At 40.6% G+C, this 117920-nt stretch overlaps 2 protein-coding genes and 1 long non-coding RNA gene across 5 annotated transcripts; 2 read left to right on the top strand and 1 right to left on the bottom strand.

Annotated features, from left to right (window-relative positions):
- The first annotated feature begins 16196 nt into the window (after positions 1 to 16196).
- On the top strand, positions 16197 to 93933 carry LOC127350057 (cGMP-dependent protein kinase 1). Of its 3 annotated transcripts, none has more exons than XM_051376294.1 (18): positions 16197 to 16856; positions 28091 to 28257; positions 44316 to 44429; positions 64545 to 64650; positions 67670 to 67733; positions 71683 to 71760; positions 73408 to 73502; positions 81136 to 81201; positions 83763 to 83837; positions 88027 to 88123; positions 88259 to 88398; positions 89111 to 89200; positions 89727 to 89868; positions 90381 to 90544; positions 90737 to 90859; positions 90940 to 91002; positions 91117 to 91183; positions 91304 to 93933. In XM_051376294.1, the coding sequence occupies exons 1-18, from the start codon at positions 16600 to 16602 to the stop codon at positions 91400 to 91402; spliced, it is 2007 nt and encodes a 668-aa protein (XP_051232254.1). In that variant the 5' UTR covers positions 16197 to 16599; the 3' UTR covers positions 91403 to 93933. The 3 variants fall into 3 exon arrangements, with proteins under 3 accessions (XP_051232254.1, XP_051232244.1, XP_051232262.1); XM_051376284.1 differs by lacking the exon at positions 16197 to 16856 and adding an exon at positions 20210 to 20810; XM_051376302.1 differs by lacking the exons at positions 16197 to 16856; positions 28091 to 28257; positions 44316 to 44429; ... (2 more) ...; positions 71683 to 71760; positions 73408 to 73502 and adding an exon at positions 78976 to 80894.
- LOC127350164 (uncharacterized) lies at positions 17699 to 20391 on the bottom strand. Its single transcript, XR_007880528.1, has 3 exons — positions 20306 to 20391; positions 19315 to 20155; positions 17699 to 18621 (listed from the first exon to the last, which is right to left on the bottom strand). It is a non-coding gene; the product is annotated as an uncharacterized LOC127350164 (long non-coding RNA).
- Positions 93934 to 95638: 1705 nt separating the features above from the next.
- On the top strand, positions 95639 to 97814 carry LOC127350132 (dickkopf-related protein 1). Its single transcript, XM_051376426.1, has 4 exons — positions 95639 to 96212; positions 96342 to 96486; positions 96681 to 96815; positions 96932 to 97814. Exons 1-4 carry the CDS (start codon positions 95997 to 95999, stop codon positions 97195 to 97197), a joined length of 762 nt encoding a protein of 253 aa, XP_051232386.1. The 5' UTR covers positions 95639 to 95996; the 3' UTR covers positions 97198 to 97814.
- Positions 97815 to 117920: the final 20106 nt, after the last annotated feature.

Genomic DNA, 117920 nt, shown 5'->3' with positions numbered 1-117920 from the left:
TCTTTCAGATTATCAAAGGACTGATCAAGCTGCTGATTATCGTGAAAACTCTCCACAGCGGCCTCTGGAGATACGAGAAATCCAAATAAAGCTAATTAGATTGCGACCTCAGCTGCTGAAAAATTGTTGCTGGGGGGTTTGAGTCACCTCTGGGGTTCCCCGGAGTTACCTGCTAAAAGAGCAAGAGGGTCCTCACAATTCCTTGGATGTAAAGGAGCGTATATTTATTTCGAGCTGGCTCTTCGGCCAGCTGGAGAATTCTCTGGCACCCTGGAGAGGCTATGCTGGTCAGCCAAGCCAAAACTCCCACACACTACTACTGTACACAGTCAACTGAGAGGGAGGAGTGAGTCTGTGCTCTTAACATCTTCTAGTTTCAGCTGACTTCATTAAATAGGCCAGAATGATGCTCTGAAGATAGTTCACAGCTTAATGGGGCTGAAAATATTTTAATTATGCAGGTGTGTAGTCTGTACTGTGGACCTTGCATTTGATTTGAGAGTTCAGGGTGATAAAATGCTTTTTTTTGACTCAGGTAGTTACAGTAGTTAGGTATTTTTCAAGTCATGTTCTGAAAATGATTATACAACATGAATAAAGCGTTATAATGTGAAAATGATTGTCCATGCTGCAGCCTGTTTTCCAATCTGGCCACTCTCTTTGCTCCACTGTCCATCAATCATTTCCCTACAAGATTTCTACTGCCTGTGCCTCAATATGTGAAATTACACACTAACTTTATTTTTACAGTTATACCACTGCGTCACAATACGCTGTCTGCTGCTATAGAGCAACCTACCCTCCCTGAAGGCCATGAAGCCAAGAGAAACAACGGTCTGATTCATGGGTTCACAAGCAAATTCTATTCTATTCTCAGCAGTGCTGTGGTCTTTCACCGTAATACCATACTTAGTCTGTGAAGATAATGCTGTTGGAGTGCAAATGGAGTTTTGTCTATTAATGGATGGCTTGGAAAGTGGGTGGTATGAGAAAGAAGGATTTAGGTAATAAAACTGCCATGGTGTATACAATCATGTTCTGAACTGTAGTCTTCATCCCCTCCTGTGCTTGTACTGGTGCTAGTTAATGGGTAGAAAGACACACACACACACACACACACACACACACACACACACACACACACACACACACACACACACACACACACACACACACACACATTTAAAGGCATTAAGTCCATTGATTGTTTCATGTCCTGTAAAGATGAATAAGTTATCGGGTTTGAACATGAATCCCCCCTTCACATCGTCTCTCTGTGATTTCAATCTTTTTTCTAGTGCTGTGAAGTGTTTTTGTAGTGAATGGGAATGCATTTCCATCTCTGATTGGTATCTATTATAAGTGATATTGCTTGTCCAAGTCAGAATGTACTGAAAGTTGTAATAAATGATTGTTTTGCCCACTTGGGGGCAGCGAAAACAAGTTGTGAACACAACACTGACATATCATCACCTTCTAAGTTGCTATCAAGCAACTTATTTATGCATCCAGCAGTTATGGAGCAAACCACCAACTCCTGAGGGAAATATCTGGCTCTGTAGCTGCTAAATGCTCCATTACATTCACCAACTAGTCACCAACTGTGTCTGTCTGTGTTAGGTGACGAGCAGTTAGGTTTTTAGGGCTTTTTTCTGAAAACAGCTGCCTGCTGAGACCAGAAACAATGCCATGAGAGCACTAAGAGTGAACCAAAACAGTAAAGTTGTGGGCCAAACACCCAAACAATGAGCTGAAACTTGTTATAAAGCTCTGTAAAGTCAAAAGGAGGTGCAGATTTGGGTGATCATTTTCTGTAGATTCATCACCCCATGGTCACATTGTTTTCACATTGTCATTTGATACATTGTTATTGTAGAAATGTAGCCTGGCATCGAAAGACTGTTCGCATTTGGAACCTCTATCTGTCAACAGGGACAGACCATAATGCCTCTGGATGAAACTGGATAGACCTACAACCAATCAGAGCAATGAAACGTGTGATGTAGCATACATTAAATTGACCAAATGCAGATGCTTGTTCTTCTTTTAGAGAAAATAAACCGTCCAGTTTGTTTATTATTGACGTGATAATGGATTGACAGAATCAGTTCCACACAGTGGCAGCCATCTTGGTTGTTTACAGAAATGGCCAATAAGGTTGCACCCCTCTGTACAATCATCGTATAAAACCCACACCATATTAGATAAATAGTTTTGATTGGCTAATGGAAGTCTGTTTGAATGGGACAGTGGCCAGACATCTACTAGAGCAGTAGTTCCCAACCTGGGTGTCGCCAAAGCTTCAGGGAGGTAGCAAGGCTTTCTTGATTTTAAGAGGTGTAAGACATTTTAAACAATACACACAGGGGGCCTATATCTCAACATTTGGTTCACTTCTGTAAAGAAAACTAAAGTAAATTGTCTAATAGAACAATGATCAAGCATCGTGGACATGAAACACAGAATTTGTCAAAACAGAAGCCTATTAAGACTGTATAATTGTTTAAAATGACTAAAAATACAAAATATAGACAGATTTGTAAAAAGTTCCCTGAACAGGAAATAATCTGCAAAAAATTCATCCACATCACTCCTTTAACACAAAGGTCTTTCAGTTACTGACTTCACTATTTGGGTTAATTGTACAGTTATTAATATATTATGGACTATCCATAAAACATGTCACTTAAGCAGGGGTCGTAAGTTTACTAAATGACAGAAAAGGGGACCCTTAAGGAAAAAGGCTGGGAACCACTGTGCAAGAGCAAAAAAAAACATGAGCTCACAGATTGATCTGGTTCCCAGGCTAATCAACTGTTGATAATAGCTGCTTTAATTGTACAGCAGATTAATATTCTCTGCGCTGTTTTGGTTCACGTTTCGCAATAACATATTTGAAGGACTGCAAAATGACCTCAAGATACATTTTTAGATCTCCTAAATTGCCAACTATTTTTGAGATGTGGCGAGGTCATTAGAGAAACACCGCTGCACAGTCTGGAGGCCTCTTTTCATTTCAAGCTTTCTCTCAGGAAACTTGATATGATCAAAGCACTCCAGGACCCCAGAACGAAGGTGCCACTGGTGCTGAACACGCTGACGGTTGTAATGATGATCATCACGCACAACATTAGAAGGGACTGGTGAGATATAATGCCACCCCCTCCACCATCAGGGCTCCACACGCATGTCGAGCTATGAAATGACCAGAGCTTAAAGAGGCAACCATGTCATTTCCCACCACTGAAGTTTATCCTCGCTTCAGAGGTTGCTCATCTCGCCACACTCTGTCAGTTGGGCCAACACTCCCTAAAGCCTATTGCAGTTTCAGACCATCTACCACTGGAGAGGTGACTCAGTAACTGGAAGTCATAATGGCCAATATGACAAGGTGGCGATTTTCAGTAGTGGAGGTCACCCCTGGGCCATGTCACACCCCAACAAGGTCCGAGGCTGGATGTCAAAGTAGTCAGACTGTGCTATTAAGTTGGGATACGGCATGTGAATGTGACTTTGCTTCTTCTACCTTCCATAATGTTACAGGCTTTGGACTGAGTCCCTGTCTGAGCTGAATTTATCTCAGAGAACGACATACTGTGTGATATAACAAGTCAAGAGTCAACTCGTGCCACTCTCATGACTGATAGAAACAATCTTCCTGCCATCTGTCCACAGGCCTTGCCACCATCGCTGGCACCACAGACCGAACAAATAGAAACATCAGTCATCTCACCAGTCTACCTGGAAGGCTGATTTAAAAAATATATATATATTGGCATTGTGATTTATTTAGATACTGTAGTGATGGTAGAGAGTGACAGGAAAGGTTGAGTGAGGAAGGCGGCGACATGAAGCAAGGGGCTGGATTCGAGGCCAGGCCGCTGCGGAAAGAAGTCAGCCTTGATATTTGGTACACACGCCACCCGGTGAGCTACTGGGGCGCCCTGGAAGGCTGATTGCATCATCCTTGAAGAGACACTTTGATCTCTGGCTTCTGAGTGGTTTATTTTAGTTGAGGGATTTTGGAATGTCACTGACACGTTTGGGTGAGCAGATGGCAGACTGATTCCTGTCAGATCCTGGTTGCCAAAGTGTCATTTAGATAGAGACCACACTGCTGCTGAACTGTGGCTCTACTTGCATCTACGGATCACAGTAATGTGAATTTAGTTTGTCCTCCTGTTTCAATGACTAAACTAATATATGCCTTAATTTATAAAGCAGTGTTTAACATCTTACTACAGCAAGTATTACTGATAGGTGCGGTTGGGTGGGGTCAGAAATTAGGAACATCAGCATTTATTTGAAGTCGAGTTTCTGGCAAATGCACGTCCAATATTCACTCTCCTTTTAGCTCTTTTTGGTCTCCACCAACATTTTAGCTGCTGAATGCTCCAATCAGTTCACCTGCTGGAAACCGCTGCCTGCTGAGTCTGGAAACAGCAGCGAGAGTGAACCAAAACAGCAAAGTTGCCAGCCGCAAAAACCAAAATAAGGAGCTGAAAGATGCTAAATTTATCATTTGATCCATTGTTGATCTAAAAATATTTATTAGAGCAGCTTTAATGTCGTGAATACCCTAATATCCAGTACATACTGTAGTCGTGATACATGCAGATGTTTCTGGCTATTGGTATTCACAGGGCCACGTCTCCTGATATTTGACAACCTGGGAGAAACGACAGGTAAAGGCTGCACCTACGTATATGCAGAAACCACAGCAGCAGTGTGTGGTCTGGTATCGTCCCACCGTGGGGTCAAGTTCTGTCACCTGAAACAAGAACATGGTCCTCAATCCATTATGTGAAACTAAGATTGATCTTCTTCTTGCATTTCCTGCTGGTCATTCCACAGATTCACAACTTCCTGTAAAAGCCCACAATGAAATGTTAATGTGTCTAAATCCAGAAAATTTTCCTTTTTCCATCACTATATGTTGAGTCAGAACCTAGACCTGAAAAGGCTTTGAAAGTCCCATCAGCGGGGAATCAATCAATACAGAATGATTTTGAAATATGGCAGCCAACTGCAACATTGACTGAAAGCGAGCCTCTCTCCTCCTGTTTTCTCCTCCTGTGATGATTCTCGGTGGATTTTAGAGTAGCACTGATGATAATTCTCAGCAATCACTGTACTCTCATGCTTTGTCTCCTGCCCCGCTGTCTGCCTGACTGACTGACTGCTACATGTTGTGTCATTTTCAAACACCAAAAGCCTAAAAAAGCCACAGAGACAGAGCACCCTTTGATCCAAGATGTCATTGTGGCTTTTTTAGCTTTGGGATGGCATTTGGACGCTATGAAAGAAGAACAAAGCTTCGGTCAGCAGATGGGGAAACAGGGAAATGTCAGCAATAAGTACAGACTCCACAAAGTCTTATGTAACACTGTATGAGGCTGTCGTATGAGTTCAGTAAGTTACAACATTACCAAGGACAAATTAATGACCATATATAGAGAGTGCTGTTCAAGGCAAGACAGATTACAACCTTCAAGTACCTATGAATAAAATACTGGAGCACTACCAGCTTCGTAGGATGTTCCTCTGTAGTTCAGTAAAGCACCAAAGACTGACAATCTTCAAGACAAGTGTTATTTTAAACGTCTGAGTCTGACTCTGTAATCTTTGATAGTCAAAGGACACTGTGTTCTGACACTCTGGCGCTGCTCAACTCGAGAGTAGAGCCTGTAAAAGCAGGTTCAGTCACTGCTTCATCTTTATAGTATTTTATAAAAGCTGATTCATGTAGCAAATCCTCTCAAGTCCTCTTTGTTAAGTGATCACGCTTTTTTGGCCATGGGAACTAGTGTTCTACTGTATAAAAGTGGAAAAGAGGTTTGTGTAAGGAATACTGGAGATAAGATAAAAAGAAATGTATGTGTTTGACATGTCTTAAGTGACACTGCAGCTGAAATCTAATTCTATACTGGATGGTGAGTGTGTCCACTGAATGATGCTGTTTGTCTTGATGAGCATGTACGAGGTCAAAGGGTTTCCACAATAGGGACCTGCATGGCTGATTTACTGCAGCACACGCAAATGAAGAGGGATCACGCCTGCAGCATGAAGACTTATGTGTGTTTCCCGGCAGCCATGGCCAACTTTGAACAAGATATCTCCAAGCGCTCCTTCAGGCTGAGTCATCCACCAGTTATTTTTCCACTACGGTGAACAGAGATATGCACTCATCCAGAAAACACAGTCAGATTTTTTTTTTTTACTGCATTCGCAAAGTCATAAGGGTCTAACTTGACTAAATGCAGGGTGAGTATACTGTTATGTAATATAGGCACATATTCATCCAAGCATCTATGAAGGATGTCTGTTCCTGTTAATATCTCTCACACTAACGCCCTGCCGTGATATCCAAGAAAGAGATGGCCACTCAGCTCCTACATATTACATTAGTGAGCAGTTGGCTCTGGAGGCCTGTCCAGTTATTCTGGGTGAGCTCCTCTGGCGCCATGTGATGTCGATTGGAAATGAAGAGGGCGTCGCTGGCTACTAGGCAACTGCAACGTAGCACAAATCAGCAACATCGCAAGAAAAGCGGCAGATAAGATCTCAATCTCTCCTAATATCAATCAGTCTTGTCTTTGTTATGCAAATGTGGAAATAACATTTGCACGTAATACACAGTGAGCCAGCTCCTCGCTGAAGGATGGTTTCTTGAATCAGACATCAAAGCAGATCGGCGCATTCAGCTGCCAAAGAAAATTAATGATGCTTTTTTTTTTTTATCACAGTCACTCAATCTTTTTAACAGGCAGACTTGGGAAACTACTCAAACTCTTTAGGGCCGCACACTGACTCACATCAATCTGAACGAGACAACAATAAGAACGAGGCAAGGCGAAGGAGGGAAACAAAAGATGTTCCAGTGTGTTTTTTTTATTTTTATCAAGGTGGTGGAGGGGATCTCAGCATGTGGATGTGACTGAGAGGCAATGTGTGGGCATTTTTTCTCACGTTTTCCCACTACAGGCTCACAAGTGACAGCTGAGACAAGACACCATGTTTTTCCTTCCCCCGCTGTTAGCACGCACAGCCATGGGCAAATGTCAGTCAAAGACGTCAGCCTTTTGCTTTTCTGTATCATCTGTATCCTCAGCATCTCTGGATCTTGGGTGCTTTCACATAAATACAGTGTAATCTCCTCTCTGTTCTTTGTGTGTTGCTGCATATTTTTAAATTAGTATTATTTTCCTCATTTCAATCCTCTCTTTGCCTCTTTTGTTTCTATTTTTTCTATTATTACTGGACAGCATTCACTAACAGGTCCTGTAAGTGCTTTCAGACACTATTTTTACAGCACCATCCAGTTGGGGTGACGGTAAATGGTTTCACAGTGAAGGGGGAGGTGGGGGGTTTGTTAACCTTATGTAGTTTGCTGACATGCTGCAGGTGGTGGCCTGTCGAATGTCCAGCTGAGCCAGGAATGTGGAGGCCCTTTGGGTGCAAAGCAGACAGTATCAACCGTGCAGACAGGAAAGGGTTCTCCTAAGGAACTAATGCTGGTACTATTGGTATATTAAAGGTATGACAAATCTTCGAGTCACTGTTTGGAACAATAACATAAAAGGCTTCAGATGAGCATTTAGCTGCAATGCTGAGACACTACACAGCCAGGTCTTTAGGTCACAGTAGGCATCATTAGAAGGGTTTAGTTCCATGACATGATTGGGATCAGTATAATGGCAGCAAGCTAAGCAACGCCATCTGAGGACCCTTTCTCTGTCGGGCCCTCTGGGTCTCCTACTGATTTATTGCTGTCCCTCTGACCGCCTGTGTCTATCTTTAGCTGCGCAGACTTTTATGAGCTTGCTGAAGTGAAGGCATGCTGTGGCACTGTTGTCAGAGCTCGCTCCAGACGCCTGGACCGGCCTCCTCCATGACTCGTCCCTCCATAGGTTGTGCAAAGCTTGCTTAGTTTGCTGGGAACCCTGCAGAGATAGGCATGTGCCAGAGGAATTCAGGGGTCCAGTAGCTGTGTTTTTAGACTTCTATAGCTCACCACTGCTACTGCCTTCTAGCTGCCCAGTGGGGGAATTTAGGAAGTACATTTACTCAAGTGCTGTACTTAATTACACATTTTAGGTCCTTGTACTTTACACTTTATACTTCTGCTCCATAACTCCATTATATTTTTACTCCACTATATTTATTTGACAGCTATAGTTACCAATTGAGATGAACTTAAAAAAAATATGATGCATTATTATACTTTAAACTACTTAATGCTGTAATGATGTAATGTTGATTGACATAAAATGAATCAGCAACTATTTTGATAACTGATGTATCGTTTAATTAATGTCTCATGCAGAATGCCACACAAACACTTCATGAAATTGAAGACTTTCCTTGTCTTAAATTACAGTAAAATAAATAATTACTCATTGAAATTGTGGTTAAATTAGCTCCACCTTAACCAACTGCAACAGTTAATGGTGCTTACATACAGTATTAATCCATCAGTGAGAATATTGTAAAGATATAATATATAATACTGTAGTATAACACTCAAAGGGACTATTTTTATGCATTGAAAACTTTTACTTTTATTGCCTTAAAGAATGTGTTGGATTTATTGACATCTTGACTGCAACGCCCTATCTTCACCCTCCCCTTCCAAGCGTGAAGGAGAAACTACGGTGTCCACGAAAGATGCGAAAAACACTAACAGCAATATCTAGAGCAAGTATTTAGTTTGTCTGATCTGGGCTACTGTAGAAACATGTAAGGAGACCAGTGGCATCTGTAGGTAAAAAAGGCTCATTCTATAAGGTAACAAAAACATAACGATTCCTATATTCAGGTGATTATAAACTAATGAAAACATACTTATGCGGTTCCATTTCTGCCAATAGATCCTCCTAAATGTTACATACTGAACATTTAAGGACATTTTTATAATAATACATACTGAGTAACATTTTCAAATACAGGACTTTTATTTGGATTTCTATTTCTATTTCTATAGTGTAGTATTGCTACTTTTACTTAAATAAAGGATCTGAATACTTCTTCCACTCCTGTAGCTACCAATGACTTTTCTTTCTTTACATGCTAATCAAAACATAATGCAAAGCTAGATAATGATGCAGTCATCTTGCAATAAGGGGAAAAACCTGTGTTTGAGCTCAGGTAAGTGTTGGAATAATAAATATTCTGAGAATACACTCTAGCAGCTCAGAGAGCTTTGAAGTGGTTCAGGAAGGTTTTCAGAGCACCATGGAGCTATAGGAGCAGACAAAACCTTTTATCTCAATGAAGAGGCAATGCTCTGTTTCAGACTCTGCCATTGGTCAGAATCTCAGCACACCTCCTCTTAATTCATCCATAATGCACACAGTGTGATGGAGGACAATTTAGCATATGTGTGCACAAGTGTGATATAAGTAGTATTTAAAGATTTTAATATTTTTTAAATGCATGTTTTTTAATATTCCTACAAGGATGATTATTAATCTGTGTGGAAATGGTTAGAGGGTTTGACTATTTCGTATCATTGTTGACCCATTTTGGCAATCCTTTATGAACAAGGCTGTTGAACATATTGTGATCAAGCCTTCTTTAAGTATTTATTCTGGTCTAAAAAAGCCCCAAACTCTGAGAGAAACTTCCCCAGAAGAAATTCAAGCAGCTCAAAGACTTAGAAAACTTGGAAAACTAATTTATTAATAAGCCTGCATTTCCTCAGTCGTTGCTTGTTGTTTCCAGATCTATTCTTGTTTATACTGTTGTACTATTCATTGTTTGTGCTCATTATTAGTCCATATTTCTGTTGCCTGTATGTTTTTTTTTTTTTGTTTTACTTTTAGTTTTGGGGTCTGTGCATTTTTCTCATTTTAAAGTATCTATTTTAATAAACTTTGCTGGTAGTCTATTGTGAATTTTGTTAAGTGGGAAAATGAAGAAGACCAAACATAAACCTCCTGATATTTAGTTTCTGGAGAAAATTGTCTTGCAGGAACCTCTTGTACCATTTTTTTGCTGAAGAAACCTTGTAAGTTACATCAAACTTCATCTAAGTTACATAAAACATCTTCCTTGGGATAACAAGCTGAATAATGAGCTAAGGAGCCTTGTAAAAGCCTTACAGATGATACAGATTGGTAGAAGAAGAAGATGTTGAAGGTGAGTATTTGGTCAATTTGGCTTTGTTGTTTATCATACTAACAACAGTTTATAATCAAAAGACATAATGCTCCATGGGAATATTCAGGAGGTATTAAGATACATAATTCTGCTAACTAACCCCCCCCCAAAAAAACTAAAGTAAATAAAAAATATATAATTAGTTATGAAACCACAAACAGGCCACATACTGTAAGAGTGATTTTTCTAAAATGACAAAGCCAGAAAAATGTCTTTTTGTAAACTGCTGTGTTTTTTTTTTTTGGCTAAACATACTTCAACTGAGTGCTAGAGGTGATCAGCCAGGTCGGGTAAAGTACAGCTAATATTTCAGCAAAATATCACAGTTCAAAATGTGCTCTATCAAACGGTTGAGAGGACCATTGAGGGGCAAGAAAGCATCCTAAATGTAAGACTTTGTACATAGAATCAACTCATTGTATGTGAAAGCTTTGTGCACACTATATCACACACATTACATCTCCCTGACCTTCGCAGAAGAAAACCTGGCACACAGCCTCCATATGGTGTGGTTTACATCGGGGGAGGAACGTGCTCTCTCAAACTAGCTTCCATTAAATGCATTCCTTGTTAACAGCCCGATAACGGCACGCTAGTAGGGCCCAGAGATGTGACTCATCACTCAGGTGTGTTTACAGCTTGTTACGCAAGAAAAAGAGGCTTCTCTGGAGACAGACTACCGCGCTTTGAAACACATGTTTGAAGCTCCAAGAAACAGTCAAAGCAGCTTATCCTCTCAGGCAGTTATTCAGCACAAATGTGTCGCAGGTGATGACCTTTTCAAACACGTGCTTTCGCTAACACAAACACGCGGGAAAGAGAGGCAGAGCGAGACAGTGTTCATGTATGTGTGAGGCTGGAGAGGCTGGAGGTGAGCTATAGACATCAACAGGGTCATTTCATTTCACACAGAACCATCAATTACATCCCACCACTACCACTATATGAGTTTGTTGCTGTAGTGCAGCGGCTGCATTGCCAGCTGGGGAGGAAAGACGGCTATTTGTTGTCTTACAGCCTGATAGACGAGAGGGATTCTCCACAGCTTACGTAACATGTCTCTTTTCATTCGATAAAGCCAGGGCTTTGTCCATTACTCTAGATGGGTATCAATAAGTGCAGGGACTTTTTTTTTTTGTTTTGTTTTTTACAGATACAAGCTCTGATGAAATATCTATATATTTATACCACAAACCAGGCACAATTTTGTCCGTAAGATGGGTAAATAAAGGCTGATCATCATACGACTTTATTCACTGCTAAGATAAACCATAACAATAACCACATGCAGGAAACAAAAAAAAAAAACAGTCTTCTTTACTTAAATGGCAACATCACAGCTGTTTTGTGTGTCAGACAGCTTGGGACGGAGACCCCTCTGTTACATTGGGAGGAGTAGCAGAATATAATCCGGTTTCGACCAAGCAGGGACAGCTTCCATTTTCTCCAGAAAAACTGAGTGATCTGAAGTGGATTTAGTGGGAAACAGGCGGACCGATAAAAGCTCATGACGATGTCTGCCTGTATGTCCTCTGCTCTGTTTATCCATAAAGCAAACACTTTCAGACGCATTTACTTATCACGACAGGAAAACATCAGCAGAAAGAGATTGCACTGCCAAAAAGGAATCTCAAGAAAGTAAAAAAAACCTTGTCTCTGGGCAATGAGTAATCTTGTTTTAAACATGTTTTGCATTAGAAAAGTAATCTGGCTTTAGGATGTGCAGAAAATACAAACAACACAAACAAGTTGTTAATTCTAGTTTTATATGAGTAGACTTTGGTAGCTGGTACGGCTATTGCTAGCAAATACCTACAACAATAATGTTTAAACCAAAATAATAGTTCTTCCTTCAACATCAATAGCTCTACTCCAACTCTGATACCTTTCTTTACGCTGCACAAGTGTTGCAAAGTTTTTGATTGTATTTTCTCAATTTGCCCGGGTTTTATTTTTGTGTTTTGAGCTCTCGGGGCCACCATATGGGAGTGAGATCATTAACTCTGTTAGTCACTCAGCACACCTGGAAGATGACGGGAATTCAGCATTCCAGCCAGTGACCCCTGACCTTCTGTTCACCTCACAGACACAGTTTCTCCTCTCTGTAACAGCAGTCTATTTCTTCTCACACTAACTGTCATGTCATCTTTGGATCACAGCGCACAGACTTTCCTCTTCAGGCAGCAATTTTTCGTCTAAATCTTTTATCAAGCTGAAAATGCTACACAAATGTGGAGATTTAAGGGTTTTTCCTTTTTAAAACTGAATATATTTGGGGGTTGGACTGGACAAGAACTTTAAAGATGTCAATTTGAGGAAAATTGGGATAGTCCTATTTTATTATTTTCTGAAATGTTATAGTTATTTATGGATCATTGATAGTTGGAAGAGCTGGAAAGACAACTGGACTAATTAAAACAAGCAATAACTGATTTTGTGGTGGAAACAAGCTGTGAAAACAACACCGGACATATCTTCTTTTAAAGGTTCTTTATGTAACTTTCAGAAAACCTGTGATAATAATGACACAAGGGGCTGTTATTAAGTGTTAACTGTCAGTATCAGCGAGGAAGCAAACTAAAGTTATCGAGTCAATCATCTACAACCCAACCACGCTGAATTATGTTGACCACGAAGCTAGTTGACAGTATTTTGCATGTAAGATAGCCAAGTTAATGGATTTATAAGCTAACTTTAGCTAGTGTTGCACACTGTTGACACTGTAGTGAAAGAGAACCAGTGTTTGGTTTGTCCGTTCTGGTTTGCTGTAGAAACATGGCGGTTCAACGCGGCGGCCTCCATGGAAGGCGACCTGTGGCATCTGTAGAGTAAAAGGCTAATTCTAAAGTAATGAAAACATAGCGATTATTACTGTCAGGTGATTGTACGTTAATGAAAACATACCTATACATGTATATTTAGTTAGAATAGAATAATCCCAAACACACACTGTAGCTTTAAGTCAATGTGGTGAAGCTGTTAGCAAACTCTTGCCTAATTACAATTCGAACAAATACGGAGCAGCAATCACAGTGTTGTTTTTCTGTCCACTTGATGAATGAAGTCCAATATTCACTCTATTTACATCATTAGCTTGAGTATCCCAAAAAGGCCGGAAACCAAAACAACAAAATATTGATTATAGCCGCTTTATAGATGATTTGTCTCTTTTTAAATAATTTACCACAAGTCGTCTTTGAATGAGAATTTTAACAGACTGATTCAATGATAGGTTAATGAATAATTAAAATAATTGTTAGTTGCAAAAAAAGATGAAATACACCTTATCCTCGCCATCTGATTTTGACAGTAGGTACTGATGTAGGAAGACAGGAAGGAAGTATCATTACTGCGTTTGCTAAGTCAATTTCCTGAGCCCTGGTTTTATCCATCTCCAGTGTGAGCCGAGTGATCAATCTGCAGCTCTGGATATGATATCATGTTACAATGTGAGACTTCATCGATGTGATGTGAAGTTAGCGTATTGATATTGCTGCTAAAGTGCAGGATTTGCTGTAGTTTTTTACGGGACTGAAGAGGCTCAGAAATAGATTGCCCTGGGCCAAAGCATCTCTCCTGTCTTCGTCCCAATGATGTCTCTCTCCGTCTTTCACCTCCTCCCAGCGCTCATCTCACCTCTCCTGGGATGGCAGGCCCAGGCAGGCGGCCAGCTGGAAGTGTCTCACTGGGACAGCAACAGAGACACCAAGAGCACCGTCAGACGTAGTATCAAAGGCAAACAGGGGCTCAAGGGGGAAGAGTCTCCAGAGATGCAGCAACATACCTCTCCTACCACTGCACTTACAGTAATCCCCTCTAAGGTTTCCATACGGGATGCTGGCATGATCTTGTTTGTGTGTCTGCTGGGATTTTAGCTTTGTGAATGGTTACATAAATCTTTGTATGCAAGCGTGTGCGTGGGTGATAATGATGTGCAAGCATATGTCTGGGTATACCCAAGATACCTCTCTCTATTTCTTCTTTGTGTGTGTGTGTGTGTGTGTGTGTGTGTGTGTGTGTGTGTGTGTATGTATGTGTGTGTATGTGTGTGAGTGTATTACAGGAAAACAGTGACTAATGTCTGCCCTCTTCTCTTCCGTAAGCTGATCTGTCCCTGAGGCGAACGAGAGGGCACCGGCTTCTCTCAGCCCGGAGACGCTCTAGAAACACTGCAAAGACAGCACATGAAGGCTTTATTACGGCGCAGCCAGACTCAGCAATCATGAAGTCAGTGGCGCCCGTGAACGGCAGCTATCGCGAACAGTCAGAGCATCTTTCTCTGGGTGGCGTAAGGTTAACTTGGCGTCGATTACCTAACCCACAACATCCAAGGGAGATGACCCATGTAGTGCTCAGACAACACAAGCTGAAACTGGTAGTGCAGCATTACTCACTCTGTGTAAACATGGGAATAGTCGAGTGTGGGGGCAACATAGATATACCTTCTTAGGCCAATGATGCTGATATAGCCATGGTGATAATGTAATGAGTGTGTATAGGTACAGGCACTGATACTGCGTATTGATTGTGGTAATGACATAACAGCAAACACATTTTAATGCAAAACCGATTGATGCTGTTCTTCATCTTTTTTGTCTGAATTCATGAATGCTCTTTTCTTGAACATGATGTCAGTGGTGCTTTTTTCTCAGTGTAACCATATTCTCCGTGGAAATGGACAGGGTCACAGAAGGTGACACTTAATTTACCACTGTCATAATGGGCACAGAGTCTGCTGCATACATAATTAATCGATCACTGTTTTCCACATTGATAACAGCACGACCCCGGTCCTCACCTTGTCTTTGAATGCTGATTACATTCACTTTGCTGCTCACATATCACCGTGCAACAAGCTCACAGAGAGACACACAGACACAACAGTAAAGACGCGGATCATATGTGGGTTTCATGATGAGAGCCGCTGCGGTCTACACCTTATAAGCGCAACTATCAGGCCAGGTGAGAGAGCATTTTGGAAAAGCTGCAGGTTTAAGGGGCAAAGGAAATGTCAAATAATGTGCAATTACACCTGTATAGCCACGCTTTCCAGCAACAAGCATCCATTTCAAACCCAATAAGAAGGGGTGGGAAAAATAAGAAGACAAGCAGTAGACAAGGGTGAGATATGTTGAACTACAGCAGCAAAGGATAGATCTGTTCACTCTATTTTTAACTCAGAATCTTAATGAAACATCCCCCTAGCGCCCATGAGCTCCCTTTTTTCCCCCCTCAATGAATTCATTGAGTTGAAACAGATTTAGGCAGTAGGATGAAAAATGCTGCATAGAAATGACTGGCTGGGTTTGGAGATTAATATTAGACTTCTGTCCGCACACCACATTGAGGATGAAAGAGATGAGCACTGTTGTTTCCAAAGTATTTAATTACTGATTAGTCTGATCAGTAAGATAAACACACTCCAAACCTGTTGTGTAATTACTTCATGTTGGATTCATACAACAATAGCCACTTTTTTAAAAGTCTTCTGCAGCTATGAATCATCAACTTGGTCCTATTTGAGTAAAATCTAGATAACATTTTTTTAGATTAGAAATTGATTTTTGAATTTCATTTAATTGTGTTTTTAAATTTGTTTTTTTTTATCCTTTGAGTTCCTATAAGATTGGATCAATCCTAAACACATGCATATAAAATAAATAAATAGCACTGAAGTGCCACTGAGGGGCAAATCACCAGAACACACAGAGGTCATTAGCCTTATGGGGAGATTACAGCCACCTCACTGATGTGTGCTTACTCCATGCATCTAATTGGACTATTGCAAACAGCCCAGTCCACTGCCCTATGGAGCGAGTGTGGGACAATTGATTTTTTTTTGCAATAGGTTAGGTCTGGGAGGTGATGTGGGTGTTTAATATTGCGCTCATAGGGGGCTCGGGATTGTGCAGATAGATGGTAAACAAATATTTGACAGCAGCAGCAGCAGCAGCAGCAGCACTACTGGGATTCCTCTGTGGTGTGTTTGCAGTGTGAGAGGCGGTGAACTACAGGAGTTGTCTCGGCTCTTTTAGTGCCCAGTTTGACGGCCTGCCTGCGTCCTCGGAGAGGAAGAGCTGCTGTAATTGGTTTCTCAATGAAGGATCATCAGCTGCTCCCCGGAGGCTCGGTGGACTGTAGCGTAGCGCCGCTCTATCAGCCTTCCGCCGCCCGGCTTTAAAACACCAGCTTTGCTCTTTTTTCTTCTGATATAAACAAGTGGGCAGCGAAGGGGGATTCACGGAGCATCATCATCATCATCATCATCACCACCCTGCGCGTCTTTTTGTTCCCGTTTTTCACAACCTGCGCGAGTGCTGGGAGTTTAACATCGTTTCTTTTTTTTTTTTTTTCTCTCTCTCTCTCTCTCTCTCTCTCTGTGTGTGTGTGTCCACGTCGCTGGAGAGAATCGCGGCAAAGTTGAACGCAGATTTCAACATGAGTGACCTGGAGGACGACTTTGCCAAGATCCTGCTGCTAAAGGAGGAGAGGATACGGGACTTGGAGAGGCGTCTGGCGGACAGGGAAGACGAGATCCAAGAACTGAAGAGAAAATTGCACAAATGTCAGTCTGTTCTGCCCAGCGCTCAACTTATTGGACCGAGGACCCGCAGGGCGCAGGGCATCTCCGCGGAGCCTCAGACGCACCAGGACCTGTCAAGGCAGGCGTTTCGGAAATATGCCAAGTCCGACTGGTAAGACTCTTTTCAGCATGGGGTTGGTACTTTGTTGCCCATGTGTCAAGTTGTGTGTGTGCCCCCCCCATTTTAAAACATCTTGAATGTTTGTTCTTTTTTACTAACAGAGTCTTTCCACTAACAGAATCAAAAAAGGTTTGCCATGAATGGTGTGAATCGATATCAGGAAGCAACAACTCTCTCTCAACAGATATGTGATTGAAAAAAAAATGTGCTGTAACTCCACACTCACACACACACACACACACACACACACACACACACAGGTTCTTGTGGCCCCACTTCAGCTTCACTATTTCCACAAAGCGTCTGTTTTCGACCTTATCTGTCTTTCTTTTTTCTAAATGGGAGATGGAGACGTTTGCCATGAATGGACGAGCACTCTCATTCTTGGGGCCGATGACGCAGCTCCAAGACGAGCTTCAGAAAGAGCTCCTAATTGATCAGATCCATCATGGCAATCCCACAGGACTCAGACAGGAGGAAGTGCGATGCATTATTGGCTTTTAGTAGCTGGACGCTGAGGACCCGAAGTGCATGTCTGAGGATATTTAATACTCCATTAGAAAACGCTTTGTTTGACCATATGCTTCCTTCATCACCTTTAGCTGCTCGTTTTAGCTTCACTGTATGTTTGTCCTGGTTTTGAGGGGTTTCACGTGAGGCCTGGACCTGAATAGTTATCAGTTAGTATCTCATGTTTTCACTTAGTTTGAATCTATTCCGGTGGATTCTGCTGTAATTGCTCCCTGCTGAAAGTTTGACTCTGTCTTCATCTTTTAATTTCTATCATCGGGATGATTTTCTTCTATTGATGTCCACACACACACACACACACACACACACACACACACACACACACACACACACACACACAAGTAGAACTCACTCTGCTGACTCAATTAATGTGACAGACAATGGGGTTCATTTTATTAAGATGGCTAGACAATTTCCAGTCTTCGTTTCCATTAATAAACTGCAGACAGGGAAGGTTCTCGTTTGCACTCATTAACTGATGCACACTGTGTCTTTAAACAAACACAAAGTCCTGAGGCAAAACAATGACATAAAGGTACTTGAGAATGAGGTATGGAGGACATGAATGACCCAGGTTCATTGAGAAATAATGACGTACAGGCTATTTTCAAGTCAGAAAATAATCAAGTGTACTAATCATATTGTCAGCCTTTTATAGGACCAGGGTTCATTATGAAAATGGTCAAATCATGCGTCAGCTCATGAGGCACAATAAGTGCTTGAATGGGCCTTCAGGGGACAAATGAATTGCATGTGGCCATACACTCTGTGTTGTGAACAGGAAGTGAACCTGTTTGCATTTTGTAAAAAAGCACCGGTGAGGTGACGTGATTTCTCTTGGTGCCACCGGTGTCTGGAAGAGGGCCTCCACCTGCGCCGCCTTGCCCGCTGGGCCGCCGCTGGGTCGGAGACGGTGTGACCCCCATTAGAGTCAGGACGTGGCACCAGCCGGCGGCCTAGCCCCGCTCATCAGATTACCGCAGCATGGAGCAACGGATCCTGTTTCTATTGATCTGCATAGGAAAAGGGCTGAGCTGGATGGTTAGAGAGGTGAAATTTAAAGCGCAGAGGTGCTTTGAAGGACAGTGGGAGGGCCTTTTGATGATGGGAGGATGTGTGGATGCAGCCTTGGACTGGGGGAGAGCCTGAAATCTCCGGGCACCTGCAGTTTCCTGATATGAAGGAAAGTTTGCTGCTGCTCAAGCTTTGTGCCCTGCGACCTTCCCTTGACAGAGATAAAAGAAGAAAATATGGACTTTAATTAGCTCAGAGGAGAAAGGCTGCCTGGGCTTCATTAGAAGTTTGGGTGTTTGCACATAGAGAAGAGCCCAAGAACACAAATCTTTATATATATAGAGGCTAAAGCTATTATTTGAATTGCTGAATCAGACAATTAACTGCACTGTTTGTTTAACAGGAGTCCCCACAGTTGCTTTGTCTCTTCAAGTCTCACAGAAAGCTAAACTTCATACTTTTTAGGATGTCTTGAAACATGTTTAGCCTTGTTTGCTAAGCTGCTGATCTGCATTTGTTTTCACACATTGCACACAGGTCTGCTGTACATGTCAGCATTTACAGTGATAGAACAGATTGTTCATTCCCACAGAGCACATTGCTCGGTCATCTGTAATGCAATGATACAACATTGGAGGATCATTAAGTGTTTTCTTGCCTGAAGAGCAGAGGCAGGCCACCTTGTTGTTTGTTGAGTCCTTGCATTAACCCACCACAAGAGGGCAGCTGTGATCTGTTATTAGACCACCTGTCTCTTTCCAGGGTTGTTTACATGCTTTCTGTCAGGAAAAAGATGCCCTTTGCCACACAAACACACACACACACACACACACACACACACACACACACACACACACACCAAACACACCTATCCTTACTGCCAAAGAAATCCCATTCACCTCACCTTTTGTCTGGCCTGTGAGTGACTCCCCATCCTCTCACGGTAATTGCTGTTGTAGCCTCAGTAACTCCTCATCCTATCAGATTGTCCTTGGCAGTTTATCCCTCCTCTGAATTTGTGAAGAGAGCATGAGGCCAAATGCTGTTCGCTGAGCTTCAGATGACTCATTGGGATAATGTGGACAGACACAATCCACACACAACACAAGATTAGATGAGGAATGTGGATCTGCTGTGGAGAGCTGTGCAGCCTGAGTAGCTTTGGCATTGTCATGTCTGCTGCAGCTGCTGTTTGACAGTCTGTAAGATTATAATTTTTTTTGCCCTCAGCACCTTCACTTGCTCCACTTTGGAATCTGACACACAAATGGATAGTTGCTGGACAAGGATTTGGGAAAAGTGGAATTAATCTTTACATCTTATACATTGTATGCCTACCATACACTAGTCCACTCTAATAGATTCAATCATTTTCACATTGGTCCATGTAGACAAAATATACAATACAAGCAGCAGAGCCACCCTATACAGTGGATGAAAAAACGCGTTGTTTATTTTATACATTGAGGTCCATTAAGTTTCCATCACCTCCAACTTCCATTAAGGCTCCTGTGCTCATCTGTTTGTAACTCAGCAGCCTCGGGGAGAGTTGCTGAGGTATGATGACATGGTTCTCCGAGCAGTGGGTTTCTCACCGAGGCCATTATTCATGTGAGACGAGCGCGTCTCTCTCTGGAGTGGCAGACTGCACTGTGCCACAGATTCCTGTAGGCGCCCTTCTCGCCATGCGCTCTCTCCGGGTCGCAGCCTGACGCACTCGGGGAGGACTGTCCTCCGCTGTCACACTGCCGAGGGAGGGAGGGAGAGAGAGAGAGAGAGAGAGAGAGAGAGAGAGAGAGAGAGAGAGAGAGAGAGAGAGGGATATAGGGCAAACTTTGCATGATTGTGGTTGAGACGCTTTCACCTTGGCAATACGCGGCAACCACCGAACATACCTTCGCTTAAATTCCCAGCATCCGCTGGTGACGGACAGCGGCGGAGGAATCCCCCCTCAGGAGAGACAGGGGCTGCATCCTCTGAAGCCGTTCATGCCGGATAAAGTTTATGGGCAGCGTGGTAGAGGAGAGAGGATAAAGACCCGGCTGCGAACCTTTCGGTAAACTTATTGGGAAGTCGCTTGCCGCAACCAACTGAAATGGGCACCTTGCGCGACCTCCAGTACGCGCTCCAGGAGAAGATTGAGGAGCTGCGTCAAAGGGACGCGCTCATCGACGAGCTGGAACTGGAGCTCGACCAGAAAGACGAGCTCATACAGAAACTACAGAACGAGCTGGACAAATACCGCTCCGTTATCAAACCGGCAACCCAGCAGGTCCACAAGCAGAGTGAGCTGCACGAGCAGCAGCGGACGAAGAGGCAGGCGATTTCGGCCGAACCTACCGCCTTCGACATCCAGGATCTTAGCCATGTCACCCTACCTTTCTACCCCAAAAGCCCACAGTAGGTGTCCGAATTATAAATGCTTAATATTCACTTTTTCTTTTCTTATTTTGCACCCCCCCGTTGCGCTCCAGTGTGACTTCATTCACCCTTTCCCACCTTTCTGATTCCTGTGCGTAATGTTACGTGTGGCGCAGCAGGTACGGCACCTGTAGCACATTTGGATGATGGCTGTGGTGTTCTCTAACAAACACACACACACACACACACACACACACACACACACACACACAACAAACACACATTGGATCTAATGGAAATGTAATATGAAACTATGAAAATGAGAGAAAAGATATCAGGAAACTGTCACCAGTGACAGTTATCAATACGATTATCAGCAGCCAAGTGATAATAGGCAGAATATCAATAAGCCTGATCATAGACTTGCATGAGACAGGAATGAAATGTCATCTAGTGACAGGGAATTATAGGTTTTAGAGAGCTGACGATGGCAGCTCTGTGTAATGTACCGGTGCCTATTTTATACAAGCTGTGATTCTGTGACAGGCAGTCTTAACAGACTCTCAGTGCATGTTTACCTTATGATTTCTCTCTTCTTTTCAAACTCAAGCAAACACACCTCTCTCTCCTGCTCTACTGGGTCTCCAACATGAGGTCTGGTTCTCAAACTGGCACCCAAATAACAGCCCTCTGTTGTGAGATAATCCAGCTGTCTGTTGGGTTTGAACTTAAAGGTTATGTTATGTTATGAATCAATACACTTACCCCCCTGGTGGGCAGGAAGAATATCTACTCTTCTTTAAATTTTCAAAACTAAATCCAGCTTTGAAATGCAGTGCGGATGAGTTAAAATTACGGGTAAATGATCTAGTTTTAAAAAGGAACAGAGCCATATGAAATGCTTCTATTCTCAGACTGTGCAGAGAGATCACACGTGTCAGATATGAATGTCATTATTCAGTCGACACGCAAACTCAGCTCCAAGGATTTCATCAAAGAAGGTTCAAAAATGAAGGGGATTATTCATCTGAGCAGAAAAGGCCATTAGTCTTTGTTATACCTGTCAGCTCTGCATGTTGGAAAAACATAGAAATCATTTCTTGTGAGTGATTCTTCATTTTCTTTGTCTGACTGTCATAAATAAATGTGAAAGCCAGTACAATGGCTTGGAATGGCAGATGAGGAAAACACAATAGGGTAACCATTTTATTATGATAATCGTCTTCATCCTAAAGCTTTTACTATACATGTGTGTTTCCATTAAGAGATTTCTCAAAGAGGCTTTCAGCGAAACCTTGGTTGGACAAACAAAAACAAGATCAATTTGTCCTGCATTTTGACATTTCGGAAAGAGTGTGACGTCTCAGCTGTTAGAGTTTCAGTGCAATCATCTGTGAGTTAGAATGGGGAAAGGGTAGTTTGAGATTTGAAGAAATGACAGTGGTTTTGAATGATTGCATGATTTCTGCTTACAGGGGAAAATTACATGATAGAGCTGAAAACGAACTTATTTTTTATCAAGCGGTTGTTTAAACTTCCATCAAAGCCTCTCAGCAACAGCTTCAATTTGTCTGCCACATCTTTTCACACTCTCCATTTGGCAGAGAATGAAAATTGTGTCTCTTCGAATAAGCATATACATAAGAAAATTATGATTCAAAGACTGTTGAATGCCAATGACTTGAGCATTTTGAGCAGTGTTCTCTTTTTAGTTCAGCTTTATTATCATTTTTCAGTTTGTTTGGACATCTGTGCTTGTGCAACTTTGAAAAGTTCATTCATGAATACAAGTTAATTTGTTTTTGTGCGTGACTTTTCTAACTTTTGTTATTGCTCAGTTTAGTATAGAGAGGTTTAATTTTTTTAATAAAAAATAAAAATACCTTCATGGGATAAAAACAACTCCATTACATTAAATGTTTTGGTTATTGAAGTGTAGCGATAATGTCTGTTGGATTTGGCTAAATGTTTATATTTTTCTTTCATTCCCACCTACTTTATCATCTTAACAAGACCCATAGAGCGTTCCTTACACACATGCTATCCATCCCTCTCCCTCTGTCTGCCTCTTATTTCCTTTAGCCTCTCCCACTTTTCTGCCACCCCTCTTCTTTTTTCTCCTAAAAGAGCATATTTTCTCCTTTTAAGGAAGGCTGAACTTGCTCGGCCCCAAACTTCACTAGTGGATGAAGGCAAATATATCATCCTCACAAAGGAGAGCAGGCAGATGTTATTATAAGGGTCTGGTTGGAGGACGTTGCTCTACGTTGCCATCAGAGGCTCAAGTCGGGGGGTCCCAATCAGGGTTGAAAGGGCCAGAAATCTGCTGAGCGGAAATTTAACAGAAACAGGGTCAATGAGGCAGATTTCCACTTGGGATAAAAATGGATTTCCAATTTGTTAATGTTAGTTTAGTTAATTACACATGGAGTTCTGCTAGCTCTGAATACAATTAAGCTGATTTTAAATCATCCCAAACTCAGCTCATGATCAAAGTCCAAAAAACAGCACATCACAACTTTATTAATGTTTACACATTTTACATTCAGAAATGCATCCCTGAGTGGAAACATTCTGCTTCCATTAGGCATGGATTATGCTATTTATTGACTTGTTCCAGCATTTGGAAGGGATAAAAAGGCTTCACCTTGACATCTTTGAAACAAGGATATGTTTTTTCAAAAGCTACTTTGTAGTTTGAGTGAGAATGTAACTGCCTTATAAATCAGCATATTGCTAAAATTATACATCAGATCAGCTGGTTTATTCTCAATCGATATGCAGGACTTTTCAATATTATGTACAGTCCTGCAGTAGCATAGAAGACTTATTTGTAAAACTGAATGGCCTTATATGCTGTCTATCTTTGCTAAATTTGGTTATTCATTAATTGGATAAAGATAATTTATAAAGAGCCTACAGCTTCTGTTGTTACAAAACAAAATATTTAAAATCCTTTTATAGAGGGACACACCAGAGCGATCTTATTTTGCTGTTTATCTTCGCTTTAGTGAATCCTGTAATACATCCAATAACACATCGGGGTACGTCAGGTAAGATCTCGGCCTACGCCGATGATGTGATTTTATACATTAATGATGGTAAAGCTTCTATTGCCCCCTGCTAGATCTATTGAACAAATTTGTCTCATTCACAGGGTAGAGAATAAGTTGGGCAAAGAGTGAACTAGTTCCTTTATCACAACTGGTATATTCCTGAAGACCACAAGTTTGGGTATTGCTGCAAGACATATTGGCCAGTTATTGGAGGATAATTGGGAAAAATGAAACAATTGGAGAAAAACATAGATTTTGTGGTTGCCCTCCAGTACATCACAACTTTATTAATGTTTACACCCTAAAACCTAATGAGAGCTGTCAATGTTAAATAATCTTCTACTCCTTGTGCTGAGTCTCTCCTGAAGAAAAAAAAAGAAAAAGGGAAGGAGGTTTGGGAAGCACAGTGCACATCTGAACATAGACTGTGGGGTAGGAATTTAAAAATAGGTGCAACACCTCAGTCGTCTCTTTTCAATTCCCTGGAGTAAATAGTTCTGACTCTCAAGGGTAGAATAAAAAATATCTTATGAGGAACCATTGCATCATCCTGGTTGCTCTGTTGGAGTAGCAACTGCTCTGTCCCATTGTAGGTTCAAATCAATTAATATCCTGAAACTTTGTAATCTGTTTGTTACCCCACTGTTCTGTTATTTTTATCATATCTGTAAATTGTCAAGCAAAAGAGAATTCCCCTAAAATATATTAAAAAGGCCCATCCACAAATGACAGAAAAGTCTAGGATAATGACACCGCCATAGGAAGACACTGTTTGATTATCTGAATTTTGTGCAGTGGCCTACACAGTAAATGGCCTTTCAAGGGAGAAAATGCAATATGCAATGTTTTATGACCTGTTATTGAGATTAGTACATCGGTTTAGAAATATAATGTAAGAAACACTCCTGAGAAATGAAGTAGGACAATAAGTTCTTGTCCTACTTGTTTGTACTTAAGTAACTAAACTGTGTTTTCCAATAGATTGTGACAGCTAGCTGATGTTGCTCTTTAGTAATTTTGTTCCTAACTTTTATCCTCGAGTATCAGTGTTGTCAGAGAGTGAAAGCAGAGCTGTTTGGGGACACACATGCCCTGAAAACCTAATTGAAAACTCATCAGACCGTTGAATGTAAAACACACATTAGGGGAACCACGTTATTGATATTTCATCATTCTACTTGAGACCTAAACCAGAACTCATTCAGCTGATGGTGTAAAAATGATGTACTTCAAATCTGAAGATTTGAAATGTATATTTATGTGGCAGCTGTGAAAGCTGCTTTTCAGCGGATATCTCTCACAGTTTGGGCAAATTTTCATCTAAAGGACCAACAGTTTCTTCACAGATTTGATAATGTGTCTCAAAGATTAATGGAAAACCATTCATGTGACCTTAAAAGTTCTTAAAAACACTGACTAGCATATTGGCTCAGCATGTAATGCTAAAAGAAATTCCGGGCACCACTGATATTGTATCAGGGCAGTGCTTGGAGCTTTGTCTGTGTAGTTGTGTGGTTTGTGTAGGACGTCGCTGCAGGCTGTCAGTAAGCCTGTATGTGGTGGGAGCACTGCTTCATAAATACCTGCCAGGTTATTTGCTCTTTCAGCTATAAGCTCCTCAGGTGATCAGTTTCTGAAAAGGGCACGAAGCACAAACAGGCAAGAGGCAGTTCACCAGTGCCTACTATCAGGGAATAGAGAGTGCTTGCTGTCTTTCTTATGAATTATGGTATAAAAGCTTCACTTTCCAGTAGGGGGGGCTCCTTGTTGGATTAACCTTGATACATATAATTAACCTCATTCATCCAGCTGACACTCTGTCAAAACCAGCCACGCAGCACTCATCCGAGCAACTCAGACTCTGGTGATGACATGCTTCAATGAATGAGTGATCTTGACTCACTGTTTAGAATCTGGTCAGATTTTTTTCCCATCTCATGACACGTCTTTGTGTCCGAGAGGATCGGACTGGCGCTCACTTTGACAGTTTCACCGCTCACTGCCTCTGGCCTTTATTCACCTGTTGTCAAAACATGGACACCTTTTATGAACAAATGTCTGTCCTCCGTTGATGGTACATCAGTAGCGTCTCATGTGTAGACCTTGATTTAAATGATAATTTGACATAATGTCTTCCCTTTCATAATGTTGTCTAATTCCATTTGTCCCGCTTTTCTCTTTAGCCAGCCAGACCAAGTCCTCTTTCACCTGTTCATCGAGCTGCACCTTGCCGACTGCACATTAGCTTTACAGTTAATTATATTTGGTCCCTTCCATGCATAGTCACTGAAAAAAAAAAAAACCTACCTGTGGAATGCCCTAATGACTCTGCAGTCTGAAGGCCGATCTGGCTTTCAGAAATGCACCCCTGAGTGGAAACAATCTGCTTCCATTAGGCATGGATTATGCTATTTATTGACTTGTTCCAGCATTTTGCAAGGGATAAAAAGGCTTCACCTTGACGTCTTTGAAACGAGGATATGTTTTTTCAAAAGCTACTTTGTAGTTTGAGTGAGACTGTAACTGCCTTATAAATCAGCATCACTGCTAAAATTATACATCCAGATCAGACTGGGTTTATTCTCAATCGATATGCAAGACTTTTCAATATTATGTACAGTCCTGCAGTAGCATAGAAGACTTATTTGTAAAACTGAATGGCCTTATATGCTGTCTATCTTTGCTAAATTTGGTTATTCATTAATTGGACAAAGATAATTTATAAAGAGCCTACAGCTTCTGTTGTTACAAAACAAAATATTTAAAATCCTTTTATAGAGGGACACACCAGAGCGATCTTATTTTGCTGTTTATCTTCGCTTTAGTGAATCCTGTAATACATCCAATAACACATCGGGGTACTTCAGGTAAGATCTCGGCCTACGCCGATGATGTGATTTTATACATTAATGATGGTAAAGCTTCTATTGCCCCCTGCTAGATCTATTGAACAAATTTGTCTCATTCACAGGGTAGAGAATAAGTTGGGTAAAGAGTGAACTAGTTCCTTTATCACAACTGGTATATTCCTGAAGACCACAAGTTTGGCTATCGCTACAAGACATATTGGCCAGTTATTGGTGGATAATTGGGAAAAATGAAACAATTGGAGAAAAAGAAATGCCTGCATGGCCACAGATTGAGCCCCTGTCTTCTTTTATCACTTATTTTCAGCGACTGCAGCAGATATTTCAGCTCCTGACTTCGCGTTTCTTCTATTTTCTTCACTTGCTACACTTTTTAAGGGCTCATGTCCCACTGCTCTAATAAAGCATATACTACAGGTGCTATATCTCATTTTTAGAACTTTCTGCAACTTTTATATAGTCTATCATCAAACTCATTATTACAAATTACTACAAATTACAGACAGAGTCGAAAACCTATTTTGAAAGTATTCACAAGAGTTCAATAAATAGTAGGCATACTTTGATACAATTCAGAGCTGTGCATAGATTGCACTTCTCTCCCACTAGACCACACAAACTATTGAAAGATACTTCACTCCTCTGTGTGAAATGTTCAGAAGATCAAGGAACTCTGTCTCACCCATTCTTACAATGTCATTGGTTACAAACTTTTGCTGGTCATTTATTTACATTGCTTACATTGATTTTTTTCCTCCATGGTTTTTAATATGGAGTTCCCCCCTGCCACTTTAACCACGTAATTTGGTTTGGTTGAGCGAGATAGAGTGAAGTATAGTTATGAAGATCTCTATCTATACCAATTCTGGAAATCTGGGAAGCTCCCAACATCTGATATGTGGCTTAAGGAAATAGGAAATGTGTTATATCTAGAGAAAATCTTATTCACTATGGCAACCAGAGAGGGACCCAATCCGAAAATCTGGCAACCTCTCATTAGTCTGATTGAGAAATTGGAGTGAGTGTTTAATGGTCTAACATATGTCATTACCTTGTGACTTATGTGGTAAATTGTGTGTAACTTTTCCTCTTGTGTGTTACTACCAATGTTGTTTTTTCCTGTGCATTTGTTGTTTGTGTGTCTGCTCCACTGTATTTGCAACTGCTGACCAAAACCAATAAACAGATGTTGAAAAAAAGAAAGAAGCAACATGCCCGTCTGTTGAATTGGTCAACATACTCTGGATTGTACAGAATATTTTCATTTCCACCGAGTCTTTCGTTTGAGGCATGTGTGTGACACTCATCATGTCCTTCTTCAATGAAGTAACACCAATGCCATATGAATTTGTGTTTGTACAGGTATGATCTAATTTTGTTTCACCTTGTCTACCAGGTCAAAGGATCTGATCAAGGAGGCCATCTTGGACAATGACTTCATGAAGAACCTGGAGCTGTCGCAGATCCAAGAGATCGTGGACTGCATGTACCCTGTGGAGTATGGAAAGGACAGCTGTATCATTAAAGAAGGCGATGTGGGCTCACTGGTGTACGTCATGGAAGGTAAAAGCACACATTCACAGAGATAAAATGTTTATCTCTTGTGAGAAGTGGAAAGAGTAGAAAGGCCCTCAAAAAGGAATGTATCATTACATATAAGTATATAATAAAGACTCAACAGGTTCTGTAGGGCACTATCATGGCAATGAAAAAAAAATGAAAGGGCATTATTAATGGATTTTTGCTAAAACTGAAAACTACAACACTTTGCAATGCTGTATGATTCACTCATGTCCCTTTGATTTTGTTTTGTATGATGCTGTGTTCCCGCTGAGTTCTTCATATTTCATTCTTTTTTAGCAGTATCGTCTCAGCATGTGGTTTGTATTTTACTTACCTACTTTTTGAAAAAGAGCAGTGTGGGCGCTCTGATGACAGGAACAACAGCTCAATGTCCATGTTGGCGCTGATGGGATTTGTGAAAGGGCATTTTTGCTACATGATTTGTGACGAGTGATTCGGCTATAAAATGTTCAGAGAGCCATTGTCCCTGACAATGGATCTGACCTCAGGGAGAATGGCCTCAGTCAATGCTTGCACACGATAATTGATCATTATATAGAGGTGAACTTGGACATTCACAGACATAATACAGATTAAAACATAGAAATATAGAACATATAAATGATTATTATTGCTCCCTTTCTCTATACAACCTTTATAACTCGCACTTGACTCTGAGTTGCATGGGCAATGTAACTCTAAAGAGGATTCAAGACCTTTCAAGGTGGAAACACCTTTCTAACCAACATGGCAGAACAATGAGAGAGAGAGAACAAAAAAAACTGAGTCACAATAAGCTAAAATCCTGTTGGTATATAGACAGTGGCATTTAAAGGTTAATATTTTACTAGGAAGACTGATGATATTGATTGTTTACTCTTGCTGTTTCATATCGGCCACCCACCTTGCTTATGGGGTTGACAAGACATTTCCTGGATGCCCCATGCGGCCTAACATGGTTAAGAATAGATCTGTGGAACTAAAATTTTAGACTTTGTTTTTTTTTTTGGAGTAATTCTGCCACAAATCTATAACTCCAAAACATTATGCTCTGCGCCTGGCTCTCTCCAACAGAGGCAGGTAGGACTTGTTGCATCAGAAAGGACTCTAGAGACAGGCAGTGTCTCTGTTTGGATGCCAGTAGAAGTGTTATGGCTGCTTTTTGTCTTCATCTGGTCTTTAGTGAGTCACTGAGTCTGAATTCAAAAACTGTCTGCGGTGCATCTAAGAACTGTGACTTTAGAGGTTATTGTATTAGGGAGATGACTCAGTCATATTGAGCAGTGCACCAGCAGGGGTCTTTTTTTTACTATGTTTTGTCAGCTATGATTGAAATGAATTACTGCTGTCTTCAAATCCATCAGTGTAATTATAACTAAGTATAATAGTAACAAAAGTATAGATGTATTTCTAGATCAAAAAAAGTGACTCAACGTTTTAGCCATGCTAGTGGCGTGGAAATGCTGGTCGGTCGGTAATATCTTAACAAATACTGAATGGATTGCCAGAAAATGGTTAACATTCATGGTACCCAGAGGATGAATCCTGCTGACTTTCAAGACTCAATACCTGCTAAAGTAATGACTTTCCCATCAGCCTCAGCTGTACTTTGTGTTTAATGCTAATTAGCAACCTAAACTAAACTAAGTTGAACATGGTAAAAATTATACCTTCCAAACCTTTTCATTGTGAGAATGTTAGCATGCTGATGTTAGGACTTCATAGAGCTGCAAGCATGGCTGTAGTCTCTTACAGTCTGTCCCAACATGGCGACATTACGAACAGTAAAACGCTACTATTTATAATATTATAATTTCCTTCCGATGGTAGTACATTTTGTACTTTTGTGAGTATTTTTATGTTGTGGTATTGGTACTTTTAGTTTAGCAAAGAGTCTGTGTCCTTCTTCCAACACTGTTCACATCCCTGTTGCAGTCACTTGTTGCCCTTATCTGTGGACTGCAGGGAGAAGTCAGATATGTAAAGAGTCCAACATGTAACTGGCATAATGCAAATTAAATGCAAAACAAAACTGTGGACTATACAACAGTGACCTGAGATGAAAATTTGGAATTTGGGTGCCGTAACAAAATCAGGGATTCTTTAAGTCACTGACAACCAAGAACAGAAAAAAGATGGTGAGCCAAAGGTCTAAAAATCTGTGGTATTTCACTAAACACCGGTCACCCATTCTGTTGGTTGTGGGTAGATTTAAATTTCTCCCTCTGACGAAGGTTGTGAGAAGTCGATTGTGCCAGAGGTGACTCGTCATGCTAGGTCACAAATGAGCATGAGTGTCACACTGACATGATGAATAGGTTCCTCTTGAGCTCAACAGAAAGAAAGAAACAAATGATACCAATCTGTAAGAGAAATAATTGTCGAGGGGCTTTGTGATTTCCTTTCCGACAATGATAAAGGAAAGACTTGGAAATAGGGCTTCAATTCAACAGTGGTCATATGCCACTAATATCAAATGTGTGGTTAATTATTTCCCATTTTAAAATCCTTAGAGTAGGTTTAACGTATTTATCTGATGTGAACATTATCAGTTCTCAATTTCTGCCATTAACTCTTTTCTACACCACTTTCTGTATGTCTCCCTTCTGTTTCTCTCTCTCGTGTCCCAGTGTGTCTCTTGCCTGCAGTTTTCACCCTAACTGTCCCTGGCCGTAACTCGTTTTGCATAAAAAACAAATGTTAAAAGCATTGGCCCAGGGGCCGTCGACTTTGTGCCAAGGTCTGTGAGAGCCCATCACAGTCTGTGACTTTTTAATCCACGCTGACAGGACGTCGGGCTGTGCAATGCCATGTCAGACACACACTGTACATCATTTTCCTAGCAAATGAAGTGTTCACTGCTCAGGCAGTACAGTCATTTCTTATTGAGCCTTGGCAGGCTAATCATTAACGTTTTGCCATGGGGCTGACAGTGTTTATCATGCATCATGTACACATATGAGGCACAATTAAACTACACCAATACAAAAAATAAAAGTATTATGTTACATCACTGCTCTCACTTCAAATATAATATTTCTTTTAAATATCAGAGCATATCCTAACTTACTTTCCCCTAGAGAGAGATGATATTTTATAGAATATCCCAACCTCTTTGTTTAAACAACCTCAGAGCGGTTAGCTTTTGTTGCAGATCCACCTGATAATTAAAGATCACACAAAACAGAATGGATCCAGGCACAAGCTGGCTGCTATGATGAGGCTGCCTGCTTTGCCGTGGCTGCCTTAATGAAGGTTTGTTGTATTTTTTTGTCACATCCACTGGGCTGTTACTGACACCAGTCCTCTTTAAACAAACTGATTGCAACTGAGACAAAAGCTCACGTTTCCATGGAGATGAGAAAGGATTTTTGATTGGCTGTGTCATCCGGGAAGACCCGTACAGGTGGCTAATGATGATAATAACTAGTATAATCACATCCAATTACTATCAAGTACTTCCTCGACAGTAAATCCCTCATGATTTCCTTCATAGTCATCATTGAACTTAATCTAATGAAAATGTGGATGCTAATACAGATAGGTAGCTCTGGTCCTACCTGTCCTCTAGGAACACATTGGAGTAGAAGTGTGGACTGTTATGGTAATGTTATGATGTTTTTTGTTGTTAACAAGGATAAGCTCATGAATTAATGGAAGTGACTGAAATCTGAAGGCGAGCTTTAGGTGATTAAAGAATTGATTGAACATTTGGTCGAAAAAATGTCCATCACGGTTTCCCACTGCAGAGGATGACACATTTATATTGCATCTTTTGTCCCACCAGTGCTCCATAACCCAAACACATTCAATTTACAATCATAGAAGACTCAGACAAAGCAACAAATATTCACAGTGTAAAAGCTGGAACTAAGGAATTTGGACAATTTCAAGCTCTAGCTATGTTTAGATATAACCCTCAAGATTGTTACATTTAATGGTGTGGCATTTCTAATTTAAAATCTGGGCTGTACATCTCTGTTTTCCCATAAGGATAAGAAAATCTCAACCGACCAGGCTTCTTCTGTTTTACTGTGATAACAGGATATATTAGGAGTCTCCTGACTAGGCGTCCTGTTGCCAACTTTGCATTTAAATTTGAATATTCACTTAAGATTCCTACTTTGACTCGTATCGTTGACCCTGTATGAAGGTTCATTCAAACAAACAAAAAATAAATATAGCCAAGAGGATACAGGTATACGTGATATCGATTCTGAATTATGTAGTTTTGTTATCTTTTAAGGAACTAGCGGTCTGCCCTTGCTGTATATTTTATTAGTTTGAATAAGCGTACAGGGAGGGAAGACATAAAAGCGAGGTTACAGTATGAGTCAGCTCCAAACCTCAAATGCTCACAGTACATTGACAGTTTCTTTGACAGGCTACTCTGTTCAGTGCAACCATTGATGCACTGTAGACCATTTTATTCAGGTGGAGGTGTTCAGGGGATTTAAGAATACACCCAGGATTTGACATTTTCTTAACACAAATTGGATAGAGTCCCAATTATTTTATTTGACCTGTGGAGGCAAATATAATATTCTGACAGAAGGAAGACTTGATATTTGAAGTGAGGCTTAAATGGCATCCTTTAATGTCTGAATGACAGAAAGCAACAATGTGCTGTTTTGAGACTCATGCTAAACCGCTCCTCCATTTATTTGTCATTTTCCTGCTGCTTTTACTGAGACATACCTCTGAATAACAATGAATAGCAATGTTTACCTGCTGTGACTCACTGCTCCTCTCTATGGGGAGAGTATCTGTTGGTTTTTGACTCCTTATGATATGATGCTCAAGATGTATGGTAAACATAATTGTATGTGGAAGTATCAAACCCTGATCTGTTTGCATGTATCTCTAATCAATATAAACAGCATTGGGAAATGAGAGGCACAGATGTCTGTTTACATATCATTTCATGGCATATTTTATCCTGTGATAATCCCCTTTAGCTTCTACTAGCACCTTATCACCTCTCTGTCACCTTGCGCTCTACATTACAGGCTGACTTATTAAAACCTGACAGGAAAACTGATCCCCAGAGCTCGCCAACATCCACTATTTTATTGTTTTTATAATTCTTAAGGAGCCCTTAGTATGAATTATTAGTTCTTTAACCTAACAATCATCTTAACTATCTAAATAAACAACTGACCAAAAGACCACCCAGCCTCCCAGCTGAGTATCGAGCCAGCCAATTTCCTAAAGAATCTGTGAGAGACATGAATGAATATCTCTGTCTGAGTTTCTGACAGAAGGTTATGGTTTAAAGGACTCATCCTCTCACTGGTTTATATGCTGGAGTCCCTCTGTGCTCACTGGCCAATGAGGCAGAGTAAAGGGAGATGGGCTCGTCTCTCATCTTGAGCAGGGCGTAGAGATGTAATCAACAGGGGCACCTGAGTGTGACTCAGTTTTAGAGGTGTGAAAGGACACCATAGGTAAAGCAAATTAGAACCACTACGTAGTATTACTACTGCTTCTACTACTGCTACTACTATAACCACTGCTGCTAATAAATTATCAGCTGATCTTTGTAATTATTATGATATATTCGCATATTAATAAACTGATATGAAAATAGAGAATGCATTGGATTACAGAGACATGAGTGCACAAACCCACTGCACTGCATTGTTGCCTGGCAACTTAACTAATGCAGCTCAGCAAAGTAAAATGTTGAGGCTCACAGATTTTGGTTTGATTGGCCCAGGAGAATACAACATGTAGCCAACATTCAATACAACAAATTCTGCCTTTTGTATCTTGACATTACTGTACAGCCACCAGTTGTAGGTTAATAATAAACCTTAACCCACTGCTGAGGCTCAGACTCACTCTGGCTGCCAAAAAGGCATCTCAGGGAACTCAATTTCAGCTACTCTGGGCTAAAATCGAATGTAAGATCGACTCTGTTTGTGTGTGTGTGTGTGTGTGTGTGTGTGTACTGACTTGCGTAATATAGCGTGCCATACCATTATCGTCACAAGTCACATATAGTTGGCCCTCTTCAGGGCTATCGATTCTCATGATAACTCTAATGAGGCTCCTAGAGGAGGTTTATTAAGGTATCATCTGGGGAAAAGGTGAAGTGTCTGTAATTGGAATGACATTTAAACACTGTGCCTGATTCTCTCACACACATACACACGTCACAACTAACTGTCAGGATCAGGTGTTAGCCCCCTGTACCTGTCCACTTAAATGTAGTCACCCTGAAATTCTCCTCTAGAATAACATAGAATCAAGTGCAGAGAAACTACACTGACAAAGTTGCACGTTATTAAATGAAATATGTGTGTAATGATTTTTCTCTCTGCCGCTGCTGCTGCCTGAAATGTCAAAGAGAGATATCTTTTAATTTACTTACACCTTAAGAAATGTATACACCTACAGTACGGGTATGTGTGTGTGTAATTCATTTTATTCACTTGACTGGCGGCATTGTTGATTCACCAGGTATGAAAATTCGGTTATTGTGAAAGACCCTGCAGAAAATATTTGTATTTTCTGGCATCTTGTGATTTGAATTCAAAAACTAAGCTTGTAACAGTGAATTAGCCAGATGCAAAGCATGTATGGATCAGCACCAAATGAGAAATTGATTTTTTTTAAATTAAGGAACAGAAGTGAAAAGAGAAAAAGCAGGAAGAAAAAACGGGAATTTTCTATACACTACAGCAAATTATGGTAGCTTATTGATTTGCTAGCGTATAAAAGCCTAATGATCTGAAACACTTCTATCAAGTAGAATATAACTTTAGTTAATGTGTCATTTATGTGCAAATAGTGTGTATGCGTGTGTTGCAGACTAATAATCTCACCTACACTGAGCAGAGCACCATCTGTCCTGAACGCCAAGTGAAAATACTCTTGTCTCTGGCAAGTGTCTTTTCTCATTTGCTCTCCCTGCCTCTAAGTTGTTCCCTTTGTCACTTTCTCTCTCTTTCACCTTCTCACTTTCACACATACAGGTACAAGATATCAATTCAAAATGCTCGCATACGAGACCAGAGATATGCACGTTTCCCTCTTTCACTCCCCCTCACATTTTACCGACTTTGACCCCAATATGTCCGCTTGTCACCATCTTTTCTCCACTTGCTCATCACTTCTTCTTTTCCTCTACTGTCTTATTCCTCTTTGTTGCTCTTCACCTGCCTGTCCATTTCATTCTGCTTTTTTTCTCTTTCTGTCCTCCATCTATGCCTTTCTTTCCTGTTCACCCCCTTTCACTGTCTCTTCCTTTTCTCCGATTAGAGGGAGATGGCCTTTGTTTTTCCCCTGAACTCTAGAATAAGAATTGATCCCCCAATTTCACTCCACAGAGGCCGATGAATACACCTCAGAGCAAGAATTAATGAGTAATTTGTGAATGATCCCTGAGCCTTTATCCCTTTTGTGGCTAACCCCCGCTTTTGAGAGTTCCTCATCTGGAAAGACGATGAAAGCCCTGTGTGTGTGAGTAGGTGTGTGTGTGTGTGTGTGTGACATTAGAGGAGCGAAGGAGGAGGAGGAGGAAGGAAAGGCAAAGACGCTCACAGGCATCATATGAGCTGCATCTTATGCAAATGTTTGAAACACTGTTCTTAGCTTTTGATTTTGGTAGGTATAAACTGCATTGTATTGTCTGTTTGCTGCTGTGAGAATGTGTGTGTGAGTGTGTGTGTGTGTGTGTGTGTGTGTCTGTGTGTCTGGGGAGGTGGTGGCTATAGACTTGCAGTAATGCTGGGAGCCTGCTGTGACTGGATAAGCTCTGTGTTTGCTGAGGTTCAGACTTGAGGATACAAGATAGGGTGCAAATAATCTGGTCTGCTACAGTGACAGACAAATTCCTCCCCCGCACATACATACATACTGTATATATATATATATATATATATATATATATATATATATATATAAATACACCTGAAATTGTACATAAATAATGAAAGTGTTGCAGGCACAGGCGCTAAACAACACAAGGACACCTGAGGATAGTGTGACGATATCCAGCCTTGAAGGCTGATCGGTGTTCTTAGCTTTTATTGTTAACTCACATACCCGAAGAAGCCTGAATAGTATACATTCAAGCTTAGAAAGGCCAGTTTCATCAATCAACGTCACCGGAGCCAGGGTTTTAGATAAGGGTTTCTTTTAAATTTGTCTTCTCTCAGTGTAGACTTTTTATTGAGTCCCCTGAGTAAAAATTCATCACTTTGATCTCTTTTTGAACTTTGATTGCCTCGACCAAATACTTTCAACCCCAGCATGGGAATTCACACAGTTTTGTCAGGGCAAAGTACAAGTCACTGTTATAAGCTGATTTTGTGTGTGTATATGTCTGTCTGTGTGTGTATATAGTGTTTGTGTATGCATACACAGGTATCTACAGTAGGAGCGATTGCTGTTGAGTCTTAATTATCTCAACTTTTCCTAACTATGAAACTAAGAAAAACAGCCTTGTTTTAGGCACAGTAACAAAGCATTACTTGACATTATTTAAGTTTTTTTTTTTAATGATTGCATGAGCCAAGGAGCTTAAATGATTCTCAGCCCATCAAGCAGCGTATAATCTTTCTGGTCTAGTTAGAAAGATAGATACAAAGGACACAACATGGCTCTACGGATGGTCTGTCGTTGGTCCACCGCTTTGATTCAGATTGAAATATCCTTGCAACTACTGGATGGGTTGCCTTGAAATTAGGTTCACACATGTCTGTCCCCCTCAGCATGAACTATAATAACTTTTGTAATCCAATGTCTTTTTATCCAGCCCCATCATCGGTTAAATGTTAACTTGTTCAGTACTTTGGTTTATGCCCCAAAAACTACAAAACTAAAGACATCCCCATGCTCCTCAGCTTTAGCTCTGAACATTTATTCGAAGCGGCGCCACTAGTGTGACTTGTTGTGTGTATGTGTACTTATACAAATCTTAATACTGTCTGTTTATGTTTGTGAAACTATTTGTGTACACAACACTCTTCCCATGTCAGTGGTGATACAGCGGACGAAATGAGAGCAGATTGTGGAGATGAGAGATGGTCCACATTACTGTAGTACATCAGATGCCATATTAATCTGTATTCTGATTTTGAAGCTGTCTAATTAAGTCTGGTCGCCATAAAAGAAAAGCTACAATATGTGCACATGGCATAGACGTTAATTACAATGCTGTGATTTGGTCTGTGAATACAAAATGTTCATTTTCACTGCCCCCTGCTCAGGCTATCATTCAGCTTGTCAACACAAAAGCCATAATCTGAGTTTGATGAGTAGCAGGGATGAAACCAGGCCTATTATAGTGTTTTAATGAAAACACATTTAGGAGTCGGGTTCAAGACAAGGGAATTTAACTGCCATGTCTCACTTCACATGTCCTATTACTGTCACTGAATGAAAGTAACCTTCAATGTGAGGCTGACAGGCTCTAAAAGTAGACATATGGTACTACAGTATGTTCTTGCTGAATTCCTGTCCTCAAGGTAAAGTGATGTAAAAAATATGAAACCAGCTGTCCTCCGTCTCCCGTTGACAACACACTGTTTAGTGTCCTTACGTCTCACAAAGCACTCGTACAGAACTGCAGTGTAATTTCCCACCGTGCCGATGGCAGGGCGCCCTGCGCGAGGGTGTCTCAGTTGAACTGAAACAGATTTGAAGTGCTCTCATCTCAAATGATGTTCAGCAGTGCTCACCTATAGCATCAGGTGTCCTTCCCCCGCTATCCCTCTGCGTCTCTTATCCTCTCTTCTTCACTGCCTTCTTACATTTCTCACCCCACTTCTCTTCCCTTTTCCCAGCTTTTCCTTTTGTTCTTGTCTTGTTGTCTCTGTAATAGAAATGGCATACATTTAAGCAGGCTGTTTGGCATGGAGTTATTTTGCACTCAGATTCAACCCCGCAGAGCAGTGCGTATGTACAAAACTCTCTGCTCTTGTCAATTTAAGAGGAATGGTGGCACCGGGGTTTCCTGAAATGACACAAAAACTAAATGAAAGTGAACTGAGTGCACTCCAGCCATAACAGCTGGAAGTTGTACTACACTAGTCAGTCAGACTCAACTTTATTTTGAGTCTGGAATCTACTCCTCTGCACGTCTCACTCAGTTAAAGAACTGTAGGAGGTTATGAGACAAAACAACTGACTACAGTGACGACCAATGTTATTCCCTTGAATGCAGTCATGCAAGTTGAAATAAGTTCTTGCAACGTGAGTGTTAGTGGATCTGCACAGAACAGGAACTGCAATCTCTCTCTTCCACCTAAAGCTGCAGACGGCTACACAGACTGCTCCACAAGTTTGTTGACAGAAAGCTGATAACAGTGAACAAGTATATATTTTTTTGGAGATGATGCAGACGTGCCGCACTGTGGAACGAGGATGGAGGACTCAGGGCAAACATCAAACTGTCTTTGTGTAAACAGGCTGCTGCCATCCTCCAACTGTAATCGCAAAGTTGCACAACATAGAGCGGGTTTTAGCATTAAGCAGAGAGAATAAATATAGCAGTTTTTAAAACGTTGAAGCAGATGTCGCTCTAAAATTGTTAATTAATATACACTCAGTTTCCAGTTTATTAGGTACCCCCAGCTAAAACTAACGCGTCTAAGGAGGTTTCAGTGTTCAGTTTTAGGGTTAAGAGAGGTGTCAAATTTATGATCATTGTGGTTGCTGCAGTTTGTGTTGCTGTTGCTCTGTGTTGCGTTATACTGAGGTGTTTCTATTATTTTGTCCACCCCATTTATATCATTGACGGTTTACCCGGTCAGGATCAATAAACTGATCATATATATCATATATTAATTGTATTACGATGCTAACCAGTCTTTACCTGAGGCTACAACATGCTCTATTTAGCTACATGAGGATGTGATTAAAGTAGGTGTGTAGCAGCCGCCTGTGCCTCATGATACAGGAGGTTGTTAGTCAGATTGGATGTAGCTGTTAGCCGTGACGATAGAGTTGCTTGCTGCTGCTGCCCATTCACAATACAGCACACCAACATCAGCAGGTGGCAGGTGCAGAAAATAACCACTTGCTGTCAGAAAATATCTTACATTTGCATTCTGCAAAGACAAAGAGAACTCATCTTTCAATCAAACTCCATTGTGGGCTCCATTGAGCATCATTCTCATCATCCTGCTGCTTGTATTATTTCAGCTCGTGGCGATACAAACAGGGATTCTCTGAAACAACAACACTGCTGGGGTGCTGTGAGCTTAATACAAGTCTCATTCCCTTTGTGAGGCGTCTTCCCTGATTATTAACAGTGCTCTTACTCTCTGTCTCTCTGCCTTTCTCTTTGGGTTTGTTCTTGCTGTTGGCTTCAGCCCTTTATCTGTATTTTCTTAAACTCTCTTTATTTTGTCCTTAACTGGGGGGAAAAGTAATGCGTGACTTATGCTTGAATGCTGCTCCAGAATCAGTAGTCCTCATTACTGAACATGGTCACAGTCCTGTGATCAGGAGGAACTACCAATTTTTTTTTACATTTTTGATTAACTTAATGAGCCTGAAACCCAAACATCTAGCCTGCTGAATATTTTTTTTTGCTGAATGTGAAGTAGATTGAGATCTATTTACTTTATTGTTCGTTTTCTGATGTCTTCTCGCCGTGTTGATTCATGTTTCATTCAACAGGCCAGCTGTGAATATTTGTTCTGCTGACAGTGTTTGGGTTTCTTGAGAGTTCACATTGTGTTCTTTATAAAACAAGGTGAAAACAAAAATTACTGCTCTGAGCTTTCATTTCAGGCCTACTTCAGTAAAACATTTGAGCAAACCGCAATTTACGAGATCTCTCAAACCACATCTTTTTTGTTAAGAAATAAAGAGCAGATGGTGATTTTTCAACCTTGGAATTTTCTGAACCCATTTCAGTCCCTGTTGAATAGATCCCACGCTCAGTCTTGTTTTGTCCCATGGCTTTTCCTCCACAAAAGCCTTCAAACTGTCTGAAACAACATGACTGCTTTTCTCACAGACATTATCATTGCTGACCTGAAGTCAGAATTGCCAACTTGAGCATTGTACAACCTAAAACCCTCCATGGTAACAATACGATTTTTTGGCCGGTGGGAGCAGGATCAAACAATGTTCTGCTTGATCTAGTTCCAGTGTTCCTCCATGGCTCTAATGGATTGGGATAGGATTGGGTAATGTGACCCCTGAGCAGTGGCGGAAGAACAAGGCCTATCAGGATGGGATGGCGGTTGTATGTTGTCCTCTTGGGGATTTGAACTCCCCCACGTCCTGTTTCTTGATGTCCGCTTTGTGCTGCTTGAAAAAAAAAAATACAAACTATCAATGGAAGAAAAGGAGGAATTAAACAGTATCCTGTGCCTGAACTCTGAAACTCAGCTTTATTTATACACGCGGCCTCAGTGTGAAAAACTCAACGTGGAAGTTACCAGATGTCCTTTCCTCCTAATTTATTTTGGGGGTAATACAGGACCTTGTGTCCCACGCTGCTTACAAAGCCACAACTTAGACAAAAAATCCTTTATCTTTAGTTTAACGGTGTCTAATCGTAGCAATCAGATTTAGTCGAAAAGACAGGTATCTTAATAGAAAAAAAGAAGCTGTTAATTTGGGCAGGTTTGGTTAAAGAACATTTCACGTTGCTTTTTATCTGTAATGTCTTCAGATAAAGCCAACCCAGAAGACAGCAGCTTTTTGATTTGGAACGCAGCCAGAATCACATCTGATCTTGAGCCAGAGGGAAGTCTGCTCCGAGGTCTGTCTTGATGCCCTGCTATGTGGAGCGCGCCACTGTGTGCATTCAAATGGCAAGCCATTAACACAGCTACACCGCCTCAGGTGAAGAGGACACGCTGTGAGAAAGCAACAGAGAAAACACATTTAACATTATACATCTGGTATTTTATGCATTTTTAATTTTTCAGTTCTTCCTTCCTTCTACTTAATTTGCCTTTAAACAAGACAGTATAGCAGTTGTTCCATGCTTCAGTGAGATCTAAATATAGTCTCCTTTGATCAGATCGACAGCCCAGTGAGAGAGCGTGTATTTGCCTGTTGTGTTGTTATTTGAATAAGATTTGAATAGCACTTGCATACCAGAGGTGAATTTCAAGTGAATTTGAAGCTACTGTAATAAAGAAGCATGATAAAGCAGGTTTTTATTAAGAGACCAAAACGGGAAATGAGCTGGACCATGTGTTGGGGTGTGTGAATGGATTCTTGTCAACTTATGAATAACAAGTTTCCTTGAAAAAAAAAACATTTTTGCAACTTCAATAATTGCATAATTGGATTACTTAATTTCCAAGCAATTCCGTCACAGCCTGTAGTCAGTGAGTTGTCCAAAACAACCACCGTGTATTGACTACTCACTGTGTCAGGAATTAATTACATGGCTACCGACAGGAAATTATTAGCCTTGTCCATAGTGAAGCGTAAAGGTTTTGCTACCTGATGTGTGTATGTCTTTGTCCCTACATGAACCCATCCACAAGACACTGCGGTTATTAAACCACAGGCATTGGATTACACTTAATGAAGTTCTGTGTCGTGTGTCCTTTCAAATAGGGCAGTAATAATCTGCAGTGATACAGACACATATTGCATCTGTTTCTATCTATACATCACTGCAGTGACATTATTTCTCCTCAAACTTCTACTACGATGCTGCTCTTTTGATGATGGATCAAAGCCTCCCAACAACAGTAATGTCATATGGCAATGTTCAACAGACACTTCAAATAAGGTGTGCAATTGATGATAGACGGTTCCCCCCTTCACTTAGCGTTCAACATGAACCCTTTCTACACCCGATTAGATAAAGGCAACAAACACACACAGTGGCCTTTGCTTACAATTTCTGAACTGGAAAACAAGCTGTTGTGAAATCATTGGCAGCCATTCGTCATCCATTCAGGTTTAATAGTTCATAATTAGGGCTCAGGAGATTTAAGAGATCATCTCAACACCCCTCACAGTTCACTGATTAGTCTGGCACATATTTGTTGGGCTCAATCGATTCTCATTGGCCGGTCTTCCGACTTAAGTCTTGCAGTGAATTGAGCTTGCTAATTATAGTCTTTAATATAGACTTTTCAAGGCTAGACTGACACTACGAAGATTATTTCAGGTATACTCAGTTCATGAAACATTTTACAGTTGCTTTTGTAAACAAGCATTAGGGGTTCCCTCTTTCCTGGGAGAGCAGGAAGTTGACGATTTTATTCTTATTAAAGCGAGAAACATCAGCTTGTTTGGAATAATATATACAACTACTTAAGTGCATATTTTTTTCTATGTACGCTGAGAACCAAACTTCAAATGCATAGTTACTGTCTTTGTCAGAAATCTAAAAGTGAGCAGTCCTTATTATGTACCATTGTAACTAAACTGAAAGAAGCATTTGAGTGAGAGATTAGAAAGAAGGATTTACTGTGTGTTTTTCAATCAATCCAAGAAAGGTCTAATAAATACTTAAGATGATAATGATGAATGCTGCACACGGACTGCATTGTTAAAAATCGGAATGCAGCTCTGTAATGGCGAGTTGTCTCAGTTTGTTTTTTGATCTCCTGCAGTTTTTCCAAGAGTAGATTCTTACAGAAGGCAAAAAAGTCTGTTTAACAGGGGCAGTGAAACAGCAGGGAAGAAGACAGTACGAAGATTTTCTCTGCAAGTAGAGTTTCATGCTGAGTGTTGATGGATAATGTATTGTTCACCATGGAGGGAATTGTTCCAATAAGGTGGAAAAAACTACAATGTGGAGAAAAGAATTGGTCCTGAAACATGGTGGGTTTTTTGGAGCTGTTTTGTCAAAGGGTTCACAGCCCTCTCTAACAAGATAACGTGTCAAACTGTTTCCTCTGTGGATGACTCGCCTGGGCTTATCATCTTTACATATTTCATCAGTAGCCTAGAGCCGACTTTAACTGTTTTCTTTGGGTTTTTGCTCTCTGTGAATGAGCGTTATGGTCCTGTAAGAATGCTGAGTTTCCAGGAAAGCATACATGCTTTATGAGGCTTATCCAAACACAGGGGCAAAGTGCCTCTTACAGTGTTGTAAAATAAAAACATAGATTTACTTGCTTTAAAATGGGATTATGCTTCTCAAGAGAACAAAGTGTACAACGGTGTTCTGTGAAAACATGAAATAATTTGGATTCATCAACATAAATGGGCAGGAAAATGACAAGAAGGGGAGTGATATTAAGTGCGTTGAAGAGGAATTTAGATTCCTCTGCTCTGCTAGAAGATCACTTGTGGCAGTACTATGGCCAACCAGCTTGCTTGATCAGCAAGTGGTTTTACTGGCAAATATTGAATTTGTTGCAAAAAAAAGCCTTATAAGTACATATGATTGTTGAAAATAATTTAAAAAACATAATACAAACGTTGTATAAAAAGTTCTTAAAATATCAGGAAAACTGATTTAAAAGTCACAGGAAATAAGCTGCTCAAAGTTAATCCAAATCCCTTGTTTTACACAAACTTCCTGCTGTTATTATGTAGGGTTCACTGAATATAATATGAAATAACCGTAAAATTAGTCAGTTACTTAGGGGTCTTCAGTTTACTCAATGATAGAAATGGAGTCCCTTAAGGAATAAGGTTGGGAAATACTGCTTTAGAGCATTCTTTGTAAAAGCCTCAGTCCTGATAAAATACACTTATTTTCACATACAGTGTATTGATTTACCAGTCCTTACCATCAGTCATACTATACTGTGTGAGTTATAGAGTGTTAAGCTTTAAGTAGATTTCTCAAAGGTTGCTGCTGCTGGGGCACGCACCCTCCTTGGTAGGTGGCCAGTAGCCCTTGGAAACACCACACTGCAAAATAATCTTATTTTTTTTCCAGCTCAGTGAATCAAGAGCACTCTGGCTGGGTGCCCCCCCCTCCCCAAATGAAGCAAAAGCCCTCAGACACCTATCATCCACTCCATTTCATCACTGAAACTTTGTTTGCTGCACATATTGAATGCAGCAGAGGACTCCCGCACTTGGGTAATCAGGCAAGAAAATAAATGTGCAATTTGAATAGAGTTATACCTAATGGCGTACCTGTATTTCTGTGCATGTTTCAGATGGAAAGGTGGAGGTGACGAAGGAGAGCCTGAAGCTCTGCACCATGGGGCCAGGAAAGGTGTTTGGAGAGCTGGCTATTCTCTACAACTGCACCAGGACAGCCACTGTCAAGAGTGAGTCTCCACAGACACCTGGAAAAACATCCAAAGTGCTCACATGAGTCTGTGCTAAATGTACACTGGAAGTGTGTGTCACATTCACACACACAAACACACACACACAGACACACACACACACACACACACACACACACACACACACACATTAAAATCTGTTCCCTTGGTGTGGAGCATTAGGGGTCTTTCTGCCTGTAAGATATCAGTTCTACGTCGACACAGAGAGACAGCGATCGCACTGCGTTACTGCATGAATGGGGAACACAGCGGTCATGATGAAACACTACCCATCACTGCTCTCTGTTTTCACAACACTCCAGTTAAGTGTTTTGCGAGACCCCCAGTGAGCTGAATGTCAAGGTTTACTGCCTCTTCTCTTTCATGTGTCAAAAGCTCCAGCAATGAAGGATGCACAGTGGGTGAGTAGGTGGTCTATCAGACTGGCGATTTGAATTGTCAGCCTAATAGAGTAAGGAGAGGAAACTGAGAAAGGACAGATGGTGTACTACGCACATTTGAGACCTAGTGTGTTGTAAGAGAGTGTGTCAGGCTGAAAAATGTGTGTTTATGTGAAGAAGGAAATCGGAAATAGCTGGAAATGTGTCTTTGGACAGAATAATAAATAGACAAAAGGTGAGATGAGATAAGGTCTGGTGGGTGAAGGTGTTTCTGTGCACGTGAATGCAGTTCAAATTAAAATAAAAGAATGTAGGTCAGTGTCTGAGTGAGTGGAGCACAAGAACATAGTCGGTCTTAAGTCACTATAACCACTATTGACCTGGCGAATAATTCCACACATTGCGAGCAGGCTGATTTTTCTCTGCTCAAGATGAAGATCTATGTGTGATCCAGGTATGAATGAATGCATGAAGGGCACGAAGGGGGTCCCTCGGGCCCGCGGACAAGGGCGAGGAGGCCTGAGTTGAGAGTGTGGAGGAAAGCGGGTTGATGATGATGGCAGCGAGGTTGCACGCCCCTCGCTGGCCCCTTTCGTGTCCCATGATCCCCTACCACTGACCAGCCAACCTGACGGAACTCCCAGCTCCTGTTACTATGGCAACAGGTGCCCACAGGGAGATGAGGCAACTCTTATGGGATAAAATATTCCCTTTACCACAGGCGACAGAGTGTCTGTCTTCTTCTTTTGTATATTCTTTCCCCTTAAGCCCACTGGACTGTACTTCCTGTCACAGTCTTTTGAAGTGTACGTCAGTGCTTTGCTGCTTAATAAAAACTCTGCATGGAACAAATGATGTAATTGTCTACACTGGAAGAAGTGTGTTTACAGCCTAACAGGGTCACTGGCACTGTCTCTAAGGGTGGATGTCTTTGGTTTAATGCCTCTACGCAGGAATGTACAGAGGAATTCAGCTGCCAGATAGGATACTAGAGCCTCCACTGGAAATCATGAATCTACCTGATGAGTGCTCGGTGAGAGTTCAGCTTTCAATCAGCCAATTAAATTTGATCTGTGTGCGGAATCCTGTAGGAGGATATATCCTCTGTGTAATTTCAATTTACTTTGCATGGTCTCCTAAGTCATACGCATAGGAGTAATTACGTCTTGGCAGAATTTAGATGATGAACCAGCTAATGTGGAGGAGCTCATACATAAAACTGTGTACAATATCTCCCTGCAGTCCTTAAACAGCAAAGTTAACTCACAACATAATGACATTATTGCTAACTGTGATAATGAGGAGATTATTGGAGTTTGTCACCTGCTGAGAAAATTTAGAAACAATTAAGAGCCATTATGTGCAATGTTTTGGAGACAGTACTTTGAACACAAACACGACTCAGACCAATCGAGAACTTAAGGTCACCATAGAGTCTTTAGGAAGCTGACACAATGATGAAATTTTCAGAAATCCTTTGGAACAAATGTTCAAAATTTTGAGACACTCCATTTATGAGTAATAATTAGTTCCAGTGAGAGTAAAATAGGCTTGAAATGTTGTAGTCCAGTTACTTTTAGTCTTGAAGCACTGTAACATTGATATCATCATTTATCCAATTTACTTTAGATTGAATTTATTTTCAATTAGTGCCAACATTTCCAAAGCATACAGAGTCTTAGATTCTTCATTACACCTTTCCTATCATCCAGGCATCAATTTGTTTCGATTAATTTCAAAACATTATGAAAATCACAGACTAGATTGTGGTAATTCATCAATGTGAGCACTTCACTACACTGCACTTTGTCTTACAACAAAGGGATAACATGACTCTGAAGCAGACATAATGTTCACTAAGATGGATTAGCAATCACACACTTCATTTTCAGTTTCCTGCAACTTGTTTTTCAAACCACATTGGTATGAAAAGGAAAACAACCTGGAAAGAAGGAAAAACACACTTTGGAAAATGGCTGGCGGCTATGGTAAGAGCACTGTCTATAATTTATAGTAAAATGTCTAAAATATGCAAAATCGCTCTTGTAATCGGTTACAACAACAATATACGAACAGAAGGCCCAGTAAAACAAAGAAATAATACACCATATCAACAATGCAGGATTAATTTGTGAACTACGTATTGGCCCATTTTATGCACAAAAAGGTTTTGATTGGCAAAATGTGCAAGTATTCATCTAGTTACACAATTTTATGCAGATGTATTACAGGGATGAGACAAAATTGCAAGCTGTCCCAAGTAATACGCGGATTGGTTGAATTTGTATTAATTCTTGCATTTCTATGATTGCAAATTCCTGGAAGGACAGAAAAGGATTCAACATCAATCCTGCCTTTTCAGCTTTCTGATTATTTCATGTGTGAGGACTTGCCTGCACTCTCCCAAGAGAAATGAATCCTGTACAGTAAGTTTGCCCTGACTTCGAGTAGCACTTACTCCCATGCTGTGTAGTGCCCCCAACAAGCTCTTCCAATCAATATGTTAGGTTTGGTTGCAGGATACAGACACTTAAGTGTAGAGTTATGTTCACATTTGGTGTTTGGCTCTGCCAGTCTTGGCAAGTGAGGTAGGATTTTACATGCAGCCTGGGAGAAAAATGTTGCTTGAGACGCAGTTTTACCCATTGCCATCAAATCTATACCACATAATTTTCACATGACAACAATCAGCAAGATGCTGGCCAACGAGAAGAAGAATAAAAGGGTGGGAGTGAGAGACAAAAGAGAGAGGTGATAAACAGGACAGCATTGACAGCAAAATAAGGGGGCCACCTCAAGGAAAGCAAGACAAAATTGGTATTTTTTTTGTTTGCAGACAGACAAGAGAGACAAGAGAGAGCGACAGTGGGCTTCTGCTTAAAAATATTGTTTTATAACATAAAAATGTCACTGATTCATAAAGAGTCAGACCAGGCATCATAACAGGTTGCAATTCAGCATGGTGTGATGTAAATCTGTGCAGCAGTTAACAGTGTTAAAGGGGAACTTGGCAACTCTAGCCATTTCTTCGCTGGTTTTCACTTTTGTCGTCGCATGTTTTCTCAACGAGCTCCCCCTACAGCTCTGGGATGTATATTTCACAAAACTGTTGTAAAAAAACTCACTTGCAGCACCCTGCTCCCCGTTTCTACCGCTGCTGATGTGCATTTGTTGCCGGGCAACTTTTTTGTGTGGAGCAATGTCTACTGAGGTGGGTAATACATTATACACAGTATCATAGAACATTGCGTTTATGTGGAATTGCCGTAAAGCAGTTTGTGTTTCTCGCTCGTTCTCGCTTCTCACGATACTTCCTATTTCCAACTTAATGGGACGGTTAATGGGACCAAAGTTGCAAGGTTGGTTTTCCGCCTGGGGACGCTAGGGGGAGCGAGGAAAGTCACCATTAACACCGGAACAGGCCATTTAACCATCCAAATGATTTCTAAACGGGTTATTAAGTTGAAATAGTTGCCAAATTCCCCTTTAATCATCATTGCGCCTGATGACAACAGCAGGAAAGAGATAATTTAAAACAATATTACTGACTCAGCCTATTTCTTAAATAAATGCCCACTTAAGTTATGGAATCCAAGCACGTAGTCACAAACTTCAAAATCATTTTAAAGGGTTTCTTGAGCTGCAACCACCTTATTATTTTAATCTGTCAGTTATTTTTGCAGTTAATTATTGGGTATATAAAATATGAACAACATAAAATGGCTGTTACAGTTTACTACCCAAAGATACTCAGTTTCCAATGATATTTATTAAACAGAGAAAAGCAGCAAATCCTCAAAATTGGAGAAATTGTGAAAAGGTACTGTATGACATTTTTGCTTGAAATTTTTTTTTAAAAACGATACATAGATTATAAAAGTAGTTGCCAATTAGTTTGCAGTTCAATTCAACAATGAATGCATGAATCATTACTGCACTACTCAATAAAGACGGTCAAACACGGTCAAGGCTCCATAGTTTAATCTAAACTTACTAACAACCAGTCACTTCTTTTTAAACTTAGTTGCTCTAAATGTTAACCCACATCACAAAAAGATGCTTGTAATCCTTAAATATTCTACAATGGAAATATAGATTTTTGACTTAAGTTAATTTCAATTTATTGGCACATTTTTTAATCACATCATGGTCTTTCTGGAAAAAATAAAACTGTTTCCAAGGTCAAGAATGACCTTTCATGTTCAAATATAGACCTTTTGATTATTAGCAAATCAAATAAAAAATGTTTTAAGAGTACATTTCAGCGTCGGGAACCCTGACATTGTTTTGGACCAGTCCTCTCTTAGAGACTGAGGTCACTGCCAGTCACTACTAACATAATCAGTGAGACTGATTATCTGTGTGCTCCATCTTAATGATAGTGGTGGAAAAAGCAGTCTCAGACGTCATTGCGGAGACTCAGCTGCGCTCTCAGTTGGGATCATATCTAATGCACATGAATTGTTTAATATTTTAGATTACAAAACTTTGAGAATAATAGCAATGTCATAATTTATTTTGGGAAGTACTGGGCCGCGTTGGAACATTGAGAGGGAGATCCAGACGAGGTGGAGGGGGATTTGCCAGCAGCAGGCACACATGCATGCACAAGCGCACACGTATTTCTCTCTTTTTGTCAGTCTCTGTCACTCACTGTCTCTCACACATGTATAGTGCAGTCAGGTTTGCATTTATTTTCATGATGATCAATGTCCATAGATTGGCCATTTTTCTTACACTGACAAACCTTCCCTTTCACGCTCCCATGCACATTGTAGAATTAGGTTTTAGCTGTTTAAAGGAGCGTGGGTCCGCAGGTATTGGGAAAAACAAGCATGGCAAAGAAAATGGTAGTATTAAATTGACTGGAAACTAAATGGCGGAGAATTAAAGCTGTAGCATAGCAAACGTGTTTTGCCCACCAAACAAGTCAAAGAGGAAACAATCAGACTGACTCGTGCTAGTCAGAGCGAGCTTAATTTTTAAATTGTCATCACTGTCAGCCTGTAGGTTACTCCATGAATTGAGTGATGGCAATAACCTATTATTTGTTTTAGTTGTTTAGTTTTTTCAATATAGTAAGCACGCTGTCACTGGAATGAATGCATATGATACAAGAATGTTCACTTCACCATATCAGGTCTTTTTGTTTTGTCCTTTACTATATTTTGACAATGTACTGCTGTAGTTCCCACCAGGGGTAGTTATAATCCATTGGGTACATCTGCAGTTCCTAGAGTATCTCAGCTAATTTGCAATTATGATTTACTAAAAAACTGAAAAAGTAGACTTAAATAGGATTACAAATACGCGTGATGCTGACATTTAGTGTACTTATCCACAATAGCGAATGAATTAACAGCTATGATACAGTGCCTTGGTTTAGACACCATGAAAAACACATGGTGTAATTGACAATACCTAAAAACTAGTTCCCTTGTGTGCAGATGATCCAGTGTATGCCACTCCAAATAAAATATTTCCCTTTTAGCCCACCAGCTTTAAAATAAAAAAAGAACAAGAAGATGAGTGACTGGTGGTGTCTATGTCTAATGCATAAATGTATTAGATGCATATTGATGCCAACCTAGTCTATACATAAACATTATATACTGTGCATCAGATATTTATGTGAAATTGGCATTTCCTTTTTCCTAATGATTCCCATTATATGACATTTATACTCGCTCATATAATGAGTTGAGATAAAAATGAAAACACAAGTGTTAATTAATATGATGGAAGATTTTAATTTCCTCCGGATGGAAGCCATTCAAGCCATGACTGAGTCTGTCCTTTAAGATTAAGGGCTCTATTTTCATGAGGGTGAACGTTGGGTCATGGGGTAGTCGCACCATGCGCCATTGACTCATGAATATAGGCAGCCTTACTGCCAGGGGTTTAAGGCCTGTTTATTTGTCCTTGGGACTATTGTTATTCCACGACATAGGGGTAAATTTCCCCTCAAACCTAGACAGAACACACATGTATAAATACTTTCTCATGTACACACACTAGCTTGTGTTTTGACATGTAGGCTACAGTTTTACAGATGAAACATTGCAGCTAGCAGAGGGCCAATGCCTGGGCATTAGTATTCATACACACACACACACACACACACACACACACACACACACACACACACACACATCTGAATTACTAAAAACAGCTCTTCATATCATGGTATCACAGAAAGAAAATTAAGCCACAGCAGCAGCATTGTTCTGGAGACGTCTGAGGATAGCTCTTGTAACAGAGTGATAGCTCAGCTGTATGAAAACACTTCCTTCCGCTGGGAGTGAGCAAACGGTCGTCTTTCTAATCAGTCTGAGAGAGGAAAATGTGCGTGTGAGTGCGTGTGAATGTGTGAGTGTGTGTGTGCAGTAGACTACTTCTGCTCAATCTCAGGAATCACCTTGTCCACAGTGAGTGAATCTTGTTTTGGCAGAATGAGATAAGTTACAGGTTTGACTCCATGGAGAACCAGGCACCAAGTTAAGTTATGATCAGTGTGGAAGGCAGAGGATGGTTGCTTTCGCTGGCTTGTGTTAGTGTACTATATAAAAGATAATAAAACATGTTGCTTGTAAGACTGTCAGTGTGCCCTCTAAGGCTCTTACTGTCTAACTCTTGGGTCCACATTGTGTGCTACTCTCATGTCTATGACGTATCTGCTTCATCCTTGCATCAGAAAGAAATGCAGACTACCTACAAAACACTGCTGCTGCATTTTAACATTTTTCACACATGGCTTAATCATGAACTGTGAGTTCACCTCCAGCCTCTCTTTGACCCTGCAGTGTGATTCCATCCGTACCTTGTCTTGGCCTCCACTTACTCGTGGGCAGTGCTCCCGTGCTGCATCTGGTGCAGAATACCAAGCAGCAGCTATCTGACCTGTGAGCAGAGAAAAAAACAACAAAATTTTAAACAATTTGTTTTCAGTGTGATGAAAATCAAGAGTGCAGGATTTTAAAACAACCTCCCAACAAAAGCCATTACTTCTGTGCTTTTCAGAACCAGAGTGAGTACTTTCAATTTGCACTTTGAATATGGCAATTTCCTTTAAATTCAGCAGAACATAATGTAGAAATATGTCGGAGTGAGTGTTAGCTCTGTCTCCCATTAATTCAGATAATTAGCAACCATTAGCAGCTACATTAGCCACATTTTGCATTAAAGCAAACAGCATTATCTTGCTGATGATATAATGCAAGCATAATCATTAATTTACAGAAACACTTAGTAGCAGTTAGGTCCTCTTTTGTTGTTGTTCCCGAAGAACATTTATAAGCTGGATATAGTGGGTATACCCTACTCTGTTTTCTAGAAGAGTGAACCATAAATGCAGTCAGGAGATGTTTTGGTATAGCAGGCAGCCATGGTTTCAGCCTCATTCTAGCTACTTGTATTTTCAACTAGCCAACTAAGTTGTTCAGTGGTGCCAGCTCAAAGATGAAGCCAAAATAAATCTGTGACAGTACAGGCACAGAACAGTACGTATTCTGAAGTGAAAGAGGAACCACATTTGTTGAAGAGGGTACGTACTTTTGAGGAGTATATAATATGTACTGTACGTGGAGAATTAAATCCACTGCAGCTTTTAAGAGAAACAACAAATTATATTCATTGTTGTGAACCAAAGGTGGTTGTGTGTGGACCTGAGCACCGTCATTAGGCAGGCCCAGGCTCTGAAGCATTGGAGATAAGGGCTCTTAAAATTGTGAAAGCTAGTGAGTGCACTCTTAACAAGGAACACTGAGGCGCAATCTACTGTTCTCCTGTGTCTTTTGCTATCTTAGGCTACTCATTAAAATTAGAGGTGTAACCAAGAGCAGGGAAATGCCAGACTGACCAGGTAGTCATACAAATGCATCAAAATATAAACATGCAAAAGGAGATGAACGGCAAATTGACTGATTGTTTATGTAAGCATGCCACCTCCGAATTTAGACAGACAATTAGACAAGCAGAGAAAAAGATAATAATTGAAATTGCAGCAACAGAAATTACCAATGATTAAATTCATTATCACTTGTAAATTGACGTCTCATTTGCTGTGACTGACATGTCCATAGAAATGTCGAAATATTTTGTTGTAAAAGTTAAGGCACCACCATTCCCTTTATATCACCTCATGCTGATGTTTGCAGAGGTTCAGGAGAACTACATTCCCATGGAAAAAAAGGATTTCACTGGATACTGGAAGAAAATGTAGACAGGGATAGAGAGAAGAAGACAGAATGGCTTTGGTAGATATTATTCCAGTGGGACAGAGTGGGGGAAAGATCTTCTCTGTTTCCATGGCTGCCATGGAAACACTGTTGCCAGAGTGCAGCAAGAAATGTGGTGGTGAAATGGTGATGGCGGCAGGGTAGCCCCCACCCAGCTGTTAGATGTCACTGTTTTGTGTTGGTCACTGCATGTATTTTTGTCTAATGTCTTTGTTTATAACTTGACAGTGTGGCTTATTTAAGTTGGATAAAGGCATCTGAATTTTTATGTGCTTTTGTGTGTAATTGCATGGTTGTCCCTGTCTGTGTGTGTGTGTGTGTGTGTGTGTGTGTGTGTGTCTGTGTGTCTGTGTGTGGACTGAGGGGCCCTGCTGATGTTGTTGTCCTGATTCTCAGTTGGAGCGCAGGTGTGAGCCCGGAGCTAGAGGCCCTTCTGGGGCTCTAGACGGCTTGAAAGGTTAAAACACCCAGAGAGAGGCAACCTCAGACAGCTACAATATACAGTCAGTCAGTAAGGAAACAGCCCCGCAGGTGTAGCTTTAAACAATTTCTATTCTTTGACACTGTTTATGCTAATAGTCTCATGTGACAACATGGACAGGCTAATAATATGAACATTAATTTTGCGCTAGGGGGAATGTCAGGTAACCGAGAATTATGCACGGGACATTTGCAATGCTTGCATTTTTGGATAATACCGGGACACATTTGCATAATAAAAAAGAAAATTTGCTGGTGAAGCAGGACGTCAGTATCAGTTGGGGAAAATGGTTCTGCAAAATAGCAGCTACTTCTCTTAGCAATACTTTCAATCAGGTGCTACTTGTCTGGAATCTATTTACATTCATGCTGGATTCAGACTACACAGTATCAGCTTAATAATAGGCCTACCCGACAGACTTGGGTGTTGGGAATGAATATGGGCATTTTTGGGCCAATTAATTGTTTTATTCTGCGTCACTTTGTCCCGCCAAAAAGACTACCATGTTGTTGACCAAAAGAGGCATAAATGGCTCTACTACCCACAGCTGTTAATATGGCAAAGTGAATAAGGAATGTTATAGCTTACAATGTGTAGTCTTGCCATGTTTCTTGGACAAGTCACAGCAAGTATTTCTGTCTAAAAAAGCTAAATGTAAATGCACCCAAGAAGAATTTAAGATAGATTGAAATGTACTCGCTTAATCCACCTCCCAAGATGCATTCTAGTCTATGTTCAAAGCGTAAATGCATCTGGATCGGGATACAAGACACTTGAAATCACAAGTGTAAATGGGGTCTCAAACACTGATAGTGATCACTGGAAGATGTTACTTTAGAAAACATGAAAGCTAATCCTCCACAGAACAAACTGGAGCACGTATGACTCACGCCCTTGGTTATTGTATTGACTTATTGATTTTATGAACTTGTTGGTACATCTATGGAAAAGGAAGCGAGCGGGTTCACACACAGTGTAGAAAATGTAGCCTTGAGAATCAAAGTCGATGAGCGTGGAACAAAATGATTGTTATAGATGTAAATTTGGACGGTAGTTTGATTTTCCTAGTGCAAAGATCAGATAGGTTTGTTCCAGCAGTGTAGGGCGTACATCATGTAGCCATGTGTAGCCAAATTGCACTTTTTACCAACATTTGCATATTGCACTTGGCCATATTGCAATTTTGATAATATCGTGAATCATTTTGCAGCACTACTGTCGGCATGATTGACTTGTATGGGTTCACTTACAGGACAACCTTGTTTGATCAGTTTCCATCAGTGCTGCCCAGTTTCTTCCCTGTAGAGCTCCCATTTCATTGGTAATTTAGCCAACAATTGAGTGCCACCTGATTGTATTTACCTGCTGGTTATAAGAAAAAGAAAAAAAAAACCTTTTTATATTAGATTTTTCACTACACAACTGATTTCCTCAAATCAGTATATGAAACATAAACATCCACCTGTTATTAAAAAATACTGGTTCTGATTGAATAAAGAAATAATGTGTAAAACAAGTAGTAGTAGTGATGCTTGCATTAGCAGCTTATACTTGTAATCTTGTCCACATTTTATATTATTTATTTATTATTATATATTTCCTGTCCCAACTGCTTTCATCACAGTCTTCAAGAAAATTCTGTCTTGCCAATTCTGGTCTGAGGCAGTAAAGAGGCCCTGATGTTTGAACCATAGAAATACTATTAAAGTAACTGACTGGTAAGCAATGAAATTTCAGTTTTTTTGGCCTTCACCCTCCCAGAACCAGGCTTAATTTCATGCCCTATGAGAAGTGGATTATGGTGAATAACCTGTCAATAAACCTATCATTTATACACCATAATTATTCTGCCCTGCCTCATTATAGTAGGTGCTTAGCTTTGTAGCAAGCTCATCACACCTCCAAAGGTTTAAAACAGTGGATTGCCAGCAACTATGAAAAGAGTATATGATAAAAAAACAGTATTGATTATCTGGTTATCATGGCACCTGTCAGTGGGTGGGATATATTAGGCAGCAAGTGAACATTTTATCCTCAAAGTTGATGTGTTAGAAGCAGGAAAAATGGGCAGCGTGAGGATTTGAGTGACTTTGACAAGGGCCAAATTTTGAAGGACTGAGTCAAAGCATCTCCAAAACTGCAGCTCTTGTGGGGTGTTCCCGGTCTGCTGTGGTAAGTACCTATCAAAAGTGGTCCAAAGAAGGAAAAGCAGTGAACCAGAGACAGGGTCAAGGTCGGCCAATATTCAACTTACAAAAGTAGCAGTAGTACCCATACACTGAGAATGGACTTTACAGTGAAGTAGGAAACACCTGTTGTCTAGCAGGAAAACTTCAGAAATGAACACAATTTGCATATTGATAGAGTCTTTCATTTTTAATGAGTTAGAAGGAGTAGATGCCTTTTTAAGGATTTTAATGTGGAAATTGAACTCTTTTTTTTGCAGAAAATAACATCTCAGACCCACATTATTGTTCCAGGCAGACTATTTGTATATGTCATAATACAGTTCTAGAGGGGCAGACATTTATCATATCTGGGCCAATCATTGGTGATTAATGTTTATATGGTTATGCATCTTTTCCTCCAATAATAAGCAATTTCTCTATGGAGAATGTGGGACTCCTGCAGAGTAAAGAGGCCTCTTGTCAGAGTAATTGCTGTTTTTTGCTGTCATAAACACACATAATAAAATGATAATTAATGCACACACATTCTGGCATGCAGTCAGACACTCACACACAGAAACTTATATTCATCACATTCTAGAAAAGCTATTGCTGATGTTTTTTGCCGCAGTGGGTTGCAAAACATCAGCCGTGACTGACAGAAATTCAACAATGACACATCAAGTTATTTCTTCTTGTTGCCAGAACTGAAAAAAGAAGACACTCATATCTGTATAGTCACTTTAGTGTAGACGCTAGGGTTAAGGTATTATCTTGAGATATTACATGGCTAAATCTGTCTGACAATGCGCGACATATGGTTTTACATTGTTCTCAGGATATTTGACTCACAAATCAATAATTTGACAGATTTAAATGTGGTGTTTTTAGTCGTCCGCAGAACCAGCTATGTAGAGAAATGTGTCACCTGATACAACCTGGACCGGGGCCTAAAAATAACCTACTTGCTGATGAATAGCTAACACACTTCATTTCCTCCATTTGATTTTCTACAGCCGGGCACACTGAAATTTATCAGGTTATTCAAACTGATTTCCTCTGTGGCAAATAGTTTCTGGTTCATTGTCTATAATGATGAGGACAACAAACAATTAAAATTGATCTTGCTAACCGATGAGAAAGCAATTTATGCTGAAAAGGTAATTCTTTATGCTGTAGAGAGTGGATAGTTAAGACGTTACCCTTGTTCCCCCTACATAGAAGCAGTTGTCCTTACCATTGACGTCACCAGCTCGGGTAGCAGTACTTATATCATTTCACCATGAAATGAAACCTGCGTAGAGAAGAAGAACTGAATTCCCTTTTAATGAAAACTGTTTTGAACAAAAGACTGGAGCCTGTTATAAACTGATTGGGATGATTAAAAGCTTTTAAAAAGAACAATGAGGTAACAAAGTTTGCTCTGTTTTTCTTTGATATAACATTTTATTTGACTTTTCTCGTCTACCATTTATTACCTCCCACTCAAATAGAAATGCCACTTTTCTTCTTACCTTCGGTCAGTGCTGTATGTCAGTACGACTACTTATGTTCATTAACTATGACACATACGATTGGCTTCCTCTTATCCCGTCGTGCTATAAATTATAACAATCACTGCTGTAAAGGACTGCTCAGATGTCACCTCTTTTTCCTTTATATATTTGTCTGCAAGTGAGTTTAACCAAAACTAAATGCTGTTTATACAGGGCGATTAAGCAAATACTTATAAAATACATATTTTCTGTCATTTTCTGTCAGCCATCTGCTTTGTTTAAACTTATAATTTAAACTTAAAGAGTGAACTTCAAGTGACAACACCTTTTTAAAAAAAGCTTTAGGTAATAGAAAATGCAAATGATCTTTGTTGTGACAATGTCACCCATCATGAGTGACTGCTCACAATCCATCTAGAGAAACTCATCTTTGAAATAGTAGATAAGAGTATGATGAAGTCCACGCGAACCTGCAATCACTGAGCTAACATTAAATGGACCGCTCTCCTTTCAGCATAATGGAATACATATTTAAACCGACCAAAGTCCAGTCTTCTAAATGTGTGTGTGTTTATGATGAACTTCCAAACAAGATCAGCTAGAATTGATGAATAAACGTTGGCAGTGAGGTTTGTTAATGTTACAGAGATTAGAGTGGAAAATTGTGTTTTTATCTTCTCACTCAGCTAAAAGCACCCTTTTAGGAATACGCCTGTTCAATCAGCCTCTGACAGGAAGTTTCCAAGAGAGTATCCTGTCTGTGCTCACTGTTAGATTTATGTATTTAAATATTATGACTCCCACATGCACGTCTAGGTATTTTTTTATCATTTTTAATGGTGGACATTGTTGGACACGGAGTAGATTTTTATATCACCACTGCTGAAATAGACACACCTAATATAACAGCAAGTACTGTACATCCGTTATTCTCTATTACAAAAGATGGGTAATCCTGTGTTCTCTATATTAGATAGCATGGGGGAGCATGGTGGGTGGATGGATGGTGGTTCGGCTTAATATTTTTCAAGCACCTGCTGCTCCAAGTCAATGGACTCCTGTCTCCCACATGGGGCGAGCATTGGCAGAGCTGGCAGCTGGAGCCTGCATCTGATGAAGCCAGCTTCATTCACTGAGTGGTAAAAGCTGTCATAAGAGCACATGCTACCTTACTACAGACATGCAATGCTCCAGTTAACAAGAAATCATGTAAATCGCTTGTTGCTCTTTGGTGCATCAATTTTAGAAACTTGTTCCACCTTCTAACTATTGCCAAACATGTGCTCGGTGTGTTTTTCCTACGCTGTCTTATGTTCCTTTAAGCATCAGTAATAATAATTAGATCCATAATTATGGAGAGAATTCCTCTAATGTTTTCTTTTTTCTTCAGGCTCTGTGACACTGTCTGGTGTAAATGACCTGTCCTGCTTTCTCACGCTCTAAAGAGCTCATCCAGATGTAATCAGACTTGGCTGATGTTATTAATGACTTAGGGGGGAAGGAGATTACACTCTTCCACCTCGCAGACCTGACAGCATCGCTCTCTAAACGCTTTCCAAAACAAGACATGTAGGAAGCGTAGAAGGAGTTAGAGTTCACATAACTATGTGATTTTAAGTTTGTATGTGTCTCAGACTCATTTTTCCAAGACATTAGAAGGAAGGAAGGAAGGAAGGAAGGAAGGAAGGAAAGAAGGAAGGAGGGGGGTTAAGTTACAAGAGCAGGCAAGTCACAGGTTTGACAGCGGGAAAAGTTTCTAGAGTGATGGTGAAAGCCAATTCTAATGCCCTCAAACCCAAACATTACAACAGTACTCCAGAGTGACAGTTCTTATGGTGGGTGCTCTCACTAATTAGTTTGGAGATGTCACTCCCTCTCTCAGAGCTGTATAACCCCAGGTTAATCATCTACAAGTGCTGAAATTATCAGTCACAGTCGAGCATGTCCTAATAACGAACATAGCACCAAAGACACATGTTGATTCATATTTCCAAGATTTTCTAACACATTGTCTTTGCCGTGTGACAGTGTTTTGATTACAGGCATGGCGACATTGAAAAAATGGGAGAGGAGGACGGACAGAAATCACAACTAAATACTGCTGTGAATAATATACAGTATTGTGGCAAATTAAATATCATCATCTGTCATCTTAGATAGATAGATAGATAGATAGATAGATAGATAGATAGATAGATAGATAGATAGATAGATAGATAGATAGATAGATAGATAGATAGATATTCCTTTATTTGTCCCACAATGGGGAAATTCCAATGTAACAGCAGCAAAGTGGATAGAGAGAAAACAGTATAAATAAACTGTAAGAGTAGGGAAATAATAAAAACACTATGTACAACAGAAAAAAACAGTAAGAATCCACAACAACGGATAACACAAATAACACAAAAATAGTAGCAGCAGCAGTTGCACATGGGCAATAGATTGCACAATTATTATAGCAGCAGTAGACAGATAATAAAGGCAGATTTCACTACTAGAGAGATGAATGTGGATAAACAGAGGGAGCTTATTTTCTATCTAATAATGTATACACAGTTACGTAGATTGATCAGTGCATTCTAATACCATGTTACTAACAAATGTATTTTCTGTCATTAATGTACAAGTTTCCTTGCACACTTCACTGCTTGAGACTCTGGCCTAATCTTTATTTAAGTACCACTTTCATGTAGCCCTGTGGTGCTTTTGAAAAGGAATGTGAATTTTCTGCAGTGCAAATGGCAGATGCTTCATACTTCAGCTGAATCATCGTGGGCCAGACGTAGACTGTTTTGAGTCATCTTAAAACCCTATTAAAACGTATGGCACTCATTAGAGAAATCAAGATTACGGTCACAGTAACAAACAAAGTTATGATGTTTCCAAACCCAACGCTCTCTGCATGTAAGTTGTCATGACCGGAGTGCAGAGAAGAAATCTCATTCTATATTTCTGTAATTTAATGAGCAAAAATTAGATTACAAGAACAAACACACATGGAACATTTGCATAATGCCCTGGGCTGAAATTCAGTTAGAATGAATTATGACTGAGTCAAATGAATGAGTGACTCCTTCCCGAGCGTACATGTCTCATCCTGCATTCTATCTTTGTTGCCGACATCCATATGTATGTTATTTCTCACCGTTTTCCTCGGGCTTAAACACAGATTCTCTCTTTTGGGGCCTGGCATGCCAAGGGAGCCAGTTAAATTGTCCAGTTTTCGTAGTATTCACAATCAATGCCATTGATTTATTTTTGCAAACAATTGGGAGAAATTGAGGGGTGTGGGATTACAATCACTGCATCAAGGAAAAGGAAGCAAAGGAGGAGCTCGAGCAAATGATAACATGCTCGGCTGTGGGCGGCATGGCTATGAATAGCCATCCTTTATTCTGAGTTAGGATTACATTCAATTTAGAGGAGCTTTCAGGGGCAAAGAGAAAGTAGGTGTTTAACAGTAGTCAGCGGGGTGTACATTGAGGTTAGCATGATTTGAATTTAGGAGTACAATTTAGAATACAAATTTATGTCAATTAACACACTTCACATGCACATATAAAAAACAGCCATTGTGACATTGGAAGGAACTATCAAAACACCTGCACCCAGTAATTTCTATGTAAGCCCACACATTGGCGGATTGTGGGTTTGTGCACATCAAGAGGCCACTTTCATAGTGTCGACAAGAGCCATTTTTTCAAAACAGGATCAGCACACCCTGGCTACTGAATCTTAACTACTAGCTCTATCTGAATCTGTGTGCTACAAGCGCCAACTGGCGAGCATCAAATAGGCCTATGTTGACACGTAACACCCCCCCATTTGTGTTGTTTTCTTGCATGCATTGCTTTTCTACTGCAGAACTAAAACATGTACGGCTGAAATTTGACAAATGTTAATGATCATGTTCACAGACTAAAGCTGTTGCCAAAAGAATCACTAAACATACCCAATGCATGTACTGCATATGGTGTGCATTATATGAAGTGGGCAAGAACAGCTGTTACAATATGATGCAACAACAATACAAGGTAACCTCGAGCAACTGGCCTCCAGGTAGTATTTGTTGTCAGGCCTCTGTTGTATTGCATTAAATTACACAGATATTCCAGTTTTTTCTGCCAACCCCCTGTATATACAGTATACACTTGTGGGTTTCATGTTGCATGCGTAATAGTCCATCATTGCATGACCAATGTTTATCCCACCTTAACAACACTCTGGCCAATTCCTCAAAACCCTTCACAGACAAAACCCTAACATCTGTCCATGGTTGCCTAGGGTGTTATGTGTATCCAGAAAGCTGTGGCGCTAATGCTCGGCAGCCCATGAGCATTAAGACATTCATCTGCGCCCTCACTACAGGATAACTAGCTCCCTGAGTCTCACCGCAATTTAGTCAAGCCTCAGAATAATACGCTTACCTACTGTGGTGTGCTGCAGGCTCCCTACATATCTTATTTCCCAGTGCCCCATACTCCCACTTTCTAACAAAACACTCCATCGCACACTGCTCATAGAGGGCAATGACGTTTAACCTCCCACTCTTGTTGCTCCCGGGTCAAATTAGAAGGCTACTCTAATAATTTCTCACTAGACGTATCACCATATACCAGGTTTGTTGGGTTTACAGTCTACCTTGAAGTAATTTGTCCACGTCACCCATGTAGAAATAATCTTTTTGATTAGATAAGACATAACTTGATCCAGATATGATAGGATTTTTAAAAATAAAGCCTTTGGAAAGCTTGCAATGAGGAGGAGATATATAATATTGTGGAACATGTGTGTTTGGACCAATGTTATAATCCAATTTTTTCAATTTTATTTAGTGTGTCAGATGATTGCTTAATTATTTATACATGCATATGTGCATGTTTAAATGTACGTGCACACAGCAGCATGTTTGTTTATTATTTAAGAAGACATACGTGTGTGTGTGTCTGTGTGTATCTGATATCTGTGTGTGCTTGTACAGGATGTCTGTATAACTGTGTATCCGCACATCTGTGTCTGTATACATTTTTGTGTCAAGCTGTGTGTTTTGGGGTCCGTGCTCCAAGAAAGTGTCTCTAACTAAGAGCTGTCAGGCTGTGTAATGAGGGCATTTCTCCTGTGGTTTGGTCCTATTTTAAAGTGCTGCCAAACTCTTGGTCTGCAAAGCAAGATTTGTAGTATCTGTAGGAGTGAGTTGACTCACTTGTGAGTGTATATGTACAGTACATAAATAAGATGTTTGTGTGTTAGCACAGGTGTACATTTTGTGTCTGTTCTTGGAGCCATATTTAGTAGTATTTGCCAGGTTATCACAGGCAACATTTCAAATCTAACTCTAGATTAGCTAGATTAGATTATCCTTACCAAAAGCCATTCTAAAAAACAAATATTCCCTTGACAACTTCCCCGAATGCTGTGCAAAAATATCCTCACTCTTATAAAGTAACTTATGTACTTAGAAGGATAGAAACAAAAGTTGGTGTGCTGTGTGAGTGAATGAGTGGGAATCACATTTATTAAATGTAGATTATCAGATATACACTATTAAGGAATGCCAGTTAAACTGCAGTTGTCCTCCCGAAGTGACACACTGCTTACCCATCAGCTGCAGAAGTGCTGTTCTGTAGCTAAGCCTATACTGTCACTTGTGGACAGTGAGTGAAAATAATTTTCCTATAATCAATAAACACCACATTGTACCACACAATCATACCAAATCTTCAAAACTCTGTGAACAAGTGCCACTGAGAGGATGAGGTAGAAGGAAATTCTCTAGCAACAGACATACACATTTTGAAAAAATGTAAAGTAGACTAACTCTTATCTGATGAATTATTTTCTAATATTACTACATGTCCCTGTGGCCACAGGGCTCCCTGGGGATCTCCAGATTTGTTTTGGGGTCAGACTGTGGATTCTCTCTATCGTCTTTCTCATTACTCCTCACGGTCCACTGTACAGCTGCACAAATGAAACACTTGAGACGAGTTAATAGCCTTTCTTGCAGAAGATAATGATACTGAAAATTGTGAGAAGTTATTTTGAAAAAAGAATTACCATAAACTGCTGTTATCAAAATGGAGAACTGAATTCTGGAAGTCACTATACAATGTTGCTCAGCTGGATGTAATATAGGGCTCTGACATGTTTTGTTAGAAAGTTTCTGCCCCAACAGCCCAATCTCTTCTATGAAATGGGGTTGAATGGGGGAATATAATGACATTCAGGTGTGGGTTAGTGGTCTATTGCTCTGATGAAAACCCACATGGCCTGGTTCCAACAGAGTCTGCTCTTCACATCTGTGGAGGTGAAACATATTCTGATCAAAAGTGACTACAGAGGACCCCAGAGAAAGAGCTGTTGAGGCTAAGAAAAAAAAAAAATGGAAAGAAAAGGAATTTTGAAAGACCCACCCCATCATCCATCAACTGCCAGGCATAAAAATGCAAAAAAAGGATTCAGCATGAGTTTCTGCTGTTGAAGGGATATTCTGCAAAGATTGCTGCAATCGTATATTTAAACGAAAAAAATAAACAAAAAACTGTGCATACCAACACTTTAACCTCCATCTACACCATGTGTGTAAAGTATTGTGGTTTGGAGTTGGTGCCTTGGGGCCAGCGCAGATTGCAATCATTGTGGGAACAATTAATTCCAAATTGTTCCAGGAAATTGTACAGAATAATATCAGGCTTGCTGTTTCTGCTTTGAAACTTGACATAACTTTCGTCCCACAGTTTGATAATTGCCCTTAACAAAAAGACCAATCAGTGACTCAAGGGCTTGAACTGATAAAAAAAGAAAGAAAGAAAAAGGACATTGGCATAGTCAAGTCAGATTCCTGACTTTAAACCAATTAAAATGCTTTAGACTGACTTGAAGCAAGCCAACCATGCAGGGTATTCAAAAATACCAATTAACTCCAGCTGCTGAGTAAAGACTAATTGTCCAGAATACCTCCTATTTGCTCTGCAGGCTTTATCAGCAGCAAGAGAAAACATTTGAATGACAGTTATTGCCACTGCAGGAGCAACTAAACCTAAAGGTTCACTGATTTCTCTAATCTACTCTCTAAACAGTGATTTCACTAGTTTTTTTTTTCTGTTTAAATCCACTCACACATGATACATCTATGATTCTTCTCACGTGTCAAGTTTATTATCAAATGCTTTAAAGTGCATATTGAATTCACTGTATTCATATTGTGCATGCATAAAGCATAAAGCTGTTGTAGGGTATGTCTTATGCGTAGATATGTTTTATTATTCCGATTCCCGGAGGGTAAAAACTGTCTTTCATGACATTGCTTATGTGTATTCTTCTTTCCAGCTCTAACAAATGTGAAGCTGTGGGCCATTGACCGGCAATGTTTTCAGACGATCATGATGAGGACGGGTCTCATCAAGCACACAGAGTATATGGAGTTTCTGAAAAGGTGAGGATGCAGGTTAAATTGTCCCACAATGGCTGACAAATGGCCTGAATAGGGCTTTGATCTGAAATGCAATGAATGAATTAACTAAATGAATCAGGCGAAAATGTGTGAGCTGTTTCTCAGAAGATTCTTTACGCCTCATTTTAAATTATATATCCCAGCATTCATTTCTGGTGCGTCACTGAAGGTGTCAGTCATCCTACTGTAAGAGCACCTTGTACCTATATGATGTCCTTAATGTCCCTATTTGTATCAGAGAGCCCCACACCTTAACCACTTCTCTATAGAGGAGCCTATTATCACTTAAAAGGCCTGCATGGAGTATAGGATAAAAGACTCATCAAAAGACAGAGGGGGAGCAGTGTGCGGTGATCAAGATGCATGAGATGCAATTACAGTATAAATCTCTGTCAGACCCTATCTTTGTTCGACTTTCCTGTTTTTCTGCCACCCACTTTGGTCTTTATCAAGCCAATTATGAAAATTATACATCTTCCCTATATTACATGTGCCTCAGGTTTCACATGGCTTTGTTTCAGGGCTGATACTGACACTAGAAGTCTCTCATATGTCTTTGCACGTCCTCTCACACATGCACCCTACTGTATTTATGTGTCTGCAGTTGACACATCATAAAAGCATGGACTCGGCCTAAGATCATTTCTACTGAACGAAACCTCATATCGTCACTGCGATCAGGATCAGACTATGACTATATTTGATCTGTTTCAAGGCAGGCGGCAGAATAAAGCACATAAGAAACCAGCTTTTCAGACATTTTCAACAAATCCTCATACCTAAACTACAAAATAGACAGAATGTCAATATCTTCCTATTTCACTGTTCCAACATTGACTCCTCTGCAGGTTCACTGATGTGCAACCTTTAAGTTGAAGGTACTGTTGTTATGTTTGGGAAATTAAACAACGATAGGGCAAGGTCACGCACATGGTTAAAATACATCAATGTTGACTGCTTCAGAGAAGACAGGACACAATCCCCAATGTCAAAGTCCCACCCAGACATTGACTTTCACCTCTTCCCTTAGACCTAAGGGACGTTTAATCAATCAGAACTAGTTTGTACAACATGTTTACCAGCCAACCCCCAATCTGAAGTCATAAAGGTGTAAAGGGAGGGGGGAGTATACTGGCTCCTTAAGACCTTTACATCTTACTTAAGCCTTAGCTACTCAGATACGCAATATATGCCAGGTTAGGGAAACATTTGTTCTTTTAAGCGTTTGACCTTACTGACATTTCATGTAATTTTTCTGCTGAGGACAGTCTCTCTGGATAGTATAGCAGTCTGACATTTGCAAGTCATGTTAAAGCAACTTCAGCCATTGCTTTATCTACAGTACCCTTCCACCATGAAAGATGGGTTTAAGACAGAGTGGACCAAAAACATATTTACAGATAAAAACAACTTTTAACCTTACTTGTCTGAAGCTATTTTAGTGATGGCTTTCGCTAAAAAAAGACACAAAACACTGAAAACATCTCTTTACTGAGTGTACAAGCATGTACTGTAGGCAGCTTTTGCCTTTCAGCGGCTCTTGCTTAACAGTCCAACAGATAAGTAAATATTTAACAGACTTACGTATTGCTTGGTTTGGGCTCACTCTGTGTGTTTGGTTTATAAAGAGGTATCTAGGGAGGAAATCAGAGATTTATAGCAACATTTGTTAATTCACAATATGTAGACAAATGACATTGTTGATTGCAGATCTAATAAAAGAGCTGTAGTTTGAGCGTAAGAACAAACACATGCTGGTCCATGTGAGTCTTCTACCCACTCTTTAACTGCTGTGAAATTGTATATTTGCTCTCACAAGTTGTGGAGGAGGAATACAGATGAAAAACTGACTGAGAAATCCCACGCTGTATTACATACGGGGAGTGAGTGTGCTTGTAAATAGTTTTTTTATTGCCTCTTTCCAGAATTTATTCTAAATCAGAGTAGCAGCAAGGGTAGCGTTGATGAACTAGCAAACATCAACTAGGTGTGCAAAATGCATATTGCTGTGAACTGATATTGGATAATGGTGGCTTTTCCTTAGTTTCTGCCCCCTTCCACTTTAAATAAAACTCTAGCTCTAAGCCATCGAATAGAAAAAGTGCTTGTGCCTGTATTGCTAGGTTTTTGCAAGATCACTAGAGAAATTCTCAATCACACAGTGTCATAAGTGAAATGACGTTAATGTTTAAAATGATTTTTTTTAAAAATACTACATTAGTGAAACCGCACTTCCCCATTGGCCTTGTATAATTAATTAATTTTATGTAGCACAATTAAGCTGTTGGAAATCGGAAATTTACTACAACAGCTTCACGGCTCGAGGGATTGAAACTCCATATGTTTCATATAGAGTAGGGTCATCCATTCACTGCCATGCTGATTAGTGCCTCAGCCAAGGAAGCAACAACACAAGGATCAGCACAGTGGCTGGGGCTTGGATTGGGGGCCGGGACAAGATGGTTCTGATTACTGTAATAAAGCATGGAAAATGAGGGGGGGAGTAGGAGATGGAGAAACAGAAAGAGAGATGATATGGGGAGATAAGCCCTTTGTTCACCAACACGGGTTTGTTTCTCCCCTCCTTGATAAACATTGGACCAGTTTTATTTAGTAGGCATGATAACAGGCAGATAGTGTTCATTGAGGCTGCTGGGAAGCAAACGGAACAAACATTAGAGCCTCATACTGGTGTATTCAACATGAGGATCAGATCCCATACTGTGCAACTAGACACGTATACATGCTGAAACATGTATATATACATATTGTGATACAGTATAAAGGCTATCTCCCATAGCTTAATATTGATTTTTATGCGCCCTATATTTATGTTGTTCACGTCAGATCACAGGTCTGCTTTGACTATTTCAAAGCCAATACATATACCAAGCTGCCAGCGACATTGCTTTTTATCTGTCAACCATAGAGATGTAGTCAGTATTATATTTAATATGTATGAATCTATTTTTCTATCTAAAAGCTTTTCTATCACCTGCAGCGTTCCAACATTCCACGACCTGCAGGAAGATATCCTGAGCAAGCTTGCCGATGTCCTTGAGGAGGTAAGTGTCTTGTTCTACACCACAAAGCCTACTCCACAAATATGAATACATTTCCACACATTCTGTCTTGTATTGTAGTGAGAGGAGGGAGCCAGGAGGGGAATGAAGGCATATTCTGGAAAATTAATAAAGATAATGGAGATTCTTCTTGGAGGCGGGGAATGGAAAAAGGTGTGGGCAGTTAAGATTTTAGAGCAGTTGTTGCTCTTGAGTTGGTGCTCAGTGTGGTGATAAACTAAATCGCCCACCAACTAACTGACAGTTAATTTCATAAACCTGTTCAGGAATTCAGTATAGGCCAATTACTGCCAAACGCTATGACATCCATTTTGATTTAAATGTCCGCATAGTACTCTACTGTCAGCACTTTCTCTCCTTAGAAAATAAGTTTTTATTTTTTGTGTTTTTCCACCATTTTTCTTTGTGGCATCCGTAGTTTTCCATTCATGTCCACAGGTATGGAAATCATTTGAATCTTAATATTTGGTTGAGTTGTGTAATCCATCAAAGCAAACGAGTTCCATTATGGTGACGTGGTATTGCAGTTTAAGTGCAGATTGATTTGAAAAGTCTGCACTGCATTACCTCATAACAGTAATGTAACACAAATTAATGCAGACACAATGTTTACTGTGATGGATTACAAAACTCAGGCTTCTGTTTCTAGTGTCTGTGTAAAGAAATGGAAATGATGGCCGCCTGCAAGCCAGAAAAATAAAATCAAAAACCCTACAGCAAGTAGACAGCAGTTGTGATCTGCAATTTGTGACTGAAACATGAAAAATTATTGGTATGTGCTTTTTACTGCAGTTTTGCCGAATGTACTCTTCAGGCTGATACCACTGTGTATTTTGATCTGTGCCTCAATGTTAGATTTTGGACCCATCTGCGCACAACTTCGTTTGATGTTTTCTCCAGCATAATTTAGTTATGCAAACACATTCTCATTTACACTTTTGATGTGTGTTGCAAACATTGAGGCTTTCAATATGTTCAGTATGTTTTGCATTCAAAATATGGCCTTTGCCTACATTTGTAGGTTGTTCAATGTCTCGCTACCTCAGGCAGGACACACTATCTGTCCATCATGGCTGGATAGCTAGCTTGTCTTGTTGTTAAACATACTGTTAAATTATAGCACTATTTACCGTCTGCCATATGCAGTGTTATTGACTTTATATTTTGCTAGCATAACATTAGCTCTCTGGCTTGTGCCAAAGCACTTTATGAGCAGAGGGAACTAGAAACATCAACTTTTGCCAAGTCGCATCTATGGTTCGTCCTATTTACTGGAGTAGTGAACATTGTTTCCATTTTTTTTTTCTTTGGCAAGTTACCATGGTATAAGCAGGAAGAATTAACGGACTTTGCGGAGCGTGTCGTACGATTCTGGCCTCCATGTCGTCCATTAATTCCTGATAATGCACACCTCGTTGGGCATTATATTATTATTATATATTATAATGTTATAAAGAGTTCCGTCTAGACCTGCTCTATTTGAAAAGTGTCCTGAGATAACTTCTGTTATGAATTGGCGCTATACAAATAAAATTGAATTGAATTGAATTTAATTGAATTGAATTGAATTATCCATTACATGATACTCTATTCACTATTGAGTAAACTAGCCTAACTGATTAGTTTTTTAATAACTAAGTTTGAGATAAGTGAAGTCATTTCAGACTTTATAGAACTGGGGGAATCAATGGATCACATTATAATTCATGTGAAACATTATACTTCAAGGTCAAATCAATTTGCACAAACTTAGAAACAAAGGCCATCAGACTGATGTGTGTTCCAATATATAGAAATAATGACCCTAGGTGATATTATAAATAGTTAACCGGGTACAGAAACTTGATAAACATAGACATGTTACATAGGCTACTTGTCATTGTCCAATGCCATAGTGTGTTATTTGTACATGGTCAACAACAAGTACATTATTGGTGGTATGGAATACACCACGGAAAAACTGCAACAAACATCACAGTATGGAACTTTTCTGCAAGTGGGTTAAGATAAAATTGATGATAATGCAAAGAGCTAACAGTTAACAGGGTCAGCAGGGTAACAATGTAACTCAAGAGAAGCAGTTAAGCAGTTAAGAGCCGGCTGGGATGTTGAAAGGCGGGAGAACCAAGAGAAGGAAATCTATGCTTACACATAACAACCTTTGTGGTGAAGGACAACTTCAAGGAAAAGAAAGAGGTCATAGGACAGTACATTGGCAGAAGCAGGTATAGTATCAGCGGCTACATTGGAAAGTGTAAGCTGGGGGAAATGTAGCTAGAGGGAGGACCTGCATGTCCTGTAAACTCAGGTAAAACTAATCTAAAATATTTTGTCCGCATGCCTGTGTGTTGATGTATATCATGTATGTGTATGCTTATACGGACCCACAGTCTTAACAAAGTCATGTCTAGGCAGATTATTATTAATTTATTATTATATCCCAAAATCACAAATCAAGATGGGCACTATTTTGCCAAAGTTAGATGATTTTCATGCCATTCTAGACATGCCTATAAATGTACTCTGATTATGCAATGTGTGTGTTTGCTGAGGGAGAAATTAGGGAATTTGATTGAATTTGCATTTACCTGCATTAATAGAGAAAACAAGTGGCAAACTTGAAAGTAGCATTAAAATAATTAAAACCTCTGAACATTTGCTTGAATTTATTTCTTTTGCTCTCACCCCATAAACAACCAATCAGTGATATCTGCTATTTTGACGTCCTTTGTTTAAAAAAAATAAGTTTTCTATGTGTTCGCCGAGGTTCTATAGGTTGATGATGCTGGGTCAAATAATGGATTAAATCCATCAGTGTCCTGTTCCTTGTCCTCTACTATAATTAATCATTTAAGTCTGAGATTGATTTTTGATTTTTGATAGATTGATTGATAGATCTAGCTTGTTTTTTTTTCTCCTTCTGTTTTCCTCTCCTTGAAGACATGCTTAAGAGAAAAAAAAGAGACTAAAAAAAGAGACTAAATTATATAAATAGACAGACCTGAACTTAACTTCGTAACTGCAACCTACTATTAACAAGAAGCTCTGCTTTGGAGTGACACACAGCAGACATGAATCACACACAGTGCTGCAGTGTGAGGAAAGATCTGCTCATCATCTAACCGGAAATATCGAGCGCAGTCTTCAGTCAAAACTGTGGTCTGAAGTGAAGTGTGTTGTTTATTTTGCTGGAGGAAAATTAAAATCTCTCCTGAGTTTTTATTATAAAAAAACATGAACCAATGTGTGTTAACATGCGCTGCTTATCAGGGTTTTTTTAGTGACTACTTTTTTACTGTTTTTTTCATTATTTAGTTATGTCACATCTTATATATCACTATAACTGAATCTGTCCTTGGAACAAGTGCATTCTTTAGCCGACACTGAAAGCTATTTTAGGCGTATTTAAGGTCGTGGTTGTGTGTGTGATACTGTTTTTCTATCTATCTGCGTTAGCCTTGTGTTAGACTGCCGACAAGTCTGGATCATAGCCTGTATGCTGGGATAGGCTCCAGCACACACAACCCTAAACAGGATTACTGGGTATAGAAAATGAATTGATGGATGGATATCCTGTATTAATTCTACTCTTGGAAAAGAGCTGTGATTTGCCTTTAGATTTGATGCAGGGGCATTCATTTATTCACTCATTCTCTTAACCTGCTTATTCATATTCAAGGTCACAGGACATATCTAGGCATGTAGTGGGTGGAAGGCAGAGAAACACACTGGAGAGCTTGCCAGTGCGGTATTAACAAGAAAAAACATCTAGTTGGGATTTATCACACTGCACTCAATCCAGCATTAGTTCCTCTGAAGAGTTTCTTTCTGTCTCTGGTGAGAATGTCTCAATCCCAATGTGATAAAGGAGACAAAAGAATCCTAACGTCCCTGAATAACACTTCTCTGGTCTTCTCTTCTCTTCTGACAGACACATTATGAAGATGGAGAGTACATCATTAGACAGGGGGCCAGAGGAGACACCTTCTTCATCATCAGTAAAGGAAAGGTGAGAACAGTGCCAGTACCACCAAAATAATCATCACAACATCATGGCACAGGGAGTCATGGAACACACGCGTGGCAGAAGGCACGTCTTTGAAGCAAAGTGGTAGTATTTTTGGGTGGAAGTTGGCTGTCATCGGTCATCTCGAGATAGGGGAGAGGAGAGACAGAAGCGCAGCCTCTTTCATCATCTCTTGCAAGCAGCATTGGGAGCGCTGAGGAAGGAGAATGGAGTCACTTTCATTTCACCTTTCTGCCATCGACACTGGCTTTCACGCTGTGCACAGATGACACGCCGTCTCGTCCAATATCAACACTGTCAGAGGGCTTTCATGTGCTTGTAACTGTTAGCATGTTTTTATGCGTAGATACAAGCTGCTCTTCCTCCTTACTTTCTCCCTGCCCGCCCTCCTCATCTTTATCCTTTTCCTGTTCCTCCTTCCACACTACCTTCTGGTCCGTCTTACACTTGTTCCTTCTTCTATGAGCTGCACTTGCTTGTGTTTCTCCTCCACCCTCCACCGTCTCTTTTCCTCATCGTCGTTACGTACATTTGTTTACGAGACAGTTCTCAGTGTTAACAGTCTCCTAAACCCTGCCGCAAAAGGTTAGATTTAATCATGGCTTCTTAAAGAGCTGGTAACCTAAAATTCCCCCTAAATTCCCAGTGAGTGAGACAAATTCATAGCACCTCTCAGGCCCAGGATGTACAGCAGGTGTCATTGTAAAGGACAATGACAGATTATGTTCCCTGTCTTTTTTTTTTACTCTCCTTTGACCCCAAACAGATGCAACCCGCCACACAAGGTCAGCACAACTGTAACACAAACATATGCGCCCATGGACAAAGACATCAACACACACACACACACACACACACACACACACACACACTCCTGACCTTATCATTGCTTTCTACTTGGCTGTTTCCACATCTCTCACTTTGTCCCTATCTAGACCACAGGCGGTGCACTTTGTCTAGAGGACATTCCAACAGATTTGGGCATCTCACCACACACAATCTGCCCTTTGGTATACACTTTTTGGCTTCTCTGAGCCTCTCCACTTCCACTTTTTGCTTTTTTCTGCTCCCACACGATCATATTAGATCACGAATAATTACGCTGTCACTCAGGTGTAGATAGAATTACAGTGTGCTGGTGCTAGACACGCTGCTACACCTGTGCAGAACTGACTAATGTATGGAGACAAGAGCCTTCATTAGGTGAAACCACTCTCCATTCACTTCCTCTAAAATCTACTCATGTGCCATCACTTTGATTTGTAAAGTCTACCGGCACAGCACAGTGCTATCACTAACATGTCATCTGGCTAATGAAGTGGTCAGCGGCGCCTCCCAGATTGTGCACAGAGATGGCTGTCAACTGTTTATAACAGACTACCCATGCACAGACATAGCTATCACAGCGGCGCTTCTCACGTTTGTAATAGTGTGATTAGTTTGCGAGATCATTTATATGTCAATTTCTTTTGGAATGATGTCTAAATGAAATGCTATTCCTCTCAAATGAAACTCCTGTCCTTTATTCGCCACACATCTTCATTCTGTTATATGTCACCCCTTCTTTCTTCTATTGTTCCATCTTCCTCTCTGTCACACTTCTCTTCTCTATTTCCATTTTTTCGCCAGGTTAATGTGACCAGGGAAGACGTGCCCAATGGAGAACCTGTCTACCTGCGCAGCCTCGGAAAAGGAGACTGGTTTGGAGAGAAAGCACTGCAAGGGTAAGATTGTTTCTAATAACACTGCCTTTTCCAATTTAAATCTTCAGTTCTCCCGCTGTTTCTGTCACCCACTTCCATCTAATTTTCACTCGCAACCTGTCTTTAATATGCTTCCTCTTACACTTAACATGCATCTATCCATTCTAATTTGCCATCACTCAGCCTCCAGCTCTTATCTGTCCCTATTTTTTCCCCTACCACTCACTCTTCTTGAGAGGCATGATAACTTGCTAAATGTTTGAAAATGCTGAAAGCCGGCTCATCACACAACTTTAGGCCTGATTTACTGTAGCTGTTACAGCCACATTGCTTGAGTGTGACACAAAAATTCTCTCTGGACCAAAGACGGTTTGTTAAGCTTGAGCTGATCACAATGAAAGAGTCTAAACTGGCATAGAAATCCAAATGTTTCTGCAAATGAAAATATGTTTTGAGCGGTAAATTTTAATAATGATCGGTTATGGGATCATAATTTCTAGCTGATACTATAAAAAAAACAGCATGAATATCTAAAGATGCAGCTATTTTACCTCCAACCCCCTTTGCAGAAAGTACAATTGAGAGCACATACAATGACTGTGTGACATGCTCTTCTTCCTCACGCTCTATTTTTGCCCAAATCAAAAGAGGAAAAAAAAGTGTTTATATTCAAGTGACAGTGGAGATCCCTCAGAACCACACCAAGTGACAACCCGTCTGCTATATTTTGCACACAGCTACTGTATGTCACACAGACAAGAAACTGCAGTGAAGAAGTCATTTATTGTGAGCAGACTTTGGTGTTTGATAGTCATATAGTATGCTCGAAGCTGAAGACTCATTTCATTTGGACAATATTATCTATATGCTTGGTTATTATTTATTTATTTTTAGAATTTTTTCTGTCTTGGTTGCCAGAGCATTGTGATATCAAGGACATCCTCATGCTGTCATTGACTGTAATAATGACTCTTCACTCTCTTCAAACATCTCTTATGAACAGTTGTGTTGAATATGTGAGCGTAGTTGCTGTTACTAACAGAGCAGCGTCTGCCGATAGAGAGAAACAGGTAGTAAGCAGATATCTATACATCTATACTGTGTAAGCCTGTGCCAGGAACATGCATTCTAGCTACCGTGGCAAGTTTGAAGTAACCAGGCTGTACGTATACACTGCAGGGATCAAATGATTCACAGGCACTGGTGACATTAGGTGCCTTCTAAGCACTCAAATACTTTCACTGAAAGGACACTTCAGTGTAATAAAAATTTGCTTTTATGCTTCAGGCATCAAAGTGATGTTTTTTATTTGTTCTGTCCTGTCACGATTGTGCGCCTCCATGCACAATGCATTATTAAAACAGAGGGAGGGTATGGAAAAAAGTCTTATGGCTGCAAGGGGTCAGGTAGAAACAGACAACACACTGTATGCATTCATGCTCATACATTTGCATGCATGCACATAGCCGACAGTGTCAACATTAAAGAAGTGGAGATGTCGCCATCTTGTGGCCGCAGAGTGTGGAAGCCACCTCAAATTAGCTTCCAGGCTCTTAACAATCACACCTCAAGAACTTATAGTAAACACATTAAAACACAAAGAGGCTTAAATTGAACCAAAGCAGTATCCTGTGAAGAATAAATGCTAGTTCATGTGTTGTCAAAACACACTGTAAATCACTGTTTTATCTTCAAAAGGATCACTCTAGATGTGTGTTCAGGAAACAGCTGGAATTGCACAGATGGCTGGGCTTTCCCCATATGTTAAAGCTAATGACTATAGGATTTAAATTATGACAGAGCATTAAAATGCATGTGGGACATGTGAGGCACGGGAAGCCTGATCTCCCGGCAGTGGGAGGAGTAGGTTGTTCCAAATAGAAATTTGATCCTTTTACACTAATGAGACGTAAAAATGTGCTCTTTGATGAATGAGAGCATGACACAAAGTACTAATTTATAATGGACTGAGGAATTCACATACATATTGTAGGAGCCCTTATATATATACATAATACTTCACATCCATATAGTTACATCAGTGCATTTGTAGTGTATCCAGAATACGATTTCAAGTAGTGTGCCGTTCAAAAGGGCTCTTCAAAGCACCATCAAGAGCATCTCATGCTTTGTTTAATCAAGAAAACTATATCTCCTTTCTATATCCCACTAAAACAAAGTGTTCTACCCACCTCAGCATCTGCTTGGGAACACCTTTTGTGTGTCTTGAGCGAGAGAAGCCTTTTCAACTGCGCCTTTGATGGTGGAGCATGTCTCGCAAATTTAAATGATTGTGAGGCTGGCCATCTTCGAACCAGGCTTTTGATCAGAGGGCTCTTCTGCAGGGCCATCTTTCTAATTAGAAGTTAACTGTGTGTGTCCTTGCTCATGAAACTCAATAGCCCCTACTCAAAGGCTACTCTGTCCATCTGAAGACATTGCCTTTGATCTGTGAGAACAACATATTTACAAATCAAAGTCTGTTCTTCTGCCAGCCATAATGGTTTCTCTCTGTGTGTGCGGTGTGTGTGTGTGTGTGTGTGTGTGTGTGTGTGTGTGTGTGAATTAAAGCAGCCGCGAAGAAATATCAGATTACATGTTCTCTACAGGGTTGTGTAGCCCTTAATGAATACTACAGTCGGCTACCGTATCTGTATCTCGACCCAATAGGTGGATGTTCCAGGAAAAGACGGATGTATCTAACGACATATTTCATTTCACAGCCTTCCTGTCATGGTGAAGTTGACGGATCTACACCTAAGCCTCAAGGTGTAGAAGTACACCTTAGTAGGTGTAAAGCAATGAGTTCCCTGACCTCCTCTCCTGAGTGTATTTTGTGTGTGTGTGTGTGTGTGTGTGTGTGTGTGTGTGTGTGTGTGTGTGTGTGTGTGTGTGTGTGTGTCTGTAGGGGTGTTCCAGTATAGGATGAGAGATGTGATGTCCCTGACAGAAATGTGGTTGGTGTCACTGTCAAACCACTTTTAGACCAACACAGCCTTGTGTTAAATCATGGTGAGAGGCTGTGTTAGTGCAGGCATGTTAACACAGGTACGGGTGAGAAGATGAAACAAACCAAGAAGTCCACTTTGAAGGCAGATAGCAGCGCTGCACAGTGGTTTTTAATCATTTGTGGCAGGTTTTTTTTTAATCTGACAAATCTGGCAAGTTAACAGCACAAGTTTATCCTGTTTCAACAGCTACGCTTGTGACATGAACAGCAGGCAATGTAGTAGGCAATGTCAGCCTGTTGGTGGCTTGATACAGCCTGAAATATCTTATATATCGGATGTATTGCCTTAGGATTTTGTACAGACACTGATTATTTCCAAGAGGATGTATTCTGGTGACTTAAAGGTCCAGTGTGTAACATTTAGGAGGATCTATTGGCAGAAATTAAATATCTGAAACATCTGAAAATAAGACTTGTTTTTTTTGTTACCTTAGAATGAGCCGTGTTTATCTACAGAGGGAGCAGGTCCACTTCAATAGAGGCCGCCATGTGGAACCGTCATGTTTCTACAGTAGACCAGAACAGACAAAGCCAACACTGGCTCTAGATAGGGTCACTGTAGTTTCTCCCTCATGCTTGGAATGGGAGGGTGAGGCAAGGGCACACTGCTAGATGCCAATAAATCCTACACACTGGTAAGTGGCCCTGTTATGTGAGCCCGTGACTTTTCATCTAATCTAGTGCCATCATGTGTCCAGTACTTTGGTTCATGACCAAACACTTGTTAAAGTACATTGTTTTGTCCCTATTATCAAGTGTTATCATGCTTACATAACATTCTAAACTAAGATGATGAACGTGTTTATACCTGCTAAACCTCAGCATGTTAATATTGTCATTGGGAACATGTTTTAATACTCATGTTAACATGTAGCTCAGGCTTTAGTATGGCCTAACAGAGTTTATAGCATAACTGTAGAGACAAGAGTCTTGTTACCTTATCTGTGCGCTTGCACATAATGAACTGTGCTGCTGCGAAGGTTGAGCCAGAATCAACCTTTTTGCCAAGTGAACCTGTTTTTTCCCCCTAACATTACTGCGGCGGTATCCATACTAAACCAACACAGTGGTCTCATTGAAATGAATGCTGCACCCCTCTCCCTTCACTCCAAGCCATACCCTCAGTCTTTTAATAGTTTATGCCCCATGAGTCAAAGCATTATCTTAAGCCACTTGCTGTTAACTACAAAATCTTTATTTACATTGCTGCTGTCTGTATCCTCTGTATATTTTGCGTTGCTCTAAAGCATTCAACAGGTTTTTAGACTGAATAATTTCTTATTTTATACAGCTGCTGCTCTCAATACATTCAGCATGAAAACCCAATGAAATACCAAAGATTTGAAGCTCTTTTGAGACTGCTTGAGAAATACTTCATCAAAGTGAATCCCACGTTGCCTTTTTTTATTTTGGAAACATGCACAATTGTCGTGTTGTAATGCAGTTATGAACAGGGACTGTTTAGAGTTTCCCACAGGCCAAACATTTATTTTAGGTGTTGGAACCCAAGGGGTATAGGGGTGGGGTTGGTGGGGGATCTGAAAACAACATTAAGCATTGAGAGTCAGCTGCAGCTAGAGCATGTACCATTCGGGCAGACTGATCTGTCAACTGCATGTCCAAATCCAAAGAGAGTGAGAAATAATAAATACAAACACTGCCATAAACGGTTTATTTTTGGGCAGGCCAATAAAATAAATTCTATACACAAGAAACACTGGTTCGCAGTTATTGTGTTGGTGTGTTTGAGGCAGGCCCAGACATCTCTTTTTCATGCTGTCCATGTTTGGCAATTCTAACAACATAGCTTATGAATAATGTTCAGCAGCTAACACTTAAGCCTTGGATGTTGAAGCTTGAAAAACAGAACAGGAATGCACCAATAGGGAAGTGTTTTTAGAGCAATTTCAGCCAGTGGCAGCCTGCAAGAATGGTAAAAATATATTCATAAATGTAAAAAATGTATGGTATGCCTTGGAATGTGGCCATACTCTGCAGTTATGTGGAAAATGCACGATTTGTAGTAAATGGGAAAAAGCTGCACAAACACTGCTGCAGTCATTTACTTTAATACCAACCTGTGAAGTTATCAACAGCCATCCAGGCCCACCTGAATACCTCCCAGTCACAGAATTGAAGCACAAATGATTGGCTGTGTATCCCACGACCACCTCTTGTTCTTGCCCCAGTCCTGACTAGCTACTGCCCCACTCTCAGCCTCCAAGCCTGAACGTTATTTTCTTAACCCCCTTCCCGGGACACCAGATCACCGTCCAATTACCAGGTTCATTTCAACTATCTACTGGAAATCAACACCACAGTCTCCCTCCTGTGTAAGTCCAAAGGACATTCCAGACACAGCATGCAGCTGCTTTTAGTACGTCTGTGCTTGAGCATGTGTGTGTGTGTGTGTGTGTGTGTGTGTGTGTGTGTGTGTGTGTGTGTGTGTGTGTCTGTCTGTCTGTTTTCCAATGCATTTCTTGTTGTGCCGCAATTAACAAGTGCAGAGCCATCTTGGGCTTAGTGGATGACTTAGGCTCAGCGGTGTGCAAATGAATCATTCTGACAGATATTATTTAGCGATTGTGTTTCACATAGAGCATTGCTAGTATCAATACAATGGCACACAAAGTTGTTTTCCTCAGCTACAGTCGAGCAGCAGGGGACAGGTGTAACAAGCGGTTCTCTAAAATGAAACCCTTGAGGTCCCTTGAGGATGATTTATGCTTACGTAACCACAATTTCAATATAGCCCAAAGTGTTGTGTTGTTTTGTTGTATCACCATAGTTAGTAAATCATACAAACACTGTACACTTTCTTTTATGAGACAAATTAACTCGTGTAACAGATTGCGGGTGTCACTGTTGTGGTAACTCATTATCACTGATGAGAAAACTGTGTGTGTGTGTGTGTGTGTGTGTGTGTGTGTGTGTGTGTCTGTTTGTTTGATGCGTTGACTTTTGTACCATCTAGAAAATCTTACACATAATCTGCAAAAATTTTATATTAAATGAGAATCTGAATCTGAATGAAAAGTGAAATTAAATTTAGTCAGAGTTACTGACTCATGACTATTCAGCATTTTGAATGAACATCTATTTGAGAAGCATTTTTGTCGTGTCCTTGGATACATACATATACATTATTTGAAATTAATTGAATAAGTCGTTCACGTTACTCGACACAGGCAGGTAAATTTGTAGAAGCAGAGAGTATAGCTTTTGAAAAGGGACAGCTGGCACATTGTTACTGGCAAACTCACAGCTGGCACATTACAAGCATTTGTCCCCCAACATCCCTTAACAGTGCAAGTTGACTCCCAATTCAGCTTCTGAATATTTGAATAATCATCAGATTAAAACTACGTTATGAGGGTCTCTTATGCTTTCCTTTATGAATTAAACTAATCCAAAACTATTCGCACCTCAATACTAATAATACAATACTAAACTAATTATCACATAATCAGAAGTAACAAACATGGTGTGGCTCTGCTTCTTCTTTCAAACTGGGACATTTGTTCTTCTTTCACCCATTAACCTGGTTATTAATACTGTAAGCGTGCTTGTTAATGATACTGAATGCTGTTGAGGCCAAACAGAAGAACAGGTGGAGCAGTGTTAGCCAGAGTATTGTGTTAAGAGCATGGATGCAGGTCATAGGAGCTTAGCAAAGGTGAATGAAATACTGTATGTGCTATGCTAGCTAGAGGGCCCCCAATAGTCATCTGTTAATATATCCCATGCCCGTGACAAACACTGCCTTCCTCTCCTCTGCTCTCTTCTCCTCTGTAGTCCTCACCTTTCAAAGTGTGTTGTTCCCCCACCAGCTGTGACCTTTATTCAAAGGGGTCAGCAGAAAGAGTGAAGCAGAGTGTGTGTGTGTGCGAGTCTGTGCGTGGGGAGGGAGGGTTGTGTGTTTGTGTGTGTGTGTGTGTGTGTTTGGAAGAGGGAAGGCAGAGGGAGTTGACATAGCATGAGGAGGAATTATCACCTCAGCTCATTGAAATAGGTTGCTGTATGTCTGAGTTCAGATCAGACACAGAGAGTGATTGTCAGTTACTGTTAGCACTTCGGTTGAATTGAATCAACTCTCTAGAACAGAACTGTAATATTAATAATGTGATATTTTAGTCTGCGTTATATCGTGGATAACACTGCACTTGGATAAGAGGTTTATACACAAGTACTACAGACGTTTCCTTTGTTGGAGGGCTGCCCCGGGCAGTGCGCTGGTTCAGAGTTAGAGCTTATCGCTGTGGGATTCTGTGTGCAGAAAATTCTTCACAGTGAAGGATGGATTCTTGGGACACAGACTCGGAGGATTCATGCGACTGGGGCGACTCCTCTGAAGAAGCGTCATCATCAGAGGAAGATGAGCTTGATGTCAAATATAATAAAGAGTAATGCCAATCATGCAGTACTGTGTGTTGCCTGTTGAGAGGGATGTTTTCATTGTGTACCAATGTCATTTATGGAGCGAATGGAGTTGAATAAGACATAATGTTTCCATCATCACAGCTCTGATATATTTTAAATTAATAATAATTTGATTTAATAATGGCCTCACAGTGTGTGATCATTGGATCAAATGTGGAAATTTTGTTACCGTGCCTGATTGTGTTGTATGATCTTTTTATCCAGGGAGGACATCAGGACGGCCAACGTCATTTCGGCAGAAGCAGTCACGTGTCTGGTCATCGACAGAGAGTGAGTATCAAAAAAGAAAAATCCATTAAAAATAAATGCATTTGGCCAGCAAATGAATGTCTGTCATGTGCAGCCATGCAAACTTAGCCCATAAATTCTGCTTTGCTCAATGTTCAAGCAATCAGAGGCTACACAAGTGCTACCTTTACTGAGACATCAACATGAACCCACTGCTACACTATAGTAGATAAATATAGCACACATTTAAGGGTCATTGCTTTTCAATCTAAAAAACATGAAGGCTCTCGTGGAAATTATAATGGTCCTAAAGTATACAATAAGATTATTTTTTAGGTGAGAAATAGATTTGCAGGATCATGCTTCACTTTACTTCACACGTTTGGGAGTCATAAAAGGCATTCACGTCATCACCTGTCTGACTCTGCCGATTGATCGAGCTTCTATCTTCAGGACTCACCTAACTCTCGTGTAAATCTTTTCAAGACGCAAACCACTGAATGAATGAAAGATTTGGACAGTTAGGTGACGTCAAGAGAGGATAGGCCTAAATAAATCCTTAATCCTAAATCAATTCCAATAAAGAATTTAGTTTTAGGCTCCATTTGTGCAATAATGACTAATGAATGCAATTGTTTTACTGATGTTTGCTAGAAGATTATCAAAGAGAAAATCCACATTGCCCTTTAAACTAATCTCAGCTCAAATATTTGCTGCGCTCCTTTGATTGCAGTTACACGGTTTGACATTATACTACAATGTTTATCATGTAGTAACAGCAAGATCAAACTTAAAAAAACAAAAAAAAACTCCATCTCCATCTTTAACATTAAGTCATGTGGTGAGAATAGAGACAGATGGATATGGGGTGTGGGGAGGATGGTAGATGGTATCAGCTTACCCAGGGCCTCCCTCTGGCCTCAGGGAACACGGCAGGCACAAATGGGCCATCCTCACAGCTAGCAGAGGGGATAGTGAGTGAGTCATCCAGCACAGGTGATTACCACCGCCTGTCATACAAGTAGCTAATGCTGTCACAGCCCACAGAACTAGAACCCACAGACCCCAACCAGAACAGTTTTAGTGCAGATGCCAGGTTAGTATTTAAACCTTTGTTATTCTCTCTGTGTTTATTCATTCCCTGTATGTCCACACATGTGTGATGCATTAAAACAAAACTGTAAAGCTTAAGAGGTAAGATAAGGATAACTGCAGGAGCTGTGTTGGATGAAAAGGGAGGAGATAGAGACAGTGGGAAAGAGACAGGGAATAAAAACAAGCGGCAGGGAGTCACCGATTCAGTGCAGACACTGTAAGCAGTGAAACATTTAAAGAAAAGCTCAGCACGGAAACAGTGCCAGCTCACAGGCATTATGGTCTCAACAGGAGAGAACACCAGATGTATTACATCGTCTGGCTGACAGCTTGATGAGCTTTGTATGAAAACTGTCTCAGTTGGTTGTTCTTCCAGGATGTCTTTTAGCATACGCAGCCAAACTTCAGAGAGAAATGAACCAAAGTGCAGTTATTATTTTTCATGTGCCAGGTCTCCCGTGAGTGCAACTCTGGAGGATTTTATATATTGTGTAGCTTATTATTCTCCAGTTAACATCTCATTGTAATCTTTCTCTAACTTTCTAATCCTATTTAGTCATAGTCATGACAATTAAAGGCCCAGTGTGTAACATTTAGGGCGATCTATTGGCAATGGAATATAATATTCATAAGTATAAGTTCATTAGTGTATAATTAGCTTGTGTTTTTGTTACCATTAGGTCCCCTTCTAGGGAGTCGGCCATATTGAACTGCCATGTTTCACAATAGCCTAGGGCCTTTTTGGTTTTTCACAAATTTCCTGGCCACCATAGTTTCTCTTACACACTTGGAAGGCGAGCAGCATTTAGTTGGTTGCAATCTGCAACTTCACTGCTAGATGCCTTTAAATCCTACACCCCGGTCCTTTAATTAAGTTCTGGTATATCTATTAAGAAAAGTATTATTGTACCGGTAATTATTATTGTGTTTTTTGATTATTGAGGCCTGAAAAGAACATTGTTGCATGATTTCTTTTAGTTGAATAACTTAACTCACTTAGTACAAAGTACTAAGAGAACAGAAAATATTGTCATGTGGATTTTATGTCTAATGATAACTTTTTTTACTCAGCACAGTATGTTTTCTAATTTATTATTCATTCATTAAAACATTTATGCACAGCCTCTACCTTTGTCTGTAAAATTCCCACTCAGCCCCCCGTCTGCTATCACACTATTTTACACCTCTTTGGGGTAGCTCTGTCTTCTCGTCTGTTCTCAGTGATTTTTTAGAGGCTTGTCTCTAAAAGCAGACTGATGAATATTTAATAGTAACTGGCAGTGTTTTTTATCGCTGTCTGGCCATATATTGCACAGGCTTCTTATACGGATCTTTTCCAGTGTACAGAACAAACCACTTAATTTCCTCTAACCATGAGCTATTCATTCATTATATACTGTAAGTGGAGAATATTATTTTGGGCTAGATAGACTGTAGATTCTTGAACAAAATCATGTAGAAAAGTTTGATCATGTGCTGTTTTAACTAATTCACTGTTTCTGTTTCAGTTCATTCAAGCACCTGATTGGAGGTTTGGAGGATGTGTCCAGTAAAGGCCATGAGGATGCAGATGCCAAAGCCAAGTAAGACAATTAGAATGTATTAATATGGGTGAATTAATTAAAATGTGAATACATTTTATTGCTTTGGGCTTAATTGATTTTTGTTTTGCTCATCTTCTGTTTTAATCAATTAGTTTTTGCAAATTAATTTTCAGTCACAATAACCTTTTAAAATGTTGTTGGCTGCAACATTTTTTAAAGAAACATGCTCTCGGCCAGCCGTTAATACATTGTGCCTTTAGGTCTGTTACATAACAAGACAATACCCGTGTGGCAGGCCAGAAAGCAAAGGATGTGACCTCCGCCTCTATTTCTGGAGGAATTAATATGTACTCTATTTATCGTTGCTATGGAAACAAGAGAATAGCACAATAGAAGGCACAGGGCACCTTGGCAATGAGGTGGGCATCTTGGGGTTCAGGCAGCTACGTATTGGCATAATCTGATACCTGGCTCGCTCGGTGCTATGTTGTGAATCAAGGTGAGGAGAAACAAGAACCCAGTAATGACAGATTACAGAGAGTGAGGGAGCAGGGACAGTTTATCACCAGTGAAAGGGAAAGAGAGATTTACATAGATGAACAGAGTGAGGAGAGACATGGAGAGAACAAGACGGCTGACACAGCGGACTAGACTTCTGTCCGATGCTTTGGATTTTGAGCTGAGTGTCAGTTATCTTTGGCAAACCAGTGGAATTTAGTCAGCAAAGAGCAGAACATAACACCAGTTAGTGTGTTGGACAGAGGCGCTGAGGAAAGAGAGAAGACGGGTATAATCAGGGTGCGCAGTGGCTTGCCTGGCCTTCAGCCCTGGCTAGTTGCCCCTTATGGCTCACTAACACTGGTGATTGCTCTGCCAGCAGATGTGTGTGATAGAACGAGACCTGCAGTGTGCCTTCTGTGCCCCATTATTCCCCTCCCTAGGTCTTCAGGGAAGCCAGTTTAAGATTAGTTTCATGCAAATAAGTAAGAAATTCTACTTTTCGATGGCCATCATTTGTAACCTTATTATCAACCCTATTCTCTACAGAACGTAACCTTAAAATAAAGCCACTCTCGCCTTCTGCTGCCTGAAATCTGTCACATCAAAGCCGTTTTCACCCTGATTATGGTAGCTTTCCCTGCTGCGTGTGTGTCATCTCACTGGCACTCCCCGCTCAGCAGAGCACATTTGTTTCTTGGTGAGGAAAGCCTGAGTCAGGATCCCACGGTGATGGAAACTATCTCTAATTGGTCACAGCGGATAAGCACCGTGCGGCGGTACTGTAACTATACAGCAAACTACAGCTGCTCTCTGTGAGGCTGACAGGTCTTTTCTTCAAAGACGAGCTAGCCCCCTGCTATGTGCTATATGTGCACATTGTTTTTGATCAAGCTGTTGCTTCTCTCTGCAGGAGGAGCTTCATGCTACACAAAGTAAAGCAAATACATTTGTATCTCTTTTGCATGCATAAAGGTGAGATGAGAATCTGTTACCATAAGTCAAAAAGATCTTAAACTATTCTATCTAAATTCCCTGGTGTACCTAAATACCATACAGTTGCAGAAGTCTTTAAAAAACGTATGTTTTTTGGTGCATCCTGGTGGCTTATAAGTTACTGGTGTCCCTGGTGGAGGACCTAATTCCTTAACTCTCTCCCCCCTCATTCTCTGTCATCTGTACTGTTGATAAAGGCATACAATGTCGTAAAAAATAACTTTTTCATTCAAATTCCCATTAAAATCAAATTTAAATCAAAATGAAACTTGAATCAAATCTTTCCACTTACTGCTAAACATCCTGCGAGATAACCCTTTATGAGTGAAGATTGATGAGAAAATATGACCCAGTATAACCCAGCGTGTTGCATGTCCGTTGAGCAGGTGTAGGAGTTCAGTAAGCAGGAATTACTCGTAAATAAAAGTGGCATTTAATGAGAGTCAGTTCTAAGGTCAGAGATGTTGTCCTCTCTCCTCTCCCTTGAGTCAGGCTAGACCAAGATGAACCGGAGCAAAGGAAAGGAGAATAATAGCACACACACACTCTCACATTTACACTCACACACACTTAGACACATGGGGATTGCATCATTTTTTATGATCTCATCCGTTCACTGATACAGATTATCACCCACTGGGGTGCTACTTGACCCGCGCAGGAACACTTTGTATTGCAGTGCTAGTATGGATTGGACAGTAATAAGTAACATGTCATTTCAACCTCATATAAGGGGCCTCAAAATACATGTGCTGCGTAACTAACCAGGGTTACATTACAGTGTTGGATCCAGCTGAGCTCTGTGTTAGTTTTTATTCAAGGTCATGGTTTAGAGACATCTATTTAAGGTGGATGTATGGTTTCAGTCCCACTGGGTCTGCTCGCCAGTATCATATTCCATCTAGTGCTTTAGATATGAAGTGTGCTGTTCTGCCTATCTGAAGAAAATTAATCTGTATGAGTATTTGTCTTTCTGCTTTAGTAAATATCTCCAGTGTTCCCAATATCTCCCAATTCCCAGAAAGTCTGTGTCCTTGGTTGAGACATAGAGCAACAGGAAGTTGTTTTCCTAAAATTAAACTATTGATTACCATTCATTGCAGTGAAATTCACCAGCTGGTTCCATGGTTGTCTTATTCTACTCACTTGAAGAGGATTTCATCTTTTTCACAGCATAGAATAAAAGGGTTGATTCTTACATTGCCTGCTTCATACAATAACTTCATTTTGTGCTTCAGCCTTGAAAGGCGAAGCTTTTTCATTGGCCCTAAGTATTCCGCGCCTTTCCCTAATACTTCTAATGGAGCAGCGCTGCCATCTTCTGGCCAAATTATACCATTACTTTTAAACCTTTTTAAAGACCTGCATAATTTAAAATGATCCCCTCTTTCCATGGAAGAATTTGCGAGACCTCCTTCATTAACAGGACCCGAACACGTCATGTCAACATCTCATAGACTTTGTGTGCTGTGTGTCCACATGTGGGTCACTACCATAAATAACCCTGTCCCACACACAGTAATTCATGTACTCTCGGTTACTAGTCTCTGACCTCTTGTTAAGCAGAGAGCATTTTGGGATTTGAAGTGTTTTCTGGGCCAGCTTCCAGATGATGGGAGGAGAGAAAAAGATGAAAGGATCACCCGTGAATCTTCCACGCTAGTAGTAGTGCCTATAAACACACACAAATAAACAGTGACTGTCCTGGCAACCTGATGTGTTTCTGAGAAACACCGTGCTCAATAACTTGCCAACACGTGCCTACTGTGTCCACTGGTATGCAGCTTAGGGAAAAGGTTTTACTGTTCCAGCTTGCAGTGTAACTGATGTGTGTCTGGTGGATGTGATGGAGCAAAATTCTCTTTCCACGTCTCAAATGGCCACATAAGCCTAAATGGCAAAAGTATGAGTCTCATTTATTGTTTTATTTATCAAATTCACACCCGGGAACAGTATAAAATGAGTCACTGTTTAACCTTTAGGTAAATTAACTTAATCCCTGCTGCTTCACGAAGAAAGACTGCTGACTTATCTAAACATGTCTTCTTCGTAGGAGTATTTTTTGATACATGTCTACAAAATGCTATTTTTGGCATCCAGCTGTACTGTTTTTGTGCAAGAAAAGGCTTGACGTGGAGGCGAGGGTCTGTTCTGAGTGACCCAGATAGGGCTGCCCAGGCACAGATCTGTCCTAAGCCCACTGATCCAGAGACTGAGCTGATGAAACTCTGTCTGGATCAAACAATAACCAAAGAAGACACGAGGCATCTGGGGATAAGGGGTGGACACGTGGAAACAATCTCCGCCACCAGCATGTGCAGGTCTGCAATGGCATGTTGGGGTGTTCGATGGCAGAGCCAAGGCATGTCTTCAGAGCCAGCTGAGTAGTGAGTGGCTTGTGTGACGGACGTCCCGTCTTTGTTCTTTCCTATCAAGAATGGGGACAAGCTGGGAATAAATAGTTTGTGTTCAAAGAGAAGTCAGAGTGCTTTACCAGAGGACTAAACTCAAACACATCCTGTTCACAAGTTCAAATTAATATACTCCACATCCTCAATAACATCCTTGATAGATTACTAGGAGTTAAATCCTCTAAGATTTGCAAACAAATGAGCTGAAAGAGAGACGGATATTTTGTCTCAGGTTGTTGAAAGTGGATTATCTCTTTCATTCTTCATCTCGTCTCTAATCCTGTTCCCATTCTGTCTTTTTTCCCCTTTTTCCGGCACCACAGGTATGAAGCAGAGAATGCGTTCTTCTTCAATCTCAACCTAGCTGACTTCAACATCATTGACACGCTGGGGGTTGGTGGCTTTGGTCGCGTCGAGCTGGTAGGGGGCATTGCACTGTGACAGAAACATGAATGATCTGTTTTTACATCTTTGCAATTGTCTAACAGGCTGTGCGGGTTAATGCGCAGGATGACCTCATGTGTCTGAATTTCTTTCTTCCCTTCCCCACTGCAGGTTCAGCTCAAGAGTGACGAGAACAAAACCTTTGCCATGAAGATCCTGAAGAAGCGGCACATTGTCGACACAAGACAGCAAGAGCACATTCGCTCAGAGAAACTCATCATGCAGGAGGCCCACTCTGACTTCATTGTTAGGTACACCCCCTAAACAGCTTCACTGAAACACAATATAAATCTACTGCATATGCCACACGTATTACAAGGATCCGTACTTTATTACCTTAGAGCCAGAGGGTCATGATTACAACGGTTTTCTTCACGGAGCTCGCAGTTTCTTTGTAATGTCGATAAAGGTTTCCTCTCACATGCAAGTCAAGTGTATTGGAAACAGTGAGTGAATGAATGTGTGTCTACCTGTGATGTTCCTGAGATACCCTGGTGAACTATACATTTTTTTTTTCCTGCTTTCTTATCTATGTATGCTGGGAAATGTTCCATCTTCTTTGGACCCTGATAGATAATAACACGTTTTTATTCTTATTCTACACTATACAGTATATACAATGTCTATATAAAGGTCTACACACCCTCTCAAATGTTGCAGTTGTTGTTGCCTTAAGCCGCAAATAAACTTTTTTCTCAATCATTTGGATATCGTAAGTAGTATCAGCAAAAATCTAAACAAAACAATTGCTTTATTTCCGACCAGTATTTAAAAAAGAATGAACTAAAATTGCTTCTTACACAGCTGTGGTTTTTATTTGTGTTAATGAAATAATTACATCCCACAACAGGCATAAAGATATGATTTATAATAGTATGTTTCAAAATTTGTATTAATTATACTTCTCCAACCAGGCATTCATCAAATATTTAGTTTGCGATAACATCCATTTTGTGTTTTCAGACTCTACAGAACATTCAAGGACAGCAAGTACCTCTACATGCTGATGGAAGCTTGTTTAGGCGGAGAGCTGTGGACCATTCTTAGAGACCGGTAAGCTCTATTTCACCAGGTCAGATAAAGCTGAATTGCATTAGCTGTGTCACATTTCTGTTAATGCTGCAAAGAGGAAGTACCTCAACATGTCGAGAGTTGCAGTTATAATAATAATCCTGAAACCTCAAGTATTTGAGTCATGTTCTTTTGCAAGATTTCCAATTATTACCCCTTCACAGTTTTCAATTTACCATTACAGTAATGTCTGTGGTTCACATGAGCTTAACACATTTAGCGCTGACATAAATTACACATTTATATCTCAAACAATGTTAGCTTTCTACCATATACAATATATATACACTATATATATATATACGCTATATATATATATATATATATATATATATATATATATATATATATATATATATATATAGCATGTGTGCTTTAAATATGCTAAATCATATGGTGATTTGAAGAGCCTCTTTGGTTGGTCTAACAAACTATGTTTTTGCTGGACGACTGCAGTTAGATATCACACAGTTCATAGTTCAGCTCTATTGTTATGCTGTGTTTGCAGGGGTTCATTTGAAGACTCAACCACCAGGTTTTACACGGCTTGCGTGGTGGAGGCCTTTGCCTACCTGCATTCCAAAGGAATCATCTACAGAGACCTCAAACCAGAGAACCTTATATTGGACCACAGGGGCTATGCCAAACTGGTAAGGCATCAATAGGGGATTACCACCTCTGAATCACATTTTCTGTGTCTTTTGTGGAAGTCAGAAATGCTGCATAAAAAAGATCAGCAGAAATCAAATAAAGCTCATCCTTCTTTGATGCTACAATGAAGGATCAAAAGAAATTTAAACACTTGCATCATGTTGGCTGTTCATAAAAGTATAATTATAGTATGAAGAAAAGTATAATTGAGGTTATGTTGGGTTCTGTGTTTTTTGGGGCGCCGCCATTCTCTTCTCTCCTCATGGAGAAACCAGTTTGTAGCTTTTGGCAGAGCAGCAACCAGCTGCTCAACTCTTTCTATCCATCATGCCAAAGCATCAAGTGAAAAACTGTAATACTGAAATAATTACACACTTCCCAGCTTCACGATTATTATACATAAGAATGAATATGATCTGATACAAATATGGACCAAATTATATATACAATGAATTCAAATTCTTCTTCAACTTTGTCTGACTGACAGAACCAAATATTCTCTTTTCCTCAGGTCGACTTTGGCTTTGCCAAAAAGATCGGGTTTGGGAAGAAGACGTGGACCTTCTGTGGGACGCCGGAGTATGTAGCACCAGAGATCATTCTGAACAAGGGCCATGACATCTCAGCTGACTACTGGTCTCTAGGAATCCTCATGTTTGAGCTCTTAACTGGCAGGTACTGGCCTGGGCATGTCCATAAAACTAGTATCTGTAGTGTTCCCTGTGATTGCAAACATGGTATCATACGCAACAACAACTGCTTTAAAAAAAAGTGACCAATTTAAAAGTTGACAGTGAAATATCACTTGGTTAAATTCCATACAAACGCATTTGTCACACAAGACTGATCTTTGCCTTTGTTATGCAGCCCTCCATTCTCTGGACCTGATCCTATGAAAACCTACAACATCATCCTGAGAGGCATCGACATGATCGAATTTCCAAAGAAAATCACCAAAAATGCTGCCAACCTAATCAAAAAGCTATGCAGGTAAGTGTTGGCACTTAAGCTCTTTAAACTCATTGAAGTCTGTATGCTGATTCATCATATGTTTTTTTGGTCTACTGCAGGGATAATCCTTCTGAACGACTGGGAAACTTGAAAAATGGTGTCAAAGATATCCAAAAGCACAAGTAAGCACGTCTATAAACGAATACAATCCTCTCATTTATTCATCTGTCTTCACAGTATAATTGTGCAATAAAACTTAATTATAAAATGACCAAGTGATGCTGTTTTTCCTTTAGATGGTTTGAGGGCTTTAACTGGGAGGGCTTGAAGAAGGGGACATTGACGCCTCCTATTATTCCCAATGTAAGTGCACACTGCTGATTGTCTTTTTCGTTAGCATTTTTTTTCTCTTTCATACTCGAAATCCATTCTCTGTATGATTGTTTACTCTTTCTATTAATGATTCTTCTGTTTTTCCACCAGGTCACATCAGCAGTTGACACAAGTAACTTCGACAGCTTCCCAGAGGACAACGAGGACCCGCCCCCCGATGATAACTCCGGCTGGGACGTTGATTTTTGAAGTCCGCTCCCCTTAAAAACCAAACGGAACTCTTCTTTTGTTGGCTTGGAGGCCTTCATGAGGACACAGCTGTGTTGTAAAAAAAAAACTGCTTTTAAGAGTGCATATGGAAAAGAAGATAAACAGATGGATGGCAAACCCTCTGGGTCACCGATATGCCTTTATTTCACTGTGGCTCTGGATCAAGCATTTATAATGGGACTGCTGTAGCACTTCTTCAGTGTTGTCTTACACTCGGCTCTAAAGGAAAAGGCAAAGAAAGTGCAGGGATACACACATATACACACAAAATACAACAGAGGCTGATAATGGAGCCAGGTTTTCCCATGTAACAGGGAAAGATGTTTAGTGGGTGGATGAATGTTCGACAGTCTGTCTACGTTTTGGTTCTAGGATAAATAAGTGTGAAAATGTGATGATGGACTGCTCAAAAAGAGGGCAGGCTGATGATTGATTTATTTTCTGTTTTTTTCTCCGCAATATTTGGTGAAATATTTGGTGGAGGGTATAAGATGTTACTGCAGATGCTCCCTGGGTTTTGAGACGCAGCCACTTGCTGCAATCTCCGATACTTTCCAGAGATCCACACACTACAGTTTGCAAGTTAAACTGGTATCAAGTGCTCAAGACTAACCTGAATGTCACTGATTTACTTCTTTAACATCCATAGGGCATACAGCATGCACGGTACATAGTATTTGAATTTACAAGATACATTCTCACACATGAACACAACCAGGCTAAAATCAAATACTTAGTACACTTTATGTAAGATTAACCTACCTTGAAAAGCACAAACACTGTGCATTCAGTGGAAAGAGACGTGACTCTTTAAGTGCCCTGCTTAAAATTTAATGAATCACACACCGACACACATGAAATGTCAGCTAGTATTTCCATGAAGCAATGTGTCATTATGCACTTAAGACCATTAACTGAGAAAATCAGCAGTTATAGCTAATTTTAAGCTTCTGTAGATGAAGTCACTCGTTTTTTTGTTCTTTAAAATGCTTTTAATCACGCATATGAATGCTTCTCGACCTACGTACTTCTTAATTTTGTTTTTAAATCACCCAAATGCCTCGTCCTCTGTTTGCTCCTGTATAGTTCTGACATAACTGTGAACATGGTTTCAATGTCTTTGGTGCTGTTATTGATAAATTATAATAAGTGGTGGTGAGATGACAGTACTGGTTATTGTTTTTGTATAGTGATTTTTTTTTGTGCTTGATTACTTTGTAAAGTACTTGACTTCCTTCTTTAGAAAATTGGAGACTTGTGTCAACTTGTAAACTTGAGTGACGATTTGTTTGATATCACTTGACACCCCGTTACATTGTGCTAAGTGGTATTCTCAAGGTTTAAACAATGTTAAGTTAATCCATATGAATTAACCATCCACTTCTCTGGAGGCAAGATTTACCACATTCACATCATCTAGACTACCTTGACTTAATATCATTTTATGGAACTTTTAATATGTCTCCTGGAGACAGACGAAAGGAAAAAAAAGGAGATTACATTTTATGAAACTCACAACTTAGCACCATGGTCTGTCACCCAGCTCCTCACTTCTCATGTCCAAAAGTCAGAGCATAAAATCAGAAGAAATGTAAGTGCCTTAAATCAATGGCATACAAAATTAACATCACAAGTCCTTTTCGATGCTGCATGAACACATATACACCTCAAAAACGTATGTGTCCTCTGAGATGGCTGCTTCTCATCTTTTGTTATATCTAATAAATACATTAATCACCGTGGAAAGAAAATGTCTAGTCATTTGATGGCTGACAAAACTGTATATGAATAAATTTCCTGTTTACCCCTTTGATTTATCTCACAAGAACATTTACTGACAGTAAAACTATACAAATCTCCCACATCTCATATGTCTGCAATGACATGCTTTTCTCTAAATATCTAATATGGGCTCATTAAGTCAACCACAACTGGCCTGATACAACGTGAACAATAAATCATAGCTCAGAGGGACCATCCATCACCTGAAACCTGAGCATTTAGAGATGGCAAGAATGATTTGCAGTTTTTGAACATTTCACAAATACGGAAACAATATTCTTGTTTGCGACTGTTGACAATCTTTGATGGTCTGATAGCATTGATCATAACGCATCATCATCCAAATTATCATTTTATTGTTTGGTCTGAATAAAGCTGAACAGCTCAACTCATATTTCATACCAGGAAGCCAAACAGACTGACACACTGACATTTATATCATATAAATCATTGAATAATGTTGATGGAGGGATAAAAATGAGAAGAAATCTTACTTCTGTAGGCATACCATAAGTATTTTACTGTATTAAGGGCAGGTTATGCTTATCACAAAGCCTTATGTATGCCATCACTTTACAAACCACTGGTTTTGAGTCTTATATTGACCGCCTTCTGCAATGTTACCTGATATTTGCCTTGTGTTATGCTGTTTATTCTGCTGTAAATTGATTTTGCAGAGTGCCACGTGTAAGATTTTTAAAATTATAGAGTAAAAACAATACTTTTGAGTGGTGTTTGTCTCTTATTTATAATTTATTTTTAACAGCATGCAATGATTAAGAGCTGTGGTAGGCTGTGGGGATTTTACAGTTCACCGCTGTGGCCACAGGAGGGAGCTGCAGGTAAGACAGAATCTATCTCAAGCCAACTGCCTCAGCCTGATGTGAACTGGTTAAGGTTGCCTGAGATCTAATAATCAGTCCTGGAGTTAATGTCATCCACTTAGTGGTAAGTGCAGATGATTCAGCTTCTCTGGTCTCAGTGTTATTCGCACAACAGATCTGTTTGGGGGGGACAGGGAAATGGCTTCAGCCATAACAACAGGGTGACACTTTTGCGAGATCAAAGGGGATCAAAGTGCATCAAAGGAGCTCACCTTACCAGCACTGACATTTAGTAAAGTGGAGATAAAAGCTCCACTTCAAAAGATATATAGCAATTCAAACGCACAAAGTGCTACAGTGTGTTTGTCAGGTGTCCATGGCGCATCTCTCTCTCTCTCTCTCTCTCTCTCTCTCTCTCTCTCTCTTTCGCGCACGCATCACACACACACACACACACACACACACACACATAGACGCATGACCAGCAGATGACGTCCAAGTGCCAAGATATCTTCTGGGCACGTTTCCATCACGCACTTCAGCACCTGTGAGTTTTTCTGGGCATATGGGAAACTGACAAAATCCAGTTTCACTTGTCTCTCACTTTCAGGAGGCAATTAATTGATAGAACATGTCACTGCTTTGATTCAAGATATTTACTCACTTTTAAAAACTTAAGTCTTAAAAAAAAGGAAAATACTCAATCTGAATATTTCAGGGTATTTATTTTTGCCTTAGGGTGGATATTTATTGCAGTGGGGGGAGCCCAACGGGTCAGAGACCAGAGACAGATCAGAGTTGCCTTTAATCTCAAAGTGCCAGTCAGCCCTGAAAGGCCTCGCCGCGGAAGTCCATTAATTCGGTAAACTTTTCACACCCCTTAATGGTCTGCATATCCTACACATTGATGTCCGCCACTGGTGTAATGAAGCACACTTTGGAGCATAATTGCCCCCTTTGCAATCAGAAGGATCAAATGAAGTAGTTAATCGACGCAAGTAACTTCAATCACCGTCTTCACACAGCCAAAGGGCAGTTAGGCTACTTGAATGTCAAAGAAACTGGAATAACCAAACAGCTTTTTTTTTTTTTTTTTTTTTTTTTTTACAAAGAAGCCTAACTGAGTTTATGAAGAGAGAAACACAAAATCCCACATTGTGAGGAATGTTCTGTAGCAAATACATTTACTAGTTTAGATTAATTACACCTATAACAGTGTGGAAGTCATTAAAATATTAAAAATATTAAAAGTGCATCGACACATTTCGACAAACCAAGTAATTGTTATCATTTGAATAAGTGATGAGTTAAACAAGAAGCAAATGACTTTTAAACAAGTCATTTTGTCTTATAAAGAGTGTGAAACGATCATCAAAAACACCCCATGGGTTCTGCCAAAGTGATGAAACTATCACATTTGTTTTCCACAAATGTTCTGAAGTCGGTGGACCTTGACAAAATTCTAAGAAGTTCTAAGAAAAAAAACAAATGTATAAGAGAAACATATAAAATCCCTCCTTTCTTGTTATTTCAAATGTAGTTTTATACCAAGTGGGCTCAGTGAGTCCTCAATGTGGATCTACTTTATTTGCGTCAGTGAGTGATGGGCATTCAGACAGACTTTGCAGGTCATTATCATTACACAAACATTGTGAAACGCAGTCCTGTGCAGGGAGAATAGATGGCCATTTCCGTACAGTGGGGCTCTCTTTGAAATTCCACCCCTCCGCCTTTGTTGTGCACAGCGAGGGGCGGGAAGACAAACAGGTCCACATGTATAAAGAGATCATCCCAGGATCTGTGAGTCAGGAGGCTTCGAAAGCATCGTGCCGATACTCTGGAAACTTTGGGATTCAGGATTCAAGGCCGCTTTGGACTTCAGTCGTTTTTGTTTTTTTTCTCTCAGCCAAAGAGAAGGGAATTTTTTTCCGCTTGTTTGCAACACAGCAGAGTTTGAGAGGAGAGTCATGCAGATTCCGTCAGCGCGCCGCTTCTTGGCTGTGTATCTCACGCTGTTTGGATACCTTGGGGACGTTTACGCGGGGACAGTCCTGATGAACTCCAACGCCATCAAAAACTTACCCGGTGCTTCGGGTAGCAAAGGCGCCGACACTGTCAGTCCGAGTCCGCGCACTTCTCCCTCCGGTAGCGTGGGACACAAATTACCCGTTGACACCTTGCAGGTAATCCTCGTGCGTAAAAGTCCATTCTGTGCGTCACGATGAGTTTCCTTCATGCAAGTTTCATACGTAATATCTCAATACTTCAATGACACGCTGCTTTTGTTTGTTTTATTTTTTATCAAACTGTAGCAGTCAGGTGTCTGCACGGATGATGAAGACTGTGGAGGGGATGAATTCTGCAACGACGCCCGAGGCGCCTGTCTGCCCTGCCGTAAGAGCCGGAAGCGTTGCGCACGGGACTCAATGTGTTGCGCAGGAAACCGATGCAGCAACGGTGAGCAGAAGCTTCCAATCTGAAATAAAAGTCGATGATGATATTCTGATTGCTGCGGATCGTTTTCTTGGACTCATAGGGACCTCTCTGAATATCCATTAATTACAATTTGCGCATGTGGTGGGGGGTGATATCCATGGTAGTTGTAAAAAAACAGACCATTAATGCATTTCTTTCCTTTTTTATCTTTCTAGGTGTTTGCCAGGCAAATGACATAGATGGTACAGATGCATCCATCACCACTGGCTTGCAAAAAAACAACAACACCATGGAGCATCATGCCAAGAAGGCGCCCACTGGCAACGCTCATCAGCCTAATTCTGTGAAAGGTGAGCGCCCTGTTCAGAATCATCAGTCTTTATTCGGTTTGAGTAACAACACAGTAAGTTTTCAGTGAGGTGTGCTTCATGTAACATGGTTTCATCTTTCTTCCCTCTATCTCCAGGCCAGGAGGGGGATAATTGCCTGAGGTCTGCAGACTGCTCTGAGGGTCTGTGCTGTGCCAGACACTTCTGGTCTCGCATCTGTAAGCCTGTGCTGACGGAGGGCCAGGTGTGTACACGCCACCGCAGGAAAGGCACCCACGGCTTGGAGCTGTTTCAGCGCTGTGACTGCGGCGACGGCATGGCCTGCCGACCAGAGAAAGGAGAGCGAGACCACAGTGTCAGCAGGACTGCAGCCCGGAACCTACACACCTGTCAGAGACGCTGACACAAACGTGTGGACACACACAGAAAGACAGAAATATACGCACACACATACACACACACAACACACAACACACACCCAGCAAACCAACAAAATCAGTCACAGACACTGACAAACACTTTTTCAGCCTTGCATACACTTGAGATGCTGACACACAGAGACACCCAACACCTAAGACATTCTTTCCTGCCAAAGTTGCTGACACAAACAGCACCCGGAAGGATAGACATGATTTCTGGAAAAGTGATACACCCAGAGGGATGCAACAGTGCAAAACGGACTGATCCAATTCCCCATCAACAGATGAGGAGTCGGAAGTTAGGAAGTGACATTTCAGGAGTCTTGGGAAGATCGATTCATGTCATCGGTAATGGCAGAGCTGTTTTGTTTCTCTTTTTATGGAACTTCAAGCCTCGGTTATTGCAGTAAATTACTGTATTGTAAATATTATCCTGGAGGTGGCACTTAATTGAGCTATTGAATTCTGTCAACACCAGTATTATAACGACATGGTGCTGCATGCATTGTAAATGTGTTATATATATATTGTTTTATAAGAAAATGTTATATATAGAAAATCTGAATATATTTGTTTTATTAAACATCATGTCATAACCTCACTCCTTCTTTCTGCCCTTTATTCTTGGTGGTAGTGTTTTCGGATCTACTGTGTCTTTTAGGCAAATTGTTTCAGTGCACTTTCACTCAGGATGTATGGAATATAAACTCTCCAGCATCAATTAGAGTCTAAACCATTTAGTCCAAATATTCACTTAACGGTTGGTATGGATGGGAAACATTTCTGGCTAAATAACAACCATCCCCTACTGGAAAGCAAGAGTTATTTGAACAATCACTTGTGGTGTTTAACTTGTAGCCCAGTCCTCACAAATCAGTGGTTACGGCTGAGTGGATGGTTTAAATGTTTGGCCCAGATATGCTTCTCATACTCATTACACACAATTGCTGAAATATGTGCATGCACACATACTCACCGAAGGCATACTTACAACAAACATACAACTTTAATGAGTCATTACTGGAGCCTCAACAGGCCACATCCTGCCAGAGGATGGCCCATTGCAGCTATGTCATCAGACGAACATTAAAAACAGGACAGGATGCTGCCATATCAAATGATAACTGCAGAGGTAATAACAAAGTATGTGTGTCCCAGTGAGTGTTTGCCACCTAACCCTTTGGTGTTGCTGGCTAGTTTCTAATTATACCTTCCCTGCCTTCATGTGCAGCAGAGCAGATAGCTAGCTATCCAAACTAAAGCCTCTAATTACTTCATCTTACTCAATCTACACAAGGATTCATGAAATGAGGTGCACCGCAGCACTTTGAGTTTCTGTGATGCAACTCAAAAGAAGAAGGATCTCGGTTCTGTCCGATTGTACAGCACACCCCATTTCCTGGCTGTTGTGCAATGGATGTGCTCTAATGTGTAGGCTATGAATCCACCCAAATACACCTTAGTGCCTGTAATTAGACCTGTTTAGATTAGAAGATGGCGAGGAAATTACTGTACTTTCTGCCTGATTCTCGTGTCAGATCAAAAGGGAGCACAAGACACTCTTGATATCTGACCGAGCCAGATAACCTCTTCATCTGTTCTGTTTACATCCATAGACATTCATTTGCAGTTTAAGGTGAGGTTTACTCTGACTGTCATTGAGGATCTGAGGTAAAACATGTCAGGTCATTTACTCAAGTACTTTACTTGAGTATTGCATTTTTGTATTATTACATTTCAAAGTGAAACATTGCACTTTTTACTCCACTACATTTATTTAACAGCTGCAGTTTTATGTTACTTTGTAGATAAAGATTTTGATAAACCTATTACCAGTGCATTGAACTACTAAAAATAGTGTATATGATAGTTAAAATGATAAATTTGAATGTTCAAATCAGTAATATTAACAGAATATTATAATATACAAACTGCATAATGAGTATGATATCTAATAAAAACAACTTTGCTGATTTACAAATCTCCCTGAAGTTACTTGCATTTTGAATGCAGGACTGTAACCTGTAATAGAGTTTATTTACATTGTGGTTTTGCTACTTTTACTTCTGAATACTTGTTCCACTACTGTTGAGGATAGATGTATTGACGAGGAGGTCAGGCAGACATACAGAGACACACTCCATTTAAACAATTTACTGTCCATTCTTCAGAGTAATTAAGAGTAATGGGAGCATTGTCAGCAGTACAATATACCATGCAAGCTCAGCCAAGTCATGTTTGTGGGGGTCCTGGAATCTGTGTGTGTGTGTGAGCCTGTCATCATTACTCCAACCACAGACTAACACAGGCCACAGGCATGTGTCCTAACTCAAGGAAGGCCAGTGTTTGTGTGTGTGTGTGTGTGTGTGTGTGTGTGTGTGTGTGTGTGAGTGGACTCCAGAGAAACAACAGCAACAACAACAGCATCCATGCAAAAACAGACACACACACACACACACACACACAATCATGTCCCCACATTCCACCTCGCAGCTATTACACATGCAAACACGTGCACATGTCCACACATGTACACACATTCACACACCCTTATTTAGTGCAGAATCTTGGGGTGTGAGAGGTTTGGAGTAACAGCGTACTTGCCCACACAATGGCATCCAATCCAACAACATTTGGTGTTGTCATACCAAAAGAATGAATCAGCATTTCCACTGTCATACATTTCCATGCTACTGTACACTTCCAAACAATAGAAACTACAGAAAACCTTTATTTCAACATCATGCATGCACGCTAAGATTCATGAAAACGCTGATCACACATGTCGGTTTTCATTACGTGATTCATTTTATGTGTACTTTATATGCATACCTCAAATTCTGATCTAACTGGATTGATATTCATCAAGTACAGCGTGTTATGATTACATTTAATGGGCAATAAAACCCCAGAACTTATTTGTTTATACCGCTGTCTTGAAATCTGCTATCTCGCCTCACGATCTAAAAGTTACAATAAGCTTTTCTCCGCCTGAGTACCTGGCGTATCCGTCATTGTTATTCTAACATCGCTGCCAAACACCCTTGACAGACATCCCTGAGTTAACAAACTCATGAGTGAGCCACCAAAGATAAAAAAAGGGTAAAGGAACGAGGCAGCATACACAGAGGCGATGCGTGTTATTTTGTCAGATGAAAGCGACGGCATACTTCTGAAATGAGCATCGGATTAAAACCAAGCTCTTACGTAAACAAAATTTCACAGGGAGGTGTCAAACTTCTGGCTGCTGGCACTGATCACTTCAAGCACAATGCTCACCATTCATCTCTGTGGGATGACAATCTGCCCCGATTGAGCAATAACGGGAAATCTCCCTGTCCTTGGGAAATACTAATTAAACAAAGGACAACTCATTCAGCACAATGCGCTGAGTGTGTGAATGCAGGTGGAGAGCATTTTTGCTCCGCTGATTTAACTCGAGTGATGTCAACACAACAGGAGAAACAAGGGTTTTCACAGAGCACGGTGACGTATTGTACTTTGATTGGGTCTCATGTTACATTCCAGGTAAAGTCATCAGTGACAATTGTTCTCTGTCATGGCTTAACTATTTGCATTTTGTGTTTAATTCTCTCTACCTCTCTCTCGCTCTGTCTTGCATGGACGTGAGCCCTATTTAAAGCCGTAAGCTTTCTTTCCCAGTTCGCTCATGTTTGTGTGTTGTGGAGCTGGAGTCAGGATGTGTTTAGTTTAACAGGTAGCAACAGCTAACCTAGCGATTTGTAATTTAAGGGAGGGTTACATGTGGGAACTATTTCTTGACAAAGAACAAATCTATTCACAGAGCACTTCTTTGCAGCATGTCTGAATACAGCGTAGATTGTATTCAGAGACAGCTGATGAGCTCAGGTTTTATTTTGGTCTTTGTACGAGCACTTTGGCACCAGATCTGAAGACAAGACTTAAGGATGTTGTGCACAGTCACTGTTCCTGGCTGTGAGACAACAGTCCAGTCATTTTACACTACTTTACATGGATTGAACAGACGATAAACAATTTGTTTGTCACTCAGCTTTACGTGACTTTGGTTTTACATGTTTTTTTTACTGCCAGCTTACCTTTTCACCCTGCTTTCAGTTTTACTTAAAATACTTGCCTTATGTATGCCTTAATCATACTTAAGGCAATAGTTTGACTTTTTGGGATATAAGCGTTTTCACTTTCCTTAGGTGAACTAGACGAGAACATCAATTTCATTCTTGTGTCTGTCCAATATACAGAGCTACATACAGCCAGCAGCACATTAACATAGCTTAGCATAAAGACTCACAGCTAACCTGTTTCTATTTGAAGGTAACAAAACCTTCCTACCAGGACCTCTAAAGCTCACTTATTAACACTACATTTGGTTGTAAAAACTAAAATAAGCAGAGAAACCGCGGGTTGTGTTTCATATCTTATCTGTTTGACTATTTCTTGCTGTGTGAACCTCATGGTGACAGCACACTTGGTTTTAATTATTGATTAAAGAAACAAAATATAACTTTGTTCGCTTTATAGATGCTGGTAGGAGGATATGCATTCAGACAGAGTCAGGCTAACTGTTTCTACCTGCAGTCCTTAGTGTGCTAAGCTATCTAACTCACAAAGAAGAATAGTTTGGAAACACGTTTCTTTTCCTAGAATGTTGAACTACTCATTTAGCATAATGCTCATGAACCATTTCTACTCAATCAGGGAACTGTGTGTGGGGCTTTCCATGTGGCGACCACGAGGCCCAGCCCATCTCTCACTGCTATCCCAGGGACAGAGCCGTGACACTGGGTTCGCTCCCCAGGAGAGGCTCATGAATGACTGGTTTGATCCATCCTGGTGTTCCTCACATCTGCAGCTGACACCTCCTCTGTGGTCTCAGGTCTCTCTCTGATGATGTCATACCATGTTTGAGTCCCCGTTCACCACATGAAGGAAACCCGGCTGCTCTGACTTCAGCTGTAAAGGCCCATGTTCGGGAAGCGTGTTGGGCTAAAACAGAAACAAGTGGTCGTATTATGTTGCGTAAGCTGCTTATTGCAGTGACACTGCAAGAAAGCCCCAAGTAAAGAGATACCTGACCACAACAGCCTGTGTTTTGCTATGCTCTGTTACCCTCTGGACCCATGTTTATTTTCCCTCGGCTATTGGCTTTTTCAGCAAATACAGAACTGGAGGGCCACATACTTCAGTTCATCCTCCAACACCTGTATCCTTAAGGTGGATTCCTTCGCTCTCTCCAGCCCCACCATGTGAAACATATCCCAGTGCTTACACAGCTGCTACCAATTCAGTGCAAACAAACAATCTGCCCATTGTTTATACAAATAATATCCCAATATGTGACATCTGCCCACTCGCGCGGCTCTGCCAGACGAGCAGGGAGCGAACAGATGCACCAGGGGGTGGGGCAGAGTTACAGCTGGGTATAAAAATGCCTACTCTTCATTATGGTTGGTCCAGAAGCTTGCTGCTGGCGGCCTGGGGCTGGGGCTAGGACAAGGGCCAGGGCTAGAGCTGGCTCAGCTCCTGGCTGCTATGTTAAGTCTGCCTCAGCCACAACCACATTGCGCAAAGCTGCTTCACACATATAATTTACTCATTATTCACGAAGTTTTCGAAAGTAGTCAAAAAAACATATTGCAGAGTGAGAGAGTTGGTGGAAAACTAACACGGACTGAGTCGCTATTCAGTAAAAAATAAAGTTATATCCAGTTATATAACATTGAAAGATGGCAGGCTTATGGAGTCACAGTCAATTAGCACAGCTGATTGAATAGAAGTGACCGCAGAAACCGTATACTTTGAAAAATACCTTATAGTACCAAGGAGAGGCAGTTCAGCCAGGGACTGGCAAACCCTAGTATGACTGCATTCCCTGCGTAGGCATTACTGGTTACCATGCCTAATTCAGCTCACAACGGACGGACTACTTTCTATGAGGCGCAGGAAATAGGCCCCTATTAGCCTTTGGTTAATTTCATAAAACATCCTCAACAGGAGATGAGTCTTTGTCTGAGACATGGACACACATCCCTGTGCTTAAGCAGGAGCATCAAAAGCCTTGAATGTTGTGTAATGGCATACCTTTACTCAACAGGGAAGCATCCTATGAGACAATGGCACTGTAATGGCCCCAATGGTTCAACCATTGTCCCATTAACAGTCATCAGGCCTTAATTACAGCTTTTTTGCCACTCGCCACCTCCTTTCATGCCATCCTACCCCCCCTCCAATCCATCACCCAAACTCTTTAATGTCCTTGCTTGTTTTCTGTCCTTTCAAAAACACTGTCTTTAACCCCACCAAAGAAAATGGCTGATGCACAATCTCATTTGTGTAGGGACTTTGCAAAGGTGGAGTCTTTGGTAATAGAATGAAAAGGAGGAGACCAGTGCTTTGATCTCTCAGGGGGGCAAATGGATTGGATTGTCTTGCCCCTGCTGGTGGGGCTAAGCTGGGGACAGTGTGAGTCCCAGGGGGTCATATCAAAGGTAGTTATCTTCAGAGAGTCTTCTCAGCGGCACATTAGTACACTATCTAAATGTTGATTTGTTCACACCAACATCTGAGGAGCCCTAAATGAGCTGACAAAAGGAAACACCCAGTGAATATAAATGTGCGAAGTGGTCAAGTTCACTTCTTTCTATGGATGTGTGTATAGCTCTTCTCCTCCTCACTGCCAATGTTTACTATTCAACCTGTCCAAAGAGGACAAGTTAAAAAGTCTTGCTGTTAATTCCAAACAGCGAGATTACAGGCTGACTTAAATCTGCCTTATTTCCTTATGTACTGCATGGTTCTTCCACTCACAGGACCAAACCTTAATAGTGCGGCATGCTCATTGTCTATGTTGTGGGTAAGGAAATGATTGGGAACATCCTATAGCCTCAGCAAACAGCCATGTTGAGGTTGCTGACTGTGTGTGTGTTCCTCCATTGTGGGTGGGAAACATCATATTACTGTCACTCTCACAGCTGACATTTAGAGAAAGGTATAAATCACACACTCAGACTCCAGCACCGGCTGTTAGCCACAGCCAGAGACAAAGAATTAAGATTATTGTGCATGACATCTTTTACCTAATTTGATAAACTGTGGACATTGAAAAGATCTGTTCACAAATACCCCTGCTGGTACAAACCACAAACTACACATGCATCTGTTGGAGAACCACTGTTGCACTTAACATCACCCTGAAGCCGCAGGTCTCACATTAGAGAAAAGAATAGGTGGGTGATATTGAATTGAAGGAGAGAGAAAAGAAAAAAAAGGTATAATTCAAAAGTTTCTTTCCAGCTGAGAAACTCAAGATTGAATCATAATGTGAATGCCAAGAGCTCTCAACCTGTGGTGTCGCTGCTCTTCTTCACCAGTAATACAGAAGTCAAAGGATAGATTTACATATTTATTATTTCAAAGGCTGCCAGGCTTGTTAGAGAGAATTCTCAGCAATAACCATAAAAGGGGGGGAATTAGGCTCCTTGCCTGGTGTCACAGTTTGCCATTTTCTGTGTGCATGGCCCAAATTGTGGGATCGCAAATAAGCATCTCTATTTTTAGGGACTTTAAGAGCAGTAGCACCCGTCTGGGTCATTCCATATCATTAGAAACAGCTCCAGAGATGAACAAATTCTCATGGCACTCAAATATAATTCTGGTCTTTAAACCTATAGTACCATGAAATCAAAGCCAAACCTAAAACCTCCCTCCATCATTGGTGTTATTTTTGAATCTCTACTGAAATTTGGGTTGACACGTTGATTGAAAATGCCCACTACTTTGGTTATCTTGCGCTTCAAATGTTCAACTCAGCACATTCCCGAGGGGCTTGAATCGCACTCAGAAGCCTCAGTCTAACCCCCGTTACTGAAATGTACATTTCAGCTCTTCTCTATACTCAGTCATTAACCATGCTAGATGTCTTTTAGGCTCTTTCCCCTGTCTTGGGCTGTTGGTAAATATTTGCTAGACGCAGATTGCATTCCGAATTGGTACTCCAATGTCTCCTTTGCATAATAGCTGTTGTGAAGGCATCTATTGTCTCATTTAAACTGACCACATAGTGTATTTTGGTGATGTCGGCAAGGGTTGGCTTCTCTACAACTCTAATTAGCATTCCTTCCAGATAAAACAATGATCACTTGAATACGACTGAGCTAAGCTTGCAGGAAGTGATCTAAAGAGCTGATAGGAACCCATGATTACCAAGCAACTTACTCCAGTCCTCCATGCATAATGTTTTAATTCAACATCACCTCCCACCACCCCATTTTGTCCCATCACTAATCTTGTCTTAAGTTATCTTCAAACTACCGCTTTGCCCCGTGGCTACAGGCCTTATCATTTATTGATTATGTCTCTTAGATTAAAGGAGCTGCTTTCATTTCCACAAGAATGTGCCCCACTCTTTGTGCCCATATGGAAGCATTTGCCGGACAGATGGGTTATTTTCCCCTCTAGTAAAGGTCCCGCTGGTCAGAATGGGATTCACAGGGTAAGTAATGGCGCTGTTGATATCCAATTGTTGCTCACTTTGAAGTCCAACTACCAGGTGATCTGTATTCGACCATTAATGAGAAAGAGAGTAATGAAAAATATGCAGGCAAAAAAACAATATGGTGAAGCTGAAAATCTCAACATTAATCACATGAGCCTGTTTTACAACAAGTCATCTTAATTCCTCCAGACAATTCAGGGCTGTCAAATGGCTGCATAATACTACCCCAAACCCCCTCAAGCCTCCCAGACTTAATTCCATGTGCTGAGAAGCCGAATTGCCTGAATGTGGGTTACACACAAATGACGGACATTTTGTCTTGGGGTAAGTACTAATATGCCACTGTTGTTGCCCAGACTGCCTGTATCTGGGTTTTGGTTTAAATGTTGGGTTTACTCTCCCTGGGCTGTGTGGTTTACAGCAGCTTAATCACAAAGCCACAAGCATCTCAGCCATTTTGATATGAGCCAAACTGGGAAGGCTTCATATGTAACACTGTTTTTGCTAGTGCTACATATAGCAGACGATTCTGCAGAGTCAGCGGGGCGACTAAATTGAAATAGTTCATGTTGACAAATTGAAAATGTGCAAATGAAAATAAACTCAAGGCAGTTATAGACTGTAAAACGTTACGGATTGTAAATCTAATGAGCAAGAGCTGAGGTTTGTGCGGGAATGGAAAGAAGAAATTAAAAAGCTCGGTGTTTTTGAACCCACTTGGAGTAAAACTTGATATTTTTCAGATTTTTAAGAACAGTGATGCAAGTTTCATCTTGTTTTTATTCTTAGGCCGATGGAGTCAATGGCAACAACTGGAGCATCTGGAGATAGTTTTCAGATCAGCTTCAGGTTTGCGATAGAAGATGAGTGAAAAAAAACAAAGCACGGTTCAAAGAGAAGAGAATAAAGTGATGTCTTTGAATGGACAACTAGAACCACAAGCTTCTGAGAGATAATACAGATCACCGGTCTGTGAACCAACACACTGACAGCATTACACTTATCAGCCCGAGACAGACTCTTCAGCATCCAACTGTCCCTATCACATACAATATTTCCCAGCACACAGGTGTTTACAATCCTTTCCAAATAACCTTGTTTACAAAAACAACAGCGTTAAAAAGGGATTCCAAAAAAGTTACAGGCAACGAGGCAATTAACGCCTGTGTACCATGTCGGGTGCCTCGGCTCACTACTAATGGTTCGGGGCTGAGTACCAAGCCTGCTTTTTATTGAGAGTTCTAGTTGCGAGCCGTCCAAATGTTGCCACAAGGGAGGTTTTGAAACTTTGGCCTACTGGAGACAGAGGCTTTTTTGTTGTGCTGTGCATGTAATTTACCATCAAACTGATGGACTTAGAAAACTTGCTACTGTTGACTCCCGTGGTGCAATCACATAAACTCTTATTATTTTTGACTCTGTGCACTTTGGATTGTTGTGCAGGAGCTGTGAGACATTACATTCAGCTCGGTGCCAAGTTTGGCCCTCAGACCAGCAGTTTTTCCACACAGGAGAATAGCTGATTCATTTGAAAAAAAAAAAAAAAAATTATTGGCTCATTTATGATAAAACCGTGGTAAAGTTGTTTTCTTTTTAGTCTAAAGCACTTTGAGCTGCTTTGAGCTTATATGACAGGTGCTGTAAAGTTCAGAATTATAACTATTGTTATAAATCCAGTTCAATTAAGATGTTTCTCTTGTTTTCCATGTGTTTCTCTCCCCTCATTTTACCATTTTACATTTACATTCAGTTCCTTTTCCCCCCTCAGATGTTGTGTTCCGCTGTCCCTCTCATCTCTGCCCCTCGTTTTCTTCCCTCAGATCTGTCACACACATTGCGAGGAAGCTGTTCCTCAGAGATCTGTGAGTACATCGTGAGGCATGTGTGTCCTTCCTGACATTACAACACTCTTGATCAACTAACAAGAGGAGTAGGAGGGGAGCGGGGAGGAAGAGAGGAGGATGTTAAGATGTTGGGAATGGTTTGGGAGCCGGGGAAAAAAAAAGAGCGCTCTTTGTGGCCGCTTATCTGACAGGATATGAAGCAACTCAATGGCTTTGGCATTTGGCAAAATAGCTTCCTTCAATGGGCATTCACTACAAGAGGCATCCCCCGACATGAGGCCACATATGTCTGAGCAGCTGAAATAGAGAGAGACAGAAAGAGAGAATTTCAGGAAGAGAAAAGACAGCCGGAGGGTGTTTTAGAAGTTCCGTATTTTGTTAATTGCCCATGATAAGATGCAGCAATTTGCCGGTAGTTGTGATCATTATCAATGGCAGCGATTTAACAGATGTTGGTGCACTGTTTGAGCTTTTAAACACATCAGTCTTGCCTTCGCTGACTAAAGGACACTTCTGGCAAATTTCTGAATTCTGGAGCAGTTCTATGAGTAGAGGAGCCAGATTTTAGAGTCGAGGAACCGATTTTAAACCACCAAAGGACACTTAAAGTCCTTCCTTCACGCACACATGGCCACACACCACAGTTTCTGGGTATTATTTTTGTTAATGGGATCTAAGGGGACATCCTTTTCCTGATGTGGTGTAATTGAAGCTGCTGTATTAAAGGGTTGTGTTCCTCTCCTGCTGCTGAGACACAAAGTAATGCAAACCCCATCCCAGTTATTAACCCAGGAAGTCCCCACGGTGCACTGCACTCTAATGAGAGAGGCCGATACTTATTTTATTTATTTTTTCTTTTCATTTAGAGGATGCCCTTTTGACCCCTGTGGGGCTCATCCAGTGCTCAGCGGTCCACCTCTGTCCTTGTGGGGAGCTTGCTATGTCCGAATAGTCTCCTATTTTCATCTTTTTAAACCTTTTTCATTCCCATCAAACGGATAAAAATAGCAAAATCAAACTGTATTGCATTTTCCTCTGCTTCATTTCCACACATTTCTCCTTTTCTGGATAATCCTGTATTATTTCCACTTTTGTGATGGTAAATATTTGAAAGTGAAAGGAAATAAAAGAGAGACTTTAATGCAGGTTTTAGCCCCTTGAGCTACCTGTCACTTGATCAGGAGCTTTACCTTTTGAACTTCATGAGAAAGATACACAACAGATTTGCTGTCTTTAGGATTAGCCATGTCATCTCAAAGAAGTTTGTACCATCTCATTATGTGGTTAGAACATGATTTGTATTTGTATCCCCATTCTGTCATTTAGTTACACTTTGATATCAAAATATTTACACGTTTCTCTACCTTTCTTCTCTTCAGCCACAGAACACAAAATATTTTTAATTAATTGTTTCTGTGGGTTTACACCGAGTTTTCCTTTTTTTAATAAACTGCACACAAATATTTTCCATTCATTAAGAATTGACGTTTTTATTTGCCAACATTTGCAGATAAATCTAATTGGAGCTGTCCACACCCTGCTCTCAACACAATGGGCCTTCTTCTCACAACACAACAGCTCCTTGTCTTTAAACAAATTAACACTAATGCATCTTAATGGGGTTGAAATTACAACCCCATGTTGCCCGAGGGCAATTTCTGACAGAGATTCTTCTTGTTTTCCTCAATCTCACTGAACATCTGGAGTTTCCCATAATGCACTTTTTATTGGTCCTCCGGCTCTATCTCCATTTTTCACCTGATTGGCTGTGTTTCATACAATGTACCTCAAGAGGAATGCCATCACTGTTGTGTATCCAAAGAGGAGATTAACTCTACAGCACTCAAAACACTCCTGATTTTCTCACACTGGGCAAAAACCAGTCACAGTTGTATTGTCTCCTTTGCTTTGATGTAGGACATTGAGCCCTGACGGACGTATAATATCATTTACAGTCAGAAATCAGGGGTGGTCTTTCCCGGTGTTAACAGCTCACCCTGCTTTGTGTCCCACTGATTCCAAAAGACCGGATTTTTCTCAGGCTGTTGAACGTTCACTGAATGGTTTAATTGGAAGCAGGCTCAAAGAGATGGATATTTGAATCATGCTGAGTAAAATATGCCTCCATCTGGGTTTGATAAACTCATAAATGAATGCCATCTGATGCTGATTTTACACTTTACACTTCAAACAATTACATTAATACCAGGGCACCTACTATACTATGACTGTGGAGTGAAAGGCACTAATCAGAGAGTAGGCACGTGGTTAGAAAATATGCAGTTTCATGTTGCGAATACTTCATGGCTCTAGTTGCATCAGCCTGGAAAAAAAACATGATATGTTTGCTAAGAATATAGCATAAATGAATGAAATTGGCCCTCTTTGTAAGTGAGAACTTATCACAGGGATAGATAGTCTTATCATCGGAGAAAAAGGATTGAAGCGTTTCCACTTTTTAATACCAAAACAGTTTTTAACCAATGTTTAGAAACAACAAAAACATTTGCCAAAACATCTACTGCAATCCCTGACTCAATAACATTTACACACCAATAGCTTTGATCACAAGAGTTCACGAAATATGTGTCAAAACAGGTCGCAGAGGAAGCATGAATCTATAATTATATAGATGGTATAATTACGAATGAAGCACGTATACAATTCATGGTATAATTATGAACCTCTGCAGTTATAAGCCACTAATGGGAACTGGGAGTGAGGAGTTATTCAACACACAGACAGCGAATTACTGTGTAGACCTCGTTAATTGGTTATGCCCCCAGTTTAGAGCGTGATAAGGTTGGCAGATTTATGGAGCAGTAGCACACGTACACAACCCTGATGTTTTGAGGAAGCTTTGGTATCTCTCAACTGCGTTTACCATGAGAGAACAGACGGACTGACCACAGAGCACAGGGAATTTGGAGAGCTGACACTGATAGCGGTGGCGTTTTGCAACCAGAGTGAGATGAAATCTGCCACCGGCGTGTGATACCTAGACATTCACACATGAGATGAAAAAAAGCAGCCAGGCAGAAACAGCCAAACGATTAGCTTTGTGGTAGCAAAAAAAAAAAAAAAAAGAAGAAGAAGAAGAAAAAAAGCATTCGGATCACCAAAGCAGCATGGTTTTGTATGGAAACAACTGTGGCTGGATGTTTGGTTCTCATGGAAGCCACATGACAGGGAGGTCATGAGAGAGACAGCAGGCCCGGCACTGTGTGCGATCTCACCACACTCGTTCCCCACCACACTTTTGATGTTTCCCTCCTCAACTTTTATCATTGCTCCTCAAGAGACCCCTACTCTCACTGTCAGGAAAGCAGACACACACACACACACACACACACACACACACACTCACACACATACACACACCACCCTCATGCTCCATCAGAATAGAAGCTTGGCTACTGCTACCCATTTCCAGCTTCACAAAACTATTTTAACAAGCAGAGAAATCCTTTAGCGGACACTTTCCTGGATCATAAAATACCAAATGATGGCTTTTGGATCCTGTGCTTTTATTGATCTGCGCTCGCCGATCAAATGTATACTTCCTAGGCCAGGCCTGGTCAGCTTGGAAGAGAGGAAATGGGGTGGAGGGCGAGGATGGAGGGCGAAGTATAAGGGGGGGGGTTTGGGCGGGGGTTGCTCATGTGAGGCTGAAATGTGATCCGGAGCCTGTGTCGCATTAGCCTTAACGGCCGTGTGGCAGACGCGCTGGCACCACAGGGCGGAGAAGACGGGTGGAGGAGGAGGAGGGCTAGGAGGAAGACGAGGGAGGCAAATCGCCGGACAGCCTGACGCAGGAAAAGTATGTGGAGGCAGGAGGCAGAAGGAAGGAATGTCATCATCCACAGTGGAAGGTTTTCTGGCACCTCCCCCCCAAAAAAAGAGACAACAGAGAGGGAGAATGATGCTTATCCCTCGATCTAAGTCACCTTTGTACCCGCAGCACACACATCATCACACATCCTCTGTCAGCCTGTCATCCCACAGGGTCACGGTCAAGCTGGCGCTCCCTCTCACTCTGTGTCATGTTGTCTCTCTCCTGCTCTGTAATTTCCTTTTTTTCCCTCTCCTCTTTCCCGGAAAGAATGTGTCTCCTGTCGCTCCACCAGTCAGTGTCAGGGGGCTAAACAGCCCATTTTGGTGTCTGACTCAGTTACGAAGTCCCAGAGGTGCCTGAAGGATTCCAAGAATTCCAGCTTTTGCACCCACAACTGTGACGCCACCTGAGGGAATGCCATAGAGATCATACCAGACACTTCCTGTACACACTCAGGATTCATCTTTCATCCAGCCGGAACATGAACTGCAACTGTTTCATGCCCAGATGGCAAAATTTAAGATCAGGGTGAAAAACAAATTAACTGCATATGAAGCATGTCTCCGAGTGAAATATGGTACAAAACTTGCTGTGCACATGCATGACTGTGAATGGAAGACAGAGTGACGATGACAGAGAGGATGAAGGAGCAATAGAGAGCAACAGAGGAAAGGAGAGACAGAGCCAGAGTGAGAAGAGTGGAGGGGGTAATGACTAGGTCTGCTCAGGACAGAGGAGGCGACAGAGGGGGAAGCGTCTCCGATCGTCTCCTCATGGCTCCTCTTTGGCGTCTGTGATCCTCGGACCCTTCACGCAATCTCCCTTATTACAAGGCTTCCCCTCTCCACACGGGCACCACTACAAAATGGAGCAATTACATTTAATTAGGCTGCAGAGGGTAGCTAGCCTGCCCCATCCCAAAACCTCAGAGAAGCGCAGACTTCAGGTAACACAACGGTCGGGGAGAACTTCAAAGAGATGCAAAATTACAGCGCCATTAGTGGAGCCACCACAGAACTGCTGTGAAGCCAGGGAATCATTTGACCCAGAGAGGTAGATTCAAAGGAGTTAAAACTGAAAAGCAGAGGAGTGGAGACAAAAACATCTCAGCAGCCAAAGATTAAGGGGCAGACTGAGGACTTCTCTAAACATTGTTTGTGTTGTACGGGAGACTTGAAAAATCTTTACAAATGCCTATTAGTTATCCCATACCCCTCTAGCCTCTCTTGAAGGATGCTCCTTTGGGCCATGTCAAACATTTTGAGGTTTTACAGTAAAAAAGACATATTTTTGTTCCAAAACAAACAGAGTGGGATTAAGTGTCCTAATAAGCCATTCGGGCTGTCCTAGAAAGATGATATGCGAGGCAATCCCACTTTATCTGCCTGCTGTTTGTAGCACTGGATTTTGGCTCACAGAGGGCATGATGGCCCTAAAAATTTTATTGATGCTGACTCACTGGTCTCCAACCAGAGTGGAAAATTCTGACTTAAATGCTGTAAGATCTGCTTCTGAGACAGAAGGACTCTTGTTTAAACGCACAACATCCACACAGGTGAGCTAACAAAAAAGAATGACTAATTCTGCATTTTTTGTTGTAATGCAATTAAGGAGATTGAGTCAAGCGGTGAGTCTGGGTTTTTTGCAACGACACACAAATGAAAAAGGAAAAACCTGCACAAACGAGTAGAGAAACATAACAAATGCAGATGCTTCCATACAGGGCACAAAGGGTCTTTTTAAGATTGTGTGTTTCTTTCTCATTTTGTCTTCACTCCTAGCAGTCTCTTCCAGCATTAGAATATTGTGGGAGAAAAACCACAAGCTGACCAATTAAATTTCTTGCGATCCCCATGTGTTATCCCGACAGCCGCCATAGCCCCGATGTGCAGTTATTCATTTTGAAGGGGGTGCCCCTTAACGCACCACTATAAGTCCAGCTTCAGACAGCACTCTCCACCACTATCATCAAAACATCAAATGAAATGATCTTTTGGAAGAGCGGTGTTCATCCAGTAGAGTTCAGAGACTTGTAAGATCTATGTCAACGACCACTGAAGTTGTTCTTGCACGCCTTACTAAGACACCTTATGTTGGGGTTTCCCTTAATATTGTCCCATCTGTACATTATTTCATAAGCAAAAATCAATAGTAAATTGGAGGAATTTACTCTAATTTTCATGGCTGCTCCTCTTCTCTCGTTTACTTCCACTGAAATGATCTTTCGCGTGTGTCTTTTGTAGTTAACTGCGACTCCATAAAGAAAGGACCATGTCTTTTTTTCCTCCACCACAAATTAGTCTCATGCTGCGTCATGATTTACTGTCTCCGTTATAGTAATCACAACCAGATCTGCGCTCACCGTAGACTACAATCGACTGCTGGAAACTTTGACAGACAGCCAGTCGTACTGTTGTCGCCTGTGTCACTCTGGCTATGAAAGAAATGTTAGCCATATTTCAGTGACTGGGCTGACGGTTACCACAATGTACCACTGGATTTAATATTTAGTTTTCTTCATGTGGCCAGCTAGAATTAGTTATTATAGTAACATTCCTTATAAAACACAACGTAGAAATAATCATAAAATAAGTAAATGGATACTTCAACTGAAAGACTTATGGAAAACATTGAGGTATGTAACAAGCACATTGGAACATTCAAATAAATGGGGTATGGGATACTGAAGAGCTTTTTTCTTTATATACAGAAAACTGGTCCCTAATAAGCCTGACAAGATAACCAAAAATATTCTGAATGTATCTCATAGGAAAAATACAGTAAGTGCGGCACATTTTCAGCATGTTAATGCAGATCAACATTTCAAATAGCTATTTATATTGGATCGTGAACCATACGAGGGCCATAATTCAACACGTAAATTAAATGCTCCAGCAGGAATCCAAATCTAAATATGAAAAGTGACGTCCTTGTTCTCACAGGAGCAGTTTGCGTATGACTTTAAGCTATAAAAGCAGCAGAAGGAAATGTTGATTTAAAGCGTGAGTCACAGCGTAGTGCAAACTTTTTACTTCAAGATGACATCGTGTCTCGCTCGTGCGACCCGGGCTCAGGCCTGCTGTGGCTGCCTTGTGATGACAACATGATAAGACCAAAAGCATTCCAGCGCTCATCAGCTGCTATCTGAATGAGGCCTGCCTCCACTTTAGACAGCATGGATCTCTTTAAAGGGGACTTGGACTTAAATGCAGTGTCTGATGATGGGTTCAGCCTGTAGCTACAGTGAGTGATATAAATCTTTGGATAAGAGCAAGAGACACAAATAGATGAGAAGCCAGGGAAGTGAAACAAAGACGGGAGCAGTATCTTGTCTCTGAATGGTTCATGGATTGCACCAAGGATATGAAGCATGAGGTGCCCAGCTGCTTTTGGCCCGAAGGAAGTCAAGTTCTTCCTGGAAAAATATATTGCTGCAATAAAGGTGTTCCTGGAGTGTTTCTCTGAGAAAAAACTCATATATTCTGCTGTTTGAAATGACAGGGGAAATCTATATAATAGACCTTCAAGATCAATGTAGTGAGCCAATATGTAAAAAAATAGAAAAAATAAAAAATGGGCAGTGTCAGGTGATCAAAGCTAAGTTGAAGCTAAAGATTAGGCACACATTTTACAATAAAAAGATGACATTCACTTCTCCAGGGGGTTAGCTTTAAGATGTTGAGTTCTGCTTTATGCCAAAGCCCACAGCCAAACATCCAAACAACGCTTGGCATGTTCCCCCCACAATATGCTCTTGAATGTGAGCAGACATCTAACCGCCTCTACAGCTGAGAGAGCGCGCTGGCGCTCACTCATCTATGCAAGCATGTCATTGGTCACATGTGCATGGCATTAACAAAGACACAAACAAGGCAGGGGTGTACCACAACCCTATGATTAGGCTGATTTATGAAGATGTCAGAATGCACTCCACAAAAATATGATCCACTTTCCCTAAAAAGCTAAATGGATGAGCATTTAATCTAGCGGCCTTTCTTGGTGACATCAAATTGCAAATTGCTCTGAATTATGGAGGCCACGATACTCTTTAACATGATGGCAGAGTTTGAGAGAAAGCTTGAATTTGAAAGAAACTCACATTTAAAAATACATTTCACAAACAACAAATCAGCAAGGCCACAGAGGTCATAAAACTTTAGGAATCCTCATCACTGCTGGAGTGCTCTGACAATGACATCCCGCCTTGACAAAGAGGCCTGACTGCAGCTCTCCATCATATCACCAATCAATGAAATCTAGACAGACACAAAATACACTGCGGGCAACACTGCCACAAGGCCCTACTGTATCATAAATCACCATTGAGACCACCATGCTACCAAACCACACCAGGCTTAGATTTAGGCCACTCCTAATGGGAATCACTTATGCTCAAACCCCTGTAAATGATTAAGAGCTGAGGTCATGAGTGACATTTTACATGTCGACAGTCTCTCTTGCATTTAACAGTTTTCTGGATTTTCAGAGGCTGCTTTCCCACCTCACTATCCCTGATATCTTATGGAATTAGTTTCTCTAAGAGATCCAGAGTGTGGCTTACAGCTGTCCGACACTCTTATGCCACACTTTCATTCCCGGAAAACTGTCATTCTGTTGCCACATTCAGATATGTGCAATTTGGTTTTGTGTCAATATACATCATTGCAGGATCATATCCAATCCTACCGCTCAACACCTCGGCAAATTCTGCCCGCAGACTTTGAGAGGTACCAACTCTGGCTCTGATTGGCCAAATTTAGCAGCCCTGCTCCATGGGAACCCTGGACCATACAGGTTGCATAACTCTCCCTCTCAAGAGGTCTCTCTTTATTTCTTTTTCTCCCTTGTCCTCCTTTCAGTAAACACCTCTACTTTGACAGGAGTGGCAATTTTCATCTCACTGATTGAAGAGTAAAGCTGCTGCTGGTCCGCCACACAGACTCCTGCCCTGCCCTGCCTTGCTCCCTCTCTCACTTTGTGCTATCAGTCATTTAAAAGAACCTCCCCCATAATCTTAATCCTTCAAGTCTCAAGGCCCCTTAAGAACTGAGTCTGAGCCCCGTGTCTCCTCTCGCCTGTTTCTCATTTGCTCTTGAGATACAAAGCAGGAAAAAGCAGCGCAATTTTAACTTATAAAAACTTCTTCAGTCACAAAGCTGTTTTTCCAGGAGCATGACTTGGTGCACAAATCCCCACATGCATGCTAATATAAGTATATTTAGTCTCATGAACAAAAAACAAAACTTCACTAACTCAACCTTTAATGAGTTGACTGCTTGCAATAACACAAAGAACCACTTCATTTCTCCTCCCTTAATCTGCCAGTAGCCTGTCCCTTTAATAGCGCTGCTTAATTGTAATGACTGTGTCTGTTTGTTTTGGGATGAATGAGGCTCTTGGATAGAAGGGAGGCGGCAGGCCTAGACCACAGCAGCGAGACTGGGCAGTGGTGACGACTAACAGCTCATCAGTATTGGAGACATAGGGCACCTCATCAAAGACTAAATCAACTAAACTGTCCCCCCACAGATTAGAGCCACGAGTGACCGAAGCCTCGAAGCACTGACTTTGGATAATCTTAACCTCACCAAAGCCTTAACTAATATGAAGAGAAAACAGAAAACTAACCACAGATTGTGTCTAGACGGAGCTTTAATCTACTCTGAAGACTTATTCTAAGAACTTGCAGATGAGGATATTGACATCACTGGTGTAGTTTAGGGGGGAGATTGCCCATAGAGGCACACAAGTAAAATGTGCACGCTCAAATAAAAAAACGTTAAAATATACTGCACTTTTTAAAAACAGTAGAGAATATACCAAGTACAGAAGATGACAAGACATGAGTTTAACAGTGACACACAAACGCCACCTTTGAGCTCCTGAAGCAGTTAATTTTAAAGACTTGTAGCTCTGGTAGCAATTGTCTCTTGTTTTTAATCCAGACTTTTAAACGGCCATTAAAATCGGCCGCAGGACCCAAACGCTCTGAAATATAGTTTAGTTTGGAGCCTCATAGGTAATCAGTAACATCTCAAAATCAATTCTTAACCGAGCTGACCGAGAAATGGCTCACTATAAAAGTCAACTAGTTTTAAATTGGAACAATTATCTACTTCAGGTTGGATCATTAATTTAATGGAAAGGCATTTTTTTTGTCTTCTTTTGTTACATTCCCATAACACTCTGCTACAAGGATGTAGATAGACAGGTGGTGACATATTGTTTGCCAAACTGTTCATGGACTTTCCTTTTTTTTCTCTTGCACATACAAACTGAGCAAGAGAAAATTAAGAAAACTGATTAATAAAATGTGATTAAAAAAAAAAAATGCAAAAAAACAACAACCCCAAAACCTTCTAATATATGTTTTATTTGCTATTTTATGGCTCAGGAGCAACCACAAACCATACTTACCTAAAAACTAAGTTAGTGGGTTCACTGGTAAGTTGTGTTCTTGTCTTTGAACATTTAAGACAACATTGATGAATCCCACATCATTCATTTACAGACTTTACAATATTCAAACACACA

This window comes from Dicentrarchus labrax, unplaced genomic scaffold (genome assembly GCF_905237075.1).
Source record: "Dicentrarchus labrax unplaced genomic scaffold, dlabrax2021, whole genome shotgun sequence".
NCBI lineage: Eukaryota > Metazoa > Chordata > Actinopteri > Moronidae > Dicentrarchus > Dicentrarchus labrax.
Note: the sequence above shows the minus strand (reverse complement) of the source record. Positions and strands in the feature narration are given on the sequence as shown.

Coding starts and splice junctions, on each gene's coding strand:
- LOC127350057 (XM_051376284.1), top strand. CDS start 20,506: ATGGGCACCTTGCGCGACCTCCAGTACGCGCTCCAGGAGAAGATTGAG. Junction 20,811..28,090: donor TTCTACCCCAAAAGCCCACA/GTAGGTGTCCGA, acceptor CTTGTCTACCAG/GTCAAAGGATCTGATCAAGG. Junction 88,124..88,258: donor GCTTTGGTCGCGTCGAGCTG/GTAGGGGGCATT, acceptor TCCCCACTGCAG/GTTCAGCTCAAGAGTGACGA.
- LOC127350132 (XM_051376426.1), top strand. CDS start 95,997: ATGCAGATTCCGTCAGCGCGCCGCTTCTTGGCTGTGTATCTCACGCTG. Junction 96,487..96,680: donor AGGAAACCGATGCAGCAACG/GTGAGCAGAAGC, acceptor TTATCTTTCTAG/GTGTTTGCCAGGCAAATGAC. Junction 96,816..96,931: donor TCAGCCTAATTCTGTGAAAG/GTGAGCGCCCTG, acceptor CTCTATCTCCAG/GCCAGGAGGGGGATAATTGC.